At 35.9% G+C, this 121,896-nt stretch overlaps 8 protein-coding genes across 14 annotated transcripts; 4 read left to right on the top strand and 4 right to left on the bottom strand.

Annotated features, from left to right (window-relative positions):
• Positions 1-2,829: 2,829 nt before the first annotated feature.
• Positions 2,830-8,083, top strand: LOC131437115 (arylsulfatase B-like). 3 transcript variants are annotated; one of them, XM_058606268.1, is made up of 5 exons: positions 2,830-3,489; positions 5,816-6,389; positions 6,444-6,696; positions 6,758-6,915; positions 6,978-8,083. In XM_058606268.1, the coding sequence occupies exons 2-5, from the start codon at positions 5,862-5,864 to the stop codon at positions 8,073-8,075; spliced, it is 2,037 nt and encodes a 678-aa protein (XP_058462251.1). In that variant the 5' UTR covers positions 2,830-3,489; positions 5,816-5,861; the 3' UTR covers positions 8,076-8,083. The 3 variants fall into 3 exon arrangements, with proteins under 3 accessions (XP_058462251.1, XP_058462252.1, XP_058462250.1); XM_058606269.1 differs by having other exon boundaries at positions 5,799-6,389; positions 6,447-6,696; XM_058606267.1 differs by having other exon boundaries at positions 5,799-6,389.
• Positions 8,084-16,847: 8,764 nt separating this feature from the next.
• On the top strand, positions 16,848-18,003 carry LOC131437414 (large ribosomal subunit protein mL64). Its single transcript, XM_058606725.1, has 2 exons — positions 16,848-17,270; positions 17,339-18,003. The coding sequence occupies exons 1-2, from the start codon at positions 16,907-16,909 to the stop codon at positions 17,785-17,787; spliced, it is 813 nt and encodes a 270-aa protein (XP_058462708.1). The 5' UTR covers positions 16,848-16,906; the 3' UTR covers positions 17,788-18,003.
• On the bottom strand, positions 17,801-18,888 carry LOC131437415 (ER membrane protein complex subunit 10). Of its 2 annotated transcripts, none has more exons than XM_058606728.1 (4): positions 18,689-18,888; positions 18,367-18,630; positions 18,015-18,305; positions 17,801-17,962 (listed from the first exon to the last, which is right to left on the bottom strand). In XM_058606728.1, the coding sequence occupies exons 1-4, from the start codon at positions 18,740-18,742 to the stop codon at positions 17,891-17,893; spliced, it is 681 nt and encodes a 226-aa protein (XP_058462711.1). In that variant the 5' UTR covers positions 18,743-18,888; the 3' UTR covers positions 17,801-17,890. The 2 variants fall into 2 exon arrangements, with proteins under 2 accessions (XP_058462711.1, XP_058462709.1); XM_058606726.1 differs by having other exon boundaries at positions 18,367-18,633; positions 18,689-18,884.
• A 16,830-nt stretch (positions 18,889-35,718) lies between these two features.
• LOC131436990 (uncharacterized) lies at positions 35,719-37,592 on the top strand. The gene is made up of 3 exons (XM_058606009.1): positions 35,719-35,859; positions 36,234-36,576; positions 36,632-37,592. Exons 1-3 carry the CDS (start codon positions 35,770-35,772, stop codon positions 37,075-37,077), a joined length of 879 nt encoding a protein of 292 aa, XP_058461992.1. The 5' UTR covers positions 35,719-35,769; the 3' UTR covers positions 37,078-37,592.
• LOC131436989 (zinc finger protein 723-like) lies at positions 37,570-40,283 on the bottom strand. The gene is made up of 3 exons (XM_058606008.1): positions 39,891-40,283; positions 39,703-39,821; positions 37,570-39,646 (listed from the first exon to the last, which is right to left on the bottom strand). Exons 1-3 carry the CDS (start codon positions 40,026-40,028, stop codon positions 37,966-37,968), a joined length of 1,938 nt encoding a protein of 645 aa, XP_058461991.1. The 5' UTR covers positions 40,029-40,283; the 3' UTR covers positions 37,570-37,965.
• An 8,656-nt stretch (positions 40,284-48,939) lies between these two features.
• Positions 48,940-52,101, top strand: LOC131438317 (transmembrane protein 272-like). Of its 2 annotated transcripts, XM_058608236.1 has the most exons (3): positions 48,940-49,346; positions 49,408-50,067; positions 50,121-52,101. In XM_058608236.1, exons 2-3 carry the CDS (start codon positions 49,848-49,850, stop codon positions 50,591-50,593), a joined length of 693 nt encoding a protein of 230 aa, XP_058464219.1. In that variant the 5' UTR covers positions 48,940-49,346; positions 49,408-49,847; the 3' UTR covers positions 50,594-52,101. The 2 variants fall into 2 exon arrangements, with proteins under 2 accessions (XP_058464219.1, XP_058464218.1); XM_058608235.1 differs by having other exon boundaries at positions 48,940-50,067.
• Positions 52,102-67,010: 14,909 nt separating this feature from the next.
• LOC131433754 (tetraspanin-9-like) lies at positions 67,011-67,343 on the bottom strand. The gene has a single exon (XM_058600348.1). It carries the CDS (start codon positions 67,341-67,343, stop codon positions 67,011-67,013), a length of 333 nt encoding a protein of 110 aa, XP_058456331.1.
• A 230-nt stretch (positions 67,344-67,573) lies between these two features.
• LOC131435185 (tetraspanin-11-like) lies at positions 67,574-99,693 on the bottom strand. 3 transcript variants are annotated; one of them, XM_058602814.1, is made up of 5 exons: positions 99,408-99,693; positions 98,441-98,780; positions 70,633-70,759; positions 70,316-70,507; positions 67,574-68,547 (listed from the first exon to the last, which is right to left on the bottom strand). In XM_058602814.1, exons 3-5 carry the CDS (start codon positions 70,708-70,710, stop codon positions 68,110-68,112), a joined length of 708 nt encoding a protein of 235 aa, XP_058458797.1. In that variant the 5' UTR covers positions 70,711-70,759; positions 98,441-98,780; positions 99,408-99,693; the 3' UTR covers positions 67,574-68,109. The 3 variants fall into 3 exon arrangements, with proteins under 3 accessions (XP_058458797.1, XP_058458796.1, XP_058458798.1); XM_058602813.1 differs by having other exon boundaries at positions 98,441-98,713; XM_058602815.1 differs by lacking the exon at positions 98,441-98,780.
• Between the last annotated feature and the right edge of the window lie 22,203 nt (positions 99,694-121,896).

Below are 121,896 nucleotides of genomic sequence, written 5' to 3'. Positions count from 1 at the left end.
GAAAAATTATTTTTGAAAAAAAATCGACTCTAGGAATTCTAGTTAAAAATTACCTTGGCGATTGCTTTTTAAAACAATCGTTAAATTACTTACACACATTGAAATCGATACTTGGATGTCTGTTCTCTGTGCCTTAAAGTCGTAAACTATTTTAATATATTCTTACTATGAAATTCATCCGAGTAATTTTAATGATGATCGTAAACCAAGTTTTAAAACTTTCTTGATTTGCTTCTTCATTTTGCTTTATGAACTTGAAGTTCAGTTGGCTGCAATATCATCTTATAATGGTTTTAAGAAGGCTTTTGTGGAGTTTACAGTGTCAATTCGGGATTTATGATGTACACTCAAGAGAGGTAACATACAAGCAAGGCCGCCAAAAGAAAATTCGGGCCCGGGGGGAATGCAATATTACTGGTCCCTAAAAATGACAATTGAAAAACATTGTGATCATGGGAATATCATCAAATCAAGACATTTTTAAATACATTATTTTAACAAAATAATTCACTAGCCAAATTTGTTTCGATTTTTGATTTGTAATGTAGAATGAAAAAGCAAATTTTGAATCTTCAAATTTCCGGGCCCCTGAAAAAGTCCGGGCCCGAGGCGATTCCTCTCTTTCTCCCTCCCCTCTCGGCGGCCCATGCTACAAGTATTTACTAAAATTGAAAATGTTACTTGAAAAAAATGAATTAATATGTGTTCATTTTCATGGTTTTTTGTTAATAAATTGGATCGTGTGACATAACCTAAAAACTGTTTTCTTCCTCACATTTTTTACATAAATTGATCAATTATCAAGTTTAAATGTATTTTTGCTGATACTTTTGGTTTCTGAATATGTGACGCAGCGCTGAAGTACGATTTTGTGAACTACCCGAATCAATCTGCATAAATTTTGTGTCAAAAATCATCTCAACGGACAAAATATATTTAAATGAGACTATTGGCAAGAGGAAGCCATTTTTACACCACTAGGTGGGTTAAAAAGAGGTTCATTAAATTGATATACACTTAAACGAGTTTTCCAAAAGTAGTTGCACACATACGAATACGATTAATGACTTTATTTACTTGCCAACAAACGTTCTAAAATTCAAATATGTTACTCAGAACACTTAGTTCAACTATTCGGAAACAACGCAATGTTGCTCAGCTGAAAACAATTGAATGGTAACAAATTATTTTTCGAAAAACTTGTCGACCGTTGTTCATATTTTAAACCCTATCACAAGTGGTAAAAATGTTTCTTGTGTCATCAAAGGTTGAGAAACGCAATACTAATTCGTCGGTGGCTTTGTTCCTTCGAAACAATTGTGAAAAAATTAAATATTCAAGTAATTATTTATAATTATTATTCATTTCATGAAGCGCAGTAAAAGCAGATCGCTACCAGTTGAATTATCACAAGACTAAACCGTTTGCGTTATTATATTAATTAGGACGCGACGAAACATGACGAATGATTACAAATTATTTGTTTTCTGTGAATCATTTAGGATATTAAATTTGAATATTTTGATCATCATCATCGACAAGCATCTGCCTGAGCTTCACGAAGCTATCCGACAGATTTGCAAAAATATTTGTTACACGACAATAGAACACAGATCTTGCAAATTAATTCTAAATTCCATTGTCAAAATTCGTTTTTAGTCGACTTTTCTGAGTGTACATAAGACCAACAAAATGTCTTTTCTAACTAGTGTCGTTTTTCATTGATTCCACTCGCTCGGTGCCAGTGTTTTGCCCTGACAGTTGATCAATGAAACGGTTTTGTAAAGTTTGGTTTGCACGCTTGCTGCTCTGAAAAGAAAACGGGTGCAAAATAGTTGCCCGAGAATTGCCCCGAAAGTGCATTTTTTTCGTGCGGTGCAAATCAGTGAAACACAGTGCACCTGTTTTGATTGCCCGACTGCATGAAAAGTGCACGAATCGCGCAAAACACTCCACGAGTGTTCTCAATGAAAAACGACATAGGTCTATCCAAGTTCACGATGTGAAATAAATTGGTGGCAAAGCAAGCCTTCTAGATTTGGATACGTAATTCTTTTGACCGCAGACCTGCAGTATATAAATATCTGAACAAAGCATGGTCCGTAATTTTATTGCAGAGTTACGAGGTGGTGTTTTCGGATATACAGTTTTTATTCATCATTATATTATTATTTTCATTATGATGAAATTAAATGAAAGTTTATGATTATATTTGGACGTGATTAGATGGATGATCCTGCAACGGCAGGTGTTTTTCTCTCTCATGAGAACAGAAAATAGTCGCTGGGGGCTGAATCTGTCGAATATGTTGGTTACAGTGGCAATTAAAATGTCCATTCATGGAATTCAGCCATCGTAGCGATAAGCTGTGAGAAAACGCGGCACCCACATCGCAAACATATTTTTTCAAGTTCAAGTGTTCATGTAAAATTGTGTAAACACTTCCTTTTGATAATTTTACGATAGCAGAAATCTTTTGCAACTTTCGATTTACCATAACGAAATAGAATGTAAATTCACATCACATCTACAGAAAAAAATATTATAACGGCATCCCTAATTTGCAAAATCTTCAGCAACAAGGCTAGCATCGCAAATCTGACGATAGATTCTCTATCACGTTGAACGTTGTTGTCAAGTATCTGAATATTATTAAGGTCAATATCTAATTTGGTGGTTGTTTACGTTTATGTGCACGATTCACACCTCAGAAACAAACAAAGCATGAAACAGAGAACATGTGTCACCACAATGTAGTCCCCTCCCAAGATACGCTAATGCTGGTTGCTTTCGAAAAATAGAACTATTTACAGTGGGTACCCGCGCGAATCCTTGTCCCATTCGAGTTCTGCACGACATCGCGACTAGTCGTGCCACCTCGGGATCTCGGTGGTAGTGTTAAAATCAATCGAATTGTTCAGGACGGGGCTTCGTTATAAAATAAATTAATTTAAATTGTGTGTGCCGTACAGAGCTGCTGATATTCGTGTTGTATTGGTTTCGAGCTTCCGTATGCAATAAGCAATAAACGATCTTTTCACAGGGCAAAAACAGAAATACACGTAAACAGATTGCTCAAACAGAAATGTGATAATATTGTCGGCAGTCCTAATGGTGATATGTGATAACAGTTGGATGGTCAATGTAATTTGAGGGAATGCTTGAGAGACCATCATTTATCGAGATCTAATTGAGATGTGTCGTTCACTGTCGAATCGTTAGTCAAGATTTAGCGTTCTTCAATCGGTGCCCTGATTCTGTTCTTGTAGTCTCGGTCTGTTGTGCAGTTGATTGGTTGTGGCCGCGCAGGAATTATCTTAATTCTTTAAGCTGCGTGAGTCGGGCACTATCGGTGGCACGCGAACAACACGCGACACTGTGAGTAGTTCAACTCAGGACCGTCATGGTGACGATCGAGTGAATGTACGTTAAAGCAACCGGTAGTAATAAATAGTGCCTGTTCACTCGGCAGCGTGATAGTCGACGTTTGTAAGTAGATCTGTCAGTTTTGAATTCTGTAAGATATATGGGTTCAACGAACCATTACGGTTATATTCTCAAAGTAAATATCTAGTAATCTCGGGCAAACTTAATGCAAAGTACACATCGCATAGTTTCACACACGAACGAATGAAATCTATTAAATCGTTATTATATTGAAAGAGGGTCGAGGCCAACAGAGATAGGTATAGAATAAAGTTGAAAACAAAGTTCGAATATCGGCAAAAATAAATTCATGGAAATAGCATAAGCAGACCTTCGATTGGATATTCTACAAATCAACTAGGCTTTTATCTTCGTTCCGTATGAAACTATTGTTAAAATTTTCGATTGCATAGAGCGATTCTTTAAAACTATTATGGATTGAAGATGATTCAATAAAAAAAATGTTATCAGTTTAGTACAAATTATTATTTCAGTCAGTGAGAAGACATCGTGCTTCAACGTAAATCATAACGTGAGATGAAAATAGGGTTAAATTTCAAGTCTATCTAACAGTTCAAATTGAACTGCTATGGCTAGTTGTATACAATAAACTGCTGAGGAAGAAACATAAAAAACTTTAAATTTATTTAGAACATTCAGCGCAAACTAGTTAATTTTTTTTATATCGTTTATTTAAGTTAATTTATTTTTTATATCGTTTATTTGGGCCCGGTTTTAACCATTATGGACGTTGGCGGAATTAGTTATTTATGAACAAACCTCTACATATACATATTTATTAGTATTAGCAAAATTTATAACAAATTAGTCCTCAAAGATAGAGGACTTATCAGTATTTGTTGCTGAGATGAGCTGAAGTAGAGCGCCCGTAGTTACATTTCGTTATTGACCGAATGAGTCAAAATGCACAATGAACCAACAAAATTATGCTTGAAATAAACAAATCATTTTCACTGTGCATACTCACTCACTTTGCATTTCATGATCAATAACGACGCTAGCCACGATTAAAGGCTGTGCTACTGCGGAAGGGAAGGAACGTTAGTCCAATGCTTGTTCTTTCTAGAAACCGTGGGTATCACATCATCTCCACGAGTATCACAGGAGAGTGAGATGAAAATAGGGTAGGGATGGTAAAGTTCTGAGATATGTCTTGGTGAACAATACGATCTCAATAGAAAACACGGTGTACGAGACGACGAGTTTCTAGAATACGTAAAACTAGACAGCTGTACAACATAGCGTACCGTTAGTTTAGAATTACGACTTGTATCATACCTTCTTGTCCAATTTCTCACAAGAATTACCACAATAAACGAATTTTTGGCAATATTTCAGGTTTGACATTGACGCCAAGCGATTTATTCGGATTCGTTGATCTCTGACTGAAAATCAAATAAGAAGGAATTGGTTTCCTTAAAGGCAAACTAGAAAAGTTACCAAATTTGTTTATTTTTATGTACAGAAACAGAAAAAGGCACAAAAAACGGAGTTCAAAAAAGGCGTCCAAACGTTCACACGATGTCGTCAAATAATCATATGAACATAAAAATAAGTAAATTTGTTGTTCTAGTGTTTTCATTGAAAAAGTCGTTTTTAATGCATTTATAAATTTAGAAACTCCTGTGCTAAATTTATTACAAAATGAACACATACTCATATCGCTGTTATCGCCAAAAGTGTTCGAAGTTTGACTATCTATCGATCAAATTAATAAATAGAAATTCGATTTTTCAAAATCGTCTCATTAGGAATCCCCTTAAAATATTTTCCTTTCTATAAAAAGAATTTCTCCATACACGGCTGATCGAACATAATCAACATGTACACGAACTTTTAAGGCAAACATTTTCACAAATACTGGTATGTTGTCTTTGGCGTTTTCACACTCGGAGAAGAATTGAATGTATATGACACTACAGCTTTTGCTCAATAGAATCGCACTTTTAAGATGCATTTACTCCTTAAGAAAAACTGCATTTTTCGAATCGAATTTTTAAGTCAACTTAACAACACGATTGCCTTTTGTTCATTAGGTATACTTATCTCGGTTTCATTTTTTAATCGTTTATTTATACCCGGTTTTAACCTAATTATGGTCGTTCGCCGGGTATTTCATTTTATTGTTTGAACACTATGTTGTTGCTTGTTTCTGTCATCTAACTTATAAATGATATACCGAGAAAAAAAAACTTTGTTCGTCTTCTTTGTTCATGCATGTATCTGTAAATTATGCTAGATTATCGAATTATCTTCTTCCTCTTTTTATGAAATATTTGTATTTTACAAACATGAACGAAAAAAGTGCTACAACTTCAACGGTCGAATTATGTTGATTCTTATTCTTACAGATTTTTTTATCCAACAGAGTGTAACTACTTCTGTTCAAAACTGAAACCACTACTGTTAATACAATGAGATCAGTGCGCGTAACGATCACGGTTTGTGTCATCCTGGCGGTCATCCCACTGGTATTAAATGCTAGTATTTCTGCTAACGGAGGTATTCGGCGACCACATATTGTCATTATTCTGGCCGATGACATGGGATGGAATGATGTTGGATTCCATGGTTCGAACCAAATTCCAACGCCAAACATTGATGCCTTGGCTTATAGTGGAATTATATTGAATCGGCACTATTCTGGACCCATGTGTACTCCTTCCAGATCAGCTTTGATGACTGGACGAAATCCGATCAACATAGGAATGCAGCATTACGTTATAGTTTCCGATGAGCCATGGGGCTTAGGACTGGACCAGAAAACCATGGCGGAGTATTTCAAAGAGGCTGGCTACAAAACGCATTTGGTTGGGAAGTGGCACTTAGGATTCTTTGCAGAGCAATATACACCACTAATGCGAGGGTTTGATAGCCATGTAGGATTTCTGGGACCCTACATCGATTATTGGAATTATACGTTGAAGATGCTAGAATCTACCGTAAGTAATCGTTCCCAATAAATAGGTAAATTATTTCACTATATCGCTTTATAGCAGCAATTCGAGGGATACGATATGCGTCGTAACGCAACGGTGGATCATTCTTTCAAAGGAACTTACGCAACGGACCACTTTACCAACTCCGCTAGTTCAATCATCAAGCAGCACAACCCCGAAAAACCACTCTTTCTTATGGTGAACCACTTGGCACCACATGCCGGAAATGAAGACGATCCGTTGCAGGCTCCCGAAGAAACACTAAAAAGAATGGAACATATTTCGGATATGAATAGACGCACATACGCCGGTAGGACAAAGATTATACTGTTGTATATCTCCTCAAACAAAACTTTACTTCCCACTTACAGCAATGGTATCTAAACTAGACGACAGCGTCGGTGAAATATTCAAAACTTTGCAATCAAAAAATATGCTGGAGAATTCCATAATTCTCGTAATGTCCGATAATGGTGCACCTACGGTTGGGCAGCACGCAAACACCGGGTCGAATTATCCGCTTAAGGGAGTAAGTAATCAACGAATGGACTTTAATTTACTGTTTGTTGAAATTTTATATAATTTCATCAGCAAAAGAACACACCTTGGGAGGGTTCAACACGGACCTTTGCCGCCCTCTGGAGTCCTTTACTTCGTGAGCAGCAACGTGTTTCGAACCAATTTGTTCATATCTCTGATTGGTTACCAACACTTGCTTCCGCAGCAGGAATAGATGTTCCTCAAGCAGGATTATACACGGAAATTGATGGTATCGATCAGTGGGAGGCGTTATCGTACGATACCGGAAATCCCCGAAGAGTGGTCCTTAACATGATCGATGAAATTTTCGGCTATAGCAGTTATATGGAGAAAGGATTCAAGTACGTGAATGGATCTACCAGTAAAGGAAAGCGTGACGATTGGTACGGAAACCTGAACACCAATGACACACTACCAAGTGATGATGAATATTTTGAAAAAATCCAACAAACTGAAATAGCCAAATGGTCAGGTCAATCATTATCCAAAGACGTAATGAATAATCTTCGAAAGCATGCTAGAATAAATTGTGGCAATCCAGCGCAAGTGATCAATAAATGTCGCCCACTAATTCGACCATGTCTGTTCGACATCATTAATGACCCGTGTGAATTGAATGATATTTCCCGCAGACACTACCAGAAAATGTCGGAGATGCACGACAAGGTGAATACTTACCGCCAAATGGCAGTTAAACCAAGAAACAAACCTCACGACCCGGCTTCTAATCCAGCTTACCATAATGGAATATGGACTTGGTGGCAGAAGGTTAGTTTTTCTGAAGAACTGCAGCCACCACATTCAACTGATGACGAAGGTTATCGAGATCTGGATATCCCACCACCACATTCTAGTTTACCTGAAGACATCCGGCTACCAGTAATAATCTCAATTGTCGTTATAGGCATACTGTTTGTAATAAGTGCCCTTATTTATCTTTCTAACAAAAATCTTTTACGGTTCTGCAAGAACGATAACCAGACGGAAAAGCATTCGGTTTCATCAACTACAGCGAACCGACCTAAAAGTGTCTTCACTTCTGATAGTAGCAGCGACGAAAAGCTATCCGATGGCTACGGAAACTCATCTTCGACTAATATAACTGCAAAATCTTATCATATCAAAGAGACTCAAATAGAAAAGTATTGATCAAATGGCCTGATAAATATATATATACACATATATATATATATATATATATATATATATATATATATATATATATATATATATATATATATATATATATATATATATATATATATATATATATATATATATATATATATATATATATATATATATATATATATATATATATATATATATATATATATATATATATATATATATATATATATATATATATATATATATATATATATATATATATATATATATATATATATATATATATATATATATATACCGATGAAATATTGCACAAATTAACTTACTCCCAATCGAAATGGACAAATTTTCTATTTGGAAAAGAACAAGAAGGTTGACTTTTTCAACAAGTGACTTAAATAAACGTTCAGTGAAAATATTTGATGGATTATAGAAGATTCAATGATTTCTCATACAAATCTAAAACAACATTCATATAAAACTGATCTCGCTTTAAAAATGTTATTGTAAACGATAAAACGTTATTCATATTTTATCCTCATTTGCTTTCTTCCGGTGCAACCGCACCTTGCCTTAGTGAATCATATCATGGCTGGTGTTACGATCCTACGGATATTAAAAATCTTTCCAGGTCGGGACTCAAACATACGACAACTGGATTTTTAGACTGCCAATTCGGGGCGATAACGCACCTAGCTACTACCAAAGACAATATATTAACAAGATATCCAGCTCTCACATTTCCCGAACAAATCATTGGCAACATCCTTTTTTGCGTGCATGTCGCCCTCAGGCGAGTTCGTATCGAATCTTGTACATAGAAGTAAGGGAGAGAAATGTCAAATTCGTGCGCGCCAAAATAGCAGCACTGCGCATCCATACAATTGACATGATAGGTTGAATGTGATGCCGCGCGATGATGTGGCTGAACTGAAGATTGATTTCGCTCCAAGCTGACAGGGTCTGCTACTACGATATATGGTGTAAATTGCATCTCAGAAACAATAAATCACGTTTCATCCTCGATTCATCAGTACATTAGCAGCTTATCTTGAAACGCCATTCCCATCTAACAATTCAACCTTAACATCGGTTCAATATTCATAATTTGAACCGTAATTGAAAGTTGAACCGCTAGATGTCAAAGACATTTCAACTTTGACTACTGATGAACTGTACGTTTCCTCCTTGGAAGTGTGACTTTAACAAGTACAGGATTTAGCTTGAAATAGACGTTTTATGAAGATTCTCAAACCAGACTGGTTCATAAACAGTGTACAATTGTACAATGTACAATTTGTCTTCAAGTGTTTCAATTATCATACTGATTGTTTTTTTTGGATGTTGTACAAAATACATCCAAATAGCTAATTTTTTTCAGTGATTGAAATTAAATATCAAACTGTCAAAAATAACAAATTCGCACGTTATAGGTAGAGATCCATTTTGGGGAAAAACTATAACATCCGTTCCAATCTAAGCAACGAACATGCGCGTGCAGTTCTTCTTCTTCTTCTTTCTTCTGGTTGGCGCCATCGCACTCGTTAAATACACAGACTACAGTTCATTAAAACTTCCTTACTCTTCACTATACGGGCCAAGGTGTCAATTAAAAGTTTCAAAAATAACCGCGTAACCTGTTTATGTCATAATTTTGAACATCAATAACTCAGTGATCTCTGAATGGATTTATATAATTTAACTACCAATCGATTCGGAAGCATTTCACTTAAACATGTATGGCAACGTCATTTCTGTACTACAATAGAATAATATTGAAAAATTGGTTTGATCTGTTGATAGGATATGTGACAAATTTGGTTCTTCTTACCAGAGGGAGTGTATCAAAACAGGGTGAAATTTCTATTGGAATTCCAACTCAGAAATGTTTTACCTCAAACCGTTGTTGGAAACAATAACTGTTTGATACGATTTATTATTATACAACTTTCTTAAGAATACATGTGATAGTTATCCTAAACTCTAGTCTTTCTTTTTTGTACAATTTCCTTTAGTAATGTATATTGAATATGTATAAACCATATCCAAATGTCCAAAAAGCTTGGGTCTATTTATAAATAATTATTATGGTTTCTATGGAAAAACATTATTTATTTATATTACGTGTATCTATTAATAGATCAGTATACGGTGTCTATGTTAAGGTATGAATGTTAACTTAATTTTGATTGAAATAAAATATATGAGATCCGGACCAAAAATATATGGGGCCAGAATATCTCTGTTACCCTAATTACCATTGGAAAAAAGAGTCCCACTTGTACGCGGCGGGCAGATTCGTAGATGCGCCTTGTTGTACATTGGTTGCAGTTGCTGGTTGGTTTGATGGTGAAACAGGAGTACTGCGCTCACTAGTTTCCATTGTTGAACGGTTGACCTTGTCTTTGGTTGAAGATGTCCTTTTCGCAGTTTCGGTGCAAGGTTTACCGTAGTGTGCAGGTTGTTCACAAAACTGGCATGTAACCAGCTGATTTTCATAGGTAATCAGCGTTTTACTCGGATGTATCCCACCTTGACCACAAATGATGTAAGATGGAATTGCCTTACGTAGATGCATACGTACCACTCGCACGCCATTCCGGATACCGGGGAAAAAATACCGCCATACTTCCCTTTCGATGGAAAGGATTTCACCGTACCGCGACATATTCTCCCGAACGTACTGATCGGTGACCGCCGGGGGGAGGTCATGCACGCGTACTTCTATGGCATTGTCCACCATGTGCACAGGGATTTTGTATTCAATGTTATCACACTCAACACTGTGCACCTCGTTGTTAACCGAATCGAATGCAATTGCATCGCTTTCACGTTTAAACATAATGTACACACAGTTAGACGCCTTGTTGAATTGAGTCTCAGTTACTTTATTAGTGTCTAGATGCATTCGTTCTTTAAGTAAGATTTCAATTTCATTTGCTGCTGGTCTAACTTTGCAACGCTTGAAATCTATACAAATTGAATTTGGTCTTGTAGGCCAAAATTCCGGCTTTGTTAGATCGTATTTGACCATTCCGTAGACTCTATTGTTCACTGTTGTCTTTGTTTCTGTTGTTTCGACCGTAAATGATTTGCGACCGTAAATGATTTTCGACTGCGTCGTGTGAGATGCGACCACGAACTGCCCAGGAATGCCAGGTCATTTTTTCAAAAATCTGTGATCAAACCAAAAACCTGCCTGTGAAAATCTGTGACCGTTTTCCGTACCCCAATAGCAATTCAAAATCAATTTGGTGAGCAAAAAAAAGGTCTCACTATCCATTTTCCGTACCATTCTTGCAGATCGAATTCAATTTAGTGAGCAAAAAAAGGTCTCACTATAAACACGCTCTATACCTTTTTCCTCAACCTGCTCGATTTCCAAAATCTGTGATTTATTCAAGAGACTGTGAAAATCTGTGATCATTTTCAGAAATCTGTGTCATTTTTAAAATCTGTGCAGAAAATTCAAAATCTGTGAAACACAGATTAATCTGTAAACCTGACATCCCTGGAACTGCCTGGACAATGTTGACAGCTGCCGGAATGCAGCCACACGCTTAAAAATAGTTACTCAAAAATGAGTAAGATCTCACTCATCTACAGAAAAAGTGGAACAACTCTAATTTAGAGTAACTCCGAAGTTACTCAAATTTGAGTTCTTCCATTGGAAACGATATTTGGGTAAAATCTACTCATTTACTGAGTAATACTTTATTTGTACATGTACCAAAAATAGAGTAACTATCACTCAAGTTTTGAGTGAAATTTTATTTCACATATACCAAATTTGCAAAAAAATTGCTCCTTTTCCGAGTGTATTGTATTAAAATATTAATGCCGTTTTTCATTGAAAAACACTGGTAACGTGGATTGCTCTGGTTTTGCACTTTCGAGCAGAAATGCAATATTCTGACGGTGTTTCATTGCGATTTCTGCAACCAGTGTTTTTCAATGAAAAACGACATAAGTAATTGAACTCAATACTATATCAAGTGGTGGTTGCTTGGAGTAGTGTGTCAATCGCAAATTAACATACATGTCAGTTATGCTCAGGCACCAATCATACACTTATTCCTCATAAATGACATTTGAGCATATTCGGTTTCATTCTAAAGCACAACACGGAGTTTATCATTCCGGTTTTTGCAGACACAACTCCGTTTGTGTTGAGCGACTCACCCTCGAAATACGCGATCTCACTAACAAAATATACAACCTGTTGCTACAACTTTAAGACTGATCTTGCGAATAGTAACAAAAAAACGAGTTATTGCGTTAAACTCAAATTTAGAGTAGGAGTTACTCAATATCATTGATGATAACTACTCAATTTTTGACGTTTCCATGTATCATTTGAAAATGAGTAACTAGTACTCAAACTTTGAGTAACTTTTTCTAAGCGTGGCAGCCTTCTGACGGTTGCCAGAATTCCTCACAAGCGGGGTATCGTATTGTGATCAGAGATGCCAGATATGCAGATGTGTGTAAATCTGCAGATTTCGTATATAGTGCTGCAAAAAAAATTTTTTATGCGGACGTTTGAAAATATAGTTTTTCGCAAACTTTCTTCAAAATTACAGATTTTTGAAATTCCCTCGACCTTTTTTGATTGTTTTTGCTGGCCTAGTTAGTTTAGCGTATCATATTGTCGCTGCAGCACTAATCTGCAATTCGCTGGACAGTCCAGCGCAGCGACGTTGCCGAGCGACGTCAGTTGACCTGCCATATCCTATACATCAACTGATAGAATCATGTTACTTTATACATATTTTGTTGTCTTGTTTATGAACCACGTGCTTCAACATAAATGAATACATTGTCTTGCCTCCACTATCGAAGCACATAACGATGGAATATTACTTTCTGTATGCGCTTAAAGTTGATAATGTATGTTTGGGAATCAATGGGTTTGACACTGAACGTTACAAGGGAGTGAATTTTCGTACAATTATGAATGATTAATATATCGCATGGCAGTCTACATACCATTGGGGCACAGTGAACTTCGCTGGAGCAACATAATCAGGCGAGAGAGACATCGCTTCAGATTTTTATCTGCATGCATTGTGCATTTATAGAGAAATAAGAACATACTTGTTACACACGATGTAAAATACACTGGTGGCGTGTTAAGACAGTTTTGGTTGTGTTGGTAATTTTCTCACGAAATTAAGTATGTCGCGCCAGGATTCAAGCATGTAAACATAAACAAACGACCATTTCAGATCGGGATTTCACTTCTAAGTTACTCCAGTTGTCGCGCAGCCTAGCGAATCTTTGGCACTAATTGAAAATCTGGACATTTTTTCTTTAAGGGCTTGCAAAGTAACGTCGAAATATAGAAAATTTTACACACATCCGATTCTGTTCATTTCGTTGGAGGAAGGATTTGGCGGATCGCACTGTGGTTTCTATTACAGTTATCATGGATAATAGAGTGATTGTGCTGTGGGTGGCATTTTTTGGCTGGTGATGATCTAAATGATTCCGAATTGGATGAATAAAATGTTGTACTTATTGATAATTTTATTTGATACACAATGGAGACCACACGTTGATTGTCGCTTAACTGATCGGTTAACCGATAATGAATACATCTTGGTTTTACAGTTCCTAATCGATCAAACAATATCTGCCTGTAGCTCTTCATACTCTTAAGTATGGTTTGTCATCTTTTCAGTGGTCTCACCAAATAAATTTTTAGCAAAAATGATGTTTTATCAACACCGCTTCCATCGTGAAACACCGAAGATGACCAAATGAAATCATTTCAGACTACCGATGTTCATATGGAGGTCAAGCGAATCGATCCATTTGTTCGCTCGAATTACACCGTCGGTAGAGAATGTTACCAGCCAAAGTTTGAGATTCCGAATGTTTACTGGGTGTGCATCCGTTCGAGGTTAACTACGAGCGAGTTGGTTATACGCTGCTCTACTCTACGATGCAGGCTTCAGTACGCCCGTTAACTCACACACAGAACGAAAGTTTCATATCAAGTTTCTATCCGTAGTACGTAGATACTTTTTTAATGACCTTTCCTGATCTTGTTATTTTTTTTACAGAAGGAAGGTGCTATGATCACTAAGTCTGGCTAGACCAATGACATTTGCTTCTACCAAATCCGTTTCGGAAAATTTGTCTTTGAATCGAAGGTTGAGCTAAAATCAGTGTACTCATTACGTGTGATGATTGAAAATATTGAACTTACCATGCTTTTCTAAGACCCGACGTTGAAAACCACAAAATTTAAGCTGCATTTCGCTCGACTGATAATCTTTGGTCCCGAAATGTGCAGAACATACGCGCCAGTTCTTTACACTATTGTACTCCAGTCCCCAAAAATATACCAGCTTTTTTAAATAGACAGATCATTTCCTCTAATTCGACGATTGAAACATCCCGGAACAAAACACCGCATTTTACTGTCAATATTTTCGCGAACAGAATCAACTCTAAATATTTTCATAAAAGCAACTCCCGGAACGTCATTTGTCTATGTTTTTTCTTTTTCACGTCTCTCTGTTATTGAGCAATTTGACGTCTCTGTTACTCACACCGATGCAGAGTGCGCAGATCTATTCATATACGAAATTAGAATGTGTGCGAGCCGAAGTCAAAGTTTGTTGTGGGTTCAATTTTACACTGAGGTAAAACATTTTTGACTCATAATCATACACTGCGAAAACTGCATACAGAATTTCGAAAGCTATGTACTCATGAACCAAGTAGAAGACAGTTCCATTACGTATTATAGAGTTTCATGAACGATTTTGTGTCTTTCTCAATTGTTCTCTTGGCATTGAAGTGTTTTTTATTGCATATATGCCTTCAATAATTGGCACGATGCGGCTCGACAAAATTCACTGGGTTATTTCGACATACTCACACTAGCATCAACCTTTCAACTGCTGAGAATAGCCACACTAACACATTCGCACGTGGATTGGACTATTCCAAAATAAAATGACAACCGCACTAACACATAGAAAAACGTGATCACCAGGTATTTTACATCGTGCTCAGTGCTGTCAACTGGTTTTTTCAAAAAATCTGTATTTGGCGGAAAATCTATCTGTACAATATCTTTCTAGAAAAATCAAACATCGATTAAGTGCGGAAACTGATTTTGCGACCAAAAAAAAGGTTTACCCCTATGAAATCCAACACAAAAACTGAAAATCGGTATTTATCTGTATGAAAATTAAAACATCGGTATTTTGATAGAGCATATCTGTATTCCTGTATCGAGTCCAAAAATCGGTTTAAATACCGAGATATCGGTATAGTTGGCAGCGCTGATCGTGCTTGCTACACGCAGAGAAATTGAGCTAGTTTAAAATAACAAAACAGTCAGTAGATTTTAAAATATGAATTCTGTTGATTTCAAGCTAGAATATGATTATTTTGAACCAATTTCTTCCTTCTACATCAACAACTATATCTATTTGATTTGAAAACAAATTCTCATCCTGGCTAACGAAAAACATGGTTTGTTTCTGCAGATTTTATCGTTGAAATAAATCAGCCATTTATTACATGTCATTAAATGTTGAGTTGAAGTTATTGGCAACATATTTGTTGATTCAATCGTGTTTTACCTTTATATCAAGAAAAAATTGGTTCATGTTATCTATGGTCTTATTTGTGTAATGACAACTAAGTTTATTGTTCGAATTAATCGTATCAGTTTTGTTTCTCATAAACCAGAGAATTTTTTCCCGTGGATAATCGAAAAAGTTTGCACGTGTTTTAGTAGGAAAATTTAAGTGTTTCATTCGTTTCCTTGGAGTCTTTTAACAGTTCAAGTGTATGTATGGATAATTCAAAATATTACTAAACTTGCGCTACATGACATATCTCGTTTTTCACAGAAAATATTTGATCTTGGCTAGATTAATGGAGCACCGAATTATTGATTGGGCCCAACAGCTATTGAAAGCCATTAATAATTTGAAAATGGATAAAAATCGAAATAAAATTAGTTTAAAAAATTACCTTGAAAATTAGTTCGAAAGAAATCTCTTTATAAGAATAATGACAAACAAAAATGTATGATTTTAACAAATAAAAGCGTTTATTGAGATACTAATTATTTTAGGTTTGTATCTTATCGTGCATTTCAACTGCCAAACTTTTAAATTCAAAGAACTAATAATATTATCTTTATCTAAAGTTAGTTCATTTTAAACTTATTTTAAAAGTTAAATTTACCATGAAATTGTTTGTCAAGAAATTGACAGGAACGCGCAAGTAAAAATTTTGTTATTTTTAACAAAATATTTCTCGAAACAAACTAATGCACTGAGCAAAATCAAATGTTTTATTTTGTAGCTTCAAGCAAATTTATTCGCAATTTCAAATCAGATTTTCTTTTGTCACTATTTCAACAAAATAAATCGTTGCGTGAAACCAAAATTTAGTTATTTTTACAATATTTTTCTCTGCGTGTACCTACAGATTCCCACTTGTACGCAGCAGGCAGATTCCCCCATACCCATATTTAATTCTCATTTACCTCGTCTCAAGATTCGTTTTTTTGTACGTACATGCGGGATTGACGAATATAAAATGACGTCGAATAAAAAAAAGAGAAAGAGGAGGGAAATAAACAAGACACGTACGGCGAGATAATGACGCAATTTCGCCTGGACAATTTTGACTGCTGCCGGAATGCAGCCAGCCTTCTGACGGTTGTCAGAATTCCTCACAAGCGGGTTTTTTCGACTATGCCAACTTTTGCAACCCTGTCTGAAGATATTTGAGATTTTTACCTGGCATCTCTGGTTGTGATTTTATTGTCAATTTATATCCCGATATTATTTTGAAAGCACATACTCAGAAAAATGTTGTTACAAAGGTTATCTAGTATTTTCCGATGCAAACAGCAACCAGTTTTTACATACTTACGACCGTTTCGTGCTCGGTTATACGCATCCTCTTCTATCAGTAGCACAACAATTGCACCGGAAGACCCAATAGAAGATGAACAACAACCGATAACTTTTATAGACGACGAAAACCTGCAAGCTGACAGGGAAGCTCAAATTGAAAAACTACGTAACAAATCTCGTTTGTTACCCCAGCACCGTAACATGTTGCACGGTCAACTTCCATACGAAGAGTCTCAGTCTTGGATCCACGATACGGTTAAGTACAAACGCATGATGCTGGGTCGATACGGTACTGAGGGTAGTAAAGTGGATCCACGTGAGTGACGATTAACGTAATATTAAGAAGGCTGTTAGCAAATGCTGCGTTATTGTTTTTATTTGTAGGAATATCTTTTCCAACAAAACGAGAAATGTTGGAAAAATCTGAGTACGAAAGGGTGGCATTTCCCTTTTCCCTGCAAGAAATGATGGTTGCTAATCAGAAGGCCAGGAATGATAAAACTGCTCGCATCCGAGCTCGCGAAGTCGATATTGCCAAAAAAATAGAAAAACTTGACCAATGGACGGCGGATTTGAATGCTCGTATTGCTAAGAAAGAAGCTGATGCGAAAGCAGCCAAAGAGCGCAAGGAGAGATTAGTAGAAGAAGTTCGGCGTCACTTTGGATTCAAGGTTGATCCAAGGGAGGAGCGCTTCCAAGAAATGCTAGCGCAGAAGGAGAAAGAAGATCGTAAGAAAGTAAAGGAAGCCAAGCGAAAGGAAAAAGAAGAAAAAATGATGGAAAAATTGAAGAAACGTACCGAGGATATACAGAATGATGAAAAAAATGATTGAAGAACAAGTAAAATTTAATCAGTTTTTGAGTCAGTATCTTCTTTATTTAAAGCTTCCTACAGGTTAAATAGATTGCAATAGTAAATTTTTCTTAGTATTTGGTTCAACGTTGCCCTTCAGGATTTGTGGCTCCCGAAATAAGCACCAAAATCACTACAGGAACTATGTACATCCACTAGAATAAAATATGTTAAATTTTCAAAGTAAAATTTAAAAGAACTGCTTACATATTTAGCAAAAAATCCTCGACTATCTTTGGTCTCTCCACGCTCGCGGGCTTCTCGTTCTCGTTCCAGTTTTTGAATAAAACTTGCTGTATCTGGAACCGGTGCATTTTCGATAGCCTTCACGTACACATCAGTATTAAATTCATCTAATACATCTATGTCTCGATTGGTCAAATCACGACAATCGCCAAAGTTTCCATGATTTACAGATTGTGTAATTCCAATGACCGAACCAGCATGATCAAGTGAAACCCAAAGTACATCCGTCAGTTGAGATTTAGCCAAAGCACACTGAACAATTGAACAAAAAAATGGTAATTTATTTTGCATTTTGCAAGTAAGATTGAATTACCGCCTTTGATGAGGTCAAAAACCTTGAACGAGATCCGTCTTCCCTGAGGACATGAGCTTCCATCCGATACAGACGATTTTCTTCAGCCAGCTGACGAAATTTATTGCGATCGTGAGCTGTAAGAGACTCTTGAGACACAGTTGCAGAGCCTGTGTTTACGCTGGTGATTGTAACATTCCCACGAAGAGTAAACTTTTGCGGCTCGTGAATATCAAGTGCGTGATAAAGTTCTATGTTGAGCCACCCATCATACTCGAGATGTAACTGCTACAAATCGTACATTTGGAATCAAATGACATATGACTTCGTTGAAGTAACTTACCGCATTTATCAACACAACTAGATAACAAAGGAAAGGCAGGACTAGTTGCTTCATTTTTGCGTAATCTATCAGTGTAATTTTTCGTTTAATGTTGAATATACATTAATTCGTGAATTACCCTAGGACAGGACCTGACAATTTTTAATCCACTTCGAGAACCTTTTTCGGACCAGCTCGTGATTGGTTGAAATTGACATAAGCAAGTACAAGTTGTTGAAATTAATATTACTGCAGGGCAGAGATGCCATTTATACAGATTTATCTGTATTGTACAGATTTTTACATGCGCATACAGATTTAATACAGAGTACAGATTTCTTAAATTTAATACAGATTTATACAGATTTCACCAAAAGTATTAAGGATAAAATTAAACTATCTATTAGTATTTGAGCTATCTATTAGTATTTGATTGCAATGACGAGATAAACGTTTAGGAATCATTGTACAAATCACTTTTTAAAATATATATTTCTTGTGCAGATATTTAATGAAGAACACTGAAATCCATTTATATTAAAATTTGTAACTAAATTGAACTTAAAAGTTAGACAAGTCTTGGCATCATGAAACACTATTGCCAGACTGACAGTTGTATTACCAGACTTGACGTTGCATATTGGGTTTTGGAAATCCATCTCAACTTATGAAGTGAACATTTTCAAATTAGACAAGTATATGACACCATAATTCAATTGTTGTTGATAGGAAAAAACTATAAAATTTCGTCGATGAATATAATATAAGATATGAAATTTAATATACCACTCTATAACCATAATCTATTGGAATAACACCTTTTAACAAAATTGTATTGTAGAAATTTCATTTTATTAGCGAATACAGATAAATACAGATATTTTATATACGAATCAATACAGATTTTCTATAAAAATATTTGGCATCTCTGCTGCAGGGTGGCAGAAAAAGTGTTGTCAGTATCGTCGGTAACAATGAAGTTTGGTATTGCATATTTGTTTTTCAGATCATCTTTTCAAAATTATTAATTTCAATAGGATTTAAGTACAATTTGTTTTTAAGTCCTGTCAATGCTTGAGAATAGCACCAAATGTCGTCGACCAAATCTTTGGATACTTCTATTTGTTAATATTTTTTCAAATTGAATATTTTGGATACTTTAGTTAATAAAGCTGCGAAAATTAATTACCCAAAAATGTGGTTTAGAAAAATTTTAATAAACTGTTTCAACTAAACGTTTTCTTTGAAATAAGCATCTGATCAAAATGAACTCAAAGCTATATGTTTGACTGATATATGTCCCACGACAAAAGGGCCCAACTGCAAATGACAGTTTCTATTTATTTACTTTCTCTTTTGCGATTTACCGTACTGATTTTATATTTGACACTTTACTCTTCACAAAACATTCAAGGTAAAACGTCAAGATTTCGATTGAAATTGGAAACTTCAGAGAAATTGCAATAATTTTTCAAAAATATGTTATCAAGCCAATAACCAGTCTGTGCAAAATCTGTGTACGTTTCCCGTCCCATAATAGCTGAGCAGAATCATTTTTTTGAGCAAGAAAAAGGCCTCACTATTTTAAATCGTTCTGTATTTTTTAGTGCTAAACTGTCATCGATTTTCAATAATCTGTGATCGGTTGCAGAGTCTGTGATCGTTTTCAGAATCTGTGAAAATCTGTGATCATTTCTCGATGAACATTAGAAAAGGTCCCAAGTGCAACTGACAGATTCTCTCTGTTTAATTACTATTTCAGTTATTACAGCATATCCCTGTATTCTCCAACAATACAGATCGAAAGTCTATGGGTTCAGTCATTATTCTATGCTGTTTTTAAAATCTGTGCAGAAAGATGAAAATCTGTGAAACACATATTAATCTGTGAACCTGGCATCCCTGGCACTGGCTAGAGCGCGTTAATGAGCAATTTGACGTCTCTGTTACTCACACCGATGCACAGTGCGCAGAACTATTCATATACGAAAATAGAATGTGTGCGAGCCGAAGTCAAAGTTTGTGTGGGTTCAATTCTACACTGAGGTAAAACATTTCTGACTCATAATCATACACTGCGAAAAATGCATAGTCCAATCCACGACGTAAAATACACTGGTGGCGTGTTAAGACAGTTTTGGTTGTGTTGGTAATTTTCTCACGAAATTAAGTATGTCGTGCCAGGATTCAAGCATGTAAACATAAACAAACGACCATTTCAGATCGGGATTTCACTTCTAAGTTACTCCAGTTGTCGCGCAGCCTAGCGAATCTTTGGCACTAATTGAAAATCTGGACATTTTTTCTTTAAGGGCTTGCAAAGTAACGTCGAAATATAGAAAATTTTACACACATCCGATTCTGTTCATTTCGTTGGAGGAAGGATTTGGCGGATCGCACTGTGGTATCTATTACACTCAAGCAAATTGAGTAGTAAAAATCATAAGGCATATCTTATGATGCATCAAAAATCACCAAAATCATAATTTCATAAGATTAATATGAACAATATACCTCTGCAACATACATCTCATCTATCACTATAATAGTTTTCATACGAACAACATATGAACTCCACAATATATGAGAGAAGTTATGTTTGTTATAGAAATTTCGCACAATATTCCTAAAAAGTTCGTATGAATTTCATAAGGCGTTTTATTGGAATTCCAATTTTCGTGATTTCATAAGGCGGCCTTATGATTCGCTTACGATATTCTTGTGGCTAAAAACCATACGAAATCATTATGAAATTCCATATATTTTTTGCCTGAGTGTACAGTTATAATGGGTAATGGAGTGATTGTGCTGTGGGTGGCATTTCAAATGCAGGTGATGAAAACGATTGAAACATCCCGGAATAAAACACCGCATTTCACTGTCAATACTTTCGCAAACAAAACCAACTCTAAATATTTTCATTTGTTTATGTTTTTTCTTCTTCACGTCTCTCTGTTATTCCAAAATAAGATGACAACCGCACTAACACATAGAAAAACGTGATCACCAGGATATTTTACATCGTGAGTCCAATCCACGTGCGCATGTGTTGGTGTGGCTATTCTCAGCAGTTGAAAGGTTAATGCTAGTGTGAGTATGTCGAAATAACCCAGTGAATTTTGTCGAGCCGCATCGTGCCAATTATTGAAGACATATATGCAATAACAAACACTGCAATGCCAAGAGAACAGTTGAGAAAGACATAAAATCGTTCATGAAACTCTATATCACGTAATGGAACTGTCTTCTATTTGGTTCATTAGCTCATAGCTTACGAAATTCTATATTGAGCAATTTGACGTCTCTGTTACTCACACCGATGCACAGTGCGCAGAATTATTCATATACGAAATTGGAATGTGTGCGAGCCGAAGTCAAAGTTTGTTGTGGGTTCAATTTTACACTGAGGTAAAACATTTTTGACTCATAATCATACACTGCGAAAAATGCATATAGAATTTAAGTTATGTATAATTTTATAGAATTTAAGTAAGTTATGAACTAATGAACCAGATAGAAGACAGTTCCATTACGTGATATAGAGTTTCATGAACGATTTTATGTCTTTCTCAACTGTTCTCTTGGCATTGCAGTGTTTTTATTGCATATATATCTTCAATAATTGACACGATGCGTCTCGACAAAATTCACTGGGTTATTTCGACATACTCACACTAGCATTAACCTTTCAACTACTGAGAATAGCCACACCAACACATTCGCACGTGGATTGGAGTCACGATGTAAAATATCCTGGTGATCACGTTTTTCTATGTGTTAGTGCGGTTGTCATCTTATTTTGGAATAACAGAGAGACGTGAAGAAGAAAAAACATAAACAAATGAAAATATTTAGAGTTGGTTTTGTTTGCGAAAGTATTGACAGTGAAATGCGGTGTTTTATTCCGGGATGTTTCAATCGTTTTCATCACCTGCATTTGAAATGCCACCCACAGCACAATCACTCCATTACCCATTATAACTGTAATAGATACCACAGTGCGATCCGCCAAATCCTTCCTCCAACGAAATGAACAGAATCGGATGTGTGTAAAATTTTCTATATTTCGACGTTACTTTGCAAGCCCTTAAAGAAAAAATGTCCAGATTTTCAATTAGGGCCAAAGATTCGCTAGGCTGCGCGACAACTGGAGTAACTTAGAAGTGAAATCCCGATCTGAAATGGTCGTTTGTTTATGTTTACATGCTTGAATCCTGGCGCGACATACTTAATTTCGTGAGAAAATTACCAACACAACCAAAACTGTCTTAACACGCCACCAGTGTATTTTACGTCGTGGATTGGACTATTGAGCAATTTGACGTCTCAGTTACTCACACCAATGCAGAGTGCGCAGATCTATTCATATACGAAATTAGAATGTGTGCGAGCCGAAGTCAAATTTTGTTGTGGGTTCAATTTTATACTGAGGTAAAACATTTTTGACATATAATCATACACTGCGAAAAATGCATAAAGAATTTCTTAAGCTATGAACTAATGAACCAAGTAGAAGACAGTTCCATTACGTGATATAGAGTTTCATGAACGATTTTATGTCCTTCTCAACTGTTCTCTTGGCATTGCAGTGTTTTTTATTGCATATATGTGTTCAATAATTGACACGATGCGGCTCGACAAAATTTACTGGGTTATTTCGACATACTCACACTAGCATTAACCTTTCAACTGCTGAGAATAGCCACACCAACACATTCGCACGTGGATTGAACTAAAACCAGAGTGCAGAGTTGCCATTTTAGAATCTGTGTTTCAACTTGAAAAATCTGTATACCATCTGTGTTGCATATTTTTTATCATAATCTGTGAAAATCTGCGAGAAGCATTTAAAAAATCTGTCATTTTTATGAAATATTCAAAACAATCTGTAGAAATCAATGATTTTTGACAAAATCTGTGTTTTGTGACACAGAATCTGTATGCAAAACAGTCAAAAAGATCTGTGATTTTACAGAAAAATCTGTGAATATGGTAACTCTGCCAGAGTGACGACAACTGTTCGTTTGGAATGACAGCTTTGTTCCAAACGAACAAACGACCTGTCAAATACAATGGAAAGCTAACGAAAATGCCAACATTGCGGATTAAACGTTTTGGTTTGTTGCCATAATTACGGATGAGACGTCGTCACTCTGGTTATAGGCACTCTAAAATTCATGAAAATATACACTTCACCAGAGATTACGGATGAGACGTCGTCACTCTGGTTATAGGCACTATAAAATTCATGAAAATATACACTTCACCAGAGAATCCAGATCTGCTGATTTGTCTGTAAATTTGCAGATTTCGTACATAGTGCTGCAGACTAGAGTGACTATAATCAGAGTGGCGACAGCTGTTCGTTTGGAATGACAGCTCCCAGTTCCAAACGAGCAAACGACCTGTCAATTCAATGTAAAGCTAATGGAATGTTTGGAATTGTTGCCAAAATTACGGATGAGATGTCGTCACTCTGGTTATAGGCACTCTACTGCAGACATATTATGTTGTGCAGACTTTTGAAAATCGAGTTTTTGGCAAACTTTTGAAATTGTCGTGAATTTAGCGTATCATACTTTATAGAGACATACTTGCTGACTGCAGATTTATTTTCGGATATACAGACTTTTTCAACCATGTCTGAAGTAGAGTGACTATAATCAGAGTGGCGATAGCTGTTCGTTTGGAACGACAGCTACCAGTTCCAAACGAGCAAACGACCTGTCAATTCAATGTAAAGCTAATGGAATGTTTTTAATTGTTGCCAGCATTACGGATGAGATGTCGTCACTCTGATTATAGGCACTCTAGTCTGAAGATATTTGGAAGTTTTACCTGGCATCTCTGCACTTCACTCATGAAAAGTGTGTAAAAACTGTTGATAACTGTTGGTAATTACATGATATGCACATTCGCCAATCCACGTGTGAATGTATTGGTGTGACTATTTTCAGCGGTTGTGTGGTGAATGCTAGTGCGAGTGTGTCGAAACAACCCAGAGAATTTTGCCGAGCCACATCCTGCCAATTATTGAAGACATATATGCAATAAAAAATACTGCAATGCCAAGAGAACAGCTTAGAAATGCATAAAACCGTTTATGAAACTTATGTCACGTAATGGAGATGTCTCCTACTCGATTCACAAGTTCACAGCTTACGAAACTCTATATGCATTTTTCGCAGTGTATTATGAGTCAAAAATATTTTTACCTCAGTGTAAAATTGATCCCACAACCAGCGTTGCCAGGTCATTTTTTCAAAAATCTGTCTGATCAAAAATTTATCTGAATTTGTCTGGGTCTACTTTATAACAGGAAATTTTGACCGGGTTTCATTACCGTGAACAAAGCAGTAGAAAAAAAAAGATCTCACCACCTATTGTCTGGAGGCCAAAAGCGTAACGATCTAGTCAGAGCTGACAAAAACTGGTAAAATTTGTAAAATCTGCAAAATTTGTAAAATGTGGCAAAAGATCTGGTTAGTTAGGGCATATTAGCGGCCCTTACACGATCATTAAAAGTGTCATTACTTAAAAGTAATGACACTTTTATTTATAGTGTAAGGTCTAAGAGTTCAGTTATGACACGAGTAATGATGGAATTCCGGATTTTCCATCATTACCAACATTTTTTCTTCTTCTTATTTTTTTGTGCAAGTGCTGAATATCTTCATTTGTATTAGATCAGAAAATTTGACAACCATGAAGTAAACATTCTCTTCAGAACTGTACGAAAAAAAAATTCTACAAATGGCAAAGTGTAGATTTAAATTATTAATGTTTCATTAACCTTAACGTTTCAATGGCAAATCAAATTTATTTTCAGCTAAACGTAGATAAAGAATATTGCTAATATTCTTTAATTGCTGAGGGAAAGTTATTCTGGTTACAAGCCCCGTGCTGGAGTAGTTAAAAATACTCATCATTAATAATTAACGTGTAATGCTAAAAAGTAATGATGTACAGTAATGCAGTAATGACGAGCAGTTGAGCAGAAGTGTCATTACTTAGTAATGACACTTTTAATGATCGTGTAAGGGCCGCTATTCAGTAGTGTTCTAGTTCTAGATGCATAATTTATGCCAGTTACAAAATTTAAATCTGAATTTTATAACAAGAAAAAATGGTATATTTCTCTTCTTATTACGGTTGCTCCCTGCTGTAAATAATAAATGCCTCGCGATCACTGTTGCCAGTAGAGATAATTATTCATTCTGAAAACTTTCTCCCCTAATAACATGCGATTATTTATCATTTGAAAACACTTAGACAAAATTTTAATGTTATATTGGTTAAAAATATAGCTATGGATTCATTTTGATCAGATGTTTGTTTTGAAGAAAGCGTTTAGTTGAATTTTTTTTTCTAAAACATTAAATTTTGGGTAATTAATTTTTGCAGCTTTATTAACTAAAGTATTCAACATATTGTATTTGAGAAAAATACTAACATACAGAAGTATCCAAAAATTCGGTGCTATTCTCAACCAACATAATCAATATTCTCGTCCATATCACACTTCGTGATTTCAGGCTTTCTCTTCGTATCATCCCGTGATTGTTAAATGTACTCGTATACTTTCCACATTGACAGGACTTAAAAACAAATTGAACTTAAATCCTATTGAAATTAATAATTTTGAAAAGATGATCCGAAAAATAAAATATCCAATACCAAGCTACATTGTTACCGACGATACTGACAACACTATTTCTACCACCCTGCAGTAATATTGATTTCAACAAGTTGTACTTGCTTATGCCAATTTCAACCAATCACGAGCTGGTCCGAAACTGGTCCTAAGTGGATTAACAATCACGCTCGCTCAACGTTACTCTATTGTGAGTAATTCGTACTCACTTTCGCTTATTTTGTATAAATGTCAAAAAGTGAGTAGGATTGATTTAGGAAACTGAGTAGATTCTACTCTGTTTCCAAATTAACAACAATTTTTACTCACCACTTTTTGAGAACGCTTTGAAAATTTTTGCTTATTTCCGCATTTTTATTGAAAACGTATTTGAACGAAAATGGAGCAGGTTGGAGCCGCGGTAGATGAAGACGTCTATCGAAAATTAAAAGGTGAGATAATTATATTTTCTAATACGAATAATTTGTGCAGCCTTTTACGATTGAAGGTTTTCGCTGCCACACGCAGAGAAATTGAGCATGTTTAAAATAACAAAACAGTTAGTAGTTTTTAAAATTTGATTTATATTAATTTCAAGCTAGAATATGATTGTAATAAACCAATTTCTCCCTTCAACAAAAACAATGATCTCTGTTTGATTTGAATCAAAATTTTGGTACAACCAAACCAAAACTATAATTGTTCTCGCTGAGTTTATTGTTGGAATAAACTAACAATTTTTTACATGTCAACCAAAGTTGAGTTAATGTTTTCGGCAATGTCCTCGTTGACTCAATCCAGCTATACCTTCATATCAAGAAAAAACTCGGTTCAATTTATCTATGATATTATTTGTGTAATAATATAACTAAGTTTACTGTTTAAATGAACCGCGTTAGTTTTATATCATATAAACCAGAACATGTTTTTTCTCGTGCGTATAAACCACTGCATTTATGTCTCCCGCGTAAGAAGTTTGCTTCTTTCATTTCCTAGGAGGTTTGCAACAATTCAAGTGTATGTATTGATGATTAAGTATATTTTAAAAATTTGCATCATATTACATAACACATTTTCTTTACAAAAAATATTTGATGCAGGTTCTCGTTTTGGGCCGAACTGATGGAGCACCGAATCGTTTGGATGCTATAAACATAAAAAAACAGGCCTTTACTGCGGTATGTGAATAATTCGATCGAGTAGCAACGGAATGACGAAACGATCAAATGTCTTAAAAATATTCTAAATTGAAAATAATTGTTTTCTAGAAATTATTGAACCAAGATATATCGAAATAAAAGTAGTTTAAAATATAACCCTGTAAATTAGTTTGAAAGAAATCATTTTATTTTAAAAAACAAACAAAAATGTTTAATTTCAACAAAGAAAAGCGTTAGTTAAAATAGCTAAATTTAAGGTAATTTATTTAAACTAAAAATTTTGTGAATTCAAAGCGCAACAATTCTTAACTTTATCTAAAGTTCGTTCATTCATAACAAATTTTTCAAATTGAATTCACTGTGAAATTGTTTGTCAAGAAATTGACAGGAACGCACAAGTGAAATATTCGTTGCTTTTATCAAAATGTCGTTTGAAACAAGCTAACACACTGAGTAAACTTGATTATCATGTTTTGTAGTTTCAAGCAGCAATATTTTCTTTATCAAACCAGATTTTCTTTTGTCACTATTTTAACAAAATAAATCGTAGCGTGAAACCTAAATTTGGTTATATTAAAAAAAATTTTCTCTGCGTGCACATATGTGCAACCTCATCAAGCTCATTTTCAATAAATTCACAAATTAAACACGAGTAAAAATTAAGAACTGCCCTTCAAATGTTCGGAGATCCACCGTGAATAATCTTGCGGCATCGTTCAAAGAAGCTCCCATTGCAGAAGACTTAGAATTGCCTTAAGTTCAAGTTTCGTTCATTTCTGTTACAGTATGTAAACTATTCCTAAAAGATTAATAAAAAGGTTATGTTGTTTTAAATCTACACGCATTTCTGTATAAAACGAACAATTTCTTGGGTAATTCAAATGAAACTGAGTAACTTTACTCATTCGAGCTAATTTTCCCTTCTCTAGCACTGAGTAAATGTTACTCAGAATTTGACCAATTCCATCTTTACGCAAAAGTAAGTAAATATAACTTTACTCACAATAGAGTAGTTCCACTTTTAGCGAAAGTGAGTGAGATTCTACTCACAGTAACATTGAGCGAGCGTGATTGTCAGGTCCTGTCCTAGAGTCGAATCCACGTGCGAATGTGTTGGTGTGGCTAATCTCAGCAGTTGAAAGGTTAATCGACGACACGACCAGGCACTTCAAAGAAAAATCAGAATAAAAAGTATTCGTGAGCGATTTACCGCCAGTTACTAAAAATATAGCGACCCCTTGTTAATCATTGAAAAAAATGTTTCCAGAAACACTTTTCTTGTTGCTATAAACTAGTTACCAAGGAACTTTTGCAACACAAATAAACAAATACAAAGTCTTCTTTAATCAGATTAATGAAGTTTTCGCAGGGCTTTGCACGCAATTTTTGGCAATATGATTAAATAGGTGAGTAAAAAACTCCGTTGTTTAATACTGATCGACATTACATTATTGTAAAAAAGTAGAAATAATAAAAACCATATTTTTTCTTTGTATGTTTGCGTCAGTGCTCTATAGTCATACCACGAGTTACCAAGCGATCGAATAAACTGAAGCAAATAGCCTTTACCGTCAGATACGATTATCTGCTAGAAAGCACATGCAATAAATCGAACAGAATGCAGACTACGACCATGGCAAGACACCGTTTTTTTCTGATACGTACAAATACTACATCTCCACGATAACAGCTACTCAAGCCGGAGAAATTCACTATTCAAGAACTATTCACCACCCATGCGTAACATACACATATTGGGGTTCGGACTGAAATTTTTCACAAAATCACATTAAAGTACAAACACCAAACACAACCCTGTGGCACAAAGAACCAGATACAATGGTTATTCGCTGAGATGAAATCTACCTTACAATTCTTTGTGATTTTTTAAGAAATTTTTATTTTATTAAATGACTAACAATAACAATTGAGAGTTTCGTATTGTCTACTGTCTTGTGTATTGATTACTAAGCCGTTGAACCGACGACACGACCAGGCACTCCGAAGAAAAATCGGAATAAAAAGTGTTCGTGCGAGATTTACCGCCAGTTACCACAAATATAGCGACCCCTTGAAAATGATAAAAATAATCTTCTTGTGCAACACTGTTTAAGTTGCTATGAACTAGTTACCAAGGAGCTCCATAGTAAATAAACAAATCAGAATGTCGAATAAAAGCAAAACGATTTTCCCTATTGATTTCAAACTTCTGTAGGTACGAATAAAAATATATTAGTGAATGATTTTATTTGCTAAATTAACTTGACCTGATTATTATGACGGATCATTACAGGACACCAAATATGACACTTGAGCCACGCGTCCGGATAGTAATTATCAGGACATAATGCAAATTTCTGATGTTTTAAGCTCATTGTATCTTCGAGATCTCGTGAACCAAACACTCGAAAATCGCAAGAAACAAACACTCAAAAACTTGTACCCGGTAAACATGTCGGGAGGAGACATGGCTCTTTGAGGACTGCAATTGATCGAGAATGTGATCAAGAATTGACTACCTATGCGCATGCGGTTCGACCAATAGATTTGATTGCAAATTAGACGGACTTTATAATCTCTTAAGGTGCTTGGCGATATTGGTCATCTAAAGATATATAGATTTAGAAATGGTTTGATCTATGGTTTCCAGAAGATTTAAGAGTTTTGCGACACTGTAGGTAGTTTGAAAGTAGCCTTTTCGATCGTATTAAACATTTTTGTTTATTCTGAATTAAAGAATTATCCTCCACCAAAACCAGGTCCAACAGTTCATTATGTAGGGTAATGGATGTATTTTGACCACTCCAATATGTTTTGGTCCGGCGTACACATTTCTAGATGTAATCGAAATTAAGTTCATCGTGTGTCCGAGTTTTGAAGATTGTTCCATACATTAACATATTAGGTATGAACATGTGAACTTTGACTACAACCTAAAATATAAGCGCCAGGCCAAAATATATTAGAGTGGCCAAAATATCTCCGTTACCCTATTTTTTAGGAGAGAAAAGCACAGTTTACAAAGTTTTGTATCAATATCGCGAAAAATCAAGATTAAATAACTATAATGAAAATAATTAAAAAAATAGACCCCATGGATTTTTTCGTAACATGATAGTTTTGTTTGATTAGAAAACTACTAATTCGTAGTTCGATGTTTTCACTTGAAGATACCCCAAAGATGCGAACACAATTCAGTATCTGTAATTCAGTCAGGGCGCAATTATAATAAGTCGATTAATATTTTCGTCTTGTAATTTTTTTCATATTCGAACGCCTCTTTATCTTCGATTGCAAAATTCGGTATGGTGTCGGTAGATCCAATAAATTAAGCACAATTCCTCTAGCGAAGATAAATCCTACGAATACTTCCTAATACGTGAGTAGTCAACTCTGATTTATTTCTTATATGAATTTGAACCCATATAAAACTTATTCAGCGAATATAACAGTGTGGCTTCGAAAACCTGTGCAAAGAAACCGTACGATTCCCAAATGAATAGTTTTTCTGTAAATGCGGTAGAGCTGCCCCGTAGCGAAACAACTTCGACTGACAAAAAAAATTAGATTTAAATACCTCTTTCACCTGTTGTGCAAATATTAAAGTAAATAAATGTAACTACGGTAACGGTAGATGTTATTTCCAATACAACAGTTTTTCGGGCTTAGTTGCCAGTTTCCAATATTTTTCAAGTGATTTCATTTTGACATTACGAGTTACTGAGGGGTAGTTAAATTTGTGATACAGTTTTGAATAGTGAGTGGCAGGTCGTGTCGTCGGTTGAACGTTCATGTTAAATGATATCCGGAGAGCTCAGTTTCGTAAAACTGATAAAAATCGGTTACATTGTGCCACAATAGTTCGAAATTTCATTGAAAAGAGTACATTTTTTTTAGTTTCACTATAATAATTAATTATATTCTTCAAATGATGATTAACAATTATAGGTTATATTAAATTTAGCAATTTAAAAAGGCTTCTTCCAATATTAATTTGCATTACTATGAAAAAACGTTTTTGATTTCGTATAAAATCACGGGATCAATATTATGCTTCGCATTATCGTACATAGGAACCCGATCAGTTCGACTACTGGACCGTATTTGGAGATTTACTTCCCGAGCAAAGCTAGAATTCCAAGTTTAACAAATTTACTTTCCCGCACATGGATTTCTCCTGCTCTCCTACGTGGATAAGATGAGACCTACTACTTCTTTCATACCAAAGTGTATGATCTACAATATAAAAAAATCGAGTTTAGGTCCGTAACAAAATGGTAATTCAAAGCTAATACCTACGAATGTGCCATTTTGGTTACATTTTTGTGATAATTCTGGGCCCCGGTGATAATATTGAATATTTTCTACCGCTTCTGATTCACAAAAATTTTATCTCCTTCTGATTCTCAAAAATTACGTGTTGTTTTTCTTTTGCGATTTTTTTAAATATATTCCAATGAAACAACATACGTAACCATAGATAACTGTTATTTTAAATCAACAGTTTTCGACAATTGTTGCCATTTTCAATAAATTTTCAAGCAATTTCGTTTTGACATTACCAGTTACTGGGGGGTAGTTAAATTTGCGATACAGTTTTTATAGACGAGTGGCAGGTCGTGTCGTCGGGTTAATGCTAGTGCCCACATTATCGAAATGACGGAATGCGTAATGAATTCTTACTCGACTGCATGATTTTTCAGTGCTCGATCGGTTCAGTGCTAGAATTTTCGCCTGAGTTGGCTGCTCGATCAACCTGATTGACAGTGACATTATAAATGTCATTGAATATTCGCTCATTTTATGAATGTGTTAGTGTAAAATTTAGGCGACTTAAGCCATTTCATTACACTCCAGCTAGAGGAATGTATGATGCTGACTAAGGTAGGCCGTTTTGTTAATTTCCAGCGAATTTCAACAGTTTATGTTGGAATTCTAAGAAGAACTGGTTATTTACCAGTTCTGTATATCCGAAAAACATGAAGATTTCAATGTGTATAATCAGTTATGTAATGTTTTCGTTTAAAAATAAACTGAAAGTCAGCACGAAAACGTGCAAAATCGGGAAAGAAGAGGTGAAGACAAATTGACAATTCAGTCCGCATCTTCTCACTTAATTCCGACTGATGTGCCCACATTATCAGATCCAAATGGATTCCGAATCAGTTCCGAATCGGCGAGAAATTTTCATTCGGAATTTCATGTGGAAATCATAATGAATTCCGAATCAATTCCAACTCCAGTGCAACAACCGATTCCGAATGAATTTCGCCTACAACCGGTTGATTCGGAAATCAGTCGGAATTGAGTGAGAAGATGCGGACTGAATTGTCAATTTGTCTTCTTCTTCTTCTATCCCGATTTTGCACGTTTTTGTGCTGACTTTCAGTTTATTTTTAAATGAAAACATTACATAACTGATTATACACATTGAAATCTTCATGTTTTTCGGATATACAGAACTAGTAAATAACCAGTTCTTCTTAGAATTCCAACATAAACTGTTGAAATTCGCTGGAAATTAACAAAACGGCCTACCTTAGTCAGCATCATACATTCCTCTAGCTGGAGTGTAATGAAATGGCTTAAGTCGCCTAAATTTTACACTAACACATTCATAAAATGAGCGAATATTCAATGACATTTATAATGTCACTGTCAATCAGATTGATCGAGCAGCCAACTCAGGCGAAAATTCTAGCACTGAACCGATCGAGCACTGAAAAATCATGCAGTCGAGTAAGAATTCATTACGCATTCCGTCATTTCGATAATGTGGGCGATCGAGCACTGAAAAATCATGCAGTCGAGTAAGAATTCATTACGCATTCCGTCATTTCGATAATGTGGGTGGGTGTGAGTATGTCGAAATAACCCAGTGAATTTTGTCGAGTCGCATCGTAGCAATTATTGAATAATAAGCAATTATGCAATAAAAAACACTGCAATGCCAAGAGAAGAGTTGAGAAAGACAAAAAATCGTTCATGAAACTCTATATCACGTAATGGAACTGTCTTCTACTTGGTTCATTAGTTCATAGCTTACGAAATTCTATATGCATTTTTCGCAGTGTATGATTATGAGTCAAAAATGTTTTACCTCAGTGTAAAATTCAACCCACAACAAACTTATGTCGTTTTCGCTTGAGAACACTGAAACTGACCCAGGGTAGTTTCTTCAAACAAACACTTTTCACGAAACTGTGTTGTTTTCGCGCTTAGCAACGGCGGTTTGAGCAAACCTGATATAACAACCAGGTTCGAAACTGACTCGATTTTCAGTTCAACAACGTTAAAACTAGGTTCGAAACTAGCTTCAAACAAACGGTTTGACAGCAGTTAGGGTGGAAACTGGGTTAGGTTTGGTATCAAGCGAAAACGACATTAGACTTCGGCTCGCACACATTCTAATTTCGTATATGAATAGATCTGCGCACTCTGCATCGGTGTGAGTAACAGAGACGTCAAATTGCTCAAGTGAATTTCATACGAATGTCACATTGTATTCCACAGTTAACCGAATCAAGTGTTTCGCACATACAAAATAGTAGAGTGCCTTAAACCAGACCCTGTCAGCTTGGAGCGATCTCAATCTTCAGTTCAGCAACGCCAGCGCACGGCGTCTCATTCAACATGTCATGTCAATTGTATGGATGTGCAGCCCTGCTATTTTGGCGCGTACGAATTTGACATTTCTCTTCCCTACTTCTATGTATGAGATTCGATGCGGACTCACCTGAGGGCGACATGCTCGCAAAAAAGGATGTTGCCAATTATTTGTTCGGGAAATGTGAGAGCTGGATATCTTGTTAATATGATGTCTTTGCTTAAACCCAGCCATCTGACACCGGTATGTGAGCACCAGCCATTTGAAAGTATACCGATTACGTTGAGCCCCTCGCGTTTCGAGCCCCAAACACTGCGATGTATTGATACTCATCGCGACTCTCAAATTGTGAAAATTACCTCCACTTAATGTCTCAAAACACTGTCTGCTGTTTTTAGATAAACCGACAAGTTATTGTGAGAAACTTTCACTAATTTTCGTGCACTAAACAAGGTAAACGCGTTAAACAAATGTATTACTGTTTCATTGTTTACGTTGCAAATCAGCTGATTTTGAAGTTCCGATTTTGACCTCATCAAGATGGCGTCGTGACAGGAGGCCGCTTAAACCAGATTGACGACAGCTGTTCGTTTGGAATGACAGCTTTGTTCCAAACGAGCAAACGACCTGTCAAATACAATACAAAGCGAACGAAACTGTCAACATTTCGGATTATACGTTTTGAGTTGTTGCCAGCATTACGGATGAGATGTCGTCACTCTGGTTATAGACACTCTACAAAATAGATTATGCGAATTTTTATCAATTCAGTGAATTTGTTCATTAAATTTTAAAACAACCCTCTTAGGTAACAACGTTCAACGGTGGTCCTTCATTGGTCCATTACGTTGGATCATTGGTCCAATGAAAGTCCAATCAATCGTTCAACGCGAGGCCAACACGGGACCCTCGTTTGCCGATTTTGAAACAGACCGTTGAACCGAATGCCATATTTTTCGTTCAAAAAATCCGGCAGACAGAGGTCCATTGTTAAGCCAATTTTAACATGAGGAGTTGGAGCCTCGTTGGACTAGTTTTACTGCAGAATATCTGAAGTTTTTTTCACTTAGTTCTTAAACTAACACTACATACCTGCACAATACTTCTACTTCACGTAGAATAACAACAAATTTTCTTTCTATGTAAAGGTAACACTTAATTTTCACACTATTTTTGCAAGAGAATAAACAACAACAAACCGTTCCAGCAAATTGAACGAATATTTCGTGCAATATGCCGTTCAACAAGCGCTCAAAGACCAACAAAATAGAACGGCCTGCTGAGAGGGAAATCGCCTTGGTTATGTACTGAAATGAAAAAGCATATAAAATTGAACTGGTATTTACATATGAATCGATCGTGCAAATTTCTATTAGTGTGATTGTTTTGTTATTCATTGTTTTATTTTGTAGATAATCAAATTGAAATTTGAATGTTTGAGCCGTCTGTAAACAAACAAAAAAAAATTGAATGACTTCAAAAATTAAGTGAATATGACATCATCGTGACATGCGACGTGCCATTTATATCGGAACAAAGTGAGAAATTCAAGGAAAACCATCAGGTTGGTTATCATCACCGGTTCTTCGAGAAATTACCTTACCTTTTCTATTGTGTAGGAAAGTAATAGAATCGCATCGTTGAATGCGTGACAGTAAATCACAATCCATTGCAGTCTTCCGGTTGTCCAATGAAAACCTAAATGGCAACAAGTGTGGATACCAACGCCACTAACAGTAACGGCGACGGAAGCCTTGATACAATCAACTATCACGATATCTACATTCAACAGGTAAACAGAAATATGCGAAAAAGCTCTCTTTGTTTGGTCGTGTGTTTGCTTCGTTTTTAGCGTTACGATAGGTGAAAGATCAATTAGAAGTGATCGATCTATCTTCAATGTTTCACGCAATAATTGATAGTTTTGCGTTTAATTAATCGATACTCGTACGATGCTGTGTTAGTCCAACACTTATGAATCTACTGGATCGCGTTTTGACCTTGAAAGATTTTCAGTGATCTTGTGTATTTTATTTAATGCTGTGTTTGGTAGAAGAGATTTGAATTTGTATTGTGCTTATTACTTGATCGATAACATTAGTTGCGAGTGTTGAACCTAGTAAATATAGAATTATGGTTCGCTTTTTTTCATCTCAAATGTTCCAGACCAGTAGTAATGACAGTGAGCTTAGTAGGATAGAACCAATGATATCAAATACAGACCCGCCGTCCTACAATCAACTTTCAACTATAGCAGCAATCAACACTAGTAACGATGATAGTGATGCGGTTACAGGTCGTATTGGTACTAGTAACGTAATTGTTATCCATGATAGTACCACGGGTGGAAGTCGAAGAGGAGATCCACCTACTTATGAGGAAGCGATAAATCCAGATGCACCTCCACCGACGTATGACTCTCTGTTCGGAAGAGTTCGTGAAGCGCACAAATCATCTACCGGAATGGTGGATTTTTTAAAAAACGTGCTTATTTTGTTACTGGGGACTTGTAAGTTTACATAAAATGTTTTTTTTATAATTGTTACATTTTCGTCTACTTTTAGTGGGTTTCACAATTATTCTTGGTATCACGATTGTCATTCCTGTGTGTATGATTGTATTCGGAGCGATATACTTGTATGACTGTCCACAAAATGAATACATTCCGGTGTTTCTGTTGGTTGGTGGCGGTTTCAGTGTACTCAAGCAGCTGTTGCATCTATCGACAAGGGTTCGAAATCGCGAAGAGCAGGAATTGGAACGATTAAGGCAAACGCCAACGCAGACACTCATTAATTGCTTTATGCTTGGCTGGTTTATCATAGGATCATTCTGGATTTATCGAATTTACGAACCCAATTACGATCCGACGCTGGGCAAATATTGTAATAAATCACTCTATTTGTTTACGTTCTGGTTAATAACATCCGTTTACATGACGCTGGGTGTCATCACTGTTGTCCTGTGCGGGGTTAGCATCATTAGCATTTCCATTCATAGAAGGGCATAACAGTTGAATGTTCTGTTTGAAGTTTAAGTTGGCGCTTATTGTTGGTTGGAGTACCAATCATTGCGGCATGTTTGAGATTTTAGGACTGATTTACATATATGCATGCATGAATGAAGACCGATTTGTGTTTTGATTTGATTCAAAATAGGTAAAACAACAAACAGAATTCTGTTGGACGATACCAAATATATATCCAGATATAATAAACTGTATTATTTTTCACTTTTTAAAAAAGCTAAAATTACATGGCTAATAGGTGCCATATTTAAATATTTACACAGCTTTAAGAATTTTATCTATTTTCAGTTTTTCGACCAAAACTTTTTCAAAAAAAAAGCTCTGATACAAAAATACAAATTTTGCTGTAGAACTGGTGATTTTTGCCTCATGTTTGTACAGAAAACATGTTACAACTTTGCACAATTGCAGTACGTGACCGTTTTGTACGATAGCAATGCGATTTAATCAGTTATTTACAAGAATCCTTCAATAAATTTACCTTATAAAACGTTTAACTGTTGTTTATTTTTTCTAGAGTCACTAGCTACTGAATACCCATTTTAGAATTCCGTGAGTGCACCAATATTAGAAACAAATGACAGTCCTGAGTTGATTGAAATAATTTTTTTAATGCATATTTCTGTCTTTTGCAGATAGCTAATCAACGATTATAGCGGTCTAGGTTATTAGCGTCCAGCGGATAGATTAATTCCGTGTGAGCTAGAGTACTTTTGCTATTAAAGTAAAACAATTTTCGAATGGATGTTTGAAATGATTCCAATTTTGGTATTTTTATCAAGTGCATTTATTGAGTTCTGTAGAACATACGTTTCCGTAATTTAGTATTGGAGCAAGAGTAGAAGGTTTTTGAAAACTCATTTTGGCTCCTTATTCATCCTCGAATTTACACGGAATCATAGGTACAGTATCCGTTGGATGCATTTCTAACATATGTTTGCACAATGATTTATCTTTGTAGTATACTGTTGGACAAAATGTGCATTTACGTTGTACTGCAGTGGTTTGTTTCGACGCACCTAATTTTGATTCAGCCTGAGCTTTTGCACACTTGCGAGAGTGTGAACGCATGTGCGCTTGAAGTGTGTATTTGGTTTTGAAGCTAGCCTTATCCCCACAAATTTCACACACGAATGGACGCTTGTCACTATGCCGCGTATCTTTGTGCAATTTCAAACCATTCGATTGTACGAACCGTGCCCCGCATAAATCACATTTGAAGCGTTTATCAATAGCATGTATCCGTTTATGTCTTAGCAGACTTGATCTAGAGGTAGACTTGAAGTTTGAACAGAGATTACACTCATATATTACGGATTTGGTATGTATGTTTTCATGAACTTTCAAGGATGCTTTGCTAGGATATACTTTTCCACAAAAAGAGCACTCGAATTTGCCTGTTTTTCGTTTTTTATTGGTCCGTTGTACCTGAACGGTCCTTGTCTTCGATAACTGCGGGCTTCTTTTTATCAAATCAGGTAAGTGAATATGCATGTGATTTTTAAGGGTATATTTTATTTTAAATCCAAGGCCACAAAATTCACAAATGAATGGACGTTCGTTACTGTGACAGACAAGCTTGTGAGTATTCAAATGACTTGATTGAGAGAATCGTGCGTTGCATATGTCACATTTAGATGGCCTCTCTAATGTGTGTGTTCGTTCATGTCTCAATCGGCTTGATTTTGAAGTGGTTTTGAAATTTGGACAGAAGCGACACTCATATATAACAGATTTAGTGTGAATATTTTCATGAACCTTTAAAGTTCCTCTTCTAGGAAACTTTTTGCCACAAAAGGAACACACAAACTTTAGTTCTGGAACAACAACGACGCCTTGATGTATACGCTTGATGTGGTATTGTAACGCGTATGAAGATGAAAAGAATCGCTTCTCTCCGGTTTTGTCGCATTCAGCGCAAGGATATCGTTTGGCTTTGCTGTGGTGTGTTAATCTAAGATGATTGTTCAGAAGACGTATTGTTTTCAATTCCATCTGACAAAAGCTGCAGTTTAAAGATACAGAGCCTATATGTGACGATACATGATAATCCAGTTTTTGCATTGTATCAAAATCCGTAGAGCAAATGAAACATTTTAAGCGATTGTTTTTTGAAAATTTCCGTGCCTTTTTCATCGTAGATAATTTTGCATCATTTGAAAAGTTTTTTTCTAGTAAAATAGAATCGTTCTTAACGTCGCTCTCATCGTCTTCTTTTACCACAAAGTCGTTAGACAAATCTTCATCATCAATGCATTGTTGGTTCAAATTTACTTTTCCGTTTTCATCTTTTTGAGAATTAGATTGCTGCTCAATGGTTATGCTTTTAGACGACATAGAAAGATGATCTATAATGTCGTTTTCTGTCGTCACAAATTCAAAATTCGACTCACTAGAAAAAACTTGTTTACTATCAACAGATTCAACGCATTGTACGTTTGAATCAATTTTTTCACTATTGGTCATTGACAAATTAGATTCCTGCTCAAATTCATATGATTCGTCATTATTGAACTCCAAATATTCTATATCAGGTTCCACAGATAATTGCCTGCAATAACATTTATATTTAAGTTATTTTCACATAGGTTCACCATTCATACTTACGAATAATACTTCCTAATTGCATTATCCGTATCAAGGACTCGTTTACGAACTTTATAGATATAAAGTACGTCTTCAAAGCAATTTTCACATACTTTGGTCACCGTTTCACAGTCATTAATCTAGAGTAGAAAACAACCGGTTGGCTTATGACTATGAAACTAATCTTCAAATAAAAATCCATTTCCTACCAAAATACCAAAGCAGTCCCCGATCAAAGCCCGCAGCGATTCGTTGTCCACTTTACTTCTATTTATACAATAAAAACTCATTTCATAGTCGCCCATCAAATCTTCTAAACAAAGTCGGCAACAATTCACGAAACTCATAATCAGATGTTCTAATTATTCTAATTAGGTATATATTTAGATATAAGCAGCCCTTACACGTGACAATATTATTGTCAATCCAAATTATTGTCAATACCGTCAATCCAATTGACTTGGTAACTTGAGTCCGCATTTTTCGAACTAATCAAGCGTTCGAAGCTTCAAATATTGCAACTGAACATTGAAACATTGAGAGGAGAGTTCATTGCACATATTTGATGGTTTCTTATCTGGAGAGAAAGTATTGTCTGATTGATGAGCAGTTTTGATTTTTTGACAATATTTTCGTCAATCCAATGAAGTTTCCATTACACGATCAAAAGTATTGTCAATACTCCTTGTATTGACAATAATATTGTCTCGTGTAAGCAGGCCGTTCAATTTTGTTGATTTTTGAGCGCTTGTTGAACGATATATTGCACGAAATATTCGTTCAATTTGCTGGAACGGTTTGTTGTTGTTTTTTCTCTTGCAAAAATAGTGTGAAAATTAAGTGTTACCGTTCCATAGAAAGAAAATTTGTTGTTATTCTACGTGAAGTAGAAGTATTGTGCAGGTATGTATTGTTAGTTTAAACAAATAAGTGGAAAAAACTTCAGAAATTCTGAAGTAAAACTAGTCCAACGGGGCTCCAACTCCTCATGTTAAAAATGGCTCAACAATGGACCTCTGTCTGCCGGGTTTGTTGAACCAAAAAAATGGCATTCGGTTCAACGGTCTGTTTCAAAATCGGCAAACGAAGGTCCCGTGTTGGACTCCCGTTGAACGATTGATTGGACTCTCATTGGACCAATGATCCAACGTATTGGACCAATGAAGGACCACCGTTGAACGTTTTTTTCTAAGTGGGAGGGCTGCTATAAATCTACACTCAAATAAAAATTCACATTCGATTCACTTGAAAAATCACGTTGAATGGTTTCAAATGTCAAATTGAATATTTTACGTGACGAAAATGAATCTTATACGAACATCCCCTAAAATGAATAGAGTCATCACATAAGGATTACGTGAATTGACCAAACGTCAAACAATCTACGTGAATTTCCAGTGTGAAGAACTCGATTTTGAAAATGGCGAGCAGTTGCCCTCGAAGTGTAAGTAGTGTAAATATTTGCGAGAAAAGTTATTTAATTACAATTTTTTACTCCATCGACCGGACCATTCCAGTATGGAAGTTTCCATGTGTTCTACTGGACCGAGTGCCTGCGTGAGTCCGGAAGTTTACCCGCTCCTGCCGAAAGCTTCAAACAGGCCGTCGGTATGAAGCTAGAGACACTGGAACCATGTAATGCAACTTCAACCTGCATCGGTAGTGTTGTAGGAGTTCTTGGATCTCGACTTCGGCTTCGGTTGGATGGCAGTGACAACAAAAACGATTTCTGGAGGCTTGTCGATTTGAGATACCACGACGTTATTAGTTGATTTTTAAGCCATTGGAATTATATGACAATTTTCTGAAATAAATGTATTATAAAAGGTGATTTTTTTGAGGTTAGGATTTTCATGCATTAGTATTTGCTCAGATTTTTTGAGGTTATGATTTTCATGCATTATTATTTGCTCAGTATGCTCTGACATTTCATCATGAATAGACTTACTAACGAGCAACGCTTGCAAATCATTGAATTTTATTACCAAAATCAGTGTTCGGTTCGAAATGTGTTTCGCGCTTTACGCCCGATTTATGGTCTACATAATTCTGGTTGAATGGCTACGTAAATAAGCAAAATTGCCGCATTTGGAGTGAAGAGCAACCAGAAGCCGTTCAAGAACTGCCCATGCATCCCGAAAAATGCACTGTTTGGTGTGGTTTGTACGCTGGTGGAATCATTGGACCGTATTTTTTCAAAGATGCTGTTGGACGCAACGTTACAGTGAATGGCGATCGCTATCGTTCGATGCTAACAAACTTTTTGTTGCCAAAAATGGAAGAACTGAACTTGGTTGACATGTGGTTTCAACAAGATGGCACTACATGCCACACAGCTCGCGATTCTATGGCCATTTTGAGGGAAAACTTCGGAGAACAATTCATCTCAAGAAATGGACCGGTAAGTTGGCCACCAAGATCATGCGATTTGACGCCTTTAGACTATTTTTTGTGGGGCTACGTCAAGTCTAAAGTCTACAGAAATAAGCCAGTAACTATTCCAGCTTTGGAAGACAACATTTCCGAAGAAATTCGGGCTATTCCGGCCGAAATGCTCGAAAAAGTTGCCCAAAATTGGACTTTCCGAATGGACCACCTAAGACGCAGCCGCGGTCAACATTTAAATGAAATTATCTTCAAAAAGTAAATGTCATGTACCAATCTAACGTTTAAAATAAAGAACCGATGAGATTTTGCAAATTTTATGCGTTTTATTGTTTAAAAAAGTTCTCAAGCTCTTAAAAAATCACCCTGTATTTCATGGCATTTTTCATTTCATAGATTTATATCAAAATCTGGAATCTCCCTTTTGACTTCAATCAACAAATAAAAAAGTAATTTTCTGGTATCTAAATTTGATATGAACTGATAGATAAATGTGATATGAACAGTACATTACATTTTACCTATGAAACACGTAACTTTTACTGGATTATGCATTAAACAGCTTTCAAATGCCAGTCCATTAAAACCTACGTGAAAAGTAGAGTGGAAAATATTCACATAACTTTTCACGTAACTATAATATGATTATTATTTTGAGTGTAAGAACCCGTCCCGTACCACGACGTAAAATACACTGGTGGCGTAGTAAGACAGTTTCGGTTGTGTTGGTAATTTTCTCACGAAATTAAGTATGGTGCGCCGGGATTCAAGTACGTAAACATAAACAAACGACCAGTTCAGATCAGGATTTCACTTCTAAGTTACTCTAGTTGTCGCGCAGCCTGGCGAATCTTTGGCACTATTTGAAAATCTAGACATTTTTTCTTCAAGGGCTTTCAAGGTAACGTCGAAATATAGAAAATTTTACACACATCCGATTCTGTTTATTTCGTTGGAGAAAGGATTTGGCGGATCGCACTGTGGTTTCTATTACAGTTATCATGGATAATGGAGTGATTGTGCTGTGGGTAGCATTTTAAATGCAGGTCATGAAAACGATTGAAACATCCCGGAACAAAACACCGAATTTCACTGTCAATATTTTCGCAAACAGAACCAACTCTAAATAATTTCATAAAAGCAACTCCCGAAACGTCATTTGTTTATGTTTTTTGTTCTTCACGTCTCTCTGTTATTCCAAAATAAAATGACAACCGCACTAACACATAGAGAAACGTGATCACCAGGGTATTTTACATCGTGGTCCCGTACGGTTATTTCTGTATAAAATGTTCATTACGACCTAAGTAACAAAGGTAAACAAACCGAGATTTTTATTGCATTTTGTTAGGAATGTTCTAATACATGCACTACCCGAACACCGTTTCTCGATTCACTATAGATTCACTAAAAAATCTGTCAACACATTTGACGTATGTCGAAATCAATGAAAAATAATCATTAATGCTACTTTCGTCAATTGACAATGTTTTGACTAATGTACCAAAGAATAAACAAAAGTGTATGCGCGGACTTACGACAATATAGTTTTCCACGAAAAAGCAGATCTAGTGTGATATTATGAAAGTGAGACTTGCTGTAGAGTTGGAGATATTTAATGGGATCGAGTTGCTATTAAGCTTGTTGAAAAATACGCTGATTAATTTGGAAAGAAACTGTTTTGTTTCCAATCGTAGAAACCGTTATGAATCCTTCGTCAAACAAAAGCGAAAATTATCAAAACACACTAAAACGAGTCGACTGTCATTTTTTATCACTTGATATGCAAAACTAGCTCTTACTAATGTTTTCGAGCAAAACTGGCTTTCATACAAGTGCGAGTAATAAAACGACGAATGAACACTGTGACTTTTGCAAAACGACGTAATTAACAGAAGCAAAACGACTTTTGTGTCAAGTCAATCAGGAAAAACCGACCTATCATACTGTCCAATGTACATGACCAAATTACAAAACGACGTAAGTGTCGTTTTTGCCTAAAAGTTATCTCTGTAGTTGAAAATTGTGAATAAGTCACTGTTATACGTTGCACGCATACAAATTAGACGATTTAGTAAAGAGATGAAGTTGTTTCAATTACTCATTTTTAAATAGGATTTGAAATTGCACGATTATTTTTCAACATCGCTTTTCTCGATTTAGCAGAAATGTTACATACGTCGTTTTGAACATTTTATGCAGATTTGAAAAAAATAATGCCGAATTAAATTTTACACTGAAAGAAAACACAAACAATTTTCTTTCTATGTAAAGGTAACACTTAATTTTCACATTATTTTTGCAAGAGAATAAACAACAACAAACCGTTCCAGCAAATTGAACGAATATTTCGTGCAATATGTCGTTCAACAAGCGCTCAAAAACCAACTAAATTGAACGGCCTGCTGAGAGGGATACGATGGATTCAGCCCAGTGCTGCCAACTATACCGATTTCTCGGTATTAATACCGATTTTTGGACTCGATACAGGAATACAGATATGCTCTCTCAAAATACCGATATTTCAATTTTCATACAGATAAATACTGATTTTCAGTTTTTGTGTTGGATTCCATAGGGGTAAACCAGGTCGAGCGACCGATAGATAGATTTTTCCGCCAAATACAGATTTTTGGAAAAAAAAAACAGTTGACAGCACTGATTCAGCCTTTTATGGAGCCATTCACACGTAACGTCACCGTCACGGAACATCTTGACGGACGGAGCGTGTGAACGTTCCGGTAAAGAAAGTACACTCAAATAAATATTCACGTTCGAATTACTTGAAATTTCACGTAAACTGATTTTGAACGTTAATGTGGACATTTTACCTGTCAAAGATGAATATTATGTGAACATCCCCTGATATGCATATAGCTATCACATATAAGTTACGTGAATTTCAGGTGTGAAAATTTAATTTTCAAAATAGCTAACAGTGTAAGTGCTCATAGCGTAAGTAATTATAAAATAGCTGTTGGGAAAATCTGTGCAAATGACAGCATTGATTTAAAGGTTTGCCGAAGCTACGAACAGGCGGTCACCGAACTTCTCGAGGATTCATCAACAGAGTTATCGAATTTCATCGAGGAGGATCAAAAAGCCGACGAGTCTGTACACTTGGATAAGCCCACTAAATGTTTTACTCCGAATTATTTGTTTCAACTGTTGGAAAAGAGTGAAACCGGTAAGGACATCATAAACCGATCCAAGAACGGTGAATTATCCGCCCCGAATCAATTGAAACTAACAGAAGTGATTGCTAAGTATCATATTTTTCAAAAAAAAAAGTTACCCCAAACGACCTAGAGTGTTATAGCTATGCAGTCACAGCACTTTTTCAATTTGAAAGAAAGGTAGTAAGGAATAAAGCTAAATTTATGAAATTGTTCTAAAAAAGAAACTTTTCAGGAAAATTACTATTTACCGCGTGGCGGTGATAGGAAAAATTGCCAATAAAATTGGCAATTTAAAACAAAGTAGAAGGAAAAGCGAATCGAGAGAAGAAAAATATCTGAAAAACTTGAAACGTCGTGTCAGTGTTGAAGAAACAACAATTAATTCAGATGCAACCGAGTGGCTAGTATTGAATCAACAGCCGTGGTCTACTGTTCTAGACAAATGGTCGATGACTTTCCATATATGGCTGTTTCCATATTCATTATCAGGCAATAGTTGAAATTATTTGTATAGACTACTTCACAAAACCACCATTTTCGATTTGTATCACTAATCGTACTAAAAACGATGAACTAAAAGGAAGAAGAATGCTTTTCAGAATGAAAAATTCATTTGAATCGATTTCATCCTAGTTTTAAGATAGTCCATTTGTATGAGGATATTGAATAGAAAAAACGAAGTATTTTAAAATAAACAAAACTGAATAATGTGAGTTATCTTTCACGTCATGAATATCACATCCTTTTAGATACGATTAATGCATAAACCAACTAGAAACTATTTTTGGGTTATGTAGGCATTATGCTTATGACAGACATGTGATATCGGTATCACTGTACACCATGAAATCACATGTCTGTCACCCTAAATCACGATGGTATCACGCGAGCATCATGATACAACGGTGATTTCCGTACTACGGTCATTCATCGTTGTACTGTGCAAAATCACATCACTGTTTACTGCTACCAGCGCCATTGGCGAGCGATGGTGAACTCATGAAACAATATTTCCTTCTTCTGAGCATCAAATAATAAACAACCATCGTCATATTTTGAAAAAAATCTCGGTAAAATGCTAACAAGCAGCATAAAATTTTTATACTTTGTAGCATATTTTCAAAAAGCAGTCAAACCAAGAAATATTCATTAATTTGGTGAAGTTTTGAAATACAAATAAGGAAAACAATTTATTCATTTTTGTACAAAAAATCAGCATTTTGAGTAATTGTTTTCTATTCAATAACAAGTAAGATTATTGTTGAAATGGATTTAAAAACATAATGATTCATATTTTGAATGCACATGTGGTAATAATAAACGATAAATATCCAATACATGAATAAACCAATAGTGTAATCATCCTGTTTATTGATGACCTATAAAAATTCCATTTATAACATTGGTCCCCTATATTCACTTCTGGGAACTCTAAATCTTCTTATTACTTCGTCTTGTGTCATCGGGATGAATGCCGTTCGATGGAAAGAAAACTTGTTTTTAAATTGTTTAGAAAGAGTCTTATTTTGGGTATGAATAGAGAGAACAGCGAATCATGTCTTTCAGTGTGATAAATTGAAGCAAAACACGTACCAAGTTACATATTCAATTTAAGAAATACTTGTAATAGTTTTCAGTGTTACTTCATAAATATAGCATAAAAACTTTAAACTTCTCAAAATCCTAATAAAACCATTATCAGATTATGTTCCAGTGTAGTAGACCGTTTTTCATAAGATTTCTGAAGCACTTTGCTATTATATAATAGCATCAAACCTATGTCAAATCTATTTCGGAATGATTAAAAATTCAAGAAGGTTTTAAATTCAGTTTTATGAAAATTTCGTGATGAATAAACTGTTACGTTGACAGAATTTTTCTGAAATATTTGTGTGCCATGCCGTTTCTGATGGTTACATGCTAATAATATCTTAGATTTATTTACTATTTTGAGACTCAATCTTAATAGCTTATGCGCTCTTATTTTTATCGTGAATATGCGGGTGAAAAAGGAATTATGACTGAAAACCTTGAAATTTATGCGGATTTGGCAAAAGTCGGTAAGATTTACAAACAAAATTTAGTGATTCATCACCATTTTGGTAGAAATCAGCGTCGTTGCAAAAAAATAGTGCTCGTGTTCCGAAAATTAGTTCTAAAAGCCTTTCATATTTCCTCCATTCTATATTTATATTTGTTTTTTTTTTTATTTTATCAGTGAATGTTACGGTAGAACATCAAAATTATGAACATCTAAATTTCTCTAATGCTAATTACATATAAACAATGATATGAGTGATACTGTCGTCCAATGAACACTCACACACAAATAGTTTAATAGCTAAGACAGAGAAACAAGATTATATCTGTCATAAATTAGTTGCTAGTAATAATCTTCAAACCACAAAAATTTTTATTTTCAATATTATCGATCATCGGAGCTGGGAAATTAAGCTAAATTTTGAGTTTTTTCGTTTCACTGTACATTTATTCTGTGCGCAAAACATGTCTGTCACCTCATCGTTGTACGCGTACAACGTTGTACAGAAATCATTGTACGGAAATCACATGTCTGTCAGCGGTATTACATAACATCAAGTAAAAATTACCTATTTTGCATGTGATTTTTATATGAATTTCCTACAATTTTTATATGCCTTCAGGTAAATGTAACCTATATGATATGTAAAACATATATTCATTAAATATTATTTATCAACATTCAAAGTAACAATCATCTATCGAGCAGGTAGTTATGATATGAATACCACTACATTGTATGTGAAAATCATGTAACTTTTATTAGATTATGAGTTGAATAGAAACTAAATGTCATTCCTTTAAAAACTACGTGAAAAGTAGGGTGGAAAATATTCACATAACTTTTCACGTAAATATGATGTGATTAATTTTTTGAGTGTATTATAGCGAGTGACGGTCAGAGATGCCAGGTCTGCAGATTTGTCTGTAAATCTGCAGATTTGGGGTATAGTGCTGCAGACATTTTTTGTTGTGCAGACTTTTACAGATTTTTGAAATTCTAGCAGACTTTTGCAGACTTATGAATTTCTCGCAGACTTTCGTCTATATTTACAGACTATTGAAATTTCCGCGACCTTATTTTTTTTTGCTCGCCAAATCAGTTTTGCGTGTCATACTTTATAGAGAAATTGCTGCCAGCAAAACATACTTGCTGACTGCAGATTTTTTTTCTGATTTACAGACCCTGTCTGCAGATATTTGAAATTTTTACCTGGCATCTCTGGTGACGGTAAACATCAGAGATGCCAGGTCTGCAGATTTAGGGTATAGTGCTGCAGACATTTTTTGTTGTGCAGACTTTTACAGACTTTTGAAATTCTCGCAGACTTTTGCAGACTTTTGAAATTCTCGCAGAATTTCGTCTATATTTACAGACTTTTGAAATTTCCGCGACCTTTTATTTTTTTTTTTTGCTCGCCAAGTCATTTTTGCTTTTTGTGTGTCATACTTTATGAAGAAATTGCTGCCAGCAAGGCATACTTGCTCACTGCAAATTTTTTTTCAGATTTACAGACCCTGTCTGCAGATATTTGAAATTTTTACATGGCATCTCTGCTTGTATTACAAACAAGCTAGGGATCCACGACGTAAAATACACTGGTGGCGTGGTAAGACAGGTTTGGTTGTGTTGGTAATTTTCTCACGAAATTAATGTCGTTTTCGCTTGAGAACACTGAAACTGACCCAGGGTAGTTTCTTCAAACAAACACTTTTCACGAAACTGTGTTGTTTTCGCGCTTAGCAACGGCGGTTTGAGCAAACCTGATATAACAACCAGGTTCGAAACTGACTCGATTTTCAGTTCAACAACGTTAAAACTAGGTTCGAAACTAGCTTCAAACAAACGGTTTGACAGCAGTTAGGGTGGAAACTGGGTTAGGTTTGGTATCAAGCGAAAACGACATAAGTATGGCGTGCCGGGATTCAAGCATGTAAACATAAACAAATGACCATTTCAGATCGGGATTTCACTTCTAAGTTACTCCAGTTGTCGCGCAGCCTGGCAAATCTTTGGCACGAATTGAAAATCTGGACATTTTTTCTTCAAGGGCTTGCAAGGTAACGTCGAAATATAGAAAATTTTACACACATCCGATTCTGTTCATTTCGTTGGAGGAAGGATTTGGCGGATCGCACTGTGGTATCTATTACAGTTATTATGAATAATGGAGTGATTGTGCTGTGGGTGCAGGTGATGAAAACGATTGAAACATCCCGGAACAAAACACTGCATTTCACTGTCAATATTTTCGCAAACAGAACCAACTCTAAATATTTTCATAAAAGCAACTCCCAAAACGTCATTTGTTATGTTTTTTCTTCTTCACTTCTCTCTGTTATTCCAAAATAAAATGACAACCGCACTAACACATAGAAAAACGTGATCACCAGGTATTTTACATCGTGCTAGGGATCAACACTAGATGCTAGAACGACAGCGTGTTGGTAATTATTGTGATGACAGCATAAATATGCTCAATACAAACAGTAGAAATAAGATAGGTAACAATCAAACACAAATTTACGATTTGTTGAATCACTCCTATTCGATGAGTAACAATGATTGGAATGATAGCAGTTAACGATGTTATTATTGAATACGGAAGCAGTTCGGATGAAGCACGTTTGGGAGATCCTCCTACTTATGAGGAAGTAGTAGGATCAGAAGCACCGCCCCCACCATATGAATCGCTGTTCGGGCGAGTTCGAGAGGTTCACAGGACTTCAACTGGGACGCTAGATTTCATGAAAAACGTCGGAGCATTATTGATGGGAACTCGTAAGATAAAATAATTCTTGCCTCTACTTTAATTTATAACATTCTTTTTCCAGTTGGCTGTACATTTATTCTTGGTATCACAATAGTAGTACCGTTGTGCATGATCGCGTTTGGACTGATTTACTTGCACGATTGTCCTCGGAGCAAGTATATTTCGGTATTTTTGTTAGTCGGTGGAGGCTTTGGTGTTATTAAACAGATGCTGCATTTATCCACACGGGTTCGAAGTCGCTTAGAAGATCGAGAACTTGAAAGAATGAGACAATCACCCACGCAATCCATGATTAATTGCTTTATTCTTGCGTGGTTTATCATTGGATCGTTTTGGGTGTATGGAATATACGAACCGAATTATGATCCGATACAGGGCACATACTGCAATAAAACATTATACTTGTTCACGTTCTGGCTGTTAACATCAGTTTATTTAGCACTAGGCATCATTACTGTGGTTCTGTGTGGGGTAAGCTTTATTGGAATATTCCTAGGTTTCATGTCTTTTAGTCAAAATGAAAGACTAACATGAACAGAACGGTCTGCATATTGCGTATCAATTTCTATCCAAATTATGAATTCACTAATAAAATCATTCGGAAGTTTAGCAATATTCGCTTGTTAAAGGTCACTTTATAATAAACTCCGTCCGTACTTAATCAATTTTCAGTAAATGATAGCCGTTATGAATATATATAGAATCTTAGTTCTGAAACATTAAGAATTAAGGATGATATATTGAGAGGAATCTCTAAAGGAAATGAAGATTCTATTCTGAAAGGTCTCTTTATCAGAATATTTTCTCATATACCGCACAGAACGCAGCGCTTAAAAACCCGCTTTCTCCTCAGAATATGTGATTTGAATGAACACAAAGAATAGTTTCAAAATCAGGTGTTTACATTTAAAAGTCTTACTGAAATGGTTCTCACTAGCTTAGGCCTTTTGCACGAATAATAGTGAAATGAACAATTATTTGTCTGTGATGGCATAATCGTTATAGTGTTTAAACACTCGATCAAGCTTTGTTTTACAAATCGATGGTTCCTTCTATAATAAGACGCTGTGATTAGGTTAGAATATGAAGTATTAAAAATCATTCTATGCAGTTTTGTGCCCAGTAATGAGATTGGTATAGTTGAAAGTAGCTATGTCTATCGACATAACTTGAATATACACTTGGCACCGATTACATTTTCGTCATGTTTAGCAGTGTTCAATTATAACTTATTAACTGTTAAGTAAAATTTAAAATACACCTAAACAAGCTGTACCAAAGATTAAAATGACTTATTTGGAATCTACATTGTATTGAATTTCACGTAACATTCAGAACTTATTGCATGAATGTGCCAGCAATTTTTTTTAGACTCTAGAGCAGTTCAATTTTTTATTTATAACACGCTATATTTTGTAAACGTAAACGTTCTCAATATTAATATGATGCTTGCCTCTTGGGTATCATAAAACAAATAAACTCATTAAAACTTCAAATTGCTGTATTTTTTGTCCTATAATTATTCAAAATGCCTTCTCTTATAACGTGTACACTTGATTCGCAATATTCACCCATATTCTGTACGTCGATCGATTTCATATTTAAAGGCACACTGCTTAAGCTCTAAGATGCCAAGGTCATTTTCTAATTTTAATTAACGACTAACTTAAAACTAGAGTATTATCATTAGAATAGTGGCGAGTTCCGGTCGCAATGGTCTATTATGGCAGATTCAGTCTGCAGCTGGCGATCGGCAATGGTCGGTGGATTAAATATGACACTAGTGTCTTCCAGATGACGATTATACGTTTCAATGGGTCCGCGGGATTTGTAATAAATGTTTATAGTGGCAGCACTGTGTAATTAAAATCAGCATCAAGCCGTTTTTCTTCTTAGTGATTTAAAATGTAACCAAAAAAGATTTGTTAAATTAATGTAAACTCGAAAGTGTGTTAAGTTTTACGAGACAAATGAACTGTTGTGTTCCACACTGTTGTCGAACTAAGCATTTCTATTCAAACTTGCCTTTTTCCGGTTTCCAAAAGATCCGGTAATACGTCAACAATGGATTCGATTTTGCCTTCAACATGAGATATTTCGTGTTTTGTCATCAAAGCTCAGATAATTGTTTTTGAACATTGATATATAATAAAAAAAAAGCATTCACAAAAACATTTCTCATGTTTATTTCAAATCAAAAACCAAGTCTAAAAATTTAAATTTAATAAATACTTTTTTATTAGCATAAAGTTATTTAAAAATCTGTAAATATGGCTACGGATGGATCCGGTAATACGTCAACAATGGATTCGATTTTGCGTTCAACATGAGATATTACGTGTTTTGTCATCGAAGCTCAGATAATTGTTTTTGAACATTGATATATAATAAAAAAAAGCATTCACAAAAACATTTCTCATGTTTATTTCAAATCAAAAACCAAGTCTAAATATTTAAATTTAATAAATACTTTTTTATTAGCATAAAGTTATTTAAAAATCTGTAAATATGGCTACGCTGTAGCCGATACGTTGGTATTTATTCCTCACAGGGCAAGAATGACGAGAAGGATGATTCGGAAGGAAGAATAAGAAGCCAGTTGTCAGGTCTTGTCTTAGAAACAGAGATGCCAGATTTGCAGATTTGTCTGTAAATCTGCAGATTCGGATATAGTGCTGCAGACATTTTTTGTTGTGCAGACTTTTCAGACTTTTGAAAATCGAGTTTTGCGCAGACTTTCGTCCAAATTTACAAACTTTGGAAATTGGCGTGACCTTTTTTTTGCTCACCAAGTCAGTTTTGCGTGTTATACTTCATAGAGAAATTGTTGCCAGCAAGACATGCTTGCTAACTGCAGATTTTTTTTATACATTTACAGACTTTTGAAACCCTGTATGCAGGTATTTGAAATTTTTCTCTGGCATCTCTGCTTAGAAATTAACAAGTTGGCCTAGCCTATTCCTCTGTTTCGTTGTGACAGTTCAGAACTGCTGCAAAATAAGTTATCTGGCTACTCTAGAAATCGAAGTATGCTTGTTGCTACGGTACAAACAAATCTATATATATAAAAATGCAGAGATCATTCTTTGTAATCGCATCACGTAAGAACGGATGGACGGATTGAGATGATTTTTTTTTGTTTGATCAGTTTTTACCCCCACCGGGTTCGTACATCAAAAAAATTAGGAAAACTTACCGGAAAAGTGGGAAAAACCAATAAAGTTATTTTGTATGGACAATGGAATTTTCCACTGAAAAAGTCGCCAATGATTGCTAGATTTACGATTGATGGCGCGCAACGAATTGCATAAGTGCTTGATCGTCGAAGGAAAGAATACTAGATCGTTGGAAAATCGTTTGGCACGCAACGAGTAGTTTTGGTTGGAGATTTTACATGCATGATTGATTCGTCATTTGGAAACACGTGCCTAATAGAGTATCAAAATCATTACTTGCCAAATGACCTTATGGTGGAATGCACATGACTGTTTTAGCTATATAGTAAACAGAAGCACAAGTTCTAATATCATTTACCAGTAGATGTAGTTACATGAATAATATTGGCCATCGTGGGCGTGAGTTGAACAAATCAAATTATATAACGATTTTTTTTACGTATTAACGTATTTGGATTACTTGACGAATTACCATATGCGAATCGTGAATATCATATCTGAAGGAGAAATCGTGGCATGTAAGAACCATTAGTTGTGAGATCTGCTGTTTTATACATTGGCTTTAACGATAAGAAAAATACTGGTATAATCACTTCTCATGTTCACTCCGCTAGAACAGAATATTGATTCTCAGGACTGAATACTAAGCAAAACGATGTGGTGGCTCGACGAATGAGAGGCCTTTTGATACAATTCTTGAACGAATCCATAGACACAATATTTAATAAAAGGGTAATTTGAACTTTCGAATGTCCAAGAATTTTTCATTTTATCGCTAATTCGTTAATCGAAAATTGATCCTGTCATTATCATGCTACGAACATCCATCGAACACGACTAAGTAATATCACTAGCGGTGAAGCAGGTTATGGACAACCGTTCAAAACCAAATTATTACTTTCGATAATCCCTAAGGATCTGCTATTAAATTTTTAAACGTCTTCAGTACAAGTAAATCTTAACATCCAATGACAAACAACAATCCCCGAAGACTGCTTTTGGAAATTTGTGGGATCAATTTAAAGTATTTATATTTTGTTTATTTGTTTGTTTAGGAACAAGGGAAAAGCCTGCTGGAGCTGAGATTTTGGTTCTTCTTCTCCAACAGGCATAAAACCTTCTCATCTTTTGTATCAACAGATAACATTTGATCAAATGATACGTAACGAAATCTTTAATTTCCCTTATTTAAACTATAAAGTTACTAACAACTATTCATATTGACTAATTATCCTAAATAAACTAGCGGGAAAAGATTTGGAGAAAACGGGTTTTAATGGCGTTACTATATAAATTGAAATCAAATTCATCAGAGCAAGTATTGAATACGCGACACATACTCGAAAACGGTTCAATGAAGTTAGTTCTAGCACGAGGAATTCTGAGAAAGGGATTAAACCGCAAATTACGCCGAAGAATATCAAAACTTAGCTGTTGTAGGAAATCTGCACAATCAATTCGAGATTGGATGAGGTCCGCGACGAAAACAGCTTTCAGTGTATCACGGCGAACAGATAGCAAATCGAGGTGTACGAGCCTACATCGATTTTCGTAGCTTGGAAGATTCAATGGATCAGCAAAACGAATGAACTTGCGCTGGACAGCTTCAATGCGCAGCTTATCAGTTTGGTAATGTGGTGCCCAAACAACAACAGCATACTGCAGTGTAGAGCGAACTAGAGCGCAATATAACGATTACAGGCAGTCAGAGATGGCATTTCACCAGAGTTATACACGCTAGAGTCAGATTTTTGCCACACCAAAGATGAAAAAAACGAAGCACCGCACAAAGAGGAAAGCGCACTTCTTCTCAGTGTCGAATAGACAGCATTTGAGTGTGTGCTTGTGGTTAAAGCAGCTGGCGCGAGTGAAACACATTCTCTTCGCATGAATCGCTCACACGCGCTCTCGTCTAAATACACCCAAGTGACCACTGGCGCGTGATTGTGAGCGAACACTTCTGTGAACTTCAATTAATAGAGAGTAGATCTGGCCTTGCTATGAAAAATTTGCAAGGAAAACCGAGAATTTTACGATAAATTGTTTTATTTTGCTGATTTTGCGTGTCCACGCTTCATCTACGAAAACCATACAGCAGAGTGCTCACCGGCGTGTACACCTCTGTGAAAGTATCTGCATCCTCCTCAGAGAATTTATTAGCTAATGCGATTCAGTGGAAGAGGTAAAAGGAAATAAACAAACGCACTCATGATGCGTGCACACTTACACAACAGTGGTGTATAAATGTGAAAGAGAAGAGCTCTCGTTGAAGTTGTCAGTGCGAGGGGAGAAATTTTGCTTGCTCTTCGTCACACAGAGGAGATAGACATCTCTGCAGGCAGTATATGTTAATGAAATTTTTTGAGATGCGAAAGATGAAACCTAACATCTTTAATGCCCTAGAGAGGGTATATTCTATGTGATCTTTGAGACTAAGTTTTGAATCCAAAAACACTCCAAGATTCTTAATTGATGTCTCCCGTTTTAGTACAGCTTGCGAAATGGTGTAATCATACATGGTCGTGGTTCGTTTACGAGAGAATGAGATAACGGAGCATTTAGAGGCGTTCATAACCATTCTGTTGACGTTGCACCAGTTAGAAAATACATCCAACTGTGACTGCAAGAAATTTGAGTCTTTCAGATCTTTGATGAGATGAAATAGCTTGAAATCGTCGGCGAATGATAGCTTCATGCATTGCAATGCGAAATTTATATCATTTAGATATAGCAGAAATATGATTGGTCCTAGATGGCTTTCCTGAAGAACGCCAGAGCTCACGATGAATGATGGAGTAACGCAGTCGCCAATTTTCAGATATGATTCAATCCAATCCATCATACCATATGTCAAACCTTTAGTTTGAGAGAGATCTACAATCTCTCAATACACTGACTCGAAAGATGAGATGGCAATCGGTGCATTTGTTTAGTTTTTTTTGCGTAAGAAAAGCATTGAACATATCCACAATAATTCTTGATGATATTTCTTTTTCGGGACGAAGTTAATGTGTTGGATATGAATTTGTCGTAATTCGTTTATTGTAAGCCAACATTAACGTTTGACAACTCTGCTGTCTAAAAACACAAATTAAAAAAAATAATTTCAGGCGAGACGAAGTTCGACGGGTCAGCTAGTATGTTTATAATGTTTTCGAGTTTTATAATGAGCATTATATTTTGTAACATTCGCAAGAGCTTACCGTATGATATAGCCTAATCACTTGTTGATACCGAGTTCTTGGTTGTCCCTAAGCATCCCGAATAAGACATGAAGAGTGGAAGCAAATATTTTATTTTGTTTATCGCGAGTTTGGTTCACTTCCATCAGTCGTGTTGTTGCTGGTAAACTCTTATTGCTATTCGTTCTTTTTTTGAAAATCAGTGCCTCTGGCCTGGGTGGCACAACTGCAGAACGATACAAGTACTGTGTGATTTAGCAACTTCCAAAGGCAGCGAAGTAGCCAAAAAACTAGGAGATAATGACGTCTACATACCGGTTGACGTATATCATATTTTTATAATCATAATAGTTCAAATCCAATTAAACTCTTTTTTCTTTCCGAACAAGATGTCGTGACTGCTACCAGACCCTGTCAGCTTGGAGCGAAACCAATCTTCAGTTTAGCAACGCCATCGCACGGTGTCACATTCAACTTATCATGTCAATTATATGGGTGCGCAGTGCTGCTATTTTGGCGCGCACGAGTTTGACATTTCTCTCCCCTACTTCTGTGTACGAGATTCGATGCGGACTCGCTTGAGGGCGCCATGCTCGCAAAAAATGTTGTTGCCAATAATTTGTTCGAGAAATGTGAGAGCTGGATATCTTGTTAATATGATGTCTTTGCTGCTATGTAGTAAGCTCAAAGTAAATTTGACGGATTGAATGTTCCGGTGAACTGTAACGGCAGCGGTTGCAATAAATCGGCACGACTTCAATTAAAAATGTTGACCATAGGTTTGAAGAATTTCAGCGAGTTCTGTTGGTGAATAAGGCCGATTCATTCAACGTAGCTTTGATGGGTGGGAATGAGCTCAACTAAAATCATCACCTAGGAATTATCGTGAATACCGCTTTGGTGGCCATATTGATGATGGATGTTCAGATTAGTCAAGCTGCTTATATAGCCTTGGAAGTTACTATTGTTGGAAGGACACTTTTGAACAATTTTGAAACAACTCTGCAATCCTTACGAGGAAAATTTCGTTTTTTTTTAAGCGAAAATAGTCGCAGCATTTCAGCAAACTTTCCGAGTATGCACAATTGGTAGAATCAACTGCCGAAAATCCTCGTTTTCAACCAGTTTTTTGATCGCTGAGAGGAATTTTTACTATTGTCACTCTTGAAATTGTTTATACACAAAAAATAAAATGTTGATTATAGTAAAATTATATCGGGTTGAATTTGGTCCGGACATTGAATCATTCCCATGATAGAAGAGAGGGGAAATTAATTTAGACCAATACTATTGAAGAGAAGATCAAATGGAAGGAATGAAATGAAAAGAAAGTGGTTTTGCTCAGCTCTGTCTGTCTTCAGTAATATTTAGGGACCACGCAAACAAAAACTGGTATAGGAGCAGTACATATTATCAAAATTTGAAAGCTATCTATTATCCAGGGTTATTTCTAAATCGGACAAGAATCGAGATTACTGGATGGTATTTATTTCATTGTTTTGAGTTAGAATCCAAATGAAAATTACATACTATGCAAAACATTATTTCACTAAACCGAATCTCAAATCAATATTTGTTGCGGTACTTTTTCTTGTTTTCAAGTTATAAACAGTATCTATAGAAACATTGATTTCCATTTCGCAATGTTGCTAGTTTGATTGCTCAATGCTACAGGTACCCTGTCATATTGACAATGTACCTTGACAGTGTACCGCATAGCGAAAAATGTGTCCATGAAAATTTGTCGAAGTACTCCGTATTATAATTTGTATTTGATATGACGTTCGACCGATGGTTTTCGAAGTATGAAGACGGGAGAGAATTGGACGACGCAGCAAAAATTCGTTTACTGATGCGAAGTCTCAGCGTTCCAGTTCATGAAAAGTTTTTAAACTATCTCCTGCCCCGACACCCACGAGATTTTACGTTTGAAGAAGTTGTGAAGAAACTGAAAATCGTTTTTGGACTTCATAAATCTCAATTCAGTCAACGATATGATTGTTTCAGGATTGTGAAAAACGAAGTAGATGACTTGTAACTTACGCTGGTATAGTCAATCGCCAGTATGAGGACTTCGAATTGAACAACTTGACAATTGACCAGTTCAAGGCTCTAATTTTCATTTGCGGACTTCAAGCTTCCAAAGATGCAGACGTTAGAACAAGATTGCTGTCCAAGCTGGAAACAGACGAAGCAGCAATGGTAAATCTCGAGACTTTAGTCACCGAATGCCAGCGGTTATCGAATCTCAAACACGATACCGCTCTGGTGGAAAAGAAGCAGTCATCTCTATCGGTTCAAGCAGTTCGGCAATCAAAGCAGCAGAAATATTCGTTCAGCTTGATGGAACGGTTTGTTGTTGTTTTTTTTTATCTTGCAAAAATAATGTGAAAATTAGGTGTTACCTTCATATAGAAAGAAAATTTATTGTTATTCTATGTGAAGTAAAAGTACTGTGCAGGTATGTAGTGTTAGTTTAAAAAATAAGTGGAATAAACTTCAGAAATTCTCCATTAAAACTAGTCCAACGGCTTCAACTCCTCATATTAAAAATGGCTCAACAATGTACCTCTTTCTGCCGGGTTTGGTGAACGAAAAAAATGGCATTCGGTTCAACGGTCTGTTTCAAAATCGGCAAACGAAGCTCCCGTGTTGGCCTCCCATTGAACGATTGGTTGGACTTTCATTCGACCAATGATCCAACGTATTGGACCAATGAAGGACCACCGTTGAACGTATTTTTCTAAGAGGGTCAAGTGAGAAGACTCCTCGAACACCGTGTTGGCATTGCGGTGCCATGCATTTCGTCAAGGTATGTCCGTTCTCAAGTCATTTATGCAATCAATGCAACAAGACCGGACACAAAAAAGATTATTGTAGATGTTTCACTAAATCTTCAGCAAAAGGAAATCAACAAAAAAAAGCATAAAGGTAAAAGTCGTTATCAATCAAACCACATCCTTTCCGTCGAAGAGGTTAAGGCATCCAACCGGAAGTTTGACATTGTATTCATTAATGGCAAAACCGCTTATCTACAACTTGATTGTGGTTCATATATCACTATTGTCTCTGTTCATTCGTGGAAGAAGATCGGTTCACCAACAATCATCAAAACTTCTCATCGGGCAAACACAGCTTCGGGTACTGCTCTACCTCTAAAAGGAGAATTCAAATGCGAATGACCATTATTGATGAATCTAGATCTGGTACGTGCTACGTGACTTCAGTGAAAGATTTGAATCTGCTTGGTCTCGATTTCATAGAAGCATTTGAGATCTGGAACAAGCCGTTTGCTTCCATCTGCAATCAGGTATTACAATCAAAAATTCAACCATTGGACATTGTACGCAAACGAAAGTACAATTATTTCTGAAACCAAACTCCATGCCGGTATTTCGTCCGAAGAGGCCAGTACCATTTCACGCCATCCAGTAAGTCAACGAAGAACTAGATCGTCTACAGAAGCTCAACATCATCACTCCAGTTGATTTTTCTGAATGGGCAGCGCCTATCGTTGTTGTGAAAAAACCAGGAGGAAAATTTCGAATTTGTGCAGACTATTCGACCGGTCTGAATGCTGTTTTAGAACCACACCATTACCCTCTTCCAACACCCGATGACATCTTCAGCAAATTAGCGGGTAGTAAGGTTTTCAGTGTCATTGATTTGTCCGACGCTTACTTACAAGTTGAAGTTGATGATGAATCGAAAAAGCTTCTGAAAATTAACACTCATCGTGCATTGTACCGTTTCAATCGATTGGCTCCTGGAGTAAAATCTGCACCTGACGCATTCCAGCAGCTAATGAGTAGTTTGATTCCAGACATCAATGGAGTTGAATCTTTCTTGGACGATTTCATTATACACACTACGACCGATGCTGAACACGAGCGAACGCTGAATGCTTTGTTTAGTCGACTTCAACAGTTTGGATTCCGTCTACGGTTGGAAAATTGTAATTTTGACCAATCCAGTATCAAGTTCATTGGTCATATAATTGATGCAAAGGGCATTCGACCAGATCCAGCAAAAATCAGTTCTATTGTGCAGATGCCCTGTCCCACCGATGTTAGTCAGATTAGATCGTTTTCGGGAGCTGTCAACTTTTACGGTAGTCGCTTTCGTGATGGTTGTCTATGGAACAGGGAGGCCAAGCGAGGGTGGGACACGTACCTTCATGGGGTTCGTGTCCAGAGCCAGATCAGCGTTAGTCGGGAATGTTACATCCGAGCCTAGTACCAATCAAAACTGGCGGACAGATGAAGAACGTTTTCGGAGGCCTGCCAAGGATTTACCGGGACGGAGACAGACGCACCATTAGTTCACTCGCCGTTTCAAGTAGGTGTCACTCTTCTTTACTCAGGGAGCAGAATGGCACGAGTGTCGACCCATCGTCGCCATCCGGTCCGTATTCCGTAGTCCGTTAACATTTGCGTTGACCAGTATGCCATAATCAGGATGTTACTGGCATCGATCCTGATGTGCCGGTTGGCACTCCGGGTGGTAGGGATGAGACCGGCCTCCTGTCACGACGCCATCTTGATGAGATCAAAATCGGAACTTCAAAATCAGCTGATTGCAAGTAAACAAACAAACAGCAATACATTTGTTTTACGCGTTTACCTTCTTTAGTGCACGAAAATTAGTGAATTTTGGGTCGACTCTCTCACAATAACTTGTCGGTTTACCTAAAATACATCAGGCAGTGTTTTGGGACATCAAGTGGAGATAATTTTCACAATTTGAGAGTCGCGATGAGTATCAAAACATCGCAGTGTTTGGGGCTCGAAACGCGAGGGGCTCAACGTAATCGGTATACTTTCAAATGGCTGGTGATCACATACCGGTGTCAGATGGGTGGATGAGACACTTTGGAAGCGGTACCTTGTCGCTTGTAAGGAGTTGCTTGCAGACGTGTGGCTTTTTGTCGTGAATACGACTTACTTTACTATGGAGTGCCTTTCCAAATTAACCATATGGAAGAATGGGCAGAACTTAATCGTGAATATCTCGACTTGTATCAATGGCAGCAACCTAATTCTTTTTCATTATTTCATCAAAAATATGATCAGGAATATATGTAAACAGAGTGAGATAACCACAAACAACTAAAAAATTTGGTTTTCTCAAAATTTGAAAACATCGCGGAAAACTCTTTACTTTCGCTTGGGTTTTTAGCTCAAAGACGACGATTTTGAGGTAGTCAGGTACATATTTTCAACTGACTGCATATAAAAGGTGAACCGTGGTCAAAAATCGATCATTTCTTCATGTGCGTTGGATGGAAGCAGACGTCGTGGGAATGATTTAATCAACCAGCAGCTTCGGAGAGTGCGCCTTCTGCGTGGTTAAAAACCTCAAACGCTCAGGTCGCAACTCTCAGTTGGACTTCAGTCGTCCGGTGGAGCAGTTGGCAATGAAAGCAGACCTTTTGCGTGGTATAAAGCTCAAACGCTTAGGTCGTGCTTTCATTTGGACTTGAATCGTCAGGTGGAGCAGTTGGTAATTCTTTCATTTGGACTTCAATCGTCAGGTGGAGCAGTCGTCAATAATGAGAGCAGACTTTTGCGTAGTATAAAGCGTCAAACGCTTAGGTCGTGCTTTCATTTGGACTTCAGTCGTCAGGTGGAGCAGTTGGCAATGAAAGCAGACCTTTTGCGTGGTATAAAGCCTCAAAATTGTAAGTCATGTTAGTTGGTGGCCGTACGAACCGACATATACGCTCTTATTCTGAATAACGTCGTATCGTTTTTTCGCTCGTATTTCATTTGTATTCCCCATAACGCTAGCAAAATCAAATGTAGCTATGATTCGATCGAAAAATCAATACGTCGTTATTCAGAATAAGGGCGATAATAGTGAACCAACTTCGTTTTCAAGGATGACCTACGCGAGCAAAGCACTGTTTCATTCTGTATGTTATAATAGTTAATGCACAAACAATCCGCTTGGTTTCTTTCAAAAATCGAAGAGAAAAAATTTAAATTAAATACTACAAATATTATATATGAGAAAGGCATCATTACACCACTAGGTGGATTAAAGCAGGTTTTTTTTATTATACTATTGTTATCATTACAACTGTTACTGTTTAGTATTATCCACTACATATTCCTTTCTGAGTATTAATTATAGAGACAAAGTCTTTGTTGTAATTCTAGTTGTTTGGCTTACCTTTCGTGCTCTATTTTGATTGAACCAATTATTCGAAAATAATCGAACCTACCGAAATCGTGCATTTCTGTTACTTTTGTATATTAAACTCATAACGTTTTGTGATTGAATTTTCAATCAATTTTGGTCACAGCATGTATGTAAATATTATTAACAGTTTTCATCAACATCACTGTACCAACGGTATGATATACATCGCGAAGCATGCAATTACGACGCATATATCTTTTCAAATAAATAAATAAATAAATGAATCAATTGAAATTTCCTTCGGGCGCACAGCTCGTAAAGTGGCTATGATTTGTCTCTACCAAAGCACCGTGTTCAACAAAATCAACACACCAGTAACAGATGTTCATTTTTGAAAACTGGTGCTCATGTAAGTTCGGTGTCGATGGATTCGTTTGTGTTTTCTAGGCCGAGCTACGTGTTGGTTTTTGTTTTCTTCACCGCGTGTGCGAAATCGAACACCATACGGTGTGTGCTTCGTTCGTAGAGGTGGTGCTTTGTTTTCTTATTCCGTACCAGCGCATATACATTACGGTGCGCTTTATATGAAGTTTTGAAATTTTTGATGCTCATAACCCTGTAATTTCGGAAATTGGAACGGGATTAAATTAAACCTTTCATTAGAAACTAATTTTGCGAAAATAATTCGAACCATCACTGAGAAAAGTGCGTTCGATTTGGGAGTTTATATTCCCGGTGCTTCTGTTTGAAATTTTCAACGCTCTTTATCCTGTAATTTCGGAACCTTAAGTTGGTTCCGGATGAATTTCGAATGTTTTATATAAGACCATGAGATCTTTCATTCGAATTTAAGTTAAAATCGGTCACGTCATTTCTGAGAAAATGAGGAATAATTAGAAATTGGAATTTTTACTCTACTCATCCTACATCCAGAACCGGAAGTCGGATCAAAATGAAATCTAGGTATTTTCTATGGGATTTTAGGACCTTGAATTTAGTTTGTAAAAATCGGTTCAGCCATCTCCGAAAAATTAAGGTGCACAAAAACGTTACATGCACACAGACATTTTGCGTACTCAACGAATTCGAATGGTATTGGGAGTATCATTTATTTCGGTCCGTTTTTGTGGGTCGAAAATGCATTTATTTTAAAATCAAAAGAATTTAAAGATTAATCAAAGTATTGTCCAACGCTAGTTACTACTTTTTCCAGCCTCTCAGGCAATTTTCGAATTCCATATCGAAAAAAAATCTCGTCTTTTGAGGTGATCCTTGTTTGAAACCATTTATCGGTTTCTGAGAAAGAAGTAAACCGATTACGTGCCAGATCGTGCTACAACCATTGGAACAACCAGTAATCAGAAGGAGCAATGTCAGAAGAATACGGCGGATGCGTCAAAATGTCAAACTTGATCGTTTCCAAATATTTTTTCACGATTTTTGCGACATGAGACAGAGCGTTGTCATGCAGGAGAATAACTTTATCATGTCTTGTATTCGGGCGTATAGTGTACGGCTCAAACGCATCAACTGCAGCCTTTACCGATCGCCTTTTATAGTACCGCAAGTGAAAAATAGCCTTTCAATGTCTTTCGGTTTCAGTTCATAAGGCACCCAGCTACCTTGCTTTTGAATCTTTCCCATGGATTTTAATCGTACAGAAACTGCTTGTTGAATCACTTTCAATGATTCTGCAAGCTGGCTTTGCGTTTGACTCAGATCTTTATCGAGTAATGCCTCCAACTGTTCGTCTTCGAATACGACGACCTTTTCAAAATTTACCCTCTGAGAGAGTGATAAGTTTTTGATCGTTAATATCTCTTGTTGTATCTAACGAATCAACATAATTTTTGCTACATGCCATCGGAAATATGATCACAATTTTATGATAAAATTTTCAGTTGTGCGACATAATCTCAAACAATTCAAAATTTAATTTTTCTGAATTGTTTGGTATAAACGAGTATCAAAGAGGATAATTCATAAGGCACGTTTACCTTTCTCGTATTTCGAAAGCTCATAGCTCAGTGATCTGTGAAAGGATTTATATAATTTAACTACCAATAGAATCGAAATTTTTCATCTTAAACGTGTATAGCAACATTATTGAAGTATTTCAATAGTACACTATTGAAAAACCTGTCTCATTTGACCCATGTCAACATAAGCCAATCAGAACGCGATCTGAGGAAGAGAACAAAATATTTGCTGCTGTACAACAAATCGTTCGAGAAAAATGTTCCGAACAGTGCTTAATATCGTGAGTTCCACAATTTGGTCCTTTTGGTCCCATCGCCCATTAGTGAAAAAGCTACAAACGAAATTACGTAAAAAGAAACCTCTCAACAAAAATTGGATCAGTTTGGATTCTATCGCCACTGCGAGTAGATGTATTGTGTGTCGTTTGCAAAGTTAGTTTCGCTTCCGACAAGAGCGATTACGTCACAGCTGCCAGTTGTTTGCATTGGTGAAAAAACAACGAAAAGAGGACAACGGTGGGGAGCATCACACAAAATCAGTCTTTCTAATAACTCTAAAAGTTTCCTAAATAACTATTAGGATTTCTTCATCGAACATCGAAGGTAAAAAACCTCAGTTTAGTACAAATCTAGAACTGTTTGATTAGATTTGTGCACTTTTCGCTGTGTGAAATTCACAGTAATCGAAATCAAGTGAAGTCTTCTTAGTTTTTGCGAAAAATGCGAAAAAAGGGAATGCTTGCATAGATCATACAGTTTATCAACTAATTGATATTCGGAAGTGTTAAGGAACATGTCAGCTGTTTTCGTATTCACGAAATCCCGTTATGTCTCTGAAATTACCCACCCGCCTTTTTTTTGGTTGTTCAGAGCGAGTCCTGTCTCCAACGCTGGAATCTTCATTCTTGAAACGTCGAAACATTCCCTACATGATTTATCAGTTGGAGCATTATCACCATAATCATCCACAAGCATTTGATGCGCTTCAGCTGCACTTTTCTTCCAACTAAAACAGAAAACCTAAACATTCCTAAACTTTCGAATGCTGCTTAGTTAACGCAAAATTGCTCATAATTGTGAAAAACAAAGCTTTTTTCAAATCGAAGCAATATGAACTGAATATTAATGACTGATGTCTAACCTCTTGAAACTATCGACATCAGCTGTTACTGTTCAATATTCATAACTGGCAGAGCCATCTTTGAAAAATGGACCGATCTAATTTGTACTTCCAATATATGGCACTTGGCCTTCGGGGCCTCGGATCAAAAGTCGGTTTTCACAGTGATTGCTTAACCTTTCTATATGTGAAAGGCATAAATGGAATAAGGGAGACTGAAGAATGTAGCTTTCCATAACCGGTAATGGCATGTTGAAAATTTAAAGAAAACATGTTTGAACGACGTTTGTTGTTTTTTTTTATTTCCCCCTTCGAGGTCATTCACCGATGATTTTTTTATTTCCTCGAACAATAGTCAACATAGGTTTGAGATGAGTTGAATGAATTAATAATAATTGTATTCTGGAAAACTTTTCGGAACCAATATTGACGTTTTCTTACGTCTGTATAGACACATGATAACGCTAAAGCCCTTTTACTGCAGATTTGAATTAAATAAATTTTCAGTTAAAATTTTAGAATGTAGCTTAAGATGGGTTTTATTATGTTCACACAAATTTTCCTAGCCTGCGAAAAAATGTAGATTCAATCACCTTTTTTGTCAATTTAGCGATATGTTTAACAAAAAAATATAAAATTTTACGATGGTGGCACTTTATAAAACGTTAGAAAAAATGGTTCATTCATTTAATTGCAGTGTACAGAAACAGTGAAAGGTTGGACAATTTTTTTCCACAATCAAAAAGCGACACGATCTATTCCAGGTCAATTGCGATAATAACAAACGTTAATAGGATCCAAATTGATTAGGGAAATTAACGCATTTAATAAAAGACATATTAGTCACTGGGTGAATGAGCCAATTTTTGACGGTAGTATACACCAAAAATCTATGTTTCGATAGAATTTGAAATTTTTCATTCTGTATTTCCATCGAAGTTTGCCATACATCACTCGTTAGAGATACATGAAACAGCCACTATAATGAGATATTTTTACATTTGCCTAAAATTATAAAAGGGTTAGCCAGCTTCATTAGCCGTATTGGGATATAATTTACATTATGCTTACAATGGAAATCGTTATAGTACTATTTAGTTATTTATTTAAAATTAAAGAATTTTATTATCAAGTAGGTTATGTTCATTGCTACAGTGGACTAGTATCATGTAAAAGAGATACATTATTGATAAAAATTATAAATTATCTACAGATAGATAGGGGAGTATTAAATAGTTCAATTGTAAACTGAAGTTACCCAAATATTCTCCCACGATTAGCTTGTTATGCGCAGAACTACACTATTTTACTCCCTTTTTACTATTTTCATGTCAGTTTCAGAAAATAAGCTCAGAGGGTAGTTAGCATATAGTAAGCCAGCACGATGCCCGGAATCATCACGAATGCCAGTCCCAATCCTGCCCCACCCAAAATGCTGGCATTCCGTAGAAGCTCTTTAGAGACAGCATTGAAACATCCACTTCTGAAAATAGTTACAGATGTTTGAAGCTCCTGACAAGGTCGCTTTCGACCATCGTGATCCTCCAAGCAGCATGAATCCGGTATGCGATTACGCCAATCAGCAAAACTGTCCACTCCGCAGCACTTCAACTCTTCCTGGGTTATATCCCATGAGATCGTCATCATTCGACGGCGTCCATACTGCGTGATTGTTTCGTGCATTTCGTCCTGGAGTGATTCAATAGCTCGTCCGCGGAATGCGTAACCGAGAACGCACCCAAGAAAAAGGACTGCGAACAGTAGGAAACACAGCAGAAAATACTGCAACGAAAATAAACTGATTAGATTTATTAGAAATTAGATTTATTAGATTTAGAACAGGTGTAGTGGTTGGAGTTTTTATTGTTTGGTCATAAGTCGTGTATGGCAGGGCGGAAATAATAAAAAGCACCTTTGTTAGAAACTTTATTTATTAGCGTTATAGTTTTACAATGACACATTTATCAGCAGAAACATATTTTATAGTAAGATGGAATGAATATCTTCTATTCGATTCATTGATTGTTTTGCGATTTCGTTTTATCATATATTACAGCTTAAAACAACCTAAACTAAACATGGTGATCAAAACTATATGAAATGTGATATGAAAAGCTGATAGTATTTTTAAATGCACCCAGCATTTGTATTTACATCTCATGTTTTCATGGCTTGGGTATATTCTTTCACAAATGGTTTGTGCGCTTATCACTACATCTAGCACTAAAACTTAAAATCATATCGTGAATCGTTCCAAATCATCACTTGCCTATCATTGTACTTTATTTACTCTAAGGTAATAAGAACAACCGACAGGCAATCAACATAAAATAAGCAGTACTAGTTCTAAAAATATTAAAAAGTATAACTGGTGCGTTTCTTAATGAAGCCATGTAGGTCTTCTATCTTCATTTTAACTTATAAATGAAAAGCACAATCACAAACTCCGCTACTCTATCATCCGGAATAATGCACAGGAGAAGATCATTCCGAATATAAGAAGTATGGCAACGATAATCCCCGATGCCCCGATGATGGCCGCATTGTCTCGGATTAGGTTGGACGTGATGTCCAAACAACCTTGAATATGGATGTTCTCCGGGGTTGGGTGGTCTTGGCAGGGTTTGAAGTCGGTGAGGGTTTTCTGGCAGCAAGATTGGGGAATAGAACCGCGCCAGTCATGATAATGTTTGACACCGCAGCATTTCAGTCGCTCCTGGGTCACATCCCAGGCTTGCGTGATCGGACGTTTACCGTACGCACCGTAGAACGTCATGGAGGAGTGCATCTCTTGTTGCATAGTTTGGGAGACTTTTTCACGAAACACGTAGCCTAGGATGCCACCGATCAGCATTGTGACGAAAATCAGGAAAATCAAAATAAAGTACTGCAAATAAAAAACATAAAAGACGAGATATAAGCTAGTGGTTGATGCGTGCGATTATTTTATGTGCTAGAACAATAAAATGTGAGGGAGTGTTGTTCAAACAATTTTTTTAACTTTTGGACTTAAAATTAAAAAGCTTGAATAATTTTGACAGCCATTCTTATGCGCTTTGAATCAAAACATTAAAAGTATTTACATTGTATACATACAGTCAATGCCAGAAGAATGAGCACGTGTTTTTTTTCTATTTGAAAGGATAAAGTAACACGACGCTACCATTTTAATACCAATAATCGCCATCAGTCTTGATAGTGGCCTCTATACTAACTTTCGAAAGGTATTTCTCGATTTCAGCTACCTTAAATCATGCACTGGATTTATCACGAATTAAGACAGGAATTTCCACATTTAGTGCAATAAAATCTTTCCACTCAGCTTTCGATAAGGGCCGAAATATGCAAACACACAGAATCGGCCTGAGCCGCGCGCCAGGATGTATTAAGTAAATAATGTAAACAATCAGGTAAAATTAGATGCAAGCGCAGGTATAGCTAGGGATGCGTGTGAGCCAGGATCCCGTCACGGGATGGAAAGAGAAAACCGTTAATATTGCGGTAAATGTTAACGGTAAAATTGCGCATAAAAAAACCGCATAACTCTGAAACTTTGCATAAAAAAACCGCATAACTCTGAAACTTCGCATAAAAAAAACGCAGAAGGGAAACTGCATAACTCTGAAAATTCGCATAAAAAAAACTCATAACTCTGAAACTTTGCATAACTCTGAAAATTCGAATAAAAAAGTCGCATAAAAAAGGTCTGTGTATATATAGTTAAGATTTTGTTAAAATAAAACACTTGCAATATACTGCAGCCAGAAGGTACATTACTTTTCCGAAAGCAGCCGGCGTGTAATTGATTTTCAAGGTGGATAGACCGCAACGAGTGCTATCCAGCCGCTAGACAATTACACAATCCAGGTTGGTTCAAGGTAGGACCAACTACTAGAGGAAAAAACACCAATATTAACGGTTCCAGTAAGGAACGGGTAGAACACTAAGGGACTCTAGGAAAAAGAGTCTCTCGCCAATAACACTTGGAATACTCGATGACAACTTCGTTTAGGTAAAAAAACTGTTACTAATCTAAGAAAAACTTGTTTCTATTAGAAATAAATACAAATCTTATTTTCTAATGACAGATTTTATATTTGCGTTTGTCGTATAGATATGAAATCAACAGGGAAAGTGAAATGTAGCCGAATGTAGATAATAGGACCAAATTTCAATGCTCATTGCAAGTAAATAGTGGTGAACATTAACAGGAGCTCACAATGAGATGCGCACACTCATCTTTCTCCTACTGTTTCGTGATTGTTCGCCTCGAACGACATTCGTTATAGTAATCGAATTTTTGGTTCATCTAAAACCGTTCAAGGCACATCGCGTACTTAGCACTTATTTTGAATAACGATCACGCCTCGATCTCTCGAGGAATTCTGAGATAACTTTATATTCGTGATCATGTCGTCTCAAATATACTTTATCTTTAGATAATAGCCTTATTGTACGTAAAATAAAATCACGCACAATTTCTTCGAACACAGACTGTATAATGGTATAATGAGAAAAAGTCAAAGTATCAATATAAAAATATAAAATATTGTCATGATTTACGACGGCAGGAATTGTACCCCAAATTATGTTCGCTAAATAAATAAACTTAATCAAGCTAGAACGATAGTTTCGGAATTATTCATAATACTCACCGTTAGCAGCATGCATTTGTATTCCTTTGCAGCGCCAATGCAACCAAAAAAGGATAACAGACATACCAGCGCAGAAGTGGCTATAAGTACATAAACGGCACCAGAGAACAAATTCGTTCCCAGCAGCTCGTTAATGAAGTTTTTGTCAACCACTGTCCAGATGCCGAGACCGAACACGATGGCACCACCAAACTGTAAGAGTTATAGTAGATTGAATAGTTAGCAGTCTCACGAGAATTATTGCAATATACCCTAATGGTTATAACCTAATTTAATAATTTTCGGAAAACCGATTTCTTGAAAACACTTATACTTACGAATATGACGAAATTCGAGACGAACATGCTATACTTGACACACTGCCCGCAGCAGTCCATTCTGCCGCCCAATCCCATCGTGCTGTCTAGTTTTACTTTAGTTGGTGTTTATTAGTTCTGTGAATCTCTGGAAAAATAGAAAGAAATATCAATTGTTGGGTTTCCGATATTGCCTAATTGGGTTGGTAGTCCAGAGACCCCCCCCCCCCCCGCCCCCTCCCCCCGCCCCCCCCCCTTCCCTTCAGATACTTGGAAGTAGTAGATCATGCTCAACGTGTCACTTCAACTGAGAACACGAAACGATCAATAATCACTAATTAATCAGTCTGATCAAAAATGTTTATGGCCACGCTCATGCAAGTCACTGATGGAATTTTAGCTCAACACTTGTTGCTACCAGTGACCGAAGAATTATAACAATTGTCACAGGAAAGGTTTGTTGTTTTAGGATACTCAACAAAAGATACTCAAGTTTATCGTGGTTGATACCAGATCAATATATCATTATATCTGAACTGTTCCTTTTGGGAAAAGGAACAGCCCATAGTTGGGCCTGATCAAGTGATTTTCATGAAAGTTTGAATTTTGCGTATGTTTTTTCCTAACGTTTCGAAAAAACCGCATCTTGTCCTGATTTTCTATTACATACGCGGAAGTCACGGTAAACGTTCTGGTTGGTCAACTGTTCGGTAAGTTTTGAGATAATTAAAAACCTCTGCAGGATGCATGTCCGCTTTGTAAAAAAACAGTACGACAATGAAATTGCCCCGCCTTAGAATCGCTTATTGTGCGAATTGATTTGGGCTCACTACCATTCAAACGTAATCGCTACTCATTCTTACATATATGAGATGAATGAAGAAACTGAGATGATTAAGAGTTTTGGTTGCCCAGTTACCATATTGTTGAATAAAATATAAAAAGGTAATAGAATTGCTGGAAGTGTTATATACCATTCGACTCAGCTCGATGTCTATGTGTATGTATCTATTTTTTTGCGCTCACTATTCTCCAAGATGGCTGAACCGAGTTTAATTGGCTAAACCGATTTTAACAAACTTGAACTACTTGAAGCTACTATTAGGTCATTAATCAAGTTCGAAGATCAAATGGCTGTGATTTCTAATTCCGAAGATATAATGGTATAAATGACGTAACCAACTAAACGCGCTTTTTCTCACCACTCAATTTTCTCGTGATTGCTGAATCAATTTTCACAAAGTAAGGCACGTTTGGAAACTACTATTGGTTCATTGAACTGGTTTAAAGTTTAAATGGTAAGCAGTGATGTAAAGGTCCAAATAAGTGATGTAAACGTCCAAACTCATTAACGCTCGATTTTTTTGTGCATGGATTAACCGATATCAATAATTTTAGGCTCGTTTGAGACTAATATTAGGTCGATTTTGAAGATCATATGGCTGACATTTTAAGTTTCGGAGATATAATCGTATAAGTGACGTACTCGACAAAGTAATTTCATGATCACGTTCAAATGTATTATTGCTGATACGCTTGGTCAGAGAACTATTACCAAATATGTGACATAAACGCTGAAGCAAACTTTTATGATCTACCAGAATCAATCTGAATATATTGGTGTCAAAAATGAGCCCAAATTAGTGTCGGTAACTATCCAAAAAAAAGGCAAACCATATTTTAATGAGACTGTGTCTATGAAAGAGAAAGGCACAATCACACCACTGTAGTGCACTAGATCGAATATGAAAAAAAAAACAGGGATTTTAATCATTAAATTCTACTATACCACGATCACGTCACAACTATTTATTTATAGCCATCATAGGTTTTTATTTATAGCCATATAGGTATTACATACATGGAATTTGACTTTCTGTTCAGACTTTGCAGCCGATTTTAGCGTACAGAACCATTGCATGGCTGGTGCTACAATCCTACTGACATTAAGAATCCTTCCAGGTTAGGGTTTGAACATAAGACAACTGGTTTGTAAAACCAGTGCCCTATGCATTGAACCGCCCACCCGTGACAATACTGTATTCGAGTTTATCACTATTCCTTGACTGAACGTCTAGTAATCCACAAAATATCATGGCGGCTCTACTGATGAGAACAATAACCCTATAGACGATAGTAGTAAGTAACTGTCGAAATATGCATATCTGTGTTGTGGCAAGGTATACATATGTAGTACAGACGTATGGGCGCGACAGGAGTACAGTAGAATATAATGTTAGAATGTTCCACAAACCTTCGATCGTGAATAGACTCCGAAGCACAAAATTGTGACATAGTGCTCTTTTAGAATATAAAAATAAATGTGAAATTTTTCTTGTTTATTGTTTGATATTGGTTTCAAATTGGTAGAAAAATTATTGGACAATTATGTTGAATCTCAATGCCTCGTATTTTTTTCGTGTGTCAAATTCATGCTAACTAGTCGAAACAACCATGAACTACTCTTTGTAACACAAGTGTTATTTCCCAAGATAAAAGATTATCACCTGTGGTATGTCGAATTAAATATATCAACCATTTTGGAATTCTTATATGATTCGTGAATTTCGCTCTTTTCAGGAACTGTGCTAGTCATCAATTCATTATTTGATACGTGAGATATCGCGGGTAGTCGAAGCATAATTCTACCGGTATATGAATATACTTGGGCCGTGAGGTGAGCGAAGTGAAGGGATCGTTGACATCACGACAACACAACTACTGATCATTGCCAAGGACTTTTAGACCAGTGTTATTGTTGGCTCCAACTCCAACTCCTACTGTAGTCGATGTTATATCCCCACAGTTGAAAAACAGGTTGAATCCATGAAACACGTGATTTTTAGTTTGTGATAATGACGTTAATTTTGTAAGGCTTAAGAAAGAAATTTTATTGTGGTGATAAAATGTTTGAACAAATGCTGTCCATATGAAAATAAAACTGTATATAGAATTCTACAGTAAAATGTTTTGTTTTGTCATTAAAAATACACGGTATAGTCTCGAACACAATGTATGCTTCTATTTTTGTGTAATTAGCCGTGACCTGAACTTGACGGTTGATGAGCAGATAACGATTCTCTCTGTCATTTTTATACACAAACTGCAGCTCAACTGTCCTTTCAGGAATTACCTAATTTTGTTGCTATAGAATACACAATTAATTATATAATTGAATCGAATTATTCCGTTTACGCGGTCGATACTATTTTACCGTAGTCCGCATAAACTGTTTATATATAATAGAGTATGCTAGAGCGCATATCGCTAAACAACGAAAACGACAATTACGCGGTTGCACTTGATAATGACCTTGGCTACCGGTTGCTTCGAGAATGGCGATTGTTTCCTGCTATAGACTAAGTGTCCAAGATCGCTTATAATTCTAATTGGGTGATGACTTTAGTTTAATTTTTGCTGTGTTATTCTATTATTTGGATTCAGGCTATTTTTTTATACCGCTGTGATAGTTGTTTTGGTCTACAGCTGTTTGTCACCAGCCATGAAAAGTACGACGGATACTGAAATTTATTTCTTGGCTACTTTTCTTCTCTTCTTGAGCACTGTCATGATGATTAACTTAACCAGGAGCTAGTATCTCTCTAGCAGCCAGCGTTTGTTTGTTTGCAGTATTTGCTAAGATCACCATATCGCCATTGCTAATGCTGCACTTCTGTTTATAATATTCAAGTATAACTAAGAATTCTTACCCTTTATTAACTTGACATGAATCAAATAAGTGATATGCAAGTTTTCGTGGCATAAAGACATCATTAACAGCCGTTCGCGTTTGGAGAGCCAGTCATCAGTCTGTTGGCAAAAACTAAATATATAATCTTCGTCACTTTATAGCCCCGTGAAGATAGTTTGCTTGCTATGAATTATTTTGTGAGAGGAGCGACGTTCAGACCACTAGAGAAAAAAAATATTTTCACGACTTCTGTACTTCATGAAGACTCTAATACCAGTACCATCTGTGTATATGTGGAATATAATTGCTTCCACTACCGTTTTGTTTGTGTGGTTCGCGGTGGAATTGTTCGCTCACAATGCAGTGGTGGGAAAATTGTCAATTTCATAGTAAAAAAATTTGCTTCCTAAAGCAGATGAAGTAAAGTAAATCGGTTTGAGTGACAGAAACGTGGAAATTTATCCTGGTATATTTTAGCTAGCGGCAATTATCAACCAACTGGACTGTATAAAAAATCCATTGAATATTTACTGAACTATTGGATTTAGAGAGTGAAGATACCCACTTCCTACTGTTGAAAATATGGGACACAGCGTGGACTCTTCTCACACTCTTTCAATGCGACTCTGGTCGTGGAGAGGAAATTTTCGTGAGATGTGAGATTACACCGTTTCAACAAAGTAATCGTTTTGCTACATTTTTAATCAACACAATACAATTGGATATAATATTCGTAATTTATTCGATTTTATACGTACGCTGAAATTCTGTGTCAAACACTTTTATTTAAAACTCAATCAACGTTATTATTTTCAGTTTCGATAGTTTCTGCACAATAAATCTCACTTATTTGAAATCGTCAAAAAGTCCTCACAAGTTCCTATCTTACGCCTCCCCGAGTGTCTATGATGACATTTGGTCAATAGAACGGCGTCGACTGGGTGCTATCGTCTTATGCGTTAGTAGCAGAATGAGAGGGTGCGAAATAGCATATGAATTAAAACCCATTCTACATTGAAATATTTTTCATTGTATATCGCAATATATCATTCTGTTTTTTTAATTATAATTGTACAAACCGGCCGGTTCGGATAGTAAATGGTAAAAGACCTTTATCACTACTTTTCGACATACCAGAGACATGGGCGATTCGCATTGTTCAGATGCCTAAGCCCGACTCCTCTGGTAGAAGGTAAAAGTTAAGTTACTAAAAGATTTCTGCGTGCTTAAATGACCCTCTGTCACGTCTCTCATTTTCCATTCAATATATTCACATCCTTGCTCTCTCTTGAGTACTATCATTATATAATTTTCATTTTCTGTTTCTACAAAAATGGTCTCTGGTTAAGTTAATATCGCATAAAAAAAGAAAAAAGAAATATTGACTTAGTCGTCAAAAAGGTAAAAAATTAAAAAACTTATTTGTTATCTTACAATCCTCGGTTTATTTTCCCATACACTTATTTCTTCTTTTTATCTTTGGATTTGAAATATCTATCTGTCATTTCAGTTTACTAATAATAGAGTTGAACGAGAAAACTTTCTACTATCAGGCTTTTGTACCATTTTTTAAATTTTGTCTAGGTTTTTTGTTTTATCGAACTGTTTTTCACACACTGGATCAAACTAGTTTCTGCAATATTTTATTTTTCAGCATTGTTCTTCTGTTCTACGATTATTATTTTTTTAAAATTAACTGTTCCTAAACACATTATTTTAGCAAAAAGTTTGTTTTTTAATTTCTTTGATGGTCTGAAAGAAATATTTATATCAAAAATTTTCAAATATTTTTTCAGCTTTTCTCCTAATCCAGCAAAGTATTAGTTATTTCTTCTATTTTCAAACTATTGTATATTTTATGTCTTCTCTCTCGTATTACGCTTTGTAATATCTATATCGGGTAGTTATTGTTTTTCAAAATTGATTTTCCAGTTTCATTTGTTCCTATTTATAATTTGCGTGTGTTAATTTTAGAGCTCTACCTATCAATGTTATATTAGTATTTGTCTTATGTGCAAAATGACAAACCGATTTAAAATCTAAGTACTCTTTTGGAAACCACTCTGAAGTAAAATGTTTTTGATATTGCGAAGATATTTTAAGAGCATTGTATCAATATCTATCAATTATATACAGAACCATCAATGAAATAGTGTAGTGACCCGACTAGTAAAATGAAAATAAATGCAATTATCTGGTTAATGATGGATGGTGTGAACTATATTCTTTCTATTTGAAAATGGTTTAGAAAAAAAACTGTTACAGAAACAGTTCTACAAGTACAAGAAATTCTCTACAATTCACCCATCAAAACCTGTTATGGTGTCAGGAATAGGAAAGAGGGGCAAATTAGGCGCATGCATAGTTATGGTTCATTTGCGTGTTTTGAAACATTACGAATCTATTTCGTGCATACACATTGTTAGTTCCGCTCGAGGTGGCACTTGCTTGGTCCAACCGTTGTGACTCAATTATCCATAGGCAGGTTAATGCACTTTGCACTTGGAGGGCAGTGACATCAAAAACCAGTCAGTTTCCGGTGTTTGTTTTAGTAATGACCATAATTCGTGAGGGAATAGGAGGTCTTTGTTCTTTTCTAAAATTATCGAAAAGTAACAACGTATCCACGGTTACATTTAACATTTGTTCTATTCTGCTCAAAGTACAGATATTAAAACAAATTCATAAGCATCCAGATGAACTTTGTCGATAGTTTTTGACTCGTTTTGGATTTGGTAGAATATTCAAATGAAGTAAGATATTTACCTCAATTAGAAATATTACATCCTCAACATTTCACGTGATCAAATATAAATTTAAAGCATCCAAAAAATATATTGAGAATTTAAGCTCTTCGAAGTGTTTTATGTAAGAACTAAACCTGTGTACAATTATTCTGCTCTTCGGACATAATTGAAATTTCGAACTTAAGGGGGCTTGTATACCAAACCAAATTTGATATTTTCATAAATGTTGTTCTGGCGCCATTTCTTTGAAGAAGTAGAAGAATTACTCTATGGTTCTGGCATAACAAAATGGAGTGAAAATTGAGATAATTTTTATTATGAATATATTATGAATCGTCGAACGCGTTTTTCTCAAAATACGATTATTCTCCACTGTTGCCGTGATATTTTGAAAACTGCTTGAATGTTATTGCTCAAATTTATACAGTATCTTTAGTACATATACATCTCCAAGTAAGACCAAATAAATTAATATTTCATTGTTCGTTTTTTAACACACTTACAAACATTGTAGAATAGCCCATGTTTTCAACATATTTGAATTTTCCAGAGAAAATTTACTGAATGGGGAACAGATAAGAGTTAAACTATGTTAGAGGACCTTTGATTATGAGAAAGCAGGAACATTATAAATAGGCATTCCTTGAACGATGCACCGACAATCGACTCGAATCGTCTGAATCGCAAGGATCGGTCAATCGTTTCTGCTTTCAGATTCAAACTTGGGTAAAAGTACGATTATCCCAAAGCAGATGGAAAACGGTTTGGTTATCTAGGAAGTGCACCTATATAAATCAAGCACAAGAGGAGGAATGTAAAAAGTGAAGTGGTCAAACAGCCATATAGCAACTCGTCGACTAGTGGTTTCAACCCGTCTCCGAGTCCTTAGACGGCATTGCAACGAGGCGATATTGCGCAATCAGTTGATCGTACAAATGTGCGACAACGGTCACGATAGACGCACTGAAAATCCAAACCTCCTTATTTTGTGCTTCGGTTGCGCTCGAAGCAAGTCGACTATTAATGTTCTCATATCCGCAAAAATAGCCTAGTTTTATTGGGATTCATATGTACGTATACCTGTTTTTCTGATTCTTGGATAAACTCGTTTGTGATACCGTAAGATGGCACACTGCTGATAACTCTCGTTTTCACGATGGAATGCTAGAGCACATAATTCTAGTTAACGAAACGGAAAAAATACGAATTCGGTTGATTAGAGCATTTATACGATTGGTTATAGTATTGTGTCATAAATATGTAGACCACATTTTTATGCTTTGTCCTCGACTCATCAGTGCATTTGCAGGTCATGTTGCACTGCTACTGCCACCCTGCAGAAACCGGTTACCCATCTGGTACCTAACCAATAAATGAAGTTTGTGAAGTCTTCATTTTATGATGTGTACAGTAAGTCTCTTCTAAATGATTAGTTGTTTTGTATTCTAATTTTTTCTTTACTTTCATGCGACTCAAAATTATAATTTTCAAAATATTGTTCGTTAATGGCTAATAATCACAAAGATTGTTGACAACCATGAAGTATTTTTTCTTAATATTATGACTACAATTCATGATTTTGTTTTCAGAATGATCTATCATGAACTCTTTATATTGTCGTTATATGCATTACTTGTGAAATGTATTCTATTCGAAGCTCGTAACTCCCATTTTCTTCTCGGACATCATATATTTGCTGCACCATGTGACACCGGAGAAAAACCAGAGACCCGATCTAATGTAATGGAAAGATAGAGTGCAAACATTGATAAACAATTACTGATCTAGCGGGTTTATCACGAGCCATGACACTCATTATAACATTTATCTTGCTTATCCATTACGTTTTTTTTATTTCTTTTTCATAGAGATGATAACACTAACTGCATAACGTTTTATAATATGACGTCACGAATGAACGAATGAATTATGAATATAGTTCATGATTGACAGTTATTGGTTACATCAGTAGTTTTTAACTTTTTATATTGCGAAATCCTTTGAAATCATAATACTTCGTTGACCATAGGCTGAGAATAGCTAGTTGACATCTTCAATGGCATGCATTCAAAAATGGGAATGATCTTATTACCAATCCACTAATAGCTGTCGAACGTTGCTCATCCAACTAATTTTAAAGGGTTATACCATATTCGTGTGAAGCCTAATTGATTTACATACAGATTCGGCTACGAACATCAATGCAGATTTATAACAAAATTGATTTATGAAAAAAATCGCAACATAATTTTATCAATTAAGTTTTTGAATTGACCTCATAATTATCTCAGCCCCTTCATTAATCTCGTGTGTTCTCCTCAATGCCTTGGCTCCAAAGATAAAATGAAAATGAAAACATTCGCGCAACTTTAATAGAAATACTACACTTATTTTACAAAAAATGGCTTAGATATTGCTTCATTTCAATGAAACGAAACCTTTGGTTATGATTTCATCTCAATCCGTTGAGTAATCAGAAAAATAATGTGGTGGTTCAACTAATGAGATGACTATTAGCTCAATTTCCCAATATGCCTAGACGGTACATTTCCTGTTTTGCCGTTTTGCTTGTGAATTATTATTCATTAAGTATACCGCTTAAGAAATACTACATAGTAATATTATAAAGTACTTATCAAGCTATCTAACAATACATTATTTCAATGTTTAACAAAATTCAATCGCTTTAGAACGTCTCAAAATATACGCACAGAAAAATGTCGAATTTTTTTACATAAATACGCCTGAAGTTATACCCATTACTGAAAGATGCGATACATATAAATTACAGGAAAATATGACAAAATGATTCAAGATACCATGACTGTTATTCATGTTTATTTTTCGTAGGAGTTGCTAGCACTGTTTTTCCTGGAATCATTTTGTTTTTTTGTGGAGTAGAATTTCTACCCGCGTATATTTCTAAACAAAAAAAAATAGGGGAAGATGGGGTAAAAAGCATCCCCTAAGGAAATGTTGCTATATCTTAAGTAGAGAAAAAATCGTGAAAGTTTCATGCCCGACTACCTTCAGTCATTATTATATCTCATAGTTACGAACAAATACTCGCTGTATGCGTTCGAAAATACATAAAATGTCTAATTTTTCGAAACCCTTAAAATATTTCTTTTGAATTATATGTTGGGTAACACGCCCGTTCGTGGTAAATATAAAAAATATGCATTTTTAATTACGCGAACTCACGTTTCTCACATTTTTTACTTGTCATGGCATAAGATTTTTTGAAATCTTCTAAAGGTAAAGATATTACACGGAAAAATGGAAATAATAAAACCAATAATGTTTTTGAGCGTTTTTTAAATTTTATTTTATGGAAACGTATATTGAATTTACAAAAAGAGATTTTTCATGAAACATGATCTGAACATTTTTGTGATTTTATTGTTGTAGTATTTATGCAAACAAAACATATGCATTGAACCTTTGAATGCTGTTGGCAAACTGGAGATGAACAATTCGAAGCAATAAAAACGAGTTTTTCGGTTAATTTTTACTGCTTCATGTAAACAAATCTTGCAGTCTCTCTTGCATATGTTGTTTCGGTACCGATGCTTGTATGATTAGACACAACCATTGATTGGTTTACCGAAAAGAGTTTCAATAGACGAACGAACGACAAAATGTTTGCTTATATGAACATTATTCATTCGGTTTTCAATGTTCGGCAAAACTGAAGTTCTGGACAAAGAATGGAGAAAGATGCGTCTTGCATTATTTTTGTTGCACCATCGAGTTCTTTGCAAATACAATTAGCCGTTAAAAAATTACAGTGTTCCGTACGTGACTCGACCGATCATGATGACATTAAAAATGCAATTTTAAAACTATTCCATCAACAGTTTTAAATTTGAAAAATAGGCAAATAATTGCGAAACACTATCTAGGATTCTAAAGCTAATTTTAGGAATGAATTTATCAGCGTTTGAGCGTTTAGTAGAATAATTTCTCTAGAGTAAAATTTAATTTTTTTTTAGAATTAAATGGTGTCAAAAATTCGATTGTAGTAATTTTTTAAAGTAAGAACCTTAAGTTACTAATATATCAAGTGCGATTAAGATGTATTTATAATAATATTTATAGCAAACATTTTTTATTACAAACTTCCACTTCCGTTAGTAAATGGGATTGCTGTTCACGACAAGTGCCACCGGTGATTTGTTTGCTATGTTTGATGTCTGTTATTAAGTAACGTAGAATAATAGCTCGTGACCGTGTATTGTATAAAAACTGGACTTCATCACTCATTAATTTATATGAAAAAGCATCAATGTGAACAATCCAATAAATAGGAGCGAAAAAGATATGTTTACTGGCACTCGTGTCCTATGCGTTCTACTTTCACTCGTAAACTGAGACGCAGATATGATGAATCTTGCAGCCAATAGTAACAGAGCTCTCGCAAAATAAATACTCAGACGTATGTGTGTTTCCGTACCATTTCCTCAGGTCAAGTGTACACTCTATATTCAGCAGTGAATGGGCAAAGAATACTAATAATAGAACAGAAAGAACACAAAAGCAAGAATAAAGACAAACGTATGTTTATGAATGAACACTTGTATGAATGAAAGTACGATGTGAACTTAAATGGAGGTTAGAATGGAAAAATACAACAAAAACATAAAAAAAATCATGAACATATATTATATCATATGTCTTTCTATACATAATGTATAGGGTCCAGCCAGATATCATTAGTCAGACCGAGGGAAATGTTTCAAACCAGCCGTTTTTCGTCCTTTTCGAGAACACTGTGTACATAGCAAATAGCATAGATCGATAGCCAATAAAATTTTAGGAAGCTCGATAGATAAATTATAAATATGTAAAATTGATGGTAAAAAACGAAAAAGGTCTGGCTGGACCCATCAGTCAGACGGAGTTTAAACTAAATTGACTTCATATCTAATTTTTGTGAGCGAATTCCTAAGCATATTACCCCACACAATTCGGGACATTCTGCTTCATAAAGAGGAGGCGATAACTCTGACGATTATCTAATGAAATTGCAAGTACATCATTTGTACGCAAATGGAATTAAAAAAATCGAAGGATTAGCAATTTTTTCACTGGTTACATAATTAAAATCGTCTTCATAACTCAAGAAAATTACTGTGCAATGAACATAAAAAATTACATATAATAACGAAATATTTGTTTCTGTTTGTTTTACAGAATTGGTCTATCCATAGATACCAAAATTTTAGTAATATCTTATCGTGTTAGACTTTCAGTTTCATCAAAATTTCGTCGAAAAATCTTCCTCTATCAATGCCGTTGTGAGTTGGCAACGATTAGTAAACAGAACAATACGAGTTGATTGTAATATATTGACTCTTTAGTTATTGTTTGATATTTTCGATTCAACAAACAAACAGATTCGAGTTCCATTTTGGCATTTATGGCAGCAACTTCTGGAACTTTCAGTTTTGAGTCTATAAAAAATAATATATGCACAATTCCAGCTTCCACAGTGGTTGCGTAGCCTTTTTTATGAGAATGGTGTGAGACCTGAACTTCCTTACAAAACATATATTATCTGTTTTTTTGAATTTCGATTGTTTTTATTAATTTTTATTTCATTTGGATAATCTTAACTTATATAACAAAACAATTGCAAAACCGATTCAGTTATAAATTTGAGAAAAGTCATCTTTGTAAAAATAAAAAAAACGACGGTTTTTTTACCATTCCGCGTTGAGAATATTCCATATTTTTTATGGAGAACAACTCTTCCAAACATTACAAAATGCTGCATTTGACTCGATTCGTCGAGATAACAAAATCTCTGTATATGTGTGTTTGTATGTGTGTGTATGTAAAAGGTCTTATGGTCCCATAGCTTGCAATTAAATTTTTATTTTTATCCGACATCTGGTTCCGGAATTACAAGGTAATATGTGTAAATTTATAAGAAAAGGCGAATTAAATTTTCTCGAAGGTCTTGAAATTCTTTAATAAGTTCCCGAAAAGTTGATTTGGATCCGATTTCCGGTTCCGGTATTACAGCGCGATAATCGAAAAAATTTCATTTTTATGAGTATTTTTTCACAAGTGATGATGAAACGAGTTACAAATTTTTATAAAACTCAATGATAAATTCATCTTGTTGGCAGATCTTGTCAATTAGTGAATATTTAGACCTATTTTGGGACTACTAGTCCCTGGTTTTCGGTTCCAAAAGCTCCCATAATAGTGAAGAAAAATTCCAAAAACGGAACTCACATCGATTTCTCAGTAACGGTTAAACCGATTTTCACAAATCTTGATTCAAGCTCTCATTGTAATAAAAGGTAGTGTGTAATTTAATTCAGATCCGACTTTTGGTTCTGGAACGATGCAAAACCAGTACGCATTGGTATGTGCTAGTATGGAAGAAGAAAACAGCACCACCTCGCGAACGAATCACACAGCGTACTTTGTTCGATTTCGCATAGGGTGTACAGGAAAACGAAAAGAGTTTCAAAACACAACCGTTTTCAAAACACAACCGAATTAATCGGCTGTGATTACATTTATAATAATAACAAAAATAAAAATCCGATCACAAAGCATGTTTCATTAGTAAGTATTACTACCCATTTAACTTGAATTTCTTACACAGCAGTAATAGGAGCACAGGTTTTCGGATGGTTTCATTTTTGTTTAATTAATCTAAATCTAAATAGAGCATGATAGGTGACTCAACTAGTTTTAACTAATAAAACTTGTTAGCCTGGCTAGTTAATGACCACAAAAACGTTTTTACGACTGTGACAGTCTCCGAGTTCCGGCTCTGGAAAAAGATTGTCAAAAAGTCCGTAGGAATTTGCTTCGGTTTCTAATGAAATGTTGATGAGAAAGGCATCATTACACTACTAGGTGGATTAAAACACGTTTTTTTTATTAATTGTTTATTAATATTATAGCCTTACATTTGAAAATATGTTCTTTATATAGAAATTTCAGTACTCGTCATTCTCATTATCTGAAGGTAGTAGGCTGAAAAGTGTCAAAAAAATTCAGTGTAACTACAAGATCTTTCATTTGAATTTATGTTTGTGCAACCTGTTCTATTCATCTACGTGCTCTGGAACAAGCTCACATCGATTTTTTAGAGATAGTTGAACCTATTTTTACTCAATAAAATTATAAAAAGAAATAATACGGTCTCATCTTTTGCTGTGGAATTTCTTTGGATTGAATTTTCGATTTAAAGCAATTGTAATGCAGAAAGATTTAAAATCGATGAGGTCCAGCTTGAATATCTGATTAATTGAAAAAACGACGTGGGATCAGTAAAGACACGTGAGCAGAAGCATATTAGGACCCAGTAGACAACACAATGCAACGTTCTTATGCAAATAAGATATTTCAACGGTCCTAAGAATTCCCACAGCTTAGGCGGCTTACTCAGCTCTAATTTTCGTAGACTTTTGGATAGTGTCTATGAAGTAATTAATTTTGCTAAAATCTTCGGGATCGACTTAATTCGCTATTGTACCCGGGAAGATCTGAATTGTGAAGGAAATTTGATATAAAAGATGCTACAATAATTCATCTTAAAACCGGATCGGGAATAAGCACCAAGTTGAAAACAGATGATTCGAAATTGTTTTAAACAAAGTTCTCCTGCGAAATAACGTCAGCATGTTAGTAAGGTAGTTCAACGGTTTGCCTCTACGTCCTTTCACTCCGAATTTGACTTGAAAGTCGAATTTGTATAAAATCAATGTGCTGACATAAGCATTACTGGGGCATAAATGAGTGTAAACGACTTCAGATAGTGAGTGGGTGCCTTAGTGCATGCGATTCAGTTCGACATATATGGAATCTGGATATAAACACACCTTGTTTAGAGCAACATTCTCTTCGCCGCTAAAGAACATTCCTGATTGCCTATGAATAAAGAGTTTATGATCGGGTTGCCTATGATTAAAGACTTTATGATCAGAATTATTAAAAGGCTGTTTGATAGCTTCAGCTTGGTGAAAGTGCTGAAGCTGTCAAAGCGATTCGAACCAGCTTAGAATCTGGTTTTGACCTAACATCAGTACTCTTCTATTGCATACAATGCCATTACTGTTAGCTGTTGGCTATTTACCATCGAAAATGAGACATACATGATTTCTTCTATTTCTAGAATTTAATAACTCATGCCTAGTTATTTCAGCAACAGAACAATATAAGGAATAATTACAATGCGTGATGTGTCAAAGTCGATGTCAAAATTTGAAAAAGGGAACTTGTTTCCTATTTAAACTGATTGAGGTAACCGATCAAAACAGTTCATGTGAGTGGATATAAATTACAGTTCAGTTAGCCATTTATATATATATATATATATATATATATATATATATATATATATATATATATATATATATATATATATATATATATATATATATATATATATATATATATATATATATATATATATATATATATATATATATATATAAGTAATCATATTCCCGAGTTTGAAATAATGATAACTGATTAAACATTTGTTATGCCTTCTAAAACATAGCCAACCAAATTAGGTTGAATTTCGAAACGTGTATTTATATTTAGCACTTAATCATTTAGAAGTAGGTTTCGGTTCACTGTTTTAGGGGCAAGTCACTGCTTTAGTGAGTAGAAATGCTAATTCCATTCAACCAGATTATGTTCTAGCAGCACGCAATATTTCACCTAGAAACCCACCAAAATAAATAAACAATTTGGTTTGACCTTATGTAACCCTTACGTTTAAGCATTTTTGGTGTGATTTAATGAGACATAGTGAGCTTACCAGGTTTTCTATTTCACCGAAATTTTTCAAAATGCTAACAATAACAAATCCTTTTGTTTCTGTAATGAATTTCATGGAAGTTGACCATCAAAGTTAACTTCCCTCTCTGAGCAATCTAGATAGTCGTATAGTGTCGGTAGCGGTTTCCCAACTGGCTAAGAATAACGCTACGGTCCACCTGTACCGTTGGTATAAGTCCACCAAACAGGTGAGCCGTGTGGCATCCGGCGGAATTTTTTTCACCAAGAATTGATCCACTGGTTTCCTGTTCCATGTTGTAAAAGGCCACAAAAATTGGAACTCCTAAGTCAAGTTGTATTTCCGTGCCGATGACTGAATGGCTGCAGGAGGTTGAATAATGCAGTCGTGAACGGAATATCTTAAGGTTTTCTCTTACTGTGTTAAGCGAAGCTCTGGCACCGTGGACGACTTCTTTCTTCGCAACTCGTGGGATTTAAGTGATTAAAACATTTAAAAAAATCCTTACATGGTTCGCTATAAGCGATTATAAGCCAATATATTTGGTTTTTTCTAGTTGTTGTACGGTAAGTGCTGGAAATGGAGTGCTCGTTAATTTAATTGATAATGGTTAGAGTAGCACAAATCAATCTCCAGCAGAAACGTACAGCAACTATGAATTTATCCTGACTTCTGCAAGAAGGTAAAGCTTCCATAGTTTTGGTTCAAGAACCATATTTCCAAAAGGGAAACTTCTACGTTGGAAAATTGTTAAACCCAATCTTTGTTGCCTTCAACAAGAACGGTATGACTAATCCACGTGAAATGCCTCGAGCATGCATACTTGCAAATAATGCTCTCGATGTTTCTCTTGTATCGGAGCTCACAACTCGGGATATTTATGCTGTCACAGTTGGTATGACAGGAAATATGTCTATTGTTCGGCATATTTGCCGCATAACCAACCTTCGCCAAGCGATGACTTCAAAAAGGTTGTATCATACTGCTGCAACAGTGGTTTCTCACGTATCATTTGAATAGGACCCCTCGATGAGCTCGGTTCACTGTCAGTTTCAATCTTTTGGAGCAAAACAACAAGCGTCTGATCGCTAGATGAGTCGTTACTATGACAATGATTGTTTATGTTTGAAAAAATATCAAGTTACATTACGAACGAAAATAAGCAATTTTCTTCCTATCATGTGATTCTTACAATAAGAAAGTCAAAATTACTTATAACCATTGCTTAGAATTTATGTTGTTTTCTCATCCCATGAAGCATTAAAGTCAGTTAAGGCAAGAATTTATTATGTGCTGAATGTAAACATATTTTTGCTTATTTCCTAACTTGTACTGTTTCCATGATATTTTGTCGGAATTAGTCGACACTTATTAACGGAGGGTCAATAAAATTACATTATTACTGAACCAACTGGTTCACGATTTCTGACCCAACATTTTTGAATGAATCGCATGGGACATTGTAATCTTGAGTTTATCTTTGCTCTAATCGTGATGCAAAAACAGTGAAGCAACGCCGTTCAGAAGTGTGCGTGTTCAAAAAACGGTACCCCACCGCATCAAAAACGAACATCGTGCTGCAGTTTGAAGACGCTGGATAGGTCCGCTCCGGTATCTACAACATCTTGGCACTATTAGACAACAATCAGAGTATCGAAACAAAGCCCTGTTCCGGACGGCCGACGACCTTGAACGACAAGAAGATCCAAAGGAAGCTGAGGAGGAAGACCGAGGGAAAAGTGGCTACATCGCTACGTGCGCTTGGCCGGTAGGTCGATACAATCAAACAAACTGTGGAAAAATACCTGGCAAACATGAACATGCATGTCAGGAAACGGAAGTCATGTTCACTGATTTCGGATCTGCATGACTCAGCTGCAGCGGCTAAATAAGATGGTCAACTCGATTTTACCGACGAATCCCGACGTGGCGGTGGGGATGGTCGAGGAGACCTATATCACTCTGGTTGGCAACGACTGGCAGGGCACTTCGTATGTTACGAAAGAAGTGAGCTCCGGACAAAGTTCATTTCACACACCAAAGTCCTCAAGAATGTACTAGTTGTGGCTGACAATCAATGAGAAGGAGATGTCAAAGCCGCTCTTCTTTCGCTTCAGACTCGCCGTGAACGGGAAAATTTATAGTACGGAATGCCTGCAGAAACTTGTGTCGTTCATCAAGAAATTCCATAAGTACGAAGACGCGGTGTTCTGGCCGGATTTGGCGTCGGCTTACTACTTGAAGCAATCGTTGAAGGAGATGGAGCGGCTGAATATCAATGTGGTACCCAAGTCGACGAATCCGTCCAACGTCCCCCAGCTGCGTCCCGTCGAGTATTTCTGGGATAATCTGAAGCATAAGATCTACTCCAACAATTTTGTAGCGAACATTTAGGTGGAAGTGACAAATAAAACGAAGAAAGAAAAAGTCGCCAGCAATAAAAGTAGACCTTTTGCGTGGGATAAAACATCAAACGCTCAGGTCGTGCTCCTATTTGGACTTCGGTCGTCAGTAAGAGCAGTCGCCAGTAATGAGAGCAGAGTTCTGGAATTGGATTCTGGAACTAGATTTCCGGACTTAATTTAGTTCCGGAGTTTAAATTCAGAATTGAGTTCTAGAACTGAATTTTGAGCCTGCTTAGTTTTTGAACTCGGGTCCAGTCCCTGAATTCTATAAATCAGTTATTTTTAGAACCTCTTATAGATTCCCAAAGAACTATACGAAGTTTTCCTACTATGTAAATCTACGAAAAAATGTTTCATCGTTGTATTGTCGTGAATTACTTTACCATGGGGTTCCTTTTCAAAATTAAGCCTGTACTAGAATGGGTACAACATAGATTCAGACTGAAGGTCTAGGGTTGGTCTGCAGCGGACCCATTCGCGAGTGTTTTTATTTTATTCTTTCAGTGGTCGTGTTTCATCTCGCGTTGTTGACAGCAGAGCGAGTGAGGGAAAAAGGATACTGGTGAGATCGTTGCTTGGAGATATTTTATATTTTTCTTACTTATTATATTTCTACTGAGTATCGAAAATCAGGTTTTGTTGAGATCATATTGTTTACCAAAACATATGCGGATCTCTTTCCCTCCCTACTAACAAATCTCCTATCCCGTGATGCTCGTGGAGATACAGTGGTACCCGCGGTCTCTAGAAACAACGAGTATCGGACTAACATTCCTTCCTTTCCCTTAGTAGCACAGCCTTTGGTCGTAGCCTGCGTCGTTATTGATCATTGAATAAAAAGTTAGGAGTGAGTGGGTATGTACAGTGAAAATGATTTGCTCCTCCCAAGCTTCATTTTCTTGGTTCATTGTACATTTCCACTCATTCGGTCAATCACGAAGTGCAACTACGGGCGATCTACTTCAGCTCAGCTCAGCTCTATACAAGAATGGGTAAAACATAATAGATCTCTTGTTGTATTTAATGCAGCTACGTAATTTTCTCCATACCATATGTTCAGCAATTTATGATAAAATTTTCAGTAGTATGGTATATCCAAAAATAATTCAAAATGAGCATTAAGGTGAAATTCACTGCGCAAAATTCCAAACACATGAACGAATCATTGCAGAAAGGTAATCCAGAAATCGGTACCAAATGGTCGACGTCGGTTTGTTCGGTCATCAATCAACAAGACCTACAAATTGAAATAGTTTTGAGGAACAGTAAGATTTCAAATTTTCAAGGGGTTGCATAACCTCTCTATATGAAAAGATAAAAATTTAAATAATAAAATGGTGTTAGTATATTAGATGCATGGTTGAATTTAAACGATTTTTGTTATTGTTCTGGAGCCTATAGGGAATGCGAGTAAAAATCGATCATAAATTTTGTTGATTTGAAATTGGGAAAATAACTTCAACAAAACTAGTGAAGTTTAGTTGGTTGTTTCAAAACACTATTTCTTTGTTGTTGATTCCACCTTGATACACATGCAATTGAATGGGAAACGTCATACGTTGGACAAAAATTAAAACATTTGAATCATTCGCGTGGACATTCCGGTAATTTAAAGCTCATGTTTTAACATTTTTCTCGTGGACAAATATGAGACGGAAAATATTGCAACACAAAGAATAGGACTTTGGAACCCTTTATTATATTTATTCCAGCTCAACCGAACACCACTTTATGCTATAAAATATATCATTTGAATTTGACGCGCGCTGTTTGAGCTGAATTTCTTGAGTTGTGTTAACAACAAATAAAACACCAGATAATAGAAAATTATGAAAAGTTTACGAGTGACAGTATCGATCGCGTGGTGTTGTTAACAAACAATTTTTTTCTTTTTTGTCAAAATATTTACATCCACCAGGGGAAAGATTTTTCCCTAAAAACTCGACTCTTTTCTATTGCAACACTTCTTTCGCTGGTATATCACATTCTGACGATGAACGCCTCGCTCCCTTTAAAAAATAACCTTCGGTCGTATTTTTTCTTGACAGCCGTTCCAAGTTATCACTTTTCTTTCTTCCCTTTTCAAAACTTCTAAATTTAAAGTTTTACGTATGAGTGGCTTCTATCCGCGATCATTAGGTTGATTAAGAGGTTTTAGGAAAGTAGCATATGCCGTGTCTTTGTTTCTAAGTTCATCTCGATGTGTCGGTGTTTTCACGGAACGACCGAAATTAGCATTTTCGCGAAAAATTTAGTTGATTTGCTGATTTTAGTTAGTTATTTTTTGAGACAACTAAAAAAATCTTACTTTTGCTGATTTAGATTTTTTATTCTCATTCCCTTAATAATAATAAAATATTTGTTGAAATGACTATTTTTTTTAGTTGAATTCACAAATTAAACGTACTGTCATTTCTTAGCTAAGGCACACTTCATATCCAGTCAACTAATTTTTTAGTTGAATTAAAGAAATATAATGTTGTTTTCAACCAATATGAATGGTTGAATTGGCTTCTGCAATCTGCAGCTATATGGCGCCCTGTCACAGAAACGGTAACACCTTAATGACTACTAGCCACTAGATGGCACACTACTGCCGAAAAAAAATCAGACGCGGTTGTCTTTTCTATATTGGCAGGTATAAATACGATGTTGTGTTGGAGAAAAAGACATAAACGAAACGTAAACATCTTTTTGAATTTTTTTTCTTCTAAATCACTGTTTCTTCATTCTCACTGAAAACTTTGAGCACTCGGAAAACAAAAACCGAATACAAATAGTACACCGGACGGCGCAGCTCGGAAGGTTTGAAGATACAAAAAAACTTCATCACAATTAGAGTGAAACATTCGAAATTCACATCACTGCTCCGCGTAAAAACATTATTACGCACAATCGCTTCAAGTGCGCACAAATTCTGAATAAATACACTTTCCACTAACAGTTTACGTCATTTTTACATATCGGTTTAGAAAATTATATAGGGATATATCGTAACACATGCGAAAAACATCTAAACAATTTGCGAGCAGTTTCAACAAGACTGTCCCTTTTAGCTTTTTAATGGATTGTTTTGCTTTGACACTGCTGCCCTTCAGTAATGACGGTGATAGATAAATAGAATCAAAGTTTCTGATTTTAATAACGAAATTAGTTGTCAATGAGAATTTCGTGTTGGATTGAAATATTGCTGGTTTGTGTCCAGAATATTCGCCAACTAAACACATTCTCTAAAAATAAGAGTTTTTTTCAGCACAGTAAATTCTACATTTTAACTAATTTTATAGTTATTTTGGAAATTTTGTTGTTAGAATCAACTAATTCAAAAACAGTAATACGAATTAGGCGCAGAGCTAATTTCGGTCGTTCCGTGTTGGTTTCGAGCAGCTTTTATCTACTTGCATCTGGTTGATGGTATGTAAACATGCTGAAATAGTACTACTTAGCCATAAGTACTATAAATCTTATTATAGGGTAATGATAAAAAAAGCAGTTGTATAGATTATGAATATAATTTTAAGTAGAATTTTGTGGCAATTACGACTTTGAAATCAATAATTCACTGTCGATTATCATTAAAATACTGTAATACTGTTGGATTAATTAATGACGACAAAAGTTTTTTTGTAGATGTGAATTATGGACGAGAAAACTGAACCAAGGTGTTTGTAGGTTAAATATCATGAAAATCTGTAACATACCCTCAGCTTCTTAGAGCTAAGGCAGTGTGCCTTATTAAACATATTGTTAAATAAAATAAACCGTAACATATTCGACTCGAATCAATCCAAAAACATTTTAATCAGTCGGAAAAGGAGAAGTGTTTATACATGGCAGCTAAATCCATCTCTACTCTAATTAGCCACTAGTTAGAAGAATTTAACAATATCAATTCGTTTTTGACTGGATATTTTTTTTTTCGTTTAGGATAATATTTGTGGAAAAGCCGCGCAATGCTTGCCAACCTATATGTACAGCTCAGTAAATACACTTTTTTGCCATCAACTTGGGTTTTATTCGAGCGCTTGGGTATGAGAACAAAACACCAATACTAAAACCCACAGATCAAGGCCAAAATTAAACTGCCCAAGCCGTAATGTTGAGACTTAGCACCCGTGCAGTTGGTAATTTCGTGAGCATTAGCAGCTCACCATGCACAGGTTGTTCAAACTTAAGCTGTACAATTTAAAAACGATCGAGTGTCTCTAGATGTATTGGATTTTATGGGTGTATTTGTGGATACCGATATGATTTATCATAGGCATGGAACGAGAATTACCTAAGCGTTCCGTAATTTTGTTTCTAATGATGGTAGAACGAAAACAATGTTATGGAGTTCCGTGACTTTTATCTGTAATGGAAGCAATTTAGCAATTTAGAATATTATATAACTTATTTCCAGTATCCAACAGATATAATTCTACGCGGATACAAATCCATTGCCGGTACCATGATTAAGAAATTTTGAAAATCATGACACATATATTCTTATTGGATCACGCCTATAACTGATGATTCTATGAGCAAAATGATGAGTTATTGCTCATGATATGAATCATTTTGCTCATAAAATCAGCAGTAATGGGCGTGTTCCCATAAGAATATACACTGAGGTCTTTTTTTATGCGGTCTTTTTTTTTATGCGGTTTTTTTACGCGACTTTTTTTATGCGAATTTTCAGAGTTATGCGGTTTTTTTTATGCGAAGTTTCAGAGTTGTGCGGTTTTTTTTATGCGAATTTTCAAAGCTATGCGGTTTACCCTTCTGCGGTCTTTTTTTATGCGAAGTTTCAGATTTATGCGGTTTTTTTTATGCGAAGTTTCAGAGTTATGCGGTTTTTTTTATGCGAATTTTCAGAGTTATGCGGTACGTAAATTCGCATAAAAAAAGACTTCAGTGTACACACTTAAAACCTTTTTTGAGCTCGGCATAATAAAATGCCGAAACTGATCAGCAACACGTAAATTTGCTGATTGCTCAGTAATCAATACGCATGTTTCTGAACTTCGTTAAATGCATTCACTGATATTTCGGTAAAATGCTTCACTTTGCCGAAATTTGGCATAATTGCTTGCTGAGTTTATCAGTAAACAACAGATATGCCGACATCAGCAGAGACGTTTGCCGAGATTTCGGAATATGCGCTAGCTGTTGCCGAGATTCAGCACAACAGCTGTCATTCATTGTCGCGTAACATTTTCGCTTCGCATTGCGCGATTATTTTCTGATGGAATTCTCTAGTGAAAAAATGGATAATCTTCGAAGAAGTGTGGAACCACTTTCAAGTAAAAATATTGAATAAATAGCTTGAATGTTATGAAAAGCGACTTTATCAGAGCACGCGCGATTATAAGGGAAAACACCCAACTCGGGGCTCAAAGCGTCCTTGAGACAAAACTTTGGGGGATATGCGAAAAAATAACCCAATGTATGGAATAATTCAATGGATCAAAGTAAGTTTATTTGAACAATACCGTATATGCATCATTAAATATTGAAAATTTTTGTGAACCAGAAATCAATATATATATTTATTTTCATATTTCCAGCTTGACTCAAGGCATCCGGAAACGCCGCTGATGGTAGTGATGTCTGAGGAATTTGGCGAAGGAGACTGCTCATTAGTTTGGAGAGATGTAATAATTCCCATAGGACCGGAAATACTGTCAGCATTTAAAACTCTTTGCATGGTTTTTACAGTATTCGGTATCAAATGCGAGCCTTCCGACAATTTTTTTTAAATTTTTTTGTATGCTACATGCTGGCAACAAGTTTGTAATAAAAAGTTATAAAAAGCGACTTTATCAGAGCACTCGCGATTATAAGGGAAAACACCCAACTCGGGGCTCAAAGCGTCCTTGAGACAAAACTTTGGGGGGATATGCGAAAAAATAACCCAATGTATGGAATAATTCAATGGATCAAAGTAAGTTTATTTGAACAATACCGTATATGCATCATTAAATATTGAAAATTTTTGTAAACCAGAAATCAATATATATATTTATTTTCATATTTCCAGCTTGACTCAAGGCATCCGGAAACGCTGCTGATGGTAGTGATGTCTGAGGAATTTGGCGAAGGAGACTGCTCATTAGTTTGGAGAGATGTAATAATTCCCATAGGACCGGAAATACTGTCAGCATTTAAAACTCTTTGCATGGTTTTTACAGTATTCGGTATCAAATGCGAGCCTTCCGACAATTTTTTTTAAATTTTTTTGTATGCTACATGCTGGCAACAAATTTGTAAGGCTCCTTTAAATGGTAATAAAATGAATTTTTGATCCTAAATGGAGTGTTTATAATGTTGAGAAATCACAAACAAAATTAATCGACTAGATTTTTAATTACTGATGATTCGGTAATTTATTTTTTCATTTTTTCGTTTTATTGGATTGCCGAATATTCAGTGAGAGCAAAGCAAACAGTAAATCTTATGCTGACGATTTCGGCAATATTTGACTTTTGTCAAATTTAAGAGTGCCGAGACGCTCAGTATTTTTATTTTTGCCGAGATGATTGCTGATTACTCGGCTGTGCGAATCTCGGCATATTTTTGCCGAGACTCAGCTATAAAATTTAAGTGTGTATGTTTCATGATTTTCATAATTGTCCGCTTCATGATTTTCATAATGTATCCGCGTAGAATTATATCTGTTGGATACTGGAAATAAGTTATATAATATTCTAAATTGCTTATCGTTGTAAACTTTTTACCTTTCTTTATAGAAAGGTATTAAAATTGCTGGACAAACCAACTTTCTTACGGAGCCTCGGAGATCCATAGAGTTATCCCGTAGGCAAAGTTTTTGGGGGGGGGGGGGGTACCAAGGTGCTGAATTCAGTTCTAGAATCCAATCCTAAATTCAGGTTCCGGCTCCAGATACCTTTCATACCTTTTCTACTCGTACACCGAGGACCGTCGTCGCTGGTACGAGAAAGGCAAGCAAGGGGGATGAGTTTTCCTCAATGTTCCCAAAAGTTTAATAATATTCAATTTTTTAGTTATTTATGGTTATCTCACACTGTTAAAAAGTTTATTCGGATGCGGTTACTGGACAATATAGAAGAAATAAATGAAATGGTCCTTGCCGAGCAGAAAGAAACGTTATCATTAGTAATAAGAGTAGACGCCATATTTTGGGCTAGATTCTGCATATGAAAACGTGATGCTACTGCTAGATGCCGCGCATGCTGTCTCCGGACGAAAAACACAAACGCATGTACTCTTCGCAATCGTGTTTTGGCATGCTGATGCGGAATCTGGTGGACTTTATGCGTTAATGATACCTGGATTCATGATTGCACGTCAGAGAACAGAATGAGTTCCCGGTAATTGATTGTAGTCGGCACGAGTGCTCCGCAGCGGCCTAGAGAGGCTGAATGGGTTGGAAAGGTCATGTTATGCTTTAGTGGTATACCTTGGAAAATGAAAAAAAATTCAACAACGAGTATTACTGCGAATCATTGAGGACCAAAAGCATTGCGAAACAAACTCGATCGGATCGAAAATCTAGTTTGTTTTTACAAGACAATATCATTGCATAAATCAACGATTTATGGCTCCAATTGCTTCCCTTTCCACCTTATTCGCCCGATTCGCCCCCTCGAACTGTTGTTTGTTTTCAAAACTCAGAATATGGCTCATTAATAAAAAAATCATAGCAATAAGCAGACTGCGTTGAATATTTAAAAAATTACACATTTCTCTCATTATTATGGAGGTTATTTTTCACTCTACCTAGTGGCCCTATCTTTTAATGTTGAATTTCTGAGCATCATTCTGAACCATTCTCTTTAACTGAAACTTTTTTCTATCGTATATAGCTTACCACACATTGCATTCGGTACGATGCCAAAGGCTTTAAAGTTGAGATTAGGGCCAGGTTCCAGAAAACGTTATTTTTTACATTCCACTAATTATTTGAACAATATTTTACTATTGTACTTTTTACAGATGAAAATATTTATATTAAGCTCAATAATAATTGTTTATTCTTTTTTTTCAATATGGCGATTCTTAAAACAGCTGTCCAAATTCGTTCTAATGGTTGGTGGTTGTCATCATTTCTTGGAAACCAATCATCGGAAAGCAAAAAGAAAAACAGAAATTGGCTGGGATTCGGAACTAGTCATTTTTCGATTTTCTTTTGTACTTTTTTAAATAACAACGAATATTTATTCTTGTAGTTCCGACTAAAGAGAGACATCTAATGAGTATAATACCGTTTGGTACATGTTGAAACTTGCAATAGTTTTGGAATACTAGTGACACTCAGTTGAAATTAAACATGGTTTCATTCAATGTTTTTATTCGTGAATGCCTGGGCGCGTACCGTCCTAATCTTTTTCTACCAACTTCTCGGTCGTTCGTACCTTTGGGACTAATTCTATATCATTTCTCAGAGTATTTTCTAGTAATTTACGGATTTTCTTTTTTCGTTTTTTCGTAAATTGTTTAGAGGATAAATGTTCGATTATTGATTCATCACATTCATCATTTCATCACTTGATTAACGATTCATCACATAAAGAGAAGAAACACAAGAATTTATGGATTGCTTCAGTATTACCTTTCTCATATAGGAAGGTTATGCAATCACTTGAAAAACCGACTAGTAAAAAGTGGCCCGGAGTCATGTACCATTCTACTCAGTTAATCGAGCTGAGCAATGTGTGTGTGTGTGTGAGAGTGTGTGTGTGTGTGTGTGTGTTTGTTTGTGTATGTGTCAAATAATCTTACTAGGTTTTCTCGGAGATGGCTGAACCGATTTTGACAAACTTACACGGAAAGACCGAAATCAGCATTTTGGCGAAAAAATTAGTTGATTTTCTGATTTAAATTAGTTATTTTTTGAGACAACTAAAAAAATCTTACTTTTGCTAATTTAGATTTTTTAATTCTAGTAATAAAATATTTGTTGAAATGACTATTTTTTTAGTTGAATTCACCAATTAAACGTGCTGTCATTTCTTAGCTAAGGCACACTTCATATCCATTCAACTAATTTTTTAGTTGAATTAGAGAAATAAAAAGTGGTTTTCAACCAACATAAATGGTTGAATTTGTTTCTGCAATTTGCAGCTATATGGCGCTTTGTCACCGAAAAAAACGTTAACACCGTAATGACTACTAGCCACTAGATGGCACACTACTACCGAAAAAAAATGTCAATCGCGGTAGTCTTTTCTATATTGGCAGGTATAAATACGATGTTGTTTTGGAGAAAAAGACATAAACGAAACATAAACTTCTTTTTGAAAATTTTACTTCTAAATCGCTGTTTTCTTCATTCGACTTCCGAAATCGACTCTCTCACTGAAAACTTTGTGCACTCGGAAAACAAAAATCGAATACAAGTAGTACACCGGACGGCATAGCCCGGAATGTTAGAAGATACAAAAAACATCATTTGACGTGTACAATTAGAGTGCAACATTCGAAAATCACTTCACTGTTCCGCGTAAAAACATTATTACCCATAATCGCTTCAAATGCGCACAGTTTACGTTATTTTTACATATCGGTTTAGAAATTTATATATGGATATATCGTAACACATGCGAAAACATCTAAAAAATTTGCAAGCAGTTTCAACAAGACTGTCCTTTTTAATTTTTTAATGGATTGTTTTGCTTTAACACTTCTCATGAGTTATGGACTCATAACCGTTATTCCCAATCTTAGGGTCAAATGAAAGGTCTAATGGTCCTCCCAAAAAATACAGCATATTTTCGGATACAACAAAAATTTAAATCGTCGTTCAGATAAAAACTAGTAGAGTTTGTACGCCATGTTAATTGGTGGTCGTAAGAACCGACTTCGATTATGCCGGTTCTCGGGTTCCGATGCTGGAAGTACATATAATAGTGAACCCATTTCGTTTTCAAATGGATCGCCCAACCGATCAGAGAACTGTTTCATTCTCTATGTTAATGCACGAACAATCCTTCGGTTTCTTTCAAAAATTCGAAAGGAAAAATGTTGAGTACAATACCACAATATTATACATGAGAATATTATCATTACACCACTAGGTGGATTAAAACAGGTTTTAAAATATCATGTATTAATGATTTGATTAATTGAAACGACTTCAATTTTTCGCCATTTTTATGTATTCAAGCTTTAATAAGAACCAACTCATAAATACGACGTAGATTACATTGTAGTATTTTACCACACCCTATATGTGGTGATAATTTACCTGTTTTTAGATACGGACTATTTGTTTTCAACCTTGCAGCTAGGGCAACAGCCTGTCGTTGGCGGTTTCCTGAAACCCGTGACACAGTATCACAAACACAAAACTAACCAATCACTAATACCAGTAGCGTTACAACACTCGGTGCTTACAACGATACAAATCCTTTCCAGATCAATGGTGGCACTTGAGACCAGTTCGCCTTCTAGACTAGAATCCACTCGATGAAATCACTTATGTTCGACTATACATTACCGTCGCAAAAGTTTACGGTTGCTTTGGAAGTAAATGAAAAAAAAAAAAAACGTTTTCGCTTGTGAATTCAACCCGAGTTGAATAACGTCTAGCATACAATTAAAATTCAGTTCGATTTATAATCACATGATAGTTTTGCATTTCAATAATTGCTAATAACTGATGGACGAAAATTTCGACGGCTGTCGCTTTCTCGCCAATGAGTAAATAGAAAAATCGTGGTCATTTTTCCTTAAAGACGTTAATAACTAGAGCTTCTATATTTTTTTCTGTAAGTAACTTCCTCTTGCTTCATTTCTTTCAATAAAGCAAATATAAGTATATGCTACTGCATACTTTGAAAAATTGAATTTATTTGTAATTGACGTACAGAGAAGCTCAAAACACATAAACGCAACCTTCAGTCAAGTGTTTTAATAAAAGTGGCGTTGGTAAACAGTTTGATTGTATTGTTTCTTTTAACAGCAGTAATGATAGCTATAGGAAAGAAGACCCCTCGACTGACCGCGAATAGATCAAATAATAACATTGCACAATCGTTGGTATATTGGATTTAAATTTTATACATCGTCTGGCAAGGCGTCTCAGAAGCAGCAATCGTGGTCGTAGTCGCAGCAGCTTAATGAACACGTACCACCACAGCAACACCACGATCGTCACTTGGAGCACTAGCAATAACAAAAGCAATCCAAAAATTTTACACGGACTTCATTACCCTTCTTTTTTCCAATCTGTCGCTCTGTCGATTTTGGTACCAAGTTGCACTAAACCTACGCTCACTAAAGAGCAAAACAACCACCGATAAAACGATCTTCTTTCACAGCAGCCTCATCACAAACCACCTGAGGAATCACAACAGCGCTCCCGAAACAGTTTCGAAACAAATGCTGAAAGCATGTGCTGCCAATGTCGCGCGATAACAAGTGTTAATTTAATTTTTCTTAAAACGCGTCCACCCACAAAAACGGTTCGAGATCGACTGAGGAACGCCACAGAGCGCGTCGGTAACTTTGAACGCGATATTCAACGGCCACGGCGTTACTGGATACTCAACCAGACTCGGAGCAATCGAGCCGTTAGTTAATGGATGTTGTGGAATACAAGCTCGCACAGCATGATCCATTTGCAATCCTCAAAGCTCGATTCATACGATCCATCAAGTATTGCTTTGCTGGAATTAATCGTTTATGATATATGAGTTGCAAGCAGCTTTCGTTTAGTTTATCAGGGTTTGTTTTATCACCGACAGTAATCAAACGAAAACATATGTTATTATCAAGCGTATGTTGTACAAGCATGAGTCGCTAAACGAAAATAACATTACGCTTTATGCTCCTCGTTGTGCCTTGGTATTACAATTCAGGAGTGTGGCAACTCTAGAACTATGACAGTTTAAATATTTGAATCAGAAAATTATTAGAAAAATTTATTGTCGTCATTAAGTATTTTGTTTATTTTTTGTTTCGATTATAGAGGTTTTAATCTTAAATTCGCTTCTATGAGCCAGAACAAATTTTTGACCCAATATGCGGGGTTGGGAATCAAACAAAGGTAGGCTGCGCGAAAGGCATCGACTTACCCATCACGCTCACTTAGGATTCGGTTAATAGCTTTGACGTCGAGCTATGGGAGATAGTTTATGGTGACTGTCGTTAATGCGAGTAGAGCTATTCCAGAATTGTGTAGTAAGTCATCAGACTTCAAATATTTCGAATTGAATGAAACTTTGCCCAAGTTTACAGTATGGTAAATCATTTGCTTGGATAGAGATGGATCCAATCCAGAGATAAATTCGACTCAAGACTGATTTTCAACAAGAGAGGATGTATTTGTGCATACTATTCGACGTGAACATCTCATAAGGTCACATAAACTAATTAGAGTTTCTCTTTGTTTACCTTTTGTTCTGTTAACAACATCTTAATTTTCACGTTTACTTACAAAATATTCGTGTAGAATGAAAGATAATATTTCCATTTTTCTAACAATACCAGATATATAACGAACATGTGTGTAATAACGCAGATATAGTCGAACGAGAAAGTAAGCAATGAGAACCAAAGCAAAGCAAAGGGACCGGGTGTCAATTAAAAATCTGGGGAATTTCGTGATGAAAACAAACATCATATGTTATTCTGCTAAAGTATGATTCACACGTTATATCAGGTGAACATTACCGGTAAAGAATGGTAATGGAAAGGAGCACTTATTAACACGTTATGTCAAGCTCACGAAACGTTTCTACGTCCGGAGCGTGTACACGTTTCAATGATGAAAGCCTTACTACCTTACCTAACAGCTATAGCCCTTTGCTGTCGTCTCCACATCAGGGCTTGCAAATTGAAGCAACGAATATGAACGAAAGGATTTCACCATCTGTGCTATTCACACACATTCGTATGTCAGGTAGAATTCACAGCGCAACCCAAGCCAGGAGAGCTGCTTCGTTCGTTCATTAGTTCATGAATATGCCCGCTTGCTGAGACCTATGCTTCATGAGGTTAGCATTTGATGAATGGTTCTCATATTGTAGATGCCTATGAGGAAACTAGTTTCATAACTTTTAGTTCCGATGAATGTTAATTTAAAGAACATTGCTTTTAGTGTTTCCAGGATATATACACAGTGTAAACTGCCAAGAAACAAATTGATCGTTTTGAAAATGGGCTCAAATGCAAAACTTCTGCTATAAAATGTTTAAAGTATGTTTGAAATGTGATCAAATTTGGTCTTGGAATGCGAACATTATGTTAAAAATGATTTCTGTAAACCTACTTTCTAAAAATAAACCGTAAACATTGCCTATATGACTTTGCTTCGCGTCTTGTAGCACACCGCGAGGCAAGGTCTTCTTTCTCGTACAATACTAACGAGAGCGAACCCTTCATTCCATTACATTGTCATGGATTGCTTAGTTCATGTGTTAACTGAGACTGAGAGCACAGACAGTTTACTTGGCAAGGGGAATTGGTCTGCTCAGTAGCATATACTCTCACGCATCCAGTTTCTCTCTAATATAGGTCTCTCATTCAGCTATGTTAAGCAAAGTGTTCACAGCAGATATTTTTTGTTGCTTCGTTCGTTTGAGGATTCACAATACAAGCCCTGCTCCACATAACTCGGTCCATGGCTGCTCGTCGCCAGCTACTCAAGGCACGGATGCTTCGTAGATCACCCTCCACTTGATGTCCCAGTTAGATTCAAGAACCATTTTCACGGGGCTGTCGTTCGGCATCCTTATGACATGCTCATCCCATCCTAGCAGCACGTACGCACGATTTCCTGCCAAAATACTCGTCAACCACCTCGATATAGTCACCGTCTATCAATATTCGTGGTGGGAGTGTTTCTTCTCTAGACCCTCTTCCTCTCATGTATTTTGTTTTTGATGCATTTAGAGCCAGTCCGATACGCCTAGCTTCAGCTTTCAGTTTGATATATGTTTCTATCATCATCTCAAGGTTACGTGTCGCAATATCAATATCATCGCCAAAAAGCTGTACGGACCTTCGGAAGATCGTGCCACTCGTGTCGATCCTCGCTCTTCGAATCACACCTTCCAAAGCAATGTTGAACAAGATACAAGAGAGTCCACCACCTTGACACAGCCCTCTCCGAGATTCGAAAGGACTCGAGAGCGTCCCAGATACTAGGACGTAGCACATCACACTATCAATCGTTGCTTTAACCAATCGCGTCAGTTTATCCGGAAAACCGTATTCGTGCATGATCTGCCATAGCTGTTCTCGATCGATTGTGTCGTATGCTACTTTGAAGTGAATGAATAGGTGATGCGATTGTATTGATGATAGACGACGGCAAAGGATTTGGAAGAGTACCTTGAAGACGGCGTTCAGCAATGTGATTGCACGGTAGTTGCAACAATGTAGCTTACCACCCTTTTTGTAGATGGGACATTCCACTCCTTCCATCCATTCCTGCGGTAGGATCTCATTCTCCCAAATCTAAGAAATCATCATGGTCAGTGCCTCTCCTTCATGTTTGAGCAGCTCACCTGGCAAACGGTCATTGCCCGCGGCTTTGTTCTTCGTCAGCTTGCCGATATCCTTACTTATCTCCGACAGGTCAGGTGCTGGGAATCTGTCGTCGACTGAGCGTGCACCCTTTGTATTTTGCGCTTCGCCATTCAGATGCTCGTCGTAATGAAAGCCTTCAACTAATATAAACCACCTGCAAAATCTCATTAATGTTTACGAAAGTTTAATGATCTGTCAGAAACCAAAGTTGACGGAGCTGTTAGAAAGGACAATTGAAAATTCAGTTTGAATTGACCAATGTTTTCACGAACCATTCACAGCATGCCATAATGATGTCGTCCTCTTTACTTCGCGTCATAAATGGAAAAATATCCCACCGTTCGATAATCAAGGTTGCCGAAGAGAAGGTTGCGTGTGCACATCAGCATCAACAAAACATATAAGCGGTATTGATTTTCAATGTGTGTGTTGGCGTATAAGAAAATCGATCTCACAGATAGGCGATCTAACGCTATGTTCCATAACTAGAGGAGATTGATGATTGCAACTTTATCTGTCAAAAAGCCAGGGAAAACAAATTTCCAGTTGTAAAATCATTTATAAATTATTTACAACATCATTTGTTCATGTGAAAATTGCGTCGTGTTCATAATGAAATGACCCGTGAAAGACTGTACAGATGCCCTAACCTAAACAAAAATGCGATAATATAATTAGAAATAGCTTTTCACCGCTTTTTAACATGGAGCATTATACTAGTTTCAATACCATTTTCAAAATGCTCCGGAAAGACAATTCAAAATAAATGGTTCTCGATCGCTAAATATTCTAATACACAAAATGTCAATTTCACATTAGTTTTTTATTAAAATAAACGTTCGTCCGTAAAAATCTAACCTAACTAAATTTTACACATTTCTGAAGATTTTCCATGTTTAATCATAGTTGACACCAGGCATGTCCAAACACTGCACTGCGTGCTTCATATAACCACCATCACCGCGAGTATTGGAAATCCCATTGCGTGCCAGTGCACTAAGAGAAACACTAAACGCAATGACCGAAGCCACGGCGCTGGTGGCGGTGTTTTGTTTTCGGTGTTGGTGTTTCAAGTTCCGGCATACTCCGAAACCGTGTGTTTTCAGTTTCGTTCAACACCGGAGCCGAGTGTTTTGCGAAGGCACCGAAAAGCACCCATGCGTTGGCTATGTTGTCAATGAATTGAATTCAATCAAACGTGTTTTGATGAAAAAAGAATGAATCATTCAAACGCATTTTTCGTCATACCGTGGCGGTATAGGCGATTATAGTACAAGCAACCGTATAAGGCAAAATCGGAAACACTCGGCTTCGGTGTTTGCCGAAGTCAGGGACACTCAACTTCAGTGCTGCCCAAAAATCCAAACACCGTTGCTTGGCAATTACAGGGCCACCGCTACGGGTGCTTTTTCTGCTGCGTTCGGTGTTTGTTATTCAACACGGACACGAAGCGTAGCATTCGATACTCCTGACATTAAAGTTTTCGGAAAAATCTTCTATTTCTTGGCTACATTTTTCGTTTGCTGGTGTCGCCATTGGAAATTCAGTTTTACGGAATATGCCAATAGCAGCCTGTGTATAATTCATTCCTAATAAAGGTTCATAAAATGAAACCTAGATAGCGCGTTAGGTAAAATTAGCTGTGCGTTAGATTGCGAATTATAATTAGTATCGAACCGAGTTGCACTATTTAATATCATCGTGATCACTCGTGTCTCGTACACAACTCTGTAATTATCATTCATTTATTACTCCTTCAGTGCGTTCAATAAACTTTTGTCGTTAATACGACTTACTTTACTAAAAAGGGTCGTCAAATGGTGAGATAACTAAGTCCTCACAAGTTCCTATCTCATGCCTCCCCGAGGGTCTATGATGACATTTGGTCAATAGAACGGCGTCGACTGGGTGCTATCGCCTTCTGCGTTAGTAGCAGAAATGGCTTGTAGTTTGAAGCTCATCTTAAAGTGCAATATATATGACAGTGTTCTTAATATTATTATTATTATTATTATTATTGTTATTATTATTATTATTATTATTATTATTATTATTATTATTATTATTATTATTATTATTATTATTATTATTATTATTATTATTATTATTATTATTATTATTATTATTATTATTATTATTATTATTATTATTATAATTATTATTATTATTTTTATTATTATTATTATTATTATTATTATTATTATTATTATTATTATTATTATTATTATTTCCTGCAGTACTGCGACGAAAGAAGAGCATAACTTACACTGCGACATCAACTGTTATACATTGTATCATAGCATATTATTTATATCACAGAGAACAGATATCAAACATACATTCATACGTGCAAAGTCGTGTGCAACGGTGATTTTTAACGGATTTTCACTTGTATGCTTTACACAGCTTTTTAAAAAAGTTTGTACTAGCTTGGTAGTATACTGTATTGCATTAAATTATGTTATATTATATTATATTATATTATATTATATTATATTATATTATATTATATTGTATTATATTATATTATATTATATTATATTATATTATATTATATTATATTATATTATATTATATTATATTATATTATATTATATTAAATTATATTATATTATATTATATTATATTATATTATATTATATTGTGTTATCCTCAAGTATATCGACAACGGGGAGGGGCAGGGAGTGCATCAGGGTATCTTACAAGTAAATGACTGGATGATGGAGTGGATTGCTAACCTGAGTCACGTGAGGGAAGCTTTGTGTTTTTCCCTGAAGGTCTGAAATGAGTAAGACGCACCCTTCTAACAAACAAACCATCAGGCGGGTTTAAGCTGGTACAGCGAAATTCTTTATTATATGGCCGGATGTTCTTGCTGGAAGGCGCCGGGTCCTCAAAACTCTTTTTGGCCTTCTTAACAGCAATTATATGAAAGCTATCTGATAATCAAATTCGGATCTACTGTAAGTCTACCCGCATACACCGGAAATGCCTTGAACTGATGGTGGCTTCAAACATACATACATTCATACATACAATACGACTTACTTTACTAAATTTACCGTCTTTTCAAAATTTACCTTATACAAGAATGGGTGGAGCTTAATCGTAAATATCTCATGTTGTACTCAGCCCAACAACATAATTTTTTCTCCATGCAATCGAAAATATGACCAGCTGTTTATGATAAAATTTTCAGTAGTATGAAATAACTACTAATACCACAAAATTACAGTTTTCTCAAATGTTTGGTTCCAACAAGTATTCAAGAAAAAATCTCATGCAACTTGTTTGTCCTTTTCGTGCACGGACGATGGTTTTGATGCAGTGATCAACATTGTATTTTCGGGTTACCAAACGGGTAGATATAAAATCTAAAAAATGACACGTTTCATTCATTTCAGCCTGCGTAGTCGACTTTTACTATCAGTAAATTTAACATTAAGGAACTTTTGGTTATTCTTTTCCATGAAATTATTGTAATTCGTACTCTGTGTACTTCTACAGGCGAACAATTTTTATTCTCTTTTGTCCTGTCTTACTAATTTGTGTGTTAGAATAAGTGTGTCGTGAATTCGAAGTACTTTAATTTAGGTGCACCGTTATAATTCTGGAAGAAAAGAAATGAATCCTTGCACAATTCACACAATTTATTAACTCATGGGAACGATTTTAGATATTTAGAAGTGTGAAGTTTCATTCGTATTCATGTCATCCAGTTCTGTCTCTGATATTGCAGACATACTGCTTTTTATTAAAAATTAAAAAAAAATTATTAAAAAGAAAAAAGTTTCTTTTTTGTCTACATAATCAATATTTTTGCGTGTCAATGTAAAAACGGCAACAAATACAATATATTTATTTCATACTTGTGTATAAAATCAACTAATTCCTCCTAATATTTTCATGACAGTTTCAAAACGTTCAATGACCGTTTATACTGAAAATCCGTACAGTTTATCAGTTACAGTTCTTCATCGATGATAAATGATGAATCGACCGAATCGAGCTTTAAGCGTTATTTTGATGAAATGGTAAATTGTGCTTACACCTGTAGTGAGAAAGTTACGGGGCGTTATAAGTGAGTGACCGTGGAAAAGCTCGAAATGTGCTAACGTTTCAATAGAAAATTCGAGTAAATACGACTCGCTCTGACAACATGGATGTTGTAGAACGACTTTGTTAATGTTTGTTTTGCTATTTCGCTTGAGAAGTCTGAAGCGAAGGTTAGGTTGTTCTAAAGGTTGTTTTGTTTCATGTCAGCTGATCTAATTCAGATCTATGACTAAAACATGTCAATCGCAACGCTGAGATCTAATTCCATTTTTCGAGAATAAATTTGAAACAATTTTCAAATTGCTCGACGAATTTGTTTCAAATTAAAGAAAATTTGGAACGCAAATAAAACAAAGTTTTAAATTTTTTGCGTGAGTGTGTGTGACGTAATCTGACAGACGAGGTGTCGAAGCACCGTATTATAGAGCTACCGTAGTTGCACTTCGTGATTGACCAAGAAATGAAGCTTGGGAGAAGCCAGTGTTGGTGATTGCCGAAAATTTGACAGAAGCTGCTATATTGCTATCTATATTGTATACAACATTTTCAATCCGGTAGAAGATGCTACAAGAATTCGAGTCTCCCAATGCATGAACCGTGAGAGAATTTTGCTACATTTCTTCGCTTCACTTCATACTCTGAGTATTTCACGCCCTTAAAAAATATTTACAGTCTGACAATGATCGTTGCTGTGTGGAATTTCCCAAGAGAGAATCGCAAGTTGACCATTATCGCAGAAAATCGAATCGATAATTCAACTTGATGATTCTCATACTAGGTTGCAATATTTCAAAAACCAAGTGTGGAGCATTCACAGACATTTTCGTAGACACAACTTATACAGAGGTTACATTCGCATAGTTAGAATAATCGGCAAAAGTAAAATTATTCTATCGCAATTATCAACTCCCTGTATAGAATCGGATCGCGAAACGAGAATAAGCGACCGTTTGTTACTTCAGAGAGGATCTCCACAGCAGCGTGCTAACCTTTGATTCTCAGAAATGTCATCGAGAGAAATTCGCTTCCGCATTGGTGTCGATTCTATGTTAAATGAGTCATGCCGGGTTTTTGTTGTTGCGATGAAATCCGTCTCTCTTTGATGGCACTGATTCAATCGTCGTTCAATATTGTATTGAATGGCGAACATGGTAACTTGTGCGTCTTTAGTGCTGAGTCAAATTGTGATAAATTTTGTGTGAAATAGGTGGCTTTTTGTGAAATTTTTTTCAACTAAGCAAGTGACTAGTTGTGCTTTAAACAGATAAGTAGAAAGTGTTTTGTAAATACTTCTATTTTGTGCTGTAAATTGTGTCAATGATCGCCGTGCGGCGATCGCTCAAACAAAGCGGCGTCGTACCGTGGTATATTGAATGCATTGTCTATTGTTTTTGCATGGTTCACTTTGCTTTGATTTCTCCCCCAGCTGTGTGTCGGGCCGGTTTGGTTTATGCATGAATGATGGGTGAATGTGTGAAGTGTAATGAAAAAATAACCATATCGGATATTAGAATTGCATGTTCAGTTTGCGAGAATGGCTATCACCAGCGCTGTACTGGGCTTACGAGAGCCATGGCCGGTTGGGTTTCAGATACACCGGCGCTTTTGTTTAAATGTGCTGATTGCTTGGAAGGTGCCGCGATGGCTGATGTGATGCCAAAGGATGATGTTCTTTCGCTCATTAGTGATGTGAAGAAGGAGATGGAAAAATTCAAATCCATCACTGATTCGTTTGCTGGTGTGCGGGAGAGCATCGAGGCACACATTAATATCGCGATAGAAAAGGGAATCGATAGACTGATCAGATCTTCCAATGATGCTCTGGAGAGCAAAATGGCCTGCTTAGAAAACAGTGTGGCCAGAAAGTTGGACGATTTGAAAAGTTTGTTGATTTTGAATAATCAGCAAAATAATAATGATTTGGTTGTAATGAATAGAAAGAAAATTGTTGCAAATAGGAAGACTCATTCGGAGTCGGATGGAAATCCCAGACGAAAGAGAAAAGTTATTTCAAATACTGATGATGAACCGCTTGATAATAATATTGTTAATGAAGGTAACGACGAAGTATTTGATAGAAACAACAAAAAGTCATACGCGGACGTTCTATCTGGGAAATTTTCTAGAAAAAGAACGAAAAGCAATAGAAATCGTAAGACTCGCTCGGTTATTATGATCAAACCTGTCGAGTCTTCGCAAACGAGCGATGACACGAGAAAGGTTTTGAAGGGTAAGTTAGATCCAAGAACACATAAAATTAGTAATTTTAAAAATGGTAAAGATGGCTCGATTATTGTTGAGTGCGCAGCAGGAGAGGACATTCAATCAGTGAAAGAAAACATTGAAAGTAATTTAGGAACTGAATACAATGCTGTTATACCCAAGCCCGGGAAACCAAAACTGAAAATAGTGGGGATGAGTGATCGATATTCCTCTGATGTATTTATTGACCTATTGAAAAGTCAAAATCAGGAAATTTCGATTGAAGATGTAAAAGTTGTTGCTGACTTTGAGAATCCACGCTTCAAATATAACAAATATAGTGTTATAATTGAGGTTAATAAGAATACTTATTCCAGCTTGATGGCAGCCGGCAAGGTTTGCGTCGGCTGGGATAGGTGTTCGGTTTTCGAGTCGTTTAACGTATTGCGCTGTTTCAGGTGTGGTGAGTTTGGTCACAAGAGCACCGAATGTTTGAACAGTGAAAATTGTTCCAAATGTAATTCCGCACATAGAACATCTGAGTGTTCTTCAACTGAATTCAAATGCGTTAATTGTCTGAAAATGAACAAAGAAAGGAAATTGAATTTAGACATTCACCATCCAGCATTTAGTAAGCAGTGTCCTGTATATCTGAGATTGCTTGAAACGAAAAAGAACAACATTATGTCAATGGAATAGCAACTAATCAGTGAGAGGCATTCAGATATTTTGTATTTGAACATGGCCGGTTTGTCTTCTAATTATGTCGCATTGCGTCATCTTATAGAGGATAGACATCCTTCATTGGTTTTGCTCTCAGAAACACATATTGTTGATTCTGACGCTTTCGATCAGTTCAGTGTTCCGGGTTACACTGTTGCTTTTTGTTTGTCCCATTCCAGGCACACGGGTGGAGTTGCAATTTACGCCAGAGAATCAATTAAATTCAGCATTCAATCAAACGAAGCAGTTGGAAATAATTGGTTCTTGGGTATATCAGTTGAAAGAGGCATGCAGATGGGAAATTATGGAGTTGTTTACCACTCTCCAAGTTCAAGCGATCGCCAGTTTCTGGAAATTCTAGAAAACTGGTGGGAGAATTTCGTAGATTTTGGTAAACTAAATATTATTACTGGAGATTTTAATATCGATTGGCTCAGTGATCAAGGTTCGACTCGATTGAAACAGTTAGCAGAATTCTTCAATTTGAAGCAAACTGTGAATGAATTTACAAGAATTTCGAGATACAGTAAAACATTGATAGATCACGTGTATTCCAATTTCGACGGTGTTTATTCAAATGTGGAATCCGATTGCAAGATTTCAGATCATGAAACAATTGCAATTTCCGTAATGAGTAGCTCTAGAAATGAGGAAGATACGGTGAAAATCAAGTGTTGGAAAAACTATTCAAAGCAAACCCTATCTCGACTTGTATCAAGAAGCTTGGGTTGTACACAGTTGACTGGAAATTTGGATCACAGGGCATCTATTCTTACTGACATATTAAAAAAGTGTACTAATGAATTAGTAACTGAAAAGTATGTTAGTTTGAACAGCTCGAGTAGTTGGTACTCAATAGACCTCTTACGGTTAAAACGGGAGAGGGATAAGCAGTACAAGAGATTCTGTAGAACTAACAATGATAGTCACTGGAGTAGATATACACAAGCACGAAATATTTATTCACGGGCCCTGAAGAAGACTAGATGTGAATACATACAGAGGAAGATCAATCAAAATCAACAAAACAGCAGAGAGTTATGGAAAATTCTCAAACAGTTGATCAAGCCTACACATAGTGCATCGAAAACCATAACTTTTAACGGTATAGAAGAGCACACAGAACAAATTGTATCTGAAAAGTTCAACAGTTATTTCATAAATAGTGTTCAGCAGATCAATCAAAGTATTGAATTGGTTGGTGAACCTGTTGAAATAACACAGCCGATGAATAACTATTGTAGACTTGATGAATTTCAACCAATCACTTTTGAACAATTGAAAAATATTTGTTTCAATTTGGGAAAATCGACTGGTATTGACAATGTAAACTCAAAGGTGATACAGGATTGCTTTCATGTTATCGGACACGATCTACTGCATTTGGTAAATGAATCGTTGTACACGGGGCACGTGCCAGAAGTGTGGAAAGAATCTCTGGTGGTTCCTATCCCCAAGGTTACTGGAACGGATAAAGCCGAGGAGTACCGTCCCATTAACATGCTGCACACACTGGAAAAAATTCTGGAACTTGTTGTTAAAGATCAGCTGATTAACTATTTGAACTCTAACAGTTTGCTAATACCGGAACAATCGGGATATCGTAAGGGTCACTCTTGTGAAACCGCTTTGAACCTAGTATTGGCAAAATGGAAGGAGAAAATCGAAGCCAAAGAGAGTATTTTTGCTGTGTTCTTGGATCTGAAGAGAGCCTTTGAAACAATTTCATGTTTTGGCATCGGGGGAATGGCACATGAATGGTTTGAAAACTATTTATGTGGTAGATCTCAAAAGACTGTTTTTAACGATGTAGTGTCTAGTTCCCTCGGTAATTCACTTGGTGTGCCTCAGGGAAGTGTGTTAGGTCCTATTCTATTTATTATGTATATTAATGATATGAAGCGAGTATTACGTTTCTGTGATATAAATTTGTTTGCTGATGATACTGTTCTGTTCATTACGGCTAAAGATTTCAATGAAGCTGTTGCACATTTAAACGAGGATCTAAGTTCGCTGGTTCGATGGTTAAAATTTAAGCAACTGAAACTAAACGTCGCGAAAACTAAATATATGGTTATTTCTTCTGTTAGCACCGGTCATGACGCCAATGTGGAAATTGATGGTGAAACTATTGATCGCGTTAGAGAAATGAAGTATCTTGGAGTCATAATTGATGAAAAGTTAACATTCAAATCTCATATCAATAACGTCATCAAGAAGATTGCCAAAAAGTATGGTGTATTATGTCGTTTGAAAAATGACTTAACGACCCATAGTAAGATTCTTTTGTATAAAACAGTCATTTCACCACACATTGACTTTTGCCCATCCATTCTGTTTCTTGCTAATAACACACAAATCTTGAGATTACAGCGACTGCAAAATAAAATCATGCGATTAATTCTAAAATGTAGTAGATATACCTCGTCAGGTTTTCTACTGAACGCATTACAATGGCTTTCAGTGAAACAGAGAATTTACTACTTAACCATGGTATTTATTTTCAAGATATTAAACGACATGCTGCCTCGATATTTGTGTGATCGAATTGAAAGAGGAACTGATTTGCATAGGTACAATACTAGAAACGCATCTGATGCTAGAACACCAAGCTTTCTGTTAGCCAGATCGCAAAACTCATTGTTGTACAAGGGAATAAGTTTTTTCAATTCGATGCCAAGAGAAATCAAGCGCGCGGCGACATTGGTGGAGTTCAAAAGGTTATGTATTTCACACATAAAGTCCGCTTTGTAAGCAAATATTTAGTTAGTTAGTTCAAATTTTTTAGATTTTTTATTTTTTTTTACGTATTACGAAGATTGTATTTTCTTTTTCTTTTTATATATTATTGTGAGACGAATTAAGTTACTATGTTCGGTATGATGATGATGGATTTTTAGTTTGTTTGAGAGTTAAAAATAATGAGCAGTCTACAAACGTTTGAGCCTCGCGCGCGAAGCAGGTAGTGACTATTTGGAAAGCGAATAGGACTGGCCGAAGAGCCTTAGCATTCAGTGTGTTAAGTTTGCTCTTGACCTTGATCGCAAGGTTTGATTAATAATTTAAGGAATTGATTCGGGAGATTAATTGGGATCGACAGTTGTTGATGGAATTGGGCTTGGCTCTGCTCATCCGCAGTCTCGTTACTCCATCGTAGCTGATGTGTGTAGCGATGAACTGGTCCGGCGGGAAGGGCCAGGTGAATTACTGTCTGATACTGGTAAAGATATCGGGTTCGATTCCTGATGTGATCAAGGATCTTCCCGGGTTGGAAATTTTCTTGATTAACCCTGGATAGTAAATCCGAAATATTTGAATGTTATTTTGTGGTCAGTCGTTCTTTTGAAGAAGAATCAATACCTGCTAGATTGATCAGATCGTTTTGTTTTGTTTACTGGTTAAGATATGTGCAAAATATTAATTATCATTTAGATAACTCGTTCTGCTCACACCTTTGTAGGGGTATGAGGTGGGACCATCATCATCATCATCATCGTGTGACGAGTTGCCAGTGAGCGTTCTTTGATACGATAAAAGCCATCCTTGGGAGAAGCAAATCATTTTCACCACTCACTCCTAACTTTTCATTAAATAATCAATAACGACGCCGGCTACGACCAAAGGCTGTGATACTGAGGAAAAGGAAGGAATGTTAGTCCGATACTCGTTGTTTCTAGAGACCGCTGGTACCACTACATCTCCACGAGCATCACGCGATAGGAGACGCGTTAGTAGGGAAAGAAAGAGATCCGGATATGTTTTGGTAGATAGAGAAGGAGATGCGTTAGTACGGAGGGAAAGAGATCCGGATATGTTTTGGTGAACAATATGATCTCAACAAAAACAGATTTTCGATACTCAGGAGAAATATAATAAGGCACTACCAGTAGGAAAAATATAAAATATTCTCTAAGGAACGATATCACCAGTGTTCTCCTCTTCTATTCGCATTGCTGTCAACAACGCGAGGTGAAACACGACAACTCTGTATAAAATGCTCAAAACGACGAATGCAACAATGAGAGACTCTCCCCGTTCACCTTCTCCCTCGATTACTACGGTACTCTTAGCAATCCTTCTTTCCAATTATTTACCGATAATAATAACTAAAGTTATCATCTTTCAATCTGCACTGAAGAAATTACCGAAAAAAGCAGGAATATTTCGCAATGATCGAAAGAGAATGCAAAGAAAACCTCCCACTGCTACACTCGCTGCTCCGAACGCCCCATACAGAACTAGAAAAAAATTAAATAAAATTAACACTCGCGGATGGGTCCGTTGCAGACCCATTTTAGATTTTCAGCTTGAATAACACTATTGACTTGTAGATTTTATTCCATAGATATCTCGAGGTTTCGAAGCACCGTATTACATTTTATTATTCAGAAATTGTCAATACAAGCTGTCTGCACTGTGGCACTCTAGCTCACTACCATCCAGAAATTCTTCTAGAAGTTCGTAACAAAAGTTCATATCGTTCTCGAAATCATTCATTATGTTTGTTTCTGATTAGAAACATCACCAAAACATTTACAGAAAAATATAGAACAGATTTTAAATCCTTGCATTGAGATCATGAAGCTCGAGTTTTATTTCTGACAGTTTTAAATTATACGACAGCCTGTCATTTTAGAACAGATATCAGATATACATATATCATATATGTATATATATATATATATATATATATATATATATATATATATATATATATATATATATATATATATATATATATATATATATATATATATATATATATATATATATATATATATATATATATATATATATATATATATATATATATATATATATATATATATATATATATATATATATATATATATATATATATATATATATATATATATATATATATAGGCTCGGCACCCTCTAAGAAAAGAAAAAACGTACAACGGAAGTCCAATACATTGAACCGTTGGTCAAATGAATGCCCAATAAATCGTCCAACGGAAGACTCGTTCAACAAACCCAGGTCCATTGTTGTGCCATTTTCAATATGAGGAGTTGGAGCCCCGTTGGACTAGTTTTACTGGAGAATTTTGGAAGTTGATAACTAACTATTTTTCAAAATATACAATACACAGAAAGAAATAATGAAATTTACACGACATGTAAATCAACATACACATGGGTTGAATCGAAAGTTTGATTGAAAACCATCCACGATGCAAAACTAAATTGAATTGCATTGAATTTTCAATAAATAGAACAGTATCTTTCATTGAACGCTTAGTTTTTTATCTAAATTATATTGAAACGTACAGAATTGTAAAGTAATGTTATGTTTAACTACCTGCTCCAAATATGTGCATGAAAATAGACGTAAATTCACAAAACATTTTTATCTGTGTACATACCTGTGGAATATTTCTACTTCGCGTATAACACATTTACATATGAAGAAATTATTCAATTTTCACAATATATTTGTAGGAAAGAAAACAACAACAACAATTCATTCAACAAACTTAACGAATATTTCGTTCAAAAAAAGCTCAACGCTTAACAAGATCCAATCGCTTTCTCAGTGGGGAGTTATTAAAGTTACGATTCCGTCGATTCCTACCTTATGAGGTTATGATGAAAAAAATCACGAAACTTTATGTGCTTGTGAAAGCTTTCCGAGAAATGCGTAACGTTACTAACGTGCATTAACTTTTAACATAAGCTTTCCCCAACTTGTATAACGTACACTCTCGTTATATATTATGCTGATATCGTTGAAACAGTGGAAACATTATAAATGAATATAAAAGTAGGAATATTTTGGACAGTAATGAGATGATTTGTAATCTGATAAATTTTCATTTTTAGAACAATTAACAGAGAATAAACGAAGCGACGATCATGAAGAGCTTCTACCACATTCTACCATAAATTTCTATAAAACTCGTTGTATTGAAGCTATGGTATACAAGTTGAAAACCAGTTTGATGAAGTTAAAAATTGTCATAATGAGAAATTTTATGAACAATTTTCTAAAACAATTTCGTCAAAACAAAATTGTGGTTGTATAATTAGAGGAATCTTTTAAGATTGTGAGTGAATCTTTTAAGATTGTGGCGGAAAAAAGTACACGAGCTGTGGATCAAACAACGACTTCCGGATGCATTAGTTATTGTATTGAAAAAAAAAAACCCTGTTTTAATCCACCTAGTGGTGTAATGATGCCTTTCTCATATCAATCATACTATCATATATAATACTGTGGTATTCTTCAAAATAACTTTCATCGATTCTTGAAAGAATAACCGAAGTCGGTTTGTTTGACCGTCTATTGATCAAAACTATCAATTGGAGAAAATTGTAGGTCGATTTAGAAAAATTTTTACGGTTTTTCGCCCTTTTCAGTGATGGTATACAATTTTTAACACACTTTACCCTATATTTCCGGATCCGCATGGAATTCAAAAACTACGTATAGGACCACAGGATCTTTTATTTGAACCTAAGTTTGTGAAAATCGGTCGCGCCATCTATGAGAAAAGTTAGAACACATATTTTCAATTTCTTGCACATTTTACCCCATAATTCCGGAACCGGTAGTCGGATCCAAAAAATATTCAGGAATTTTTTATGGGACCATAAGACCTTTCATTTGAATCTAAGTTTGTGAAAATCAGTTCAGCCATCTCTGAGAAAAGTTAGTGCACTTATTTTCATAAATTTTTGCATATTTTACCCCATAATTTCGGAACCGAAAGTCGGATCCAAAAAATATTCAGGAATTTTGTATGGGACCACAAGAATTTTCATTTGAATCTAAGTTTGTGAAAATCGGTTCAGCCATCTCCGAGAAAAGTTAGTGCAAAAACCGTTACATACACACATACACACAGACATTTGGCGTACTCGACGAACTGAGTCGAATTGTATATGACACTCGGCCCTCCGGGCTTCGGTTCAAAAGTCGGTTTTCACAGTGATTGATTGCATAACCTTTCTATATGAGGAAGGCAAAAAGCTTTTGTTTTGCGGTTTTGTTGACGAAAAAACTAAAGAACAAATGATTCTATTATCAATTTTTCTAAGATATAAGAAAATACTCTTCAAATTTCGTTAAGCTCGAACAGGTACAGTAGTTTGAAATAGTTCGATATTAAAGGGTTTTTTCTACTTTGGACTCTGATTTTAACATTTTCAGTTGATGCTGTTGTAGTTTTTATTAAAAATCTATCAAAAAACGTTCATGCCATCATCCTGCTTTTTCAATATTATGGCTGCAAAGAAATGTTTTTGCGCACGAAATGCAAAAAGAGTATCTGCTTTCATGTCGATTCAATCGTACGTTCTACCATAATCGTACCTACAGTAAGTCTTGAACTCTTAATCACAAATCCATTTTCGAATTCTATTCATAAACCTAGAAAAACTAATTAATAATTTAATTATGAACATACTTCGTAGTTTTCCCGATGCATGAAACACAGGCAAACAACAAAACAAATACTGCTTCGCTTTTTCTTTCATATAACAGAATATATTCAAACAGACGTCATTAATCACTACTCACTAACTAGCAGGCTTCCAGGAGATCTCAACAATAGTTTCCATTTCCTTGAAACAAGTGCATATTTTTTACCATTTGACTGAAGCAGATGAAAACGAATTGTCGGAGTGTATCTTCTCACGCATTATCAAGGCTAAATTATGGCCTGCTGACTGCGTCTGCAATGCATTAATTATGACGTCAAAATGAGAAACAAAAACAACTGGAATGGTTTACACTCAGTTCACACTGCTTGTGAATTCGTGTGAGGTTGCAACATTATTCGCACATAACCAACCGATTGAAATCAGATAATCGAAGCTAAAATTAACGTTTGTTGATATAATTAACTAAAAGAAACCCTGATACTGTCCGTCATTGCAAGTGATAAGAACTAATACAAGTCATACAGTCGTACACAAAAATAGAATTGGAGCAAAGCACGACACATTTATCTGAATGGTCGAACGAATTTCTTGCGAAATTGTTTCTTAGTGGTTACATAATCATATAACATATGATCTGTTCCGCCGATGTCGACTTGACTTGGAGTCCAAAGGGTCAACAGACGAAATAATCAGAGCTAGTGTCTGACATTTTGGACTGAAAAGGTCCTCGCGAAGTTTGATGTCTGTTTATCTAAGAGAACGAGTCGAGATAAGATCTGCGTATTGCTGGATCACAGAAAGTGATTGAACTTCTAGGAAATGTTTACAAGACTGATTCTTGAAAGTATAACTACAGTTCCGACCGGTGGTACCGACAAAGTGCAAAGGTGTCAGAATGTCGATGCAATGAAATTTATTGAAGTAGGTTTTAATGTGATGTGATATATGTTTTCATTGTGTAAAAATATTGCAGATATTTGGTGTCGGTCTCTTTTAAATTTATTGAGTGCTGATCTCTCATCTCTAATTGGAAGGCCATACAAACACTGAGTGCTTTAGCGGGTGAGGCAGGTGTGGTTTTATTATTCTATAAAATGTTTTAATAGATTGTAATAATGGTTCTAACTTGAATTATTTGTCTACTCTGAATAATGTGCAATGTGCGCTCTTGCAGGAGATTGAATTTAAACAGAAAAAAAACCCTTCCTAATCCACCTAGTGGTGTGATAATGCCTTTCTCCTTTTTCAAAACAGTCTTATGTTTTTTTGTCATTTTATAAAAAAATATCTGACACTAATTTTGGCTCATTTTTGACATCAATTAATTCAGATTGATTCGAGTAGTTCACAAAAGCATGCTTCAACGTTTCTGGTTACATACTCGGCATTGTTATTTTAATCAAGCGCATTTGCGTTGCCTGTTTATATGAGGAGAGTGGTGCTAATCTAAAAAGTTGTTTTAATCCACCTAGTGGTGTAATGATGCCTTTCTCATATCAATCATACTATCATATATACTACTGTGGTATTCTTCAAAATAATTTTCTTCGATTCTCAAAAGAATATTCGAAATCAGTTTGTTTGACCGTCTACTGATAAAAAATATCAATTGGAGAAGATTTGAGATCGATTCAGAAAACTTCACGGTTTTTCGCCCCTTTCAGTGATGTTTTTTTTTAATCAATAATATAATTTTTATTAAGGCACACTGCTTAAGGTCTAAGATGTCCAGGGCTTTTTCTAATTTTATTAACGACTAACTTAAAACTAGGATAGAATAATTGGATAATGTTGTATTGGGGTCGCAGTGGTAGACTTTGGCAGATCCAGCCTTCAGCTGGCGATCGGCACCGGCCGATGAATTGAATATGTCATGAGTCTTCCAGATGACGTTGGCCGCATCCTTCGGTCCGTGTGGGTCCGCGGGAAACACCCCCAGGCTACGAATACCTGGCGGGTGGCCCGCATGCTGTATATAGACTAGAGCGGCCTTCCGTGGGCGATGATGGTGATGTTACAGAAGGGAACGATAAAAAATATAGAGAAGTAAATATTGCGGAAAACGAAGTAAAAAGGGAATATGGGAACGAAATGACTAAGAACGACAGAGATCTAATTAGTTGACATCGAGATAATGAAGAGGCGGGGAGGGTTTCAGCGATGTTACAAAATTTTGAACACACTTTACACTATATTCCCGAATCCGGAAGTCGGATCCGGATGAAATTCAGGAATTACGTATGGAACCACAGGACCTTTCATTGGAACCTAAGTTTGTGAAAATCGGCTTATCCAATCGGTAAACTTTTCTTCTCTCAACGTTGGCAACACTTTCATACACATTCTGTCAAATTTTGACGCATATCGTACGATTAGTTTTTTTGGCGTCTATACAAAGAAGTTTAAAAATTTTCGTGTGGCGATTTTTATAATGGATGGTTTCGGCTCACCTTCGAAGCGCCATTCGGTCGATTGTTGTGAGGTTTCGACGTCATATTCATAGATCCACACCTGCGTTGGAAATCATCTCTTTGGCCACATCAACACGACGCGTTTCAAACCCAAAACATCAGTTAAAATGTGTTCGGCTGATCCATAAGAGATGCCCAACAACACAGCAATCTCTCTAATCGGTACAGAACGATTTTGCAACACGATTTGCTTCGCTGATTCAATGTTTTCTTCAGTAACAGATGTTGTTGGGCGGCCAGGGATCTCATCATGATCCAAGCTTGTACGACCACCTTTGAAGCGTTTATACCACTCGTATGCCTGTGTTTTTCCTAGACACGATTCACCAAAGGCCTTTTCTAACATTTTCAACGTTTCGGAACACTTAAATCCATTTGCAACACAAAATTTGATACACGCACGTTGTTCTAAATTTTCATCTATTATAAAAATCGCCACACGAAAATTTTTCAACTTCTTTAATAGACGCCAAACAAAAACTAATCGTACGATATGCGTCAAAATTTGACAGAATGTGTATAAATGTGTTGCCAACGTTGAGAGAATAAAAGCTTACCAATTGGACTAGAGTGCCTATAACCAGAGTGACAACATCTCATCCGTAATGTTGGCAACAATTCAAAACATTCCATTGGGTTTACATTGAATTGACAGGTCGTTTGTTCGTTTGGAACTGGTAGCTGTCATTCTAAACGAACAGCTGTCGCCACTCTGATTATAGTCACCCTAGATTGGACAAGCGCGGAAATTTTAAAATGAAAATTCCGGTTCTTTTTTTATCATAAGGTATATAACTGATATGTTCTTCCAGCATTTATTGCTGTAAGTAGTTTAAATCATTATAATTATGGAATTGCTTCCAACTCGAAAATGATGCCATCATCTGGTTTACATATGGCATATTCGAACGATTATGTTGCCAAAAACGAACCGTGCTAAAATCGGTCCGAGGCAAAATATCATGCTGTACACAGTCTTTTGGGTACTTAGAAACAAATGTATGTAACAGTATAAAAAATCGTGTTTTATGTTGCCCCCAAGCATTTCTTTGTCAGACAGCGCTCAAAACTTCTACTGCTGGAATAGGGGAAACAGTAGCTTACACAAATATTTCGATATCTCCGTTAAAAATGGACGGATTTTAACAATCTGTGGCTTGTTGGATAGGTATTACCATGCGGAATCTAAGTCTGAAAATATATTCTGTTTTCAGGGTCAAAAAACTTGAAATTTTGACATAAAACTTCGTATAACTAAAAAAGTAAACATCCAATCTCAAAACCATTAAATAGCGTTCTGGGTGACGGAGAGATCTTTCATTTGCAACTAGTTTGATCAAAATCGGTCCAGCCATCTCTGAAATCTCGACCTCTTAGTTGACAACACACATACAGACACACATACACACACGGACATTTGCTCAGTTCGTCGAGCTGAATCGATTGGTATATGACATTCGGCCCTCCGAGCCTCGGAAATTTTTTCTAAAGTTTAAGCGAATTCTATACCTATTTTTTTAATATATATAAAAAAAGGTAAAAAGGTAAAACAACTCGTTTCGCGTCAAAAAATTTTTTCAACGATCTAGTATTCCTTTCTTCAACGACCAAACACTTATGCAACTCGTTGCACACCAAACATCAATCGTAGATCTAGCAATCATTGGCGACATTTTCAGTGGAAAATTCCATTGTCCATACAAAAAAACTTTATGGATTTTTCCTACTTTTCCGGTAAGTTTTCAAATTTTTTTGACTTATGAACCCGGTGGTGGTAGAAACTGATCAAACAAAAAAAGAATTATGTAAATTTGTCCATCCGTTCTTACGTGATTCGATTACAAAGAATGACCTCTGCATTTTTATATATAGAGATTAAAAAAACAATTGGTTCAAAATAATCTGAAAATTTGTAAGAATGTGTTAAAAATTTCTTATGTATATTTTAAACACCTTTTCTGTGATTCTTATAAAAAAGAATTGCTTTTTATTTCTGCAGAAATCGGTGCATAACCATCGAAAGACATTATTTCGAAGGCGCTTTAAAATTTCTGGCGTACAAATACATGTTTCACCGGAAGTCGAATCTGAAGTAAATTGTACAGTATCCTTTAAGACAATGAGAGGTTCAACCGTTGCTGAGAAATCGAAGTGAGTTCCGTTTTTGCCTTTCTTATATATAAAGGTTGCAATCACTTGAAAAATCTACTAGTAAAAATTGGCCATTCGACTCAGTTCATCGAGCTGAGCAATGTATGTGTATGTATCTTTTGTTTATTTTTGTGAACTTGAACTAACTTGTGTGTGT

This window comes from Malaya genurostris, chromosome 3 (genome assembly GCF_030247185.1).
Source record: "Malaya genurostris strain Urasoe2022 chromosome 3, Malgen_1.1, whole genome shotgun sequence".
NCBI lineage: Eukaryota > Metazoa > Arthropoda > Insecta > Diptera > Culicidae > Malaya > Malaya genurostris.
This window is presented reverse-complemented; position numbering and strand designations above follow the sequence as displayed.

Coding starts and splice junctions, on each gene's coding strand:
- LOC131437115 (XM_058606268.1), top strand. CDS start 5,862: ATGAGATCAGTGCGCGTAACGATCACGGTTTGTGTCATCCTGGCGGTC. Junction 6,697..6,757: donor GAATAGACGCACATACGCCG/GTAGGACAAAGA, acceptor TCCCACTTACAG/CAATGGTATCTAAACTAGAC. Junction 6,916..6,977: donor CGAATTATCCGCTTAAGGGA/GTAAGTAATCAA, acceptor TAATTTCATCAG/CAAAAGAACACACCTTGGGA.
- LOC131437414 (XM_058606725.1), top strand. CDS start 16,907: ATGTTGTTACAAAGGTTATCTAGTATTTTCCGATGCAAACAGCAACCA. Junction 17,271..17,338: donor GGGTAGTAAAGTGGATCCAC/GTGAGTGACGAT, acceptor TTTTATTTGTAG/GAATATCTTTTCCAACAAAA.
- LOC131437415 (XM_058606726.1), bottom strand. CDS start 18,742: ATGAAGCAACTAGTCCTGCCTTTCCTTTGTTATCTAGTTGTGTTGATA. Junction 18,634..18,688: donor TAGTTGTGTTGATAAATGCG/GTAAGTTACTTC, acceptor TACGATTTGTAG/CAGTTACATCTCGAGTATGA. Junction 17,963..18,014: donor GAGGATTTTTTGCTAAATAT/GTAAGCAGTTCT, acceptor ATTTTATTCTAG/TGGATGTACATAGTTCCTGT.
- LOC131436990 (XM_058606009.1), top strand. CDS start 35,770: ATGGCAACAAGTGTGGATACCAACGCCACTAACAGTAACGGCGACGGA. Junction 35,860..36,233: donor ACGATATCTACATTCAACAG/GTAAACAGAAAT, acceptor CAAATGTTCCAG/ACCAGTAGTAATGACAGTGA. Junction 36,577..36,631: donor TATTTTGTTACTGGGGACTT/GTAAGTTTACAT, acceptor GTCTACTTTTAG/TGGGTTTCACAATTATTCTT.
- LOC131436989 (XM_058606008.1), bottom strand. CDS start 40,028: ATGAGTTTCGTGAATTGTTGCCGACTTTGTTTAGAAGATTTGATGGGC. Junction 39,822..39,890: donor GGGACTGCTTTGGTATTTTG/GTAGGAAATGGA, acceptor TTTCTACTCTAG/ATTAATGACTGTGAAACGGT. Junction 39,647..39,702: donor GCAATTAGGAAGTATTATTC/GTAAGTATGAAT, acceptor ATGTTATTGCAG/GCAATTATCTGTGGAACCTG.
- LOC131438317 (XM_058608236.1), top strand. CDS start 49,848: ATGATTGGAATGATAGCAGTTAACGATGTTATTATTGAATACGGAAGC. Junction 50,068..50,120: donor AGCATTATTGATGGGAACTC/GTAAGATAAAAT, acceptor TTCTTTTTCCAG/TTGGCTGTACATTTATTCTT.
- LOC131433754 (XM_058600348.1), bottom strand. CDS start 67,343: ATGCACGAAACAATCACGCAGTATGGACGCCGTCGAATGATGACGATC.
- LOC131435185 (XM_058602814.1), bottom strand. CDS start 70,710: ATGGGATTGGGCGGCAGAATGGACTGCTGCGGGCAGTGTGTCAAGTAT. Junction 70,508..70,632: donor TCTCGAATTTCGTCATATTC/GTAAGTATAAGT, acceptor TAACTCTTACAG/TTTGGTGGTGCCATCGTGTT. Junction 68,548..70,315: donor ACAAATGCATGCTGCTAACG/GTGAGTATTATG, acceptor TTTTATTTGCAG/TACTTTATTTTGATTTTCCT.